Source organism: Oncorhynchus tshawytscha, linkage group LG05, assembly GCF_018296145.1.
Source record: "Oncorhynchus tshawytscha isolate Ot180627B linkage group LG05, Otsh_v2.0, whole genome shotgun sequence".
Lineage (NCBI taxonomy): Eukaryota > Metazoa > Chordata > Actinopteri > Salmoniformes > Salmonidae > Oncorhynchus > Oncorhynchus tshawytscha.
Window position 1 is genome coordinate 30,413,484 of NC_056433.1, and position 134,993 is coordinate 30,548,476.

Genomic DNA, 134,993 nt, shown 5'->3' on the forward strand with positions numbered 1-134,993 from the left:
AAGAATAAAATAAGTCAAAGTACATTATCTAGAGAAATGCTTTCCAAATGATCATCAGTATATGTGAATACCTAAATGCCAAACTAAAATCCAAAAGGCACAAACGAAATTACATCAGGGAATTAGAACATGTGGAATTAGGAACAATGCTAAAATAATTTGATTAAAATGGTCAAAACCACTTGAGCAGAAGAGTGGCTCATATCATATGCTACTGCTTGTCCAAGCGCAGTTCCAGAACTAGAAGCTACTCTGAAATGTTCCAGCATACATTCCTCAACAGAATGACTACTTTAGTCATGAGTTGGGCCATTGTGTCTGAGAATGACTGCACAGGCATACATATATACACACACACACACACACACACACACACAAAAAACCCAAACAGAATCAAAGCTACTATGAAAAAGCTGAAAACATACTTTATTTATTTCAGAGACATTTTTTTGTTGCAATGGGGCACTGTTAAAATAAACTGCAGAGAACACACACCTTGCCACCCAGAAGTTGAAACCTGCTTGAACAGGACTTTTCTAAAATCATCATGATTAAAATGAAAGCACAAGACAGACAGTGCTGTACACAGCAGCCAAGACATGGCCCACAGCACATGGAGCCTAGTCCAACCAACTAAAAGAAAAAAGGAACACTTCGTTATCATCATAAGAGCACAGATTGGTGCGGCTTCTTGATTACTTTTTACCCCCCCCAAAAAAAATATAACACTGCCTGAGCTTTCAGGAATAAATACAAAAATCGACACAAAACAAATGAATCACAAAAATGTTATCTATTTGTACTGTAAAATCGGAAAGGGGATGTGGGGTGTCCATTCTTCCAACAACATTAACTGATGAATCCATCTTCAACAAGCAGTGAACCCGGACAGACCTCACAAACACACAATATTGGGCATGCTGTGGCCAAACTTGACTGACTTCACGATACATTGACACTGACAATGCAAATCCCCAGCTGGCTGCACTGATTAACCACTGAATTAGAAGACCAGATACACAAAACAGGAAAACTGTAAGTGTTTGAAGACATTTGTACAATAATTGTATCTATCCATTCATTGGTTGATTCATTAACCGTCTTTGCACGGGGTCAGTCAATGATAGAATGATTTAGGAGGGCTTGAAAAAGAAGCAGACAGGGGATTCTTTTTATTTGTTTTCATCCCCAATGGCATCCTATTCCCTTTGTAGAGCACTACTTTTGACCAGGGCTCACAAAAGTGAATTCTATAGGGAATAGGAGGTCTCCTGGGATCCCTTCACTCAATTTACATCACTAGGTCGTTACCAACCTTTTGCCTTTAGTGGGGTTGGTCTTCATCATAACAATAAAAATATAAAAAGTTACTAGGATCACAGGAGGGGAGCGCTACACTGCCGAACACACAGTGAGTACTAGTATCAACTGGATACCCAAAAGGAAACTTCTAGTGTGGACCATGAGAACACGTGGCAGGAATATCATATCAGTGACATGGAATGGAGATTTACAACAAGAAGCTAATAATGTCGGCCTTTGCAAACAGCCAATTTAACTCAATACACTGGTGTCAACTTTACTGTGTAGTGCAGGGTCACTTTGAGAAAAAAAACCCTACTAGGATTGACTGACAAGTTCCCTAGCCAATCACTGGGCACAACTGGAATTGACAGATTTCCCTGTCCAATCGCTGGGCATTTTCACTGAACTTTGACCTCGATTCAAACCTATAGGTATAAAGTGTTTAGAGTGGGTCAAGTCGGTGGTTATATCTGGTCCACTACAACTACAAGTGTGTAAGACCGTCAGTTCAAACTGAAGTTGAATTCATTCAAACAAAGAAGCGCAAAGGATCCCTCCTCCTCTGAGGGTTCTACGATGCAGGGACAGTCTTCTCAAGCTTGTTGGGTATTGATACTGAAATACCATTCATTCAGATGCGCATCTCACAGTTTTGGGTGGTGTCATATATTTTCCTTCCCCCACCAACCCACCACAGGTCTTCGGGCTGAAATGTCTCCAGTGATTCCCTGGGTCTTCAGTTATTGAGGTCTCCCTCTTTCTCAAACAGAAAGTTCCAGAGTTCTTTTGTGGTGTTTTGTTGCTTTGCCTACATTCCAAACAGCTGCCTATTCCCCTATGTAGTGCACTCATTTTGACCAGAGGATTATGGGCCCTGGTCAAAAGTAGTGCACTATAAAAATCGGCAATAGGGTGCCATTTTGGATGTACCCTTTTTTGTGGTGCGTTTTACCACTCAGCGTCCCCGATGGCTTTGGAGAAGACGTAGTCTCGGCCATTCAGGTTCATGATCCCATCCTTCAGGTGGAACTTCCATTTGTTCTTACTTCTGTGGATCTGAGGAGAGAAAAGAGTGAAAGTTCGGTAGGAACAGAATGATGCCTCGCTCTTTCGCACAATGCCGTGCGTGTGTGTGTGTGAGTGTGTGTGTGTGTGTATCAGAGGAGAACAGGGAAACCAAATGGACAGTGTCAGTGATGGCGTTAGGAGAGGAGCAGAGGGGGATACCAGTCACATACACAGGAAGTCTGGGGTTTCCTCCCTGTGGATTCTCATATACAGGATACATACATCGTATTGTAGTCATCTGGGGATGACTTACCTTGTCGTACTGGCACACCACCACGTTCTCTGTGTCAAACAGTTCTTGGTCCTCCTCATCACTCACGTCATCTTCACTGTTCAGAGGCTCCTGAAAGGGGGAGGGGGGTTAAGAACCTACATACAGTGGATTCAGAAAGTATTCAGACCCCTTGACTTTTTCCACACTTTGTTACGTTACAGCCATATTATAAAATAGATTTTTCTACACACAATACCCCATAATGACAAAGTGAAAACAGGTTTAGAAAATGTTTGCAAATTGATAAAAACAGACCTTATTTAAATAAGTATTCAGACAGTTTGTTATGAGACTCTAAATTCAGCTCAGGTGCATCCTGATTTCATTGGTCATCCTTCAGATGTTTCTGCAATTTGATTGAAGTCCATCTGTGGTAAATTCAATTGATTGGACATGATTTGGAAAGGCACACACACGCCTATGTAAGGTCCCAACAGTTGACAGTGCATTACAGAGCAAAAACCAAGGCATGAGGTTGAAGGGATTGTCTGTAGAGCTCCAAGACAGGTTTGTGTCGAGGCACAGATCCGGGGAAGGATACCAAACCATTTCTTTAGCATTGAAGGTCCCCAAGAACACAGTGGCCTCAATCATTCTTAAAAAAAGGAAGATTTGGAACCACAAAGACTCTTCCTAGAGCTGGCCGCTCAGACAAACTGAGCAATCGGGGGAGAAGGGCTTTGGTCAGGGAGGTGACTAAGAACCTGATGGTCACTTTGACAGAGCGCCAGAGGCAATGGGAGAACCTTCCAGAAGGACACCCATCTCTGCAGCACTCTACCAAATCAGTGCTTTATGGTAGAGTGGCCAGACAGAAGCCACTCCTCAGTAAAAAGGCACATGACAGCCCACTTAGAGTATGCCAAAAGGCACCTAAAGGCCTCTCAGACCATGAGATCAAGATTCTGGTCTGATGAAACCAAGATTTAACACTTTGGCCTGAATGCCAAGCGTCACATCTGGAGGAAACCTGACACCATCCTACGGTGAATCATGGTGGTGTCACAGCATCATGCTGTGGGGATATTTTCAGCGGCAGGGACTGGGAGACTAGTCAGGAACGAGGAAAAGATTAATGGCGCAAAGTACAGAGATTTTTGATGAAAACCTGCTCCAGAACGCTCAGGACCTCAGTCTGGGGTGAAGGTTCACCTTCCAACAGTACAATGACCCTAAGCACACAGCTTAGACAATGCAGGAGTGGCTTCGGGACAAGTCCCTGAATGTCCTTTAGTGGTCCAGCCAGAGTCCGGACTTGAACCCGATCGAACATCTCAGAAGAGACCTGAAAATAGCTGTGCAGCAACGCTCCCCATCCAACCTGCCAGGGCTTGTGAGGATCTGCAGTAAAGAATGGGAGAAATCCCCAAATACAGGTGTACCAAGCTTGTAGCGTCCCACCAAAGAAGGCAAAGCGGTAATCGCTGCCAGAGGTGCTTCAAAGTAAAGGGTCTGAATACTTATGTAAATGTGTTTATATATTATTTATTTTTTATTAGCAAACATGTCTAAAAACCTGTTTTTGCTTTGTCATTATAGGATATTGTGTGTAGAAGGAATTTTGTTTCTCTCCAATTTTAAAATAAAGCTGTAACAAAACAAAAAAACTTTCCAAAAGGCACTGTATATCCATCCTATCATTCAATATCTACAGTCAAATCTAGAGAGTACAACAGTGTGCTAGTAAAGTGCTTTGGAACTGGTTAGAGATAGTTTTGCTCACCTAGTTAGTGGGTCATACAAACATTCTAAGGGTAAAAGTTTAGAACCATTGTGTGTCTCTCTCTCTCTCGGTCTCATTGAGAGTATTACCCACCTCCTCCACCTGGCCGTCCTCCCCTCCATCTTTATCCTTGTCTTCATCCTCATCCTCATCATACTCCTCCTCCTCCTCGTCCTCATCCTCTGAGGACGTGTCCCCCGCTCCGTCAACCTGCAGCATCATAGGAGGCTGCTGCTTGGCTTGCTGCTGTGGTGGCCCTGGCGCAGCGCCACCCTGGGCCTGTTGGACTTGTTGGACCTGCTGCTGGATCTGCTGCACCTGGCCAGGCTGGCCTGGCATCTGCATTACCTGAAGAGAGAAATGGGTTGAGAAGGATTGGGTGGTGAGAGCTGGTTGAATGTGGGATGGGGTGTTCAGCAGAGGAATCACCATTTGTATAATAGGGTAAATAATTCCCTCTTGCATATCTATAGATTCTCAAAAGCAGAGTGTAAAAATACATTGAATGTAGGTATACCAATGCATATTTTATCAAAACATTTCAGGGGAATACATGTACCATCCTTTTTTAATTCCATAGAGCGCCAGTAGTAACTAGTGAGTGTTTGATATCTGACCTGTGCGTTCTGCTGGACCTTGTTCCCAGTGAGGACGATCTGTTGAGGCTGGATGATGACTCCAGTCTGCTGTGGGTGGCCTCCCTGGAGAGGAGCCAGAACCTGAGGGGCAGCAACATGACATTACACCCCACTGAACCACCAGGAACTAGTAACGGACACTTCACCTTCCAAAACCACTCAGCTTGCAAAACATAGCCATCTTAAGCCACTTCTGTAAATCTGAGGACCTCACAAAAGGCCCATAGGGTAACGGACATTTTATCCTCCACTACTCATGTCATGTCATCGATCATAGCTTTGACATAGGATCAGGTATTCTGGCACTGGTTAGTGAGCAAGTGGCAACAAAATATTATTGACTGAACTGTGGACAATCTGCATGAGGAGGACCACCTCCAATAGAGGTACCACCTCCATTTGTCTATTTCAGCCACACCTGTTGCTGACAGGCGTATAAAACCGAGCACAGCCATGCAACCTCCATAGTCAGGCATTGGCAGTAGAATGGCCATACTGAAGAGCTCGGACTTTCAATGTGAAACAGTCATAGGATGCCACCTTTCAACGTGTCAGTTTGTCAAATGTCTGCCCTGCTAGAGCTGCCCTGGCCAACTGTAAGTGCTGTTATTGTGAAGTGGAACTGTCTAGGAGCAACAACGGCTCAGCCGCGAAGTAGGAGGCCACGCAAGCTCATAGAGCAGGACCGCCGAGTGCTGAAGCACATACAAATCTGTCCTCCGTTGCAACACTCACTACAGTGTTCCAAGAGACCTCTGGAAGCAACGTCAGCACAAAAACTGTTCGTCGGGAGCTTCACGAAATGGGTTTCCATGGCCGAGTAGCCGCACAAGCTTAAGATCACCATGCGCAATGTCAAGTGTCGGCTGAAGTGGTGCAAAGCTCACCGGCATTGGACTCGTGGAGCAGTGGAAACATGCTCACTGGAGTGATGAATCACACTTTACCATCTGGCAGTCTGACGGAAAAATCTGGGTTTGGCGGATGCCAGGAGAACACTACCTGTCCGAATGCTAGCATAGTGGCAACTGTAAAGTTTGGTGTTGGAGCAATAATGGAGTGGGGCTGTTTTTCCATTGTTCAGGCCCCTAAATTCCAGTGAAAGGAAATCTTAATGCCACAACATACTATGACATTAAACAATTCTGTGCTTCCAACTTTGTGGCAAAAGTTTGGGGAAGGCCCTTTCCTGTTTCAGCTTGACAATGCCCCCGTGCACAAAGTGAGGTCCATCCAGAAATGGTTTGAGATCGATGCAGAAGAACTTGACTGGCCTGCACAGAGCCCTGACCTCAAACCCATCGAACACCTTTGGGATGAATTGTAACACCGACTGTGAGCCAGGCCTAATTGCCCAACATCAGTGCCCGACCTCACTAATGCTTGTGGCTGAATGGAAACAAGTCCCCGCAGCAATGTTCCAACATCTAGTGGAAAGCCTTCCCAGAAGAGTGGAGGCTGTTATAGCAGCAATGTTCCAACATCTAGTGGAAAGCCTTCCCAGAAGAGTGGAGGCTGTTATAGCAGCAATGTTCCAACATCTAGTGGAAAGCCTTCCCAGAAGAGTGGAGGCTGTTATAGCAGCAATGTTCCAACATCTAGTGGAAAGCCTTCCCAGAAGAGTGGAGGCTGTTATAGCAGCAATGTTCCAACATCTAGTGGAAAGCCTTCCCAGAAGAGTGGAGGCTGTTATAGTAGCGAAGTGAGGACCAACTCCATATTAATGCCCATGATTTTGGAATGAGATGTTCAACAAGCCATGTAGTGTATATGTTGGAGGGCGGCGAGCAGACCTACCTGTGTAATGGGGCGTACCTGCTGTATTACGGGAGCCTGCACGCCACCCGGCTGCATCTGAGGAAGGACCTGCTGTTGTAGCACCATCTGCTGCTGAGGCTGGATGATGTACTGAGCACCGTTGGCTGCACGCACAAACTGTAGGATCTGACCTGGGGTCAGAGAGGAGGATATTAGACCTATGAGGAGTATGTTCAGGATCTGACTGGAGAACAGAGGAGGGGAACGAGCGATGAAGACCAAAGCCCTCGAGACCCAGACCCAACCTCGTGAGACTCAATCAAAGATCCATATTATCGAAACCATGACCAGACCAAGAACAGTTTGAATGTTGAGAAACAAGTATATTAACAAGTCAGAAAGAAAGGCTTCTTATTCCTAAGTTGTACACACCGTCCGCTGTCTTAATATAACAATTCTGGGACAAATTGCCTGATGTGCGTCACCCGGGAAGGACATAAGAAATCCAGGGCAGAACAAAAAAAAAACAGATTGGTATTTGGTGAGGTAATCTTTCTGCAACAACACAGCTGTGTATATACTTTTAGTTGTCAAATAATCAATGAATCACTATGCACGGTTATAATACATGATTAATACTAGAGGTAGTGTGATGTTAAATGTCCTACCTTGGCTGGTGATAAGCTGATGGTAGGGACTGACACCTGTGGGTAAGGCCAGGGTTGCTGCGGTGGCTGCTGCACTCTACAGGACAAACAGAGAACACACACATTACTAACCAGGCAAGGACAAAGAGCTACTCCTAATCATTCACGGGGAAAATAAATAAATAAGAGGGTGCGCTAGAATATGTGCTTGTTCAAGATAAGACTCTACACAAGATTAACAGATCTTCAAAACGCCTGGAGAAGCATTTAAAATGTAACCTATCAATTTGCTATAATCCCATATGCTGTGCAGACCGGTGAAATCTGTGCATCACACAAAGACTACAACGTCTAAATCTATGACAAGTGAGTTCAGAAGACAAAACCAGTTGATGGGGGAAGGTTAGAGAGGGAAAAACAGGCCAGAAAACCAGGGAGACACTTTTCTATCCAGTCTTTGAAAAACAGAGCTAGAATATCCCAGAGTCTACAACTGATCTAACTTCAGCTCAGAAAATACCCGGGGGGAGGGGGGGAGAACAGACGAGTGTGAGGCTCTTCTCGGTTTATCTGCTCAGTAATCCAGTCTGAAATTCATAGCTCTCACTAAACGATTTCCTGAGTGGCCTCGCTTCTCCTCCCCTCCTCCTCCTCTCCTCCTCCTCCTCCTCCTCATCCCTCTGTTCCATCTGTCCTCCAGCTGGCCTGGTCAGTGTCATGCTCAGAGCCAGCTCTTATGTCACCGGTCCTAAACGTGTAGTCCATCTACAGACAACCACCCTACTCCACTCACCATCCCCGTTGCACTCATGTGCTGCAGAATCTTAGGATCCTGCACAATGACTTGCTGCTGGGGTGCTGTGGAGAGACAGGGGAGATGCATGTGTTCATTAAAGTATCGATTACACACTCAGTAATTACACTTCTAATAAATGTGAAACAACATCTTGCCAATGCCGCTTTGGAACAAACAATGTGTGTGTGTGTGCATGTAAACAATAAATACTGTATTATAATCATCATCAAGGGATTATATTACCGCTTGTGACAGTAGGCCGGGTGGATTGCCAGCTTGTCACTGTGAATGAGAAAGGATTATCTTTTCAATGCATTTGTGGTTTTCATATACTTTGCAGATAGTCATTTCAAGTAGTTCTTTGAAATTGACTTTGAATTGGGCAACTTAGACGAGGACCTGTTGTGTCTGGACTCATAGCAATTTATATCATACACTGAGTGTGAAAAGACCAGACATGGTGGTTAGGGGTGGCAGGCAGGGCTGGTCTGAGGTGGGTGGTTGGCTTTAAAGGGGTGTCAGGGAACCATAGACATGGGTTTTACAAAGCGCTTTTCAATGCCCCAAATATGTTCATACACTGGAGGTGGACCAGGAAGTGAGAAAGACGGTGATTAGAGGTGTTAGAGGCTGAGCATATGGCTGTAAAATGGGGCAATGGTTTATAGGCCAGGTTAATTTCCTGAACACAGATTCAACCTAATCCTGGACTAAAAATCCTAATCAATTGAGAATCTCCATTGAACATGCTTTTTAACTATAGGACGAGGCTTATTCTGTATCTGGGAAACCAGCCCATAACGTACCAAGGACAGCAGAGGTGATATGTCATGGCCGAGGACTCACCTTGCTGCTGCGGGGGCAGGAGGACCTGCTGTGCCTGGGCTTGCTGGGTGGCCTGCTGGGCCTGTTGGGCCTGCTGATGGGCTGCTGCCTGGAGGGCCGCCTGCTCCTCGGTATGGAAGCCCTCCACTGCCTTACTCTGCATCAACTTGTTCTCCCACAGCTAGGAAAGATGAGAGGAAGACAACTTTTTAAAAATGGAGGGGTAGGTAAGAAGTTGACCATCAGCTTATAGACTAATATAATTTAAATCTTTAGACTTGCTCGGATCTTTAGACTTGCTCGTCCTCTGACCACAAACGGAAGGTGGAGTTAGACGGTCCATTCATTTGGGATTGAGGCTTAGAGATCTCATATTGCATAATAAATTGGATCTACTACAGATCTACAAAAGAGGAAGAATATTCTAGAATGGAATGCGTCTAAAAAGGAAGTGATGAGTTCCGTACCGTTTTGAGCTCCATGAGAACCTGCTCGTCCACCCCCTCATCCAGGAAGAGCTCCCGGACTTCGTTGATAACATCTTCAATCACAGACCTGTACAGTTTAGGCTGACAGAACATACACTGTTAGAAGTGCTCTAATATATAGTATAGTTATTCCACATAGTGATAACTGAAATGTACTCAAATGCAGCTTGGTAAAGAATGTCAGCCAACAAATAATACAAAATGTCCTGTTTTGAAAAATGTAATTTTGGGGCATGACTGCCTTTGAACATCAGTGCCAGGCATTCATAAACTGCATACCACAAGAATCTTAAAATTAACAGAATTTAGAAACCACAAAATTGCAATTCTTGCATTCTGACAACGAAACTATGTAAAACAATCAGTTCCAAAATTATGATTTGTAAAAGTGAAAGTGTGCAGACTTTCATTGCATTCCCCAAAATTGTACAAATTCTTGGACAAGTTGGGACAATTCGTCATCAAGTCATTTATACACGATTGAACATAGTTTGGAAACCCTAGACTAGACCACAAATGTGCAGTGCATAAGGGAGCTTTCAAACCGTAACCAAGTTAACGCAGCAATCGTTTCTCAATCAATTGGCCTTTAGGATTTTCTCAAACTGTAAACAAACTAAATAAATCGAGCAGCTGGCGAGAACTCAACTCAATAGGCCATGCACAATATAGCTTAACGTTCAATCGTCGATCATACACCGTAAAAAACGAAAATGGTCGCATGAACACCGACAAAAAAAGGGTCACTTTCCCCGGTGTCACCATCGCTCTCCCCGCCTCTTGGCCTGTCTGCTCACTATTTAAAGCTCGGTCTGGTGTTTATACGTAGAGACGGTGACGTAGGGTTGAGTAGCGCCTTCCCATCCCGGGCAGTCTATATTAGAGAGCCAATATGGCTGTATAAAACCGAGCTGCGGAAAGGAGGAGGGTCACAACCGTCAAGAGAGGAGACGTGGAAGCCATTTTACGGAGCCGGGATCAGGCACACATTGCCTCACGCCCGCAGTCACTAATATTCCATTGTTGGCTGTAAATGGGATTGTTGCTAGAAGATAGTGTGACTTGAGCTGGATCAAATGTGATTTTAGAGACGGACAAATAAATAGTGGAGAATAGAGGACTACGTGTTTTGGGGCGGCTAGCGAGAAGCCTTGTTCGTGTAATGGTGGACAGAGGCACTGTACGACCTTGTTGTTTGAAATGATCAAGCATTAAATAGCACCTGAATCAGTTTTAATTCCGACATTTAGGAATTAAACAAACGCATTGGATGAAGGTGCTTCCAACTGTACATCAAGGCAAACTGCTAGTTTTCATTAGGCTCCAGGAACAATTCCCAAACTCGAAGCTACTGTAGATAGTTACTAGTTAGCTAGCAATAACGTTAGGACTCGTACTAACTACGTGAATTATTTTTTAGCTAGCTCTCCAGTCCACATTGAAAATGCACCAATGTAGTTGATGCATGTTGACTAGCTAACGTTACTGTAGTTAGGTGCAGAATAGCTTGCAAATTAGCCTACAAAGCCAATAAACAAGGCTCAAATCACATTTCTAACTTGATAATTAATCAGCTTAAACTAAGACTTGACTAAAGGTCAAAAACTGCATCTGAGAACATTTGCCCAAGATAAGTTAAAAACGTCATTCCCCAGCTGCATTCTGAAAATTATTTAGCTATGGTTTCGAAGAGGTTAAAATGGCTGTTGTACTTATGGCTATCATTTTTATTCATGAGAAAATATCAATTGTTTGCCAACAATATTCCCTAGGTAACTTATTTTAATGTTTTTGCACTCAATTATTTTTTGGGGCAGTTAATTTGCCGTCGTAACTAGTTCTGTCTCACTAACTACCCTCTGAGAATGATCCTTACCACTGGATTCGAGTTAGCCGAGCTCGCCATTACGCGTAGTGTAAAACCACACGAAAATGAAGCGAGGAATGAGAGCAAAAAAAGGAAAAACGATCTAAAACAACTGGGTACGATACTTAAAATTAGCCGGCATAACTTTTGTAAATAAAACACAGATTTGAACGGTCTTATTTACAAATCCGGTCTGTGCCTTCCCAGCCGTTCTTCTCCCGCCGTTGTCCTCCTTTATATACTGAGCTGGAGCTGCGAGTGCGCGAGACATAAGGCAGGTCAATCCGGTCATTACCGCGAGAGTCCGCGAGAATATCGTACAGAAGAAAAACATATTCAGTTTTGACGGTATTGCGATTTGTATTTTTACATAGTGTATTGGGAATTGAATGAAATAAAACATTCACAAAAGGAAATAGCTTTGCTTATATAATTTCTGTATTTCTAAGTTTTGTTTGGTATATAAACATAAACATCACAATGCATTCATGCAATCTGTTATATTTTTATTTACCAGACCTTGCAAAACAAGGTAAACTGTCTAATGCCATATTTCTCAGGCAGGCACAGGTATTTATGAGCTATGCGAAAATAGGTTTTTAACCATAACCAGTAGTAACCAGTAGTCTGTAATGCAGATTGGATGGTGCCGCCAGTGGAAAGTAACATGTTCATAGATTGGATAATCTTCCTATTTCTAAATATTTTTCGTTGTTTCGCCCAAAAAGCAAGTTTTGAGTGTTTGTATCTAGGTCAATGGGAGTGTCGAATTTGGTCAACAAAAAAATGAATGGATTATTCGCTACGTGATGTTTATTTGATCGATTAGAAGTTTCGTAATGCTTATAAAGTTGTTACGAGTGTCCTGATAAAAATAGGACATGTGACATCCCGGCAACTTTGAGAAAAAGTACTTTATATCGGAGTTGTCTCGAGATGATTGTGCATATTTTTGATTAAAGCTAGTAGCATAGCGTCTCTCTCCATTGAATACAGGCGGTTGACGTCAACAACCCTCATCGAATATTCAAAAAAGGTCGAGGGGAGCTCGACAACCCGCAGTGCAGCTTTGAGGACAACGACTCCCATTGTTAGGGCAAAGAGCACAGGAGGTTGGTGGCATCTTAATTGTGGAGGACGGGCTCATGGTAATGGCTGGAGCAGAATGATTGGAATGGTGTCAACAACATCAAACACATGATTGATGCCTTTCCATTCCACCATTCCAGCCATTATTATGAGCCGTCCTCCACTCAGCAGCCTCCACTGGCAAAGATACATGTATCTTGTCAATATATCCACAATATTTGGTTAAAACAAGGAAGTGAACGTTATTGATAATAAGGATGGAGAAAATCGGACCTCTGAAATAAAATGGGATGGCCCTCTCTTCATCAAAATATATTTTAAAGTGGAGGGCAGAGAACATCCTTACCGTTACCCTCACTTCTTGGACAGACCGGAGCCTTAGATATGATGTTTTAGAAAGTGTTCTTTGTCTTGTAAGCATTATGGCAACGCAAGAATTTTGATCGTGCACAGGGCTGCGTAAAAGCATTGCATGAATCTATCATCGTAATTACAGGTCTGAGAAAAAAAATGCTTTTTATAAACATTTCATGCAATTCTACTTAATTTTACAAAGCCAAATCTTTTTTAATACCACACAAATTACAGGCAGAGATGGACCGAGATAGGCCTGCAGTGCCTAAAGAAAGTATTCACACCCCTTGACTTTCCCCACCTTTTATTGTGTTACAAAGTGGGATTTAATTGTAATTTCTTTGTCAGTGATTTACACAAAATACTCTGTAATGTCAGAGTGGAAGAAAAATTCTAACATTTATAAAAAATAAATGGAAAATAGAAAAACAAATATATTGATTAGATACAGTTGAAGTCAGAAGTTTGCATATACTTAGGTTGGAGTCTTTAAAACTAAATTTTCAACCACTCCACACATTTCTTGTTAGCAAACTATAGTTTTGGCAAGTCAGTTAGAACATCTACTTTCTGCAGTAATTTTTCCAACAATTGTTTACAGACAGATTATTTAATTTATAATTCACGGTATCACAATCCCAGTGGATCAGAAGTTTACATACAATAAATTGACTGTGCCTTTAAACAGCTTGGAAAATTCCATAAAATGATGTCATGGCTTTAGAAGCTTCTGATAGTCTAATTTACATCATTTCAGTCAATTGGAGGTGTACCTGTCAATGTATTTCAAGCTCAGTGCCTCCTTGCTTGACATCATGGGAAAATTAAAAGAAATCAGCCAAGACCCCAGAAAAAAATTGTAGACCTCCACAAGTCTGATTCATCCTTGGGAGCAATTTCCAAACGCCTGAAGGTACCACGTTCATCTGTACAAACAATAGTACGCGAGTATAAACACCATGGGACCACACAGCCATCATACCGCTTAGGAAGGAGACGCGTTCTGTCTCCTAGAGATGAACATACTTTGTTGCGAAAAGTGCAAATCAATCCCAGAACAACAGCAAAGGACCTTGTGAAGATGCTGGAGGAAACGGGTACAAAATTATCTATATCCACAGTAAAACAAGTCCTATATCGACATAAGATGAAAGGTCGCTCAGCAAGGAAGAAGCCACTGCTCCAAAACCGCCATAAAAAAAGCCAGACTACTGTTTGCAACTGCACATGGGGCCAAAGATTGTACTTTTTGGAGAAATGTCCTCTGGTCTGATGAAACAAAAATAGAACTGTTTGGCCATAATGACCATCATTATGTTTGGAGGAAAAAGGGGGAGACTTGCAAGCCAAGGAACACCTTCCCAACCGTGAAGCATGGTGGTGGCAGCATCATGTTGTGGGGGTGCTTTGCTGCAGGAGGGACTGGTGCACTTCACAAAATAAATGGCATCATGAGGGAGGAAAATTGTGGATATTTTGAAGCAACATCTCAGGACATCAGTCAGGAAGTTAAAGCTTGGTCGCAAATGGGTCTTCCAAATGGACAATGACCCCAAGCATACTTCCAAAGTTGTTGCAAAATGGCTTAAGGACAACAAAGTCAAGGTATTGGAGTGGCCATCACAAAGCCCTGACCTCAATCCAATAGAAAATTGTAGGGCAGAACTGAAAAAACGCGATTGAGCAAGGAGGCCTACAAACCTGACTCAGTTACACCAGCTCTGTCAGGAGGAATGGGCCAAAATTCAGACCAACCTATTGTTGGAAGCTTGTGGAAGGGTACCCGAAACATTTGACCCAAGTTAAAAAATGTAAAGGCAATGCTACCAAATACTAATTGAGTGTATGTAAACTTCTGACCCACTGGGAATGTGATGAAAGAAATAAAAGCTGAAAGAAATAATTGTCTCTACTATTATTCTGACATTTCACATTCTGAAAATAAAGTGGTGATCCTAACTGACCTAAGACAGGCAATTTTAACTTTGAATAAATGTCAGGAATTGTGAATAAGTGAGTTTAAATGTATTTGGCTAAGGTGTATGTAAACTTCCGACTTCAGCTACGGTCACAAGACGCAGGCCTCCTAATTGTCCCTAGAATTTCTAAGCAAACAGCTGGAGGCAGGGCTTTCTCCTATAGAGCTCCATTGTTATGGAACGGTCTGCCTACCCATGTCAGAGACGCAAACTCGGTCTCAACCTTTTAAGTCTTTACTGAAGACTCATCTCTTCAGTGGGTCATATGATTGAGTGTAGTCTGGCCCAGGAGTGGGAAGGTGAACGGAAAGGCTCTGGAGCAACGAACCGCACTTGCTGTCTCTGCCTGGCCGGTTCCCCTCTTTCCACTGGGATTCTCTGCCTCTAACCCTATTACAGGCGCTGAGTCACTGGCTTACTGGGGCTCTCTCATGCCGTCCCTGGAAGGGGTGCGTCACCTGAGTGGGTTGATTCACTGATGTGGTCATCCTGTCTGGGTTGGCGCCCCCCCTTGGGTTGTGCCATGGCGGAGATCTTTGTGGGCTATACTCAGCCTTGTCTCAGGATGGTAAATTGGTGGTTGAAGATATCCCTCTAGTGGTGTGGGGGCTGTGCTTTGGCAAAGTGGGTGGGGTTATATCCTTCCTGTTTGGCCCTGTCCGGGGGTGTCCTCGGATGGGGCCACAGTGTCTCCTGACCCCTCCTGTCTCAGCCTCCAGTATTTATGCTGCAGTAGTTTATGTGTCGGGGGGCTAGGGTCAGTTTGTTATATCTGGAGTCCTTCTCCTGTCCTATTCGGTGTCCTGTGTGAATCTAAGTGTGCGTTCTCTAATTCTCTCCTTCTCTCTTTCTTTCTCTCTCTCGGAGGACCTGAGCCCTAGGACCATGCCTCAGGACTACCTGACATGATGACTCCTTGCTGTCCCCAGTCCATCTGACCGTGCTGCTCCTCCAGTTTCAACTGTTCTGCCTTATTATTATACGACCATGCTGGTCATTTATGAACATTTGAACATCTTGGCCATGTTCTGTTATAATCTCCACCCGGCACAGCCAGAAGAGGACTGGCCACCCCACATAGCCTGGTTCCTCTCTAGGTTTCTTCCTAGGTTTTGGCCTTTCTAGGGAGTTTTTCCTAGCCACCGTGCTTCTATACCTGCATTGCTTGCTGTTTGGGGTTTTAGGCTGTGTTTCTGTACAGCACTTTGAGATATCAGCTGATGTACGAAGGGCTATATAAATAAATTTGATTTGATTTGATATACTGTATTCTATCCTATTCTACTGTATCTTAGTTTATGCCGCCCTGACATTGCTCGTCCAAATATTTATATATATTCTTAATTCCTTTACTTTAGATTTGTGTGTATTGTTGTGAAATTGTTAGATATTACTGCACTGTTGGAGCTAGAAACACAAGCATTTCACTACACCCGCAATAACATCGACATAATAAAAAAAATCCCTATCAAAATCTGTCAGTTTAAGCTAGAGATATGTTTTTTTACATGGGCTGCGACTCAACCCACCACAACCGCCTATGTTGCATCTGCCTGCAGTACTGTATCTCATCCGTTGGTCCAAAACACAGATTATCCATTATATTGACCAGATACTCAAATGGCCACTCTAACAATGAAAATACATGTCTTCTAAAATGGAAGGCAGTCGGGAGGAGGCAAGATCAGGTGGGACCATTCTAGCCAATGAGAGGGTAGATGTGCGTGGGAACAACATTCACAACTCCGATATAAAGTATTTTTTCTCCAAGTTTCTCCAAGGATGTCACGTGTCCAACTTATATCAGTACACTTGTAAGAAAAGAAGCATTACGAAACATCTATTCGATCAAATAAACCACACGTAGCAAATAATCCATCATTTTTTGTCTTTGACCTCTATACAAAACTACTTGCTTGGTGAGTAAAAAAACCACCCAAAAACACCACATGATGGAGGAGACAGATTTTGTGCACAGTTATCCCTGTCGCCTCTTCTTTATTTTTCAGAAAAATATATACAGTGCATTCAGGAAAGTATTCAGACCCCTTGACTTTTTCCACATTTTGTTACGTTAAAATTTTATTCTAAAATGGATTAAATAATTTTTTCCTTTTCAATATACACACAGTATCCCATAATGACAAAGAAAAAACATTTACATAAGTATTCAGACCCTTTACTCAGTACTTTTTTGAAGCATCTTTGGCAGCGTTTACAATCTCGAGTCTTCTTGGGTATGACGCTACAAGCTTGGCACACCTGTATTTGGGGAGTTTCTCCCATTATTCTCTGCAGATCCTCTCAAGCTCTGTCAGGATGGATGGAGAGCGTCGCTGCACAGCTGTTTTCAGGTCTCCCCAGAGATGTTCGATCGTGTTTAAGTCCAGGCTCTGGCTGGGCCACTCAAGGACATTCAGAGGACTTGTCCCGAAGCCACTCCTATGTTGTCTTGGCTGTGTGCTTTGGGTCATTGTCCTGTTGGAAGGTGAACCTGCACCCCAGTCTGAGGTCCTGAGCGCTCTGGAGCAGGTTTTCATTAAGGATCTCTCTGTACTTTGCTCTGTTCATCTTTGCCTCGATCCTGACTAGTCTCCTAGTCCCTGCTGCTGAAAAACCACCCCACAGCATGATGTTGCCACTGTAGGGATGGTGCCAGGTTTCTTCCAGACGTGATGCTTGGCATTCAGGCCAAATAGTTCAATCTTTGTTTCATCAGACCAGAACATTTTTTTACTCATGATCTGAGACGACTTTAGGTGCCTTTTGGTAAACTCCAAGCGGGCTGTGCCTTTTACTGAGGAGTGGCTTGCATCTGGCCACGCTGCCATAAAGGCCTGATTGGTGGAGTGCTGCATAAATGGTTGTCCTTCTGGACGGTTCTCCCATCTCCACAGAGGAACTCTGGAGCTCTGTCAGTGTGACCATCAGGTTCTTGGTCACCTCCCTGGTAAGGCCTTTCATCCCCCGATTGTTCAGTTTGGCTGGACGGTCAGCTCTAGGAAGAGTCTTGGTGGTTCCAAACTTCTTCATTTAAGAATGATGGAGGCCACTGTGTTCTTGGAAAACTTTAATGTTGCAGAAATGTTTTGGTACCCTTCCCCAGATCTGTGCCTCGACACAATCCTGTCTCAGAGCTCTACGGACAATTCCTTTGATCTGATGGCTTGGTTTTTGCTCTGTGGTACCTTATATAGACAGGTGTGTGACTTTCCAAATCATGGGAGACCACCGGGCTCCCGAGTGGTGCAGCGGTCTCAGGCACTCCGTCTCAGTGCTAGAGGCGTCACTATGAACACCCTGGTTCGAATCCAGGCTTTATCACAACTGGCCGTGATTGGGAGTCCCATAACGCAGGGGTGGACAACTCCAGTCTTCGAGGGCCTGATTGGTTGTCACACTTTTTCTCCATCCCTAGAACACAGCTGATGAATCAAATGTCATTCTAAACTGAAGATCATGATTAGGTGATTATTGGAGTCAGGTGTGTTAGCTGGGGCTGGGACAAAACTGTGACGTAACACACTGTGGAAAAAGTCAAGGGGTCTGAATACTTTGCGAATGTACTGAATGTGTATATATATATTTTTTTTAATTAGATTTTTTATTAACAAAAATAAATCAATACAAAAGGTACATGAGAACACACATATGTATAAGACAGTTGGGCTAGGGCAGGGCTCCCTACCTGGCGGCTGAATTTGGCCCACGGCTGGTTTTATTTGGCCCCTAAAGTTTTCTGAGCATTTAAAAAAATAAAAATAACCCAAAGCACTTAAGGGATATACACACATTTATTATTCTAACAGCATTTTTGTTAGTAGAGTATTTAATTGTCTTAAAATATTGTTAAATGTCCTTTCCTAAGGTAAGAAAAATGGGTGTTTTGTTTGTAAAATTGCATTTGTGAATATGAAATTTGGCCAGAAGAATAATGAAATTACTGTAAAAACATACAATTGTTTAAAATCATTTCTATTTTAGGAAAATAATCCAAGCACTACATCTTCATAAATATGATCAATTATAAATCTAATGATGTCTTGAAACAGATTATTTACATGAATACAATGCTTAAAAAGATGTAAAACTGTTTGTGGGTGGTCCTTACAAAAGGTACAGTTTGAGTTGATCTTTTTTACACTTCTTCATATTGTGGTTGGCAGGATAATGAATAATGAAAAGATAAAACTTCCTTAATTTAAAAAATAAATAAGTAGGAATGTGTGAGGCAACATCCAAACTTTTTTTCCAATACACAAGGTAAGTCAGGGTCAGGTTTTGCTTGACGCCTCCCTGAATAATAAATCAACACCTGAGGGAATGGTATTAAAAACAATTGCAAAAGCATTATGTGTTACAGGGATCTTGTAACGTGATAAGAATTCCTCCTAATTAAGTTGGATCACCAATAGGATATTATTTTGGAACCAATATTCTAAAAACAAAGGTGTATTTTTATACAATATGTCCCAATTCTAATAATATAATATCTGTGTGGGGAGAAATTATACTTTTAAATTAAGGACAATGACAAGAAAACCTCACTGAAACTTTGTCAATATTATAATTGCAAACCAACATGAAGGCCACCAAAAGTAGACAAGACATGATGAGGAATAAGTTCCACATAGAAGTGGGTCTTCGTAGGTATTGTTTTATCCAATTGATCTTAAAAGTATTATTGAAAATTAATATTTTGTTTTAATTATTATTAAAAAAGTCCTGCAAATTAAGCCCACCATGCTCATTACTACAGTTTTCCTAATGTAATGGGTACGGTTTCTCCACAGAATGTTGAAAAGCATCTGAACCATCTCTTATTTTAAGGTCAAGATTTAAAGACAAAGCAGCATCTGTTAGTCTAGAGATTATTATGACTCTTCTTACAATGTCCCACTGCAGACATTGAATTAGGTTCTTCTGTTTGTTTTCTATAACAGGGTTCAAATTTAGGAAGCCTCTAGACTTCTGATCCTTTGTAATGGTTACGCCTAAATATGTTCTAAAATAACAACAACAAAGTGTATTCTTTCACTGGAATCCCATAGTATGAGCAGTGGCGATCTTAGCATGTAAATCTTAGTGGCAAAAACTACAAGAACATTTTTTAGATGTTTTCCAGAAAATCCACTACACAACACTAATGATTTCGATTAAGACATTAATGAGCGAGCTAGGATGGATGTAGTCAATATAACTATTTGTTCAGCACTTTTGAAATGTACACTGACAAAATTCTGAACATGGGCCGTTCTTACAGTATTCTCCCTGTACACCAAGTCCAAACCGTAGGATAAATAAAGGGGCCATATAAGTAGACAGTGAAATCTCAATATTCGATGACTACATTTCTCTAAAACAGGCTGTAGGCTGCATGTGCACTAAGTTATTAGGGGGAAAGGGACCAAATTATTAGGGTGAGGCACATGGGCTACACAAAAAAACACATAGTATTACTTTTTTAGCAACAGTATACATATCTTCCTGGCATATTACATAATTTATACAGCAGCATACAAGACATTTTTGGACTCACCTTGTTGTGCTTTGCTCACTTGAACAGGAAGGTGGCACAGCGGTCCTTCTTGTGTGTAAATTTTGTCATCAAACTTTGTCATCAAAATCTGGTATTCTCTGGATGTATGGTGCTTTCAAGACAACTGGGAATCATGACGTCATTGATCTTCAGGTTGGAACTCTAGAAAGAGGCCCGATTTTTCGACTTGGAATTCCGAGTTGGATGACCATTCAAAACACATTTTCTTAGTCGGAGCTTGTTTTTCTTCAGAGTTCCCAGTTGTCTTGAACTCAGCAGAAGTCATGCTGGATTGACAGCATGGCCAATGTATTCAACCTTTTCTGGCCCATGGTGTTGAATGTTTATCCTTATAAGCTTGGAAAAAAATACCCTTAAACCCAGACTTGGACCACAAACCCACTCCACTGAATAGCAGGCTAGTGATTATTTTGCAATACTTGCAGTTTGCCACTGATTCCTTCCAAACCACTCATTGTTGAATTTGGGATTTCCAACTTGTGTAATGTTTATGTCCAATGGCCGATGAGCACTGATACGTTTTATATATAATTTATCTTCATATGATAAGGATTAAAAAGTATTTGCCAGTAGATTGATTCATGATGACGACTCCTTGTCTATATACGCTAGCTAAGATTTTGAAAGTATGATATGACAGTCCAATCAAAGCTACAGTAGATATAACGTGATTTTACATAATTTTATCTGTAGCCAAAGATCTTGAGTCTTCTTGGATGGGCACTTCTAATGTAAATCCATAGCAGCACTCAAGCGGCTTGAATTTTCGAGCCCTTCCGTAGATTTTGCAGTGACCACATGAGTGACAGAACACTGAGCCAATCACGACGCAACTAAAGAACATTACCAACCCCTAAACTCTGTATTTTCCGCTGGCTGCCCCACCACCACCACAGAAAGCACTGAGCTAGGCTGAAACACCTGCATTTTGGAGCTGCCTTACTCAAGAAAGAAAAAAGAGACCATGTTTTTTTCCGGCTTTATTAACTCAATTATTATTATTATTTTATTTACATTGTTTGCAAACTGATATGTGACACATATTAATGCCAATTTTTTTTTTGCTAAACGAGCCACACCTGCCCTGAAAGACTGGTCGCCACTGAATATGAGGGTGTCACACAATCTTTGACAGCCATGAGTTGGCATTTATTCATGTTAAGAAACAGATCAGATGCTTTGGAAAATGATTATATCAAATTGATCGATATCGGAATCTGACTACCGTGTAGTATCGTCAGCCAGTTGGCTTTTCGCTTTGCCTCTTCGTCTCTGCCCAAGTGGAGTCGAGTGACAGATTCAGGAGCCACTGGATGTAGTAACCCCATTACACCACTAGAGAGTGATCACACACCACAACAAAAACAGAGGATCAGTTTCCAATCCCTATAATGACCCACATCCCAATCAATTTAAGCAATATGAGAAGATACTTTATCATAAAAGATGTGCATTTTAAGTCAAAATGGCAAATTTATGTCCACTTCAGGAAAGATTTGTCCATTGTTTCGTACAGCCTATAACAGGGGTGGACAAATGTTTTGTGTAAAGGGCCACATCGGGATTTTGAAATTCAATGGAGGGCGGCACAGATTAGATTTAATTTATCAAAATCTATTTGCAGGCCAGATAAAGGGAAGTTAAAATATATAGGTCCTTCATCATTTCTACATCCTTTTTTCTACATACTTTTTATGTAGATGTTCAAGATTGACCTGGAGTGTTTAATTATCCCCAAATAATAATTTCCCCCCAAAAAACTGCCGCAGGCTGGCTCAAACCTCCCACGGGCCAGATTGAAGGGGTTTGCAGGCCGGATCTGGCTTGCGGGGCATAGTTTTCCCACCCCTGGCATATAACAATAACCCCTGCTCTTCTAGGGGGGAAAATTCTCCAAAAGCATAACGCCATGGAATGAATGCAGGCTAACAAAGAGCCTTAACTCTACTTTCTACAGTCTCCATGGAAACCTGTCTCAATTGACATTTAGTAAATCTGGATGATCTGGACCATGAAGAGCAGAACTCTGAACAAAAAAAGAAACGCCAGTAAACGGTGGTAAAAGTGCAGTAAAAGTGCAGTAACTGCAGTCAACGGTGGTATTTTGGACGCAGTGAAAACGATGCGTTGTTCTGGGTGCAGTTTTTGCAGCATAATGCAGTTATATTACTTATACTGCACCCTGACTCCACAGGAGGCTGCTGAGAGAGGACGGGCTCATAATAATGGCTGGAACGGAGCAATTGGAATGCATCATATTTTATACCATTCCACCAATTCTGTTCCAGCCATTACCATGAGCCTGTCCTTCAGAGGGTGGTGCGGACAGCCCAGTAAATCACTTGGGCCGAGCTCCCTGCCACCCAGGACCTCTATACCAGGCGGTGTCAGAAGGCCGGAAAATTGTCAAAGACCTCAGCCACCCAAGCCATAGACTGTTCACTCTGGAAAGGCACGGCAAGCATTACCGGTGCGCCAAGTCTGGGACCAAAAGGCACCTGAACAGCTTCTACCCCCAAACCATAAGACTGCTGAACAGTTGTTCAAAAGGCCACCCGGACTATTAGTGTTAGTATTGATCCTTTGTTGCACTTACTCACTTACACTGCCTCTATGCACACTCATTGGACGATACCCACACACTCACAACTACTTACACTGACACTCCAACACACACACACACACACACACACACATTACATTACATAGGCTCACAAACCACACATGCCTATTGACGCCACAAACACAAACATACACACACTTTCCTTCCCAAGCCATAGACTGTTCTCTCTGCTACCGCACGGCAAGCGGTACCGGAGCACCAAGTCTAGGTCCAAAAGGCTTTTCAACAGCTTCTACCCTCAAGCCATAAGACTCCTGAATAGCTACTATTTGCATTTTTCTTAAAACCGCATTGTTGGTTAAGGGCTTGTAAGTAAGCTTTTCACCGTAAGGTCTACTACACCTGTTGTATTTGGCGCATGTGACAAATACATTTTGATTTGATTTGACTTTCACACATACGCTACTGCTATTATGTTTTATTATCTATCCTGATTGCCTAGTCACTTTTACCCATACCTACATGTAGATACTGTAAATACCTCAACTACCTTGTACACCTGCACATTGACTCGTTACCGGTGCTCCTTTTACATAAGCCTCGTTAATGTTATTTATCGTGTTACTATTTTCTATTTTTTATTTGGACTTACTTTTTAACTCTGCGTTGTTGGGAAAAGGCTCATAAGTCAGCATTTCAATGTAAAGTCTACACCTGTTGTAATCAGCGGATGTGACAATACAGTTTGGTTTGAATTGAACCTTCTGTGTCTGACTCACTCCACCTCCCACTGCACACATATTCTCCTCTCCTACAAGACTGGCCCCCGAATACCATGTATTCATTTAATTCATCCGTTTCGGTGGGTAAAGAGCCCTCACATTTGTGGATATTACTTTTAATATGTACTGCTCATACATGTCACGTTACACAGGCAAAGTCTTGAAGATGAACTGACATTTCAAAAACGGCCCTTGTGAAAGTGGTGACGGACAACTTCCAAAAGAACTGAAACATAGCAGACAGACATAATGGCGTGTTAAGACACTTTTTGTTTTGCCTCAGGCAACTGGGTCAGTGGAAAGATGCCCCTTAAAGATGTACAGAAATATACTTGCACTTTCTTTGCTGCAGTTGCATAGCAACAGAGACTGGCTCCATGCAGTTGTAGCGCATGGTGGAGGGATATGTGGCCGCTGTGCTGTGCTGCGCTGTGCTGCGCGGGGAGGCAGTGGCTGGTGATTAAAGCCTGTAGTCTTTGGCTTTAATTATGAATGGCCTTCCTTCCCTCTGCCACATGGCTCCATCATGGCAACCATCAGATTGACTGAGTGACAAGAAGGAGCTATAGCCCTTAATCAACTGACACTTAATCAAAAGTATTGGACTTTAATGATTACAGGAAGTGAATGAATAGTTAAGTAACAGGTTGAAAAAAGTCTTGCTATGTTCTGAGCCTTGTTAATGTGAACATATGAGGTCAATAACAGGGGCCGGTCTTCAGAGCCAATCACAGGCACTGGTCTCAATAACCTAATGAGCAATTTACTTATGTGAAGGGTTCAACCGAGCTTTGAAGCATTTGCTTGCTTTTCTGACGCACTTCTGTAACAGAGAATATGTTTCGTTTTTAGTTGGTCTGTGTGGGCTGATTTGAGTTGATGTGAATAACATGGATATTACATGCTTATTGCTACTGTTGGTTTGGTTATATTTTTAAGATTAGGGATGAGGTGCAATGGATGGTGGCAGTTTTCTTCACTAATATGAATGTAATGTTGTTGTTTTGTAATCTTTGTCTTGTCTTCTAACCATTAGATGTTTTACTTGTTTTTACTAGCGAGGGCCAAGTGCTTTAATTACTACTTTTTAAGCGCTGTCCTCTGGGAATACAACGTGGTAATGTTTTTTACCCAATTCAATTCAATTGAATGTAATTATGACATGGTCTCTTTCAAGCACAGGAGTTGAGTTCAGGTCAACTTTAATCATTGCAACTGGAAGACAATACACCACATAAACATTATTGAAGGTTTCAGAAAAATTGAAAAGAAAAAAACAACATTTCTACTTTTTTTTTGCCACGGTATTGGACAACGTGATATTTACATGAATGAAATCGCTGAAATCGTTTGAAATCGTTCTTTGGCAATGTGATTGCACAACAAGGAAATAATCAAACATTCATTGGAAAACCAACCAAGCTGGGTGCACTCTGCATTACATCGATTCTTCTCATAGAGCAACATAGTTGTTTGCGTTTGACATCTCTATTCTATGGCTTTCCGACCCTTCTCAAATAGTCATTAACGTGGCAGTATTGTAACGTCTTGTCAGAGTAAACAAACACAACAAAAAAAACGTTAATAGAAAACAAAATGGCGGACTGGCTGGCAGGCTTGCCTTGGGCAACTCCCAAATGGCAGCCTATTCTCTTTGTAATGCACTACCTTTGAAAGAAAAGTGCACTATATAGGGAATGAGTTGCCATTTGGGATGAACACTTTGAGCACGGTTTAGTTTGGCAGGTTTTAGTTCAAATAAAATACACACATTTGTTTCTCATTGGAGGGCTTTTCAGGCAGTGATAGAGTTTCTTATTTTTCTTCCCTTTGCATTAAATGACTCAGTCCTATTTCCCGGGATCGTTCCATTTGTCAAGCAGACCCTTATATGGTCATAACTTCACCTTCCTTCCCTGCATGTCACTGGAAGTGTCCGAAATGGCATCCTATTCCCTATATAGTGCACAACTTTTGAACAGAGCCCTATTAGCTCTGGTCAAAAGTAGTGCCATTTGGGACAGTCACCATGTGAGTCACTGGAGGAGATGGTGGTTACTTAAGCAACACATTCTCCTTGACTTGCCACGGCAGACTCTACTATTAGTCACCAGTTCACTGACTTCCTACTGCAAATAACACAGAGGGCTTGACCTGTAACACAATAACACTTCTCTAGTGTCAAGAGAGGAAGTGGAGATGGCAGTGAGGTATACGGGGAGTGAGTCTATTTCATGTCAACATTGATAGAAGAAACACATTGAATTCAATAGAATAGTCAGTGTTCCGTATCAAAGTTGATAGAATACTATGACAATGGAACTCTGCTGTCATTTGCTTGTCTAACTCCCAGTCTAGCTGTCAGTCACTCTCAGTCTTTCCCATAAACCCGAACCAGAGTCTGGCTCTCTCTGACTCTGCCTCTCCCTACTGTCTGCACACAACCTCTTTCTAACCCCTAATTACCTCTGCTGTTTGTACAGAAACGTGTTCATCATGTACAGTAACTCCACTCTATGTACATACATCCTCAGTCAGTTTATGGTAACTTTCAACAAAAGGTTTGGCTGTGCTAGTTGGAGCCAGTTAAAACGGTGGAACATTCTGACAAATTCTAAATTCCATGTCAAACAGGTCCATAATGCTCCTTCCATTTACAGGGAAGTGTCTGCCAGGGAGGAGAAAACTAGGACCCAATGGTAACACATTTACAGAACAAAATGAGAGAAAACACTTTCAGAAATAAAGAAATATGTGCTGTTCAATATGAAAACATGTCAGCTAAAGACATCGGAATACAATTAAGTCTGGAGGGCAGGCACAATGTTAAAGGGTGTATGGTTGTTGGACACACACACACTCACACACACTATTGATATATTCTGAACAACACTAGAACACTGACACATTTATTGTTTAAGAGGCAGAAGAAGACTGAAGGCCATAGTAGAGGCTTTTCAGTTGATCCATCTAGCCGTAGAGCTAACAGACTGGGTTCAAATACCACTTGAAAGCTTTCAAATCATTTTACAGTTTGCTTTAGCCTGGCTGGGGTGCCAGGTGGGCGGGGTTTGCACTTTTGGGACTTTACTATTGGTTGCATTGCAACAGGCAAGCTCAATTAAGCACATATTCAATTATTTGAAATAATTTCAAATCGTTTTTGAACCCAGGTCTGTTGTACTTAAAGCCCAGAGTAGCCGGGCCTCATAATTGCAGAGTGATTTCCCCATAAAATGTCTCCCTGAAGAAGATATGTCATTAAAAGCCCGCTCATCTGAAGAAATACAATATCAATACATTTTTTTTTTTTAAATCGAAATAAAATTAAATAAAATTGAGTGTATAAGAATTGGTGGCAAAACCTTTGTTTTCTCTTCTAGGATCTAAGTTTATATGAAAATAAGTCATGCTTCATGCTAAATACATTGTTTATCTTACATGATCTTTGAATAAAAAAAGATTTACTTTTGCATCTTATTTACAAGCACCCATGCAATATAACTGAGAAAGTCCTGCAGGTCAAATTGCTTCAATTAAGAAAGGAAAAATAAAATATTTTCTAACCTTTTTACAGAGTTGTCCAGACTGGACAAATTGCTTATACTTTTATGAGGGTAGAGGAAGAAGGGGAAACAATACGAACAGAATTGCAAGAAACAACAACGAATCCACAGTTTATGTATATAGTTTTCTGAGTCTGTAAAAATGATAGGCAGGTGTCGTAGCATGGGTTATATTTAAACCGGTGTTCACGTTTGTCGAAGAGGAATACTGGAAGAGTTTCAGGGACGTCTAGGCTACTGTATGTCTGAGATTGCACCCTATTCCCAATATAGTGCTCTCCTTTTGTCCAGAGCCCATCAACCCATAACACACTACTTTTGGCCAGATCCATGAGGTTCTGGTCAAAAATAGTGCACTAAAAAGGGAATAGGAGGACATTTCAAACGCAGCTGAGAAACAAGAACAAGATAGATGAGATGCAGTATATTGCCTCTGACCCAGCACTAAGTCATCACCATGGCACCAAAAACTGAACAGTAGATTAACAGTATAGTTCTAACTATGCTTAAATACTAAGGAGTGATCTTAAAGGAATCATGCCCATTCTCAATGATGCTTTTACTATTGGTGATAGAAATCACCGTAATGAATAGAAATAAGAGCATGATTCTTTAAGAATGGATTTTACAATTATTGAGACATTTATGGTGTTCTCCTATCTCTTCTCTACAGGTCTTCTGATCTCTGTCTTTTGCTATGCCTTTTATGTTTGTCTTTGTAAGCTGTCAGATTGGCTACATTGAAGCAACCCGGTCGCTCGTCTTTGGCACAGTCTTACATGTTGTGCTCATGGGCGTAGGATGACGTGTGTGAGCAGCAAGTTTGAACAGTTTTCAATCTGTTAGTATCATTGGCTCAACTTCCTGGCTTACATTACTGGAAGATTGCTACAAATTCACAGATACACTTCTGACAAGTTACAGATGACACAAAACGCTCAGCTATTCTCCTCAATGGTTCTATTTTTTTTAGCATGTATTTCCCTAATTAGTGACAAAAAAATGTGTTTTTCTATGGCTTGCATCCCCTTTACACAACATAAAAACATCAACAGAGACACGTGAGAATCAATTACCCATCAGAGTTAGTGTTGAAACATACAGGAAACGTATAGTAAAAACAGATTTTTGATATTGCCATAAATAAGTAGGATTCTCCTAATGCCCCTGGAGGAGAGATAGAGGTTAAAGGTTAAAGAGAGAGAGAGAGATGGAGTAGTGTCTATTGAGACTAATGCTTAATAACGTTATCTCTTGGCCTGTTGGTGGTTGGTTGGTCGGTGTGTAGACCTGGTGTGTAGTCCTACTGTAGGTCTCTCTGCGCTCAGGCCTGGCCATATACCCTTTTCACACTACTGCCAAACCGAGCTGTACTGGGCTGGCCTGGTTACGCATCCACCATAATTGCTGCTGGAACCATGCTGGAAAGCAAAATCTGAAAAGAATATATCCGAGCCAGCACAGTATAGGCTACAGTTAGGGTCGGCCCTATAGTGGGAATCAGGCATTAGAGACAAAATACACCGTGAGAACCAACTGTTAAAAGCAGCGGGTGACCAGCCTATCGCCTCTGACCAGAATATCTGCTGTCGTTTTCTGTTCATTCCCGACAATTCTACATGTTGAATCTCCACCGTTCGTCCACACCCAGCAAGTGTTGGTTAACACACCCTGCAACACTCTGCGGACACCCGCTGCTTTTCAACGTTGGTCTTTGCAGTGTGTTTTAGCTATTAGTTTCTAGGTCTTGGTGGTTGGTGTGTAGACCAGATGTGTAGGCCTTAGTTAGTTCCTTAGGGCCTCTTTCTGCTCTTTCTCCTTCTGAGCAGCCTTGGCGGCGCGGTTAGTGATGTTGTTGAGACACGCCCTGACGCCCGCCAAGTGAAGCAACGACCCCGCCGCCTCCTTCATCTCCTCGTCATCGCTCTCCGACGGTGGCTTCTCCACCGCTGCTGCTGCTGAACGGCGCTTTTTCAGCGGCAGCGTGTCGCCCAGGGCCCGTAGACGGTTTTTCGTCCAGGGCAGGCCCCGTCGCCGGGCATGCTGGGAGAGGAAGGAGACAGAGGCAGAGTCCAGCGGGACTTCTTGAGGTTCCGATTTGACCTCTCGGTGGACGCCGACCTCCACCGCGATGATGTCATCGTCATCGTCTAACGTGGAGGGCCCCTGGGAAGAGCAGGGCATGCTGGGGGATTTGGCGGTGCTGTAGTTGTGGTCCTCCTGGAGGTCGTCGCTGGGAGGGGGGGAGGGAGAGTCACAGGGGTGGCCGATGTTGCCTTGGGTCAGGTAATCCCCCAGAGCTGACCTGGAGAGACACAGAGGAGATCAGAAGGCTACAGTTAGTCTTAATGTGAACAGACTACATTTAGTTCGCGTCCCAAATGGCACCCTGTTCCCTATACAGTGCACTACTTTTGACCAGAGCCCATACAGTTCACAAAAGGGACAGGCTACAGTCACTGTTGACATATATCACACTTGTCTACTGTTTCTACAGACTGTAGTACATGTCTAGCCCTGTGCGCCAGGCTTTTGGCTGCACCATAGTATCATCAGACACGCGGCTACTGCATTTGTAAACTCATACCTTTGATAAGTAGTCACATTTGGGTTGACATTTTTCAAACACATATTTGTATAGTTACTGTGTCGTCACAATAGTACATTTGATATACCATAAAAGCGGATCAGAGCACCACGCCATCCTATAAATCCAAAATAGTCCTGCTGTCCGCCCACGCCACACCCTCCCTTGGATCAAACGTTGTTTTCTTTTAGCAGGACAGTCTGTTGGCATATTACTCTCTCATGGGAAGGACTTTTATATGATCAAATATTCAGTGCATACCTTATGTGAGCTGCTGCCTTGCCTGTGGGGATGTTTAATTCATGACATGGCATGTGTGTGGTGTGTGTGTGTGTGTGTGTGTGTGTGTGTGTGTGTGTGTGTGTGTGTGTGTGTGTGTGTGTGTGTGGTGTGGTGTGTGGTGTGTGTGTGTGTGTGTGTGTGTGTGTGTGTGTGTGTGTGTGTGTGTCCCTTCATACTCCCATGCTACCATGATGGATGAGCAGGTCCAGGCCTGTTCCTAAATCTTCTCTGAATCACAAGGCTCTTCACAGGAATAAACCATTGTGAAGGCTGTATAAACACACCTGATTGGGCCATGACTCCCAAATGGCACCCTTTTCCCTACATAGTGCCCTACTTTTGACCAGGGCCCATAGGGTAGTCGTGCACTATGTAGAGAATAGGGTGCCATTTAGGATGCAAGCCTGCGTCTGAACTCAATAGGAGCATGAGGCACTGTACTACACCTTTGTGTGACGTGTCCAGTTTTGAGTACAATGAACAAATTGACGTACGATTATGTAAATGGTGGAAAAATATAGTTTGGTGTCGAGGTGTGTGTATTATCCAGGTCAAATTCATCGTCATAACCAGCCGAGTGATCATTGACAGTTTCACTGACCTTATCGCAGTGGTCCTGCTTCCCACGGAGCATATGGGTAGGGGTCGGATGACAGGAAACAGACCCTGGCTCCTGATGCGGGCCCCATTTTGGATCACGCCTTGAGGAACTACAGAGAGAGGAACAGACATAAGGACTTACATAGAGATACATACTAACAAATTCACACCACAAAACAGCATAAAACACACACAGAAATGCACACAAATACATATACATATATAGGGTACACATATACACACAGAACACAACATAAAGCAGTCTAATTGTTAAGATCTCAAGGAGACGTCAGGGAAATACAATAATAAATCATGTCTGCATCATAAGGCATTGTAGTGACCTTAAAGGAGACGTTTTCTTTTTTTACAACCAATCACTACTTTTGATGGAAATTGCTCCAGACACCTTTATTGTGATTTCTCTTGTTCTTGAGAACCTTACCCCAAATAGCAAATCCCTTCCTCATCCTCATTGTGTAGTATGGGGGCCCTGCAAAAACATGAGCAAAGGCTCCAAAAACACACAAATATGTCCTTTTGGAAACGGCAAAGCTCCCAGTATAGTGATGCGTGTCTTTTTAAATGTTGTACACGTGAAATTGTGTCATTCGGAACATTATCCGCAATGTTATATACCATTTTGCGCAACTCGAGCCATTTCCCCTACCCAGCTGTTCCGTTATATGTGTAGCCTGCTGCTACAGGTAACTACCAAAACACCAACATAGAGTCTTAATAGGGTGTTGGGCCGCCACGACCCGGAACAGCTTCAATGCACCTCGGCATAGATTCTACAAGTGTCTGGAACTTCCTGTTTGGAAGCAGCCATGCTTTCAATACACTTTGTATCCCTCATTTACTCAAGTGTTTCTTTTGTTATGGCATTTACCTGTAGAATGGACGACGAGGTATCGCTCGAGTCGCATCAAAATGAAATATGAAATTCGGGATGACACAATTCGGGATGACACAATCACTAACAGACCTGCACCACTATACTGAGAGCTGTGTTGTTTCTAAAAGGATGTATTTGGGGGGTTTTTGGAGCCTTTGTTCATGATTTTTCAGGAAGTTTGCCGTTTGGGGTAAGTTTCTCAAAAATGTGAAATCACAAAAAAAAAGGTGTCTACAACATGCCATTTACATCAAAAATAGAGATTTGGTTGTCAAAAAGAAAACGTATTTAATCCAACACCTAGACCTTGTCAAGGGGGTGGGGGATGGGGGATATTGTGTGTGTGTGTTTCTGGGAAGCATGGCTAGTACACTGTGTTCTGTTCTGCCTAACTTACACAGCACTGGCTTTCTTTAGTGAGAGGATCGATGGAGGGAGAGAGGAAGAGATAGAGAGAGCGAAAGGGAGAGAGAGGGGAGTGGGAGAGAGGAAAAGAGAAAGAGAGAGAGAAAACAGAGAGAGAGAGAGAGACAGCGATAGGTGTTTAAATAAAGAGGGGTAGAGAGAAAGACACAGAGGTAACGGTAGAGGGAAAGAGGAAGTGTGTGAGCCAGGGCTCCAGTCATTTGAGGCTGGCTGCTCAGCTCGGCTCACGGACAGACGCCCCAGTTCAGCTCAGTGAAATAGCTGTCATCCACGTCTCTCTCTGGATCTCTGGGGTCAGTGTGCTTTTCAGAAATGATGACCACCATTTGCTTTTGTCTGCGACTTCTTCTTTTTTCTTTCTTTTTAAAGCATGTGAACTCACACATTTGGCCCTATCATCACAGTAGCTGTCGTCTGCCATTTTATGAATAAGTAGGCCTATGTGCAATATACATGCATTATGTACCGTAAAAGAGTGTCTCTGTTGTACTGTACCTATAGGGTTTTGTCTGTTAGCCCCTGACTGTTAGCCCGCATCCATTATCCATGTTAATCCTATTGACTCTGGTTGTGGGGCCGACCCTGATATCTTTAGGGCTGCTCCTGTTATCCTTATAAGTAAGTCCCTGCCTGTCTGCAAACTATCTCCATTGTAATCTTGATCACTCGCTGTGTGTGTGTGTGTGTGTGTGTGTATGTGTGTGTGTGAAAGTGTGCACACGACTATCTTTGTGTGTGTCAATGTGTGTGCTACTGCTTGGTCTTTCTGGGTCAACATCCCCCTCTGCTTTCTCCCTCCCCCTTTTGGGTCTCTCTCTCGCTCCGGCGGCAGGGAGGGCTTTCCGTTGCCGTGGAGACGGCTCCCATTCCACATGCCACAGAGCAGTAGATCATGCTTCAGCGGAGGAGGCAGGAAATACCTCTCTGTGTTCAACAGCCTCAGAGGCAGAGTACACAGCTAAGAGATGACCCTGTTTACCCCATAGACACACTGCACACTCTACCCTGGCCTGGCCCTGCTCTGCCTAATCTAACCCTGGCCTGGCCCTGCTCTGCCTAATTTAACCCTGGCCTGGCCCTGCTATGCCTAATCTAACCCTGGCCTGGCCCTGCTATGCCTAATCTAACCCTGGCCCTAGCTCAGCTCTGCCTAATCTAACCCTGGCCTGGCCCTAGCCCAGCTCTGCCTGATCTAACCCTGGCCTGGCCCTAGCCCAGCTCTGCCTAATCTAACCCTGGCTAGGCCCTAGCCCAGCTCTGCCTAATCTAACCCTGGCCTGGCCCTGGCCCAGCTCTGCCTAATCTAACCCTGGCCCTGCCTGGATACACAGGCAACTCTCTGTTCGATTTGTCCACTGACTCTCTCTCTGTTTCCCTGTCTATCTTTCCTATCCATTTATACAAAATGTTTCCCTCTTTCTGTAGGTCTTTTCATTTGCTTGCTTACTTTCTGTCCCCCTTTTCTCTCTTTCTCTCTCTCTCTCTCTCTCTCTCTCTCTCTCTCTCTCTCTCTCTCTCTCTCTCTCTCTCTCTCTCTCTCTCTCTCTCTCTCTCTCTCTCTCTCTCTCTCTCTCTCTCTCTCTCTCTCTCTCTCTCTCTCTCTCTCTCTCTCTCTCTCTCTCTCTCTCTCTCTCTCCTTCCCCCCCCCGCTTAGTCTCCCATGCAGCCATGCTATGTATAGCGGTGACTCATGTCTTCCAACTTCGGAGGCATGCCGTCTCTGCAGGTATAAAGCCTGAGACATATGCTGCTGAGAAGCTGGGAGAAAACACTGCTCACATTGTCTATACACCCTGGCGGTACAGAGAGAGAGAGAGAATATATACCGTGAGCTCTTAAAGTATCGGGACAGTGACCATTATGTTGTTGTTAAAGTGCAGAATGTCAGCTTTAATTTGAGGGTATCATCCATATTGGGTGAACCGTTTAAATATTGCAGCACTTTTAATACATACTGTAGTCCCCCCATTTTAGGGGACCAAACGTATTGGTACAAATTCACTTAGATGTGTATTAAAGTAGTCAAAAGTTTAGTATTTGGCCACATATTCCTAGCACGCTATGACTACATCAAGCTTGTAACCGGAGGGTTCAGACGCAGTGTCCAGAGCTCAGGGTTAAAGGTCATTCCCAGCAGACCTTGAGAAAGCAACTGTTTCAGGGCTAGCATGGCGAAACCAGGGCTAGCATGGCGAAACCAGGGCTAGCATGGCGAAACCAGGGCTAGCATGGGGTAACCAGGGCTCGCATGGGGAAACCAGCGCTAGCATGGGGTAACCAGGGCTCGCATGGGGAAACCAGGGCTAGCATGGGGAAACCAGGGCTAGCATGGGGAAACCAGGGCTAGCATTGTGGAAACCAGGGCTAGCATCGTGGAAACCAGGGCTAGCATCGTGGAAACCAGGGCTAGCATCGTGGAAACCAGGGCTAGCATCGTGGAAACCAGGGCTAGCATCGTGTAAACCAGGGCTAGCATCGTGGAAACCAGGGCTAGCATCACATGGAAACCAGGGCTAGCATGTGGAAGATACAGTATCAGCATGTAGACAGTTTCCACTGGGTTTCAACTCAGCACAGCTTAGAATAGCCCAAGGCTGTGGGCTGTGGGACTAGGATAGTGAGCTAGTAGAGTAATGTACGTTCCTACACTTTCCATGCCGATAAATCTTCTTGAAATGAATTGAATTAATAGTGGCTATCTGTCCACTCTCTATCCACCTACTGTATACTACCGCTCTCTTTCTTTCTCCACCCCACCTCCCTCTTTCTCCATTCATCTCTCTTTCTCTCCCTCCCTGTTTCTCCATCCCTCTCTCTCATTCCCTTCACTCTCTCCCCCTCTCTCTCCCTCCCTCCCTTCCTCTCTCTCTCCATTCCTATCTCCCTCACTATCTCTCCCCCCTCTTTCCCTCTATTCCTCCCTCCCTCTCCCTCCATTCCTCTCTCCCTCCCACCTCTCACTCATCCCTCCTCCTCCCTCTTTCCCTCCCTCTCCCCATCTCTCCCTCCTTCCCTCCCTCTATCCCTCTCTCTTCCTCTATTCCTCTCTCCTACCTCCCACCTCTCCCCCTCCCTCTTACTCTCTCTGTCCACTATCTACCCACCTATCCCACCTTTTTGACAATGGAGTAATGATCAATGTTCTCCCTCTCCCCTTTTCTCTCCCTCTCCCCTCTCTACCCCTCCCTCTCTCCTTCCCTCCCTCCCACCGGACCCATCAGTCACAGGCAGGTCTGTAGGGAGACTGGGCCCTTCAGATGCTTTCCACGCCGGCTCCTTGACCATTACTCCATTATCAGAGCCAAGGAGTGGCGATGGAGAGGATGGAGGACACGGCCCAGACGCCTAATGTATCCATTTCCCCCATTTAGAGCACCGCTGGCCCACCACACTCCCAGAGTGCACTCTGATTGGGATTGAATGTCCATTTAAACTGCCAGCCAGCCCACCAGGGAGAAAAGAGAGGGGGAGAGGGAGAGCGAGGGAGACAGGGAGGGAGGATGTCAGAGGAGAGAGGGAGAGAAAGTGAGGGGAGAGAGCGAAAGTGATGAGAGAGGAAAAGTGACGAGAGAGAGAGGGAGGGTGGATGAGAGAGGGTTATGGAAAGCTAAAGTGGAGGTGAAAAAAAATCACATGATGCCTTCCCGAGCTTCAGATCAGAGCAGAGTTTTTTTTAAACTTTCAAACACGCCCTGTCAAACAGAAGCATCCTCTGAAATGTTGCCAAGTGTCAGGATGCAGCACTTGGTATTCTCAAGGTGCCTTCTAAAAAATAATTCAGAACTCAGGAGTTGGCATCCGAGCAGAGAGAGAGAGGGAGAAAGAGAGAGAGAGAGAGAGAGAGAGATTAAGACAGACACACAAACAAGACACAGCGATGCAGAAAGGTAGCCTACCTTGTAAGATAACTCCTCCGTTCTTTCTTAAGAAGGGACTCCCTGGCCATAGTGGAGGACTGAAGAGAGAGAGAGGAGAGAGAGGGAGAGGTGGGGAAGGGAGAGAGAGAGAATGACAAAGAACGAGTGAGAGAGATTATAAAATCTATGTACACAAACAACAAGTGTGCAGTTAAAATTGGCAAAAAAACACACATTTCTTTCCACAGGGCCGTGGGGTGAGACAGGGACGCAGCTTAAGCCCCACCCTCTTCAACGTATATATATCTATATATATAAATAAACAAATTGGTGAGGGCACTAGAACAGTCTGCAGCACCCGGCCTCACCAAACTAGAATCTGAAGTCAAATGTCTACTGATGATCTGGTGCTTCTGTCCCCAACCAAGGAGGGCCTACAGCAGCACCTAGATTTTCTGCACAGATTCTGTCAGACCTGGGTCCTGACAGTAAATCTGAGCAAGACAAAAATAATGGTGTTCCAAAATAGGTCCAGGTGCCAGGACCACAAATACAAATTCCATCTAGACACTGGTTCCCCTAGAGCACACAAAAAGCTATACATACCTTGGCCTAAACATCAGCACCACAGATAACTTCAGCAAAGCTGTGAATGAGCTGAGGGACAAGGCAAGAAGGGCCTTCTATACCATCAAAAGGAACATCAAATTCGACATATCAGTTAAAGATACTTGAATCAGTTATAGAGCCCATTGCCCTTTATGGTTGTGAGATCTGGGGTCTGCTCACCAACCAAGAATTCACAAAATGGGACAAACACCAAATTGAGACTCAGCATGCAGAATTCTGCAAAAATATCCTCTGTGTATAATGTAAAACACCAAATAATGCATGCAGAATAGAATTAGACTAATTATCAAAATTCAGAAAAGAGCCGTTAAATTCTACAACCATGCGATTCCCAAAACTTCCATAACAAAGCCATCACCTACAGAGAGATGCCTGGAGAAGAGTCCCCTAAGCAAGCTGGTCCTGGGGCTCATTTCACAAACACAAACAGACCCCACAGAGCCCCAGGACAGAAACACAATTAGACTCAACCTAATCATGAGAAAACAAAAAGATAATTACTTGACATATTGGAAAAAAAAACACAAAAAAACAGAGCAAACTAGAATGCTATTTGGCCCTAAACAGAGAATACACAGTGGCTGAATACCTGACCACTGTGATTGACCCAAACTTAAGGAAAGCTTTGACTATGTACAGACTCAGTGAGCATAGCCTTGCTATTGAGAAAGGCCGCCGTAGGCAGACATGGCTCTCAAGAGAAGACAGGCTATATGCACACTGCCCACAGAATGAGGTGGAAACTGAGCTGCACTTCCTATCCTCCTGCCAAGTGCATGACCATATTAGAGACACATATTTCTCTCAGATTACACAGATACACAAAGAATTCGAAAACATGCCCAATTTTGATAAACACCCATATCGATTGGGTGAAATACCACAATGTCCCATCACAGCAGCAAGATTTGTGACCTGTTGCAACAAGAAAAGGGCAACCTGTGAAGAACAAACACCATTGTAAATACAACCTATATTTATGTTTATTTATTTTCCCTTTTGTACTTTAACTACTTGCACATAATATGACATTTGTCATGTCCTTATTCTTTTGGAACTGTTGTGAGTGTAATGTTGACTGCACATTTGTATTCTTCATTTCACTTTTTTGTTTATTATCTAGTTCACTTGCTTTGGTAATGTCAACATATGTTTCCCATGCCAATAAAGTCATTACATTGAAATGGAATTGAGAGAGAGACAGACAGAAAGAGTGAGTGAGTGAGTGAGTGAGTGAGTCAGACAGACAGACAGACAGAGTGAGAGAGAAAGATGGTCAATCATTTGATCATGTAAGTTTCTGCTCCAGGCCGCGCCAGACTGACAGAAAAGGTGCGTCCCATGTGGCGCCCTATAACCAGGGCCCTGGTCAAAAGTAGTGCCCTAGAGAGGGGATAGGGCTCCATTTTAGACGCAGACAAACTGAAAGGAAAGCAGGAATTTGAGCTCATAAGCCTGTGATCCTGATGACAGTGATTATATCCAAGCATTGCCATTATTCTATCCCCTGTGATTACCACAGAGAATTACTGCTCCACTGATGTGGTCCACAGGGGTGATTCCTCATGACTTCCCCCCCAACACACACACACACACACACACACAAACACAGTCGCACAAAGCACACTCACGACAAACAGCCGCACATAACACTTACAAAGACGCACACAGGCGAGGATACACGCTCGCACACACACACAAGCACACTCTCCTGCCGATCATTACTCTGCTAACGGAGTATTTAGTAGCTAATGGTCATGTTCATCTTCACACACACACACACACACACACACACACACACACACACACACACACACACACACACACACACACACAGAGAAGGTGAGGTAAGTCTCTCAAGTCTGTAGCGGAGCTGTAAGGTTTGCAGACAGTGTTCAGTGGTCTTCGGATCCAGATTAGTGAGCAGGTCCGGTGAGCTCTCACAGACTTGACTTTGTGAATCACGGAAGGTTTCAGCTGGGACTGTCCAAGACTTACTGGTGCTGTGGGCAGCTACTTTACAGGCTTAGTACAGACTGACTGAACAAACCCTTTTAGGACCATTAGGAGACACAGTGAGACTGAACAAACTCCTCCAGGACTACAGAGAGACAAAGTAGATTAGAGACGGAACAAACTCAACTCCTTCAGGAGCAAAGAGACACTATTTTCTATTAGCCCCAGAGAGACACTATACTCCACTTTACTGAGCTGTTCTCATTACACCACTCACTGAGAGAGTAAAGTCACGGTGTAATATTAGCTCTTCTATTGTTCCTGAGCCCATCTGAAAGACAGGAAGAAAGAGCGGATTTGGAGGTCTAGAACCTCTCCTCCTGTTCTCTCTCTCTCTCTCTCTCTTCTCTGATGTTTTAACCAGAGATGGACAAAAGCAGGTAACAAAAACAACACAAACAGAAAAATACAGCCCTGAGCCACCTGCTGTTGCCATGGAGAGTTAAGTGTTGCCACGGCGATAACATATTTTTTTTGCGCTAACTGCCTGTCTCTTTTGTTCTTTCTCCCCAATTCTCTCTCTCTCTCTCTCTGTCTCCCCCTCTATTTCTTCTCTCTCTCTGTCTCCCCCTCTATTTCCTCTTTCTCTCTATCTGTCTCCCCCTCTATTTCCTCTCTCTCTCTCTCTCTCCCTCTATTTCCTCGCTCTCTCTATCTGTGTCCCCCTCTATTTCTTCTCTCTGTCTCCCCATCTATTTCCTCTCTCTGTCTCCCCCTCTATTTCCTCTCTCTCTATCTGTCTCCTCCTCTATTTCCTCTCTCTCTCTGTCTCCCCCTCTATTTCCTCTCTCTCTGTCTCCCCCTCTATTTCCTCTCTCTCTATCTGTCTCCCCCTCTATTTCCTCTCTCTCTATCTGTCTCCTCCTCTATTTCCTCTCTCTCCATCTGTCTCCCCTCTATTTCCCCTCTCTGTCTCCTCCTCTATCTGTCTCCCACTCTATTTCCTCTCTCTATCTGTCTCCTCCTCTATTTCATCTCTCTCTATATGTCTCCCCCTCTATTTCCTCTCTGTCTCCCCCTCTATTTCCCCTCTCTCTATCTGTCTCCTCCTCTATTTCCTCTCTCTCTCTATCTTTCTCCCCCTCTATTTCCACTCTCTCTATATCTGTCTCCCCCTCTATTTCTTCTCTCTCCCCCTCTATTTCCTCTCTCTCTCTATCTGTCTCCCCCTCTATTTCCTCTCTCTCTCTATCTGTCTCCCCCTCTATTTCCTCTCTCTCTATCTGTCTCCCCCTCTATTTCCTCTCTCTCTATCTGTCTCCTCCTCTATTTCCTCTCTCTCCATCTGTCTCCCCTCTATTTCCCCTCTCTGTCTCCTCCTCTATCTGTCTCCCACTCTATTTCCTCTCTCTATCTGTCTCCTCCTCTATTTCATCTCTCTCTATGTCTCCCCCTCTATTTCCTCTCTGTCTCCCCCTCTATTTCCCCTCTCTCTATCTGTCTCCTCCTCTATTTCCTCTCTCTCTCTATCTTTCTCCCCCTCTATTTCCACTCTCTCTATATCTGTCTCCCCCTCTATTTCTTCTCTCTCCCCCTCTATTTCCTCTCTCTCTCTATCTGTCTCCCCCTCTATTTCCTCTCTCTCTATCTGTCTCCCCCTCTATTTCCTCTCTCTCTCTGTCTCCCCCTCTATTTCCTCTCTCTCTATCTGTCTCCCCCTCTATTTCATCTCTCTCTCTGTCTCCCCCTCTATTTCCTCTCTCTCTCTCTCTCTCTCTGTCCCCCTCTATTTTCTTCTGTCTCTCCTCTCCCTCTCTTCTCCACGCTCCCTCTTTCTTCCTCTTCTCCTCTCTCCCTCTTCTCCTCTCTCCCTCTTTCTCCCTCTCTTCTCCTCTCTCCCTCTTTCTCCCTCTCTTCTCCTCTCTCCCTCTTCTCCTCTCTCCCTCTTTCTCCCTCTCTTCTCCTCTATCCCTTTCTCTCTCCCTCTTTCTCCCTCTCTTCTCCTCTCTCCCTCTTTTTCCCTCTCTGCCCCTCTATCCCTTTCTCTCTCCCTCTCTTCTCCTCTATCCCTCTCTCTCCCTCTTTCTCCCTCTCTTCTCCTCTATCCCTCTCTCTTTCTAATTCTTTTCTTCTCCCGCCAGGCAACAAATAGATTTGTGGTGTGGCTGCACCTGTCTCAGCGCATGTGTTGCCATGGAGGCGTTCCCGTCGCCTAGGCAACCATGCATTAATCGTCTCGCGAGGGGCTAACTCGTGGCAGACGGTCGTTCAGCCCTCCTCCCGCTCTCTCCCTCTCTAGTCCCTCGAGACTCCCTCTCCTCCCTGCTCGCTTCCCTCCTCCCCCATCCAGATGCCGATAGGGTGTGAAGGAATGCGCCAGGGAGCTGACCTGATACCCAGCATGCTCTACTCTGTCTCTCTTCCTCCTCCTTCCCATCCTCCCTCTCATGGAACCCCTAAATGTTCTGCATGCCATGCACAATCATTCAGGAGCAGAGTAAGTCATTGGTGGAAGGTGGAACTGAGAAATGTGAGCTCTCTGAGGCACAACAATGGAGGTAGACAAAGAAAACACATGTGAATCTGTCTCCCTCCCCCTCCCTCCCTCCCCCTCCTCCTCCCTCCCTCCCTCCCTCCCTCCCCCTCCCCCCCTCCCCCCTCCCTCCCTCCCTCCCTCCCCTCCCTCCCTCCCTCCCCCCTCCCTCCCTCCCTCCCTCCCTCCCTCCCTCCCTCCCTCCCTCCCTCCCTCCCTCTCACCCCCCTCCCTCTCCTCCCTCCCTCCCCCTCCCTCCCTCCCTCCCTCCCTCCCTCCCTCCCTCCCTCCCTCCCTCCCTCCCTCCCTCCCACCCATTGTATACACCACTGAGATAATCCTGGCCCCACAAAGCCCTCTGCACGCTCTCTGTACCATAATCACTGACCTGACTTTGATACCATCACAATGCCCCTCACTGAAGGACACAGACAAACATGCCTCCTCTCCAATAGCCCTGTCCGTTTCCACACATGGGTTCTTCTGTGTGCATGTGGGCTACTGAGTCAGAGGGCCACTAGGGACCCCGGGCGTGAAGTCTCTGTCAATAGAAAACGTATTCGCCTTATTCCTCTTTCTCATGCCGTATAATGTCATGGAGAAACTGACATCTTTTCCCTTTTCTACCAGCATCTGGAAACTGGCCTCCAATTTGTTCCACCTCCCCATCCCTCATTGTTAAAAATGACACTTTTACGTTTTACACTGAGCCAATTATTCGGTCTTACACAGTCCAGTGGTTCTGCGAGCCAACCTGCCCACTGACTGGCTGACCGATGGAGGGCCGGAGAGAAGAAAGAGAGAAAAAACTGAAAAAGCTTTATAGTGGTTTTCTCTGACATAGCTACCCACTGGGGTGACCAGAGAGGAGAGAAAACGAGAGGAATGAGAGGTGGGAGAATGGAGAGAAGAGAGGAGGAAAGGAAGGTAAGGGAGAGGGACAGAGTTGTAAAAGGGGGGAACAAAGAATTATAGAAGCAGATAAGAAGAGGGGGATGTGAGGAGGTAGGAAGGGAAGGGAAGGAACGGGGGAAACTGGGGGGTGTCAATGACAAATTGGGGTGGCAAGGGGTCAAAAAGAGAGGGAGAGAATAAGGGACACAAGGGAAGTGTGTGTGTGTGTGTGTGTGTGTGTGTGTGTGTGTGTGTGTGTGTGTGTGTGTGTGTGTGTGTGTGTGTGTGTGTGTGATCGAGAGGTGTGTAGCTACCTGTGATATGCCTTAGGGAAAGAGGGAAGAAGTGGGTGAACGATATGAAGAAGGTGTAAAAGACAGAATGAAGAGAGTGTGTGAAGAGAGTGTGAGGGGTATGTAAGCTACCTGTGATATGCCTGAGGAGAGGTGGGGGAGAGGTGGAGGGGGTAACCAGTCCTGGGGAGTAGGGGTGGTACGGGGTCTTCTTCAAGGCCTGGATCAGGTTGTTTCGGTACTCTGGATCTATGGACCACAACGAGCCTTTACCTATACTCTGAGAGAGGGAAGGAGAGAGTGAGGGAGAGAGAGAGAGTGAGGGAGAGAGAGAGAGAGGCAGAGAGAAAAGAGGATGGTTAGTATTACATAACTAACAACATGGAAACAGAAGCATTGACCATTTGAACCATGGCTACATGACAGTTGTTGCTCTCAGTATCCACTGTCCCTGGAAAACCAGCCTACATCATAGACACACCAGACCACAAACAAACACAGAGACACAGAGCAGAACAAACAGGTCCAAAGCACAAGCTCAGTCAACATCCAGCACCACAACCCTCTCCATATGTCCTGTCTTTCTGTTGTTGTCAGCGACTTAATGCCCCTAGTTCTATTCACAAAGTCTCTCTGTCACTCTCTCTCTCTTCTTACTTTCTCCCCCTCTCTCTCTCCACCCCTCCCTCTCTCACTCTCCCTCCCTCCCCCTGATGTTATCTCTCTCTCCCTCTCCCTCCCTCTGCCTCTCTCTCTCTCCCTCTGTCTCTCTCTCCCTCCCTCTGCCTCTCTCCCTCTGCCTCCCTCCCTCTCTCTCTCTCCCTCCCTCTGCCTCTCTCTCTCTCCCTCCCTCTGCCTCTCTCTCCCTCCCTCTGTCTCTCTCTCCCTCCCTCTGCCTCTCTCCCTCCTCTGCCTCCCTCCCTCTCTCTCTCTCCCTCCCTCTGCCTCTCTCTCTCTCTCCCTCTGCCTCTCTCTCTCTCTCCTCTCCTCTCTCCCCTCTCTCTCTCTCTCCCCTGCCTCTCTCTCCCTCCCTCTGCCTCTCTCTCCCTCCCTCTGCCTCTCTCTCTCTCCCCTCCCTCTGCCTCTCTCTCTCTCCCTCTCTCTCTCTCCCTCCCTCTGCCTCTCTCTCGCCCCTCTTCTCCTTCACTTTCTTACAGAGTTGTGCTGCAGACCAGATCCCAACCAGATGAAGCACATTGAAACAGAACATGACTGAATCCATTAGGAAAACTCCGGAAATACAGTACCTCTCAAACATCACCCCGGGACTCATACATATCACACAAATGTACATTCTATCAGAAGATATGTCTTAAAGGCATATTAGTCTTAATATATTCTCTGCAGTGATAGTGTGTGTGTGTGTGTGTGTGTTATTGCAGTGATATTTCCATTTTCCAAACTGAAACATCACCACAGAGCACTTGGTTAAGACAGAAGGAGAGTTTTCCATTCCAGAGGGGTTGTGCTGTTCTATTTTAGAACTTCCCCCGCCCAATGAAGACGTCTACTTCCCATCAGTGCCGTTGGAGAGACATACACACGCGCGCGCACACACACACACACACACAACCGCCATGCACCTTCATACTTCACTACTCCGATCACGCCTGCCAAATAGACAGTAAAAAGACAATGGAGTGACGAGAGTGCGAAGAGTGTGTGTGTGTGTGTGTGTGTTCAAAAGTTCAAAGCGACCTTTTCCATGTGGGTAGTCCTGGGAATTGCCATCCTCTACCAACTGAGCTAATATAATCAATCCCATCACTGTGACTTTTTCTGTGTTTTTACATGATACAGGGACTCACAGGCGGTAGGTACAAAGGCTTTCTTGATACAGGTAAGGTTCGTTTCGGCTGTAGCTACAATTGACACTGCCGCCGTATATTAAAATATGTCATGTAAGAAGGCTGTGTATCTATATCTATTTACATTACAAGTACATTTGTCATTATGTGTTGGCTTGTGTCAGGCCATTGGTTTGTTAAAGGTCAGAGTATATAGACTTTATTACAAGCACTAGGTTGTAATATTTAGGCCTCATATGTTTACAGGCATGTGTGTGTACCCAGTCCAGGCACTTCCCCTGTGGTGTCTGACATTACCCAGCATGCCTAGCTCCCTAGTGTGGGTCTAGTACAGCTAGAGATGCCTTCCCTGGAGAGTATGATAGTACACCCAACCATGCACACACGAATACACACAAACACACGCACACACACGCACACACACACACACCATGGCATCACTCACATCTCACCCCCGCAGAGGTGACCCTGCCGGCCCAAATTTCCCCCTCGCACTCTCCCGCCAGTCCACTGCGTGTGTGTGCATATGTGTGTGTGTTTGTGCATATGTGTGTGTGTGTGCATATGTTTGTGTGCATATGTGTGTGTGTGTGTGTGTTTGTGTGTGAGCACGCCGCTTGGCAGCCTGTTAAATCGATGCTCCCAACAGTAGAGTTGTCTGCTGACCTCACCACCCCCAACCACCAATCAGCAGACAGCTCCACAGCCCCCGGGTCGATGGGCCAATCAGAGCTCCACAGCCCTCGGGTCGATGGGCCAATCAGAGCGCAGAACTCGCCTAGGCAACAGGCAACAGCAGGGGGTGGAGAGGAGGTGCTGAACTATGTCAGTGTTGGCAGATTAGGATTAACGTTACCACTAGACATTTGATCTGGGATCAGTTTCTTGTTTTTAAAAACTCATGGCTATGGTTAGTATTTGGGGAGGGTAAACCGATCCCAAAGCACATCCTGCCATGGGTCCCAGAGTAACGTCTAACCTGAGAGGTGTAGTGGTGGTGGAGTGTTGTTGGCAAAGAAAGTGACCCCAAGTCTTGTTAATGGGAGTTATTATTTTTTGTAAGCTAATGAGGTCCAACCTACAGTATGCAGTAACCCCCCCCACAAAAAAGTGTTTTGCAGCTGCACCCTTGTCTCTCCTCTCCCTCTCCTCCCTTCACCCCCTCCAACTCCTCTCCCAGAACATGCATTGGTTCCAGTCTCTAAACCACACTGGAGGTTTCTTGCACAGCTCCATTAGGTGGAACTGGTTTATCCTCATTCACCCACACAACACCAGAGCAGTGTCTCAAATGGCACTCTATTCCCTATACCCTACATAGTGCACTAGACCTATGGGCCCTGGTGAAAGGTAGTGCACTATATAGGGAATAGGATGCAATTTGGGATGCAACACCAGGCCTGTTTCTACTGCAGGTGTGTGTCAGCCACTGTAGCAGGGAATTAGGCCTTTAGAGCCAGGACAAGTGAGGCTGGAGGGACTGGTTACTGGTGTCAGCTACACTAAGCCAAAAGTATGTGGACACCTCCTCGTCGAACATCTCATTCCAAAAGCATGGGCATTAATATGGAGTTGGTCCTCCCTTTGCAGCTGTAACAGCCTCCACTCTTCTGGGAAGGCTTTCCAATAGATGTTGGAACATTGCTGCGGGGACTTAATTTCATTCAACCACAAGAGCATTAGTGAGGTCAGGCACTGATGTTGGGCGATTAGGCCTGGCTCGCAGTCGGCGTTCCAATTCATCCCAAAGGTGTTCAACGGGGTTGAGGTCAAGGCTCTGTGCAGGCCAGTCAAGTTCTTCCACACCAATCTCAACAAACCATTTCTGTGTGGACCTCACTTTGTGCACGGGGGGATTGTCATGCTGAAACAGGAAAGGGCCTTCCCCAAACTTTTGCCACAAAGTTGGAGGCACAGAATCATCTAGAATGTTATTGTATACTGTAGTGTTAAGATTCCCCTTCACTGGAACTAAGGGGCCTAGGCAGCACCATGAAAAACTGCCCCAGACCATTATTCCTCCTCCACCAAACGTTACAGTAGGGACTATGCATTCAGGCATGTAGTGTTCTCCTGGTATCCATCAAACCCAGATTCGTCCATCAGACTGACAGATGGTGAAGCGTGATTCATCACTTCAGAGAACGTGTTTCCACTGCTCCAGAGTCCAATGGCAGCAAACTTTACACTACTCCAGCCAACGCTTGGGATTTTGCATGGTGATCTTAGGCTTGTGTGCAGCTGCTTGGCCATGGAAACCCATTTGATGAAGCTCCCGATGACCAGTTCTTGAGCAGACGTTGCTTCCAGAGCCAGCTTGGAACTCGGTAGTAAGTGTTGCAACCGAGGACAGGCGATCTGTACGTGCTTCAGCGGTCCCGTTCTGTGAGCTTGTGTGGCCTACCACTTCATGGCTGAGCCATTGTTGCTCTTAAACGTTTCCACTTCACAATAACAGCACAGTGGCCCAGGGAAGCTCTAGCAGGGCATACATTTGACAAACTGACTTGTTGGAAAACTGGCATCCTATGACGGTGCCACATTGAAAGTCACTGAGCTCTTCAGTAAGGCAATTCTACGGCCAATGTTTGTCTATGGAGATTGCATGGCCGTGTGCTCGATTTTATACACCTGTCAGCAATGAAATAACTGGCTGAAATAACCAAATCCCCTAATTTGAAGGGCTGTCCACATCCTTTTGGCCATGTAGTGCATGTTCTTAGCATGGCTACATGTACTTCAGAGGCACTGAGGTATGGAAATAACCCTACCGTTAACAGGGAATGGCTAGAATTTAGGTGACAGATTTATTCAGGATTGGTTCACAGTGGAGAAGATGGCCCTTCGTGCCAGCCCTCGCAATGGGGATGAGTGAGAGATGTATCTGGATATATAGCTGCGTTTACCAGCAGAGACGAGTCCCACTAGCTTACATTGAGTGTTTATCTCTCTCTGACGTCGCTCAACTAAAAACAACAGGTCCTAGGCTATTTCAATTTGGGTTGGCTGGTCACCACTATTTTTTCCCCCCTGTCTTGGTGTCTTGGAAAGAGCCTTGTTCCTAGAAGAACCAGCTGCATGTGTGCTCAGTGTTCTGTGCCGACACTACGACCCAACCCAACCTGGTTCCACGCCACTGCCCATCTGTGTTTATAAAGTGTTCTGGGAAGGCTGCCGAAAACCCAGAAGTCACATGGCTCCAGGAGGTAGAAGTTGACCTTAACAACAGATCTAGGATCAGATAAATAGAAACCCAATGTTAGCTTTGACCCTTAGGGAAAGAAACTAAAAATATCTGAGCTGGTTACACAGACATCACCGATGACTTGACATGGACCAAAACCATCACCACTCTTGTCAAAATGGTGCAACACGGTCTCTACTTCCTAAGGCGGCTTAAGAAACACGGCACGGCACCTCTCCAAGTACTACTTCTGCACCATCGAGAGTATCCTGACTAGTCACATCACGGCCTGATACGGCAATTGCTCCGTCCACAACCACAAGGCCCTCCAGCCGGTGTTGAAGAAGGCTCAGTACATCACTGGGACTGTGCTCCCACCCATCTAGAATATCTACTAGAAACGGTGCCAGAGGAAGGCCCACAGCATCGTCAAGGACCCCACACGCTCCAGCCACGAGCTGCTTACTCACTCACCGTTGGGCAGATGGTATCGGAGCATGACGTCTGATCCCAATAGACTCAGAGACCGTTTCTATCTACAAGCAATCAGACTGCTGAACACTTGAACTGGACTGACCATCTGCACTGACTCTCTGCACACACACGCTACACACACACATCACAACGGCTGCTACCAGAATCGTATTTACTATTGCTAATACTGCTCAATTTAAACACTTGCCTGGAGTGCCTGGATACAGCCCTTAGCCGTGGTATATTGGTAATATACCACAAACCCCCGAAGTGCCTTATTGCTATTATAAACTGGTTACCAATGTAATTAGAGCAGTAACAACAAATGTTTTGTCATACCCATGGTTTACGATCTGATATATCACGGCTGTCAGCCAAATCAGCATTCAGGGCTTAAACCACCCAGTTTAGAACAAAACTTAAACCTTGAAACATATGTCTTAATAGACACTATTAACAGAAAAAGACAAAAATACACTGATTGTAAAGAATACACACAGAGTGGTGTAGGCTAAAGAGCTGCATTCCCGAGGGCATCCCACGGGACCTGTGGCCAGGCTGAGAACATTTTTCATGCTGTGGTCAGGAGCGGGCGGTCAGACAGACAATTTTGGAATGAAAATATTTTTTAGCCCCGCAGATTATTGAGAACGGTCGTCTTTCTGTCTTGTACGTGTTCTCGTGTTAAAGCACCTGTTTGTTAGCAATATTCACAAACTCGAATAGCCTAATTCTTGCTGATTTACGTTCAGTGGCCTACCTTCCCTCTCTTTCTTGAGGCGTGCAAGATCAAATACTCCTATATGTGTGATCTCAAAACGGCTGGGACCTGGGCTGCTACACCTAAAATAACGGGACTGCAGTCGGATTCGGGACCACTTCTTGCGGGAGCGGGTTGGTGTCAGACAAGAAGTCAGCAGGAGGGGGCGCGCGGTACGAAAAGCAGCAGGAGGGGGCGCGGTACGAAAAGCAGCAGGAGCGGGATGAAGAAAATCGGTCCCACAGCAGACCTCTAGTCCAGGCCAACTCAGTCTGTCAACGAGAGAAAGAGACAGAAAGAGAGAGACAGACAGACAGACAGACTGGAAGACAGACTGGAAGACAGAAAGAGAGGAGTTGTATGCTCCTCACATCTGTTTCCTCTGTTACATAAACTGTACTCTGTAGTCTGGGACCCACTAGGAAAAGAAGGCAGAGAGGAGAGAGAGAGGAGGGGGAGGATATTAAATGGTCCTGCTGTTACTGACCCTAATACTGTATACCTCTTCAACCAACCACATACCAGGGATCCGGGTGTTGCCATGGTTCTAAGATACATCATAGTGTAACGGCAGACAAGGTTATATCAGAGAACTCTTTGTTCCAAATACATTGAAGAGTCATTGAAAACATAGGATCTGTTTTTCTTCATCTGCTGTGACCAACCCTACACTCTTAGTAAAGAAGGATGTAGAACCTAAAAGGGTTCTTCAGCTGTCCCCATACACTCTAAAAAGCAAAGGTTCCTGGAGTGTCCTTCAGGGGTTCTTCAAATTGAAACTGTGGGGGAACCCCTATAAGTTCTTTAAAGAACCCCTTTTAATGGATCCTCAAGGAACCTTTTGGGGTTAATTTTGAACTACCTCCCCTCCCCTATTACTATTATTAATATTAATAATAATATGCATAACAATAACACCAATAACACGGTATTTTAGTTCTCAGTGTTTATTATGATTTTAGTGGCAAAGCAGAATAAACAATCTAAATATGAGGTAAACTCCCAGCAGAGCCCCAAGTCCAATGGCGTGTTGATGTTAATGTGTTGATGTTCTCCACATCCATAGCCAGAATGATTTTGCAGAGCATGGTGATAACAGGTTTCCTGTTATATTCATCAGAGGTGTAGGGAGGGTGAAGTCTGTGAATCCCAAAGAATAGTAATTATACAGATGATTAATAAAACATGCACACTACAGTATTCATACCTTGTTTTTTGTGGTAAATGGGAATGAAAAACAATGGTTTTGATAATGGACCATACATACACATACCATGTCCATAATGTAGAGGCCTATGGGATATTCATTGGAGAGGTAAGAGAGGAATATGGTAAATGTGATCTGCATAATAACATACCAACACCTATTGACATACCTGTGTATGTGTAACGGTTTTCTTCATCTGAAGGAGAGGCGGACCAAAATGCAGCGTGGTGGTTATTCATGTTTTTAATAAAGACGACTATACATGAAATATACATGACTATACATGAAATAACTAACAAAACAAGAAATGTGAAAACTCAAAACAGTCCTATCTGGTGCAAACACAGAGACAGGAACAATCACCCACAAACACACAGTGAAACCCAGGCTACCTAAATATGGTTCCCAATCAGAGACAATGACTAACACCTGCCTCTGATTGAGAACCATATCAGGCCAGACATAGAAATAGACAAACAAGACATCCAACATAGAATTCCCACTCAGATCACACCCTGACCAACCAAAACATAGAAACATACAAAGCAAACTATGGTCAGGGTGTGACAGTATGCCTCCTCGTCTTCATACCTGCAGACACAGACACAAAGGTGAGCAGTTTAGTCATCTGCACTCAATACAGCTAGGCTTCAACATATTCTTACCTCTTTATTGATTGATATCCATTGACTTGTGTCCATTTTCTGTTTTGGAAAGATTGGCACAAATATGAAAAGATAGATGGTATCATCATGAAACAAAATAAATGTAGATCATACAAAGGACAAACCTTACCTTAAATTGATGAGATCTTTACGTTTTTCAGTGAAGTGCCTGCACCTATATGTTTCAGTTGGGCAGTTAGGTTCCTGCAAGAACCCCCACCAACTAAGGAGGTTCCTTGATGTACCCCACCTCCTATTGGGTTCTTGGAAGAACCTACTGGGGGCCACGTTCAGTGCCAAGAACTCTAAGGATCTTAGAAGAACCCTTGTTGAACCCCACATTTTTAGAGTGCAGGAGAGCCCTATGAAAAACCCTTTTAGGTTCCAGGTAGAAACCTTTTGAGTTCCGTGTAGACCCTGAAACACCCCTTTTACCAGAGATCTGTTGCTATGGATCTTGAGTTAGCCTGGTTACCAGTCTGTTTCCACTTTAGCCAACAATGAAAACAGAGATTTAGTTCAAAGTTGTTTCATACACTAGAGGCAAGGTTAGGTTAGATAACTGTCTGATCCCAATACCCTGGGAAAGCGTTGAGAGTATTGGATTGACGAAATCGCTCTTTTTGAACTGCTTCTCATACAGAACTGTTTCTTCATAACCCACTTTTCAGCTTTGATTTCATAACCAATATAAAGCCATGTGTGTGTGTGTGTGTTATGAGCACAACACCGTGTCCTGTCATTAAGGCCTCTCCTTCACCAATGGAGGAATCCTGTTTGTAAACAACACCATGGAAACCGTGAGACTTGAGCCCTCTGGCTGTCTCGCACAGACACACGCGCGCGCACACACACACACACACACACACACACACACACACACACACACACACACACACACACACACACACACACACACACACACACACACACACACACACACACACACACACACACACACACACACACACACACACACACACACACACACACACACACAATAAGCTAACCCCAGTCAGTAGTCTTGTCGTCTGCCTGAATATGACCCAGAAACACACTCTCTGGAACAAAGTGTCTTGTCATAATAATCACCACCTCTCTAAATGAATGGAAATATAATTTGGTGCATTTGCAAAAAAAAGGCTTTTTTATTCCAAGCCAAGGCCCAGCAAGGACTTAGCCCGTGGACCCAGCAAGGACTTAGCCCGTGGACCCAGCAAGGACTTAGCCCGACCCAGCAAGGACTTAGCCCGTGGACCCAGCAAGGACTTAGCCCGTGGACCCAGCAAGGACTGTTCACTATACTAAACCCCAATCCAATTGGAAGATTTTCCCTCCCCACTAGCTTGATGTTAATGTGGAATATAATGCAATGTAAAAATGCTTACCCGACCCGTACTGTGCTCAATTCAGAGATAAACAGACAGAGGAAAGCCAGTGACAGAGAAAAGGCATTTAAAAGGGAAAGAAAAACTGGAAAAACAGCTTCTCCTTAGAAAGACAGTAGCTGAATGCAATAGTAACGTTAGTCATTCCTTGAAATTACACACTTGACATCGTTATGATTCCATACAAAGCAGCCTTTTTCTCAGGTAAAATAGCTGTTTTTAAGACGCAGGCACATATTCTTGTGTGTATACTGAGGTATGCGTCTTTATATAACGATGTACTTTCTGTTCCTGTAACAGTTGGTAGTCAGTTTGGGCTGAGCGGTTATTTGACAGAATTGAAGAGTTAACTAATTGGCTGTCTTAAACTGTCTGTGTAAGAGGAAAAAAAATGTCCCTGCCAACTGCACCTTTCTGTCCTTGCCATCACACACCCACACTCACACACACACACACATTCTTGTACATACCCAAGGGCGGGCACACACACTCAAAGTCAGTATAGCCAAATCAGTTTCCCCGTCGCCACAGCAACAGCATACTTTTATGTCAACTGCAACCTAGTTACTATGGAGATATGTATACAAGGAAAACTCTATGCAGTTGTAGTCAAGGGGCCAGATGACAGAGTAACTTAAGGGCAGACACGCACACACACACACACACACACACACACACACACACACACACACACACACACACACGATACAGTTTGTACATTTTGTCCTTCCACATTCACTCACAAGGGAAAGGCTGTGGTTCATGTGCTGGGCAAATGTAGTTTAGAGCTCACAAGTTCATTTCACAAAGAATCTAATGCACAAGCTAAAGCCTGTATAGTGTACATAATATAAGCCTTATGGGTAATTACATGCCAGAGGGAGCGAAAATATATTTTTGACATCTCGGATTGTTCTGGCAATTCTCACATATGAACTTCATTAGAAGACACATGGTGTCTGGCTACAGGGGTGCTCTGCTCTTGTGCTCTGTAATACGAACTTTCAATTCTTTCTTAGACTTCCCAAGATAATAATAGCCACATGGGGCACTTGAGTAAATAGACCACAAATTTTGTTTTACAGGAAATTCTACCCCTGACATACATTTTCTTTCCCGTACGAGGGCGAAGAAAGAAATGCATCACAGTGAACTGTCCCCTGTAGCCAGACACTTTAATGCGGTCAAACGTGATGTGTGCCAACTGAGGTTCCAGGGCTTAGAAGTTGTACAGCCACTTAAATGAGGAAGTGACAGAGAAGAATTTCTATGTCTTACAAACAGAGCCGTAGAGGCTTGAATGAAGAACTTCTGCTAGGTTTCTGCCTTAGAGCAACAGGATCTTTGGTGGAAAACAGTAGGAAATGTATGTAAATAATGTATGTCAATAATGTATGTCAATAATGATTGTGAAAAAAGAAAGCAGCAGTACTCCAACGTGACGTCATCTGTAAATATGGGTGGATGTCTGTTGTTCTCCAAACGCTCGGCTGTCGCCGAAACACGTCCCTTAGTTCTGACCTCTGCCGCAGAACAATTCAACCAGCTCCGGAACAGCCTCACGCCAGAATTGGACGTTCAAGCCATGTTCCTCAAACGCCAGCTTTCAAAGTTGTCCCAAACGTCAGATTTGGAAGCGTTTTCACGTCATTCTCAGACATGGATGGATGTCGAATAATGACTTTTATCACGGGTGACCTGGCTGAAGAAATAAGCCATTAAAACGTAAAGAATAGCTCAGTGAGTGTGGGTTATAACCCTTTCTTCCAGGATTTACTTACATTTTCCCAGATGATATCTGATATCTTTTGACATGAACGTTAATACAACTTTTAGTATTAATTGGTTATGGGAATTATTTTCCTAATAAGCATATAGGGTATATGTAACCCGCTCCTGAAATAGGAGAATGATTAGTGAAATATTTAAGCCTTTAGATGAAACCAGATCAAGATTGAAATCAAAACTGAAAGGCTGTTCCCTCCAGAGAACGCCAAACTTCTGCTTTTTAGTTGGAATTCAGTGAGATGATGAAGTATTGATAAAGCAATTCCTTGTACATGTGTAGACAAAATACTGGATATGTTTGACTCGGAGATTGAAATGGCTGTTCTCCTGATAACTGAATTTGAAATGCGTCCAAGCACCTCAAACAAACAAAGAGAAAGAGAGCGAGAGAAAGAGAGCGAGAGAAAGAGAGCGAGAGAGTGTGGTGCAGCTGTGTGTGTGTGTGTGGTGTGTGGTGTGTGTGTGTGTGTGTGTGTGTGTGTGTGTGTGTGTGTCTTTGCTAGCCTCCTCCTTACCTGGCTCCTGTCCTTGTCCACCTTCTTGAAACACTTATTAAGCGACAGATTGTGGCGTACCGAGTTCTTCCAACCAGTAGGGGCGCTAGCGAAATACGGGAAATGCTCCAGGATCCAACCATAGATATCTTTCACCGGCAGCCTCTTGGATGGTGCGTCCTCTATTGCCATGAAGATCAGACAGCTGAACGAGTACGGAGGCTTCCGATTGGCTCCCGTGGCCAGGTCGTATTGGGAAGAATCACATGGGTCGGGGGAAGGGGAGGAGGAGGAGGGGGAGTGGGGGGGTAGAGGGTGACCGTCGGGGTCCTGCAGGGGGGAGACGGAGCGGAGCCCCGAGTGAGAGAAGCTGTTGAGAAGGTCTGTGCTCTCGTGGAGCCAGGAGAGGCTGGTGAGCTCCTCGTCCTCGGCCTTGGAGAAGGATGCCGACAGAGACAGGGACAGGTCGGCTGCCTCCGCCTCCCTGTAGAGGGGACTCAGACCCCGGGTGGCTCCCAAACCGCTGCTGGGGCTCTGGGCCTTCTTACTGGGCGGCATGGTGGGTCCCATCCAGCCCTGGACTCTCTCCTGGATGGGGGAGGGGAGGAGAGCACAAGACTGGGTTACTATGAATCAAGTCATGTCTGCAACTCTGATGCTTCTACAGTGGGTTTTGAGACAGTTTTGATGGGATCCTCAGAAATGGTTGCTGTAACAATCACACCAACCATTGGAGATAAGATGAGTGTTAGAATGCATTAGTTAACTGCAGGTGAATTGCTAGAACAGTAGCTAAATTGACTGCATAGTAAATGCTTATATCCTGTGTTAGGTAGCGTCTTCTGTTGGTAAGATGATCGCAAGATGGAAATGAAAACACACACACACACACACACTAGGATAAGATTAATCCCAGCAGGAGATATGTAGTAGCCAGCTCACCCTGTGTGATCATGCTATGAGCCAAGGAAATCATCCCCCGATCTGACTCTTCTCTCTGGCTGATTGACGGACAGCTGTCAACATCCATCCCCTTTCCCCCCTAGCTATGACAGCTGTCACGTTGCCATGGCTGCCGGCCCCCTCTGAGCCGCTTTCACCACAGAACAACAGCCCTGCATCTCAAATGGCACCCTATTTCCTATATAGTGCACTACTTTTGACCAGGGCCCTATGGGCCCACTATGAAGGGAATAGGGTGCTATTTGGGAAGCTACTCTTCCTTCCTGCTCTGATAATTCTTCTTCACCGAGTTACAAGGACTGAGTTATATATATATATATATATATATATATATATATATATATATATATATATAATAGAACAATAGAACACATGTATTTACTGTAGGTTGTACGGAAGACAATGTATGATTATGGCCACCAAGCACTAGCCTACGGTTTTGACATCTGTCGATATGTTTTCTCTTGCCCTCATAAAAATACGCATTGGAGTGTAGACTCTATTCTGTAGAGTAGTTTGAAGTATCAAGCTTTATTCGTCGTGTGGGGAAACGGGGAAACGCATGGTATACATCGTCCAACGAAATGCTTTCTTGCAGGTTCCTTCTCGGCAACGCAACATACAATACTAAATAGTAAAAAAAACAAGAATACAAACAAAGTAAATGTCTCAGTAGAATAGATTAGACATTTTAGCATAAGTATAATACAGGAAAGCACGTTTATAGTCCAATATTTCCACATGTATTGGGGGGGTATAAATTGAGCAGGAGAATAGGAGTCTGGTAGTCAGTCCAGTCAGATGGCTTGTAGATAGAAACTGTCTCGGAGCCTGGTAGCCATACATTGTATGTGTGCTGTGCATATGGCCGCCGAACAGCCTAAACCGGCTTTCGATTCCAAGCGGCTTTCAGATAGGCAGATGTATCTGATCGTTGGGTTGCTATTTGGATTCGCTCCTGACATTTCTTCATTTCTTCATTTCTGGATTGTGTGTATTGTTTTTGTACAGCTAGCTGCAGTATTACTGCACAGTTGCAGCTAGAAACACACGCATTTCACTGCACCTGTGATGACATCTGCAGACGTGTTCGCGACCAATAAAGTTTGATTTGATTGGACCTTTTCTTCCTCCATAAATGTCTGTAGGCTGCATGGACCATGGCAGTCATATATGTGCTTATACGACAACCAAACAGTAGCCTAGAGCAGCTTCATCTGTCATCTAGCTTCCAGTCTGTAGATATCTGTTATCTATAGTTCCTCCTTAACTGACGATATCCCCGGGATATCAACAGCAGCTACCTGACGGAGCCATGTTGCACCAGTACTCACGTTGACCGTAACAAATTGAAATCTCCTCCGAAGCTCGACAATAGATATTCCTACACTTGAAAAGCCTCGAAAATAGAAAGGGGATGAACAAAGAAAGGTAAGCGAGGGGTTGAGGTATATGGCGGTGACAGGCTCATCAAGGTGTGGGTGGCAGCGAGGTGATAGGGAAGGTTATTGGTGTGACATGGTTCCCAGTTGGACGTCGTCGAGGCGTCGGTCGTCGAGGAGAAGGGAACAACGGAACACACAGGGAGCGTTTTCTTGTTACGTTGCCATGACGGCAGGCAAGGCACCAGGCGAGGCAGGGCCATGACACATTACGGCTGACAGTAAAGTCATCTAATTTTACTGTTGCTATGACAACAAACTCCTTCCAGTTAGGGCCTGTGTTATGAGTGTGTGTGCGAGCCGTAGCAAGGCGCAGCGCAGAGCCGTGTATTCATACCCTAGAGTTTTCAGAAATCTCTCCTTAACGCACTTTGAGCTCTAAACAAACTTTTATACAACATTTATACAACCCCCTAATGACTGACTGTTAAAGAACAACGAGAGTTCTTGCTCAAGTTCAGACTTGATTGTTGAAGGGAGGGGTACTTCCTACTAGAGGCTTGACAGACTGACAGCGTGTGTGTGTGTGTGTGTTTGCATGCTTGTGTGTGTGTGTGTGTGTGTCTGTACATGTTTAATTAAAATATTGTGTACACAACCCTACGACCTTCGTGACCTTGACACCCACTTTTTTTCCTGAGTCTGATGGAATCCCCCCAGTGAACCACCGGCGCCTCTATTCTCACACACATCAATGTCCAAACCTCTTGACGAGGTCACCGATGTCCATCTTACCGCACAAGATGGCTCCTCTCAAAGCAAGACGAGTGCCAAGTCAACAATACAATCCCAAAGCAGCAAACATTGGTTGGGTGGGAAATTTGCAGACGGTGGAATCATATTTCAAAATCAAATCCAAGTGTGTTGGTCGTATACAGAGTTTAGCAGATGTTATGGCGGGTGCGGCGAAATGCTTGTGTTACTAGATCCTGACAATGCAGTAAAATGGCAAACAAGTACACAAATAATACAACCTCTAAAAAAGTTAGCAAATAAAGAAATCAAGTATCATTGGAACGAATCTAATGAACAACTCCAACAGCACTGTAACGGTAATCCAAATGCAATCTCTATGCATGTACACCGGATGAATTTACACCAGATATGCTAAGAATGATATGTACAGCAGTAGATATACTAAGAATGATATGTACAGCAGTAGATATACTAAGAATGACATGTACAGCAGTAGATATACTAAGAATGATATGAACAGCAGTAGATATACTAAGAATGATATGTACAGCAGTAGATATACTAAGAATGATATGTACAGCAGTAGATATACTAAGAATGATATGTACAGCAGTAGATATACTAAGAATGATATGAACAGCAGTAGATATACTAAGAATGATATGTACAACAGCAGTAGATATACTAAGAATGATATGTACAGCAGTAGATATACTAAGAATGATATGAACAGCAGTAGATATACTAAGAATGATATGTACAGCAGTAGATATTCTAAGAATGATATGAACAGCAGTAGATATACTAAGAATGATATGAACAGCAGTAGATATACTAAGAATGATATGTACAGCAGTAGATATACTAAGAATGATATGTACAGCAGTAGATATACTAAGAATGATATGAACAGCAGTAGATATACTAAGAATGATATGTACAGCAGTAGATATACTAAGAATGATATGTACAGCAGTAGATATACTAAGAATGACATGTACAGCAGTAGATATACTAAGAATGATATGAACAGCAGTAGATATACTAAGAATGATATGTACAGCAGTAGATATACTAAGAATGATATATACAGCAGTAGATATACTAAGAATGATATGAACAGCAGTATATATACTAAGAATGATATGTACAGCAGTAGATATACTAAGAATGATATGTACAGCAGTAGATATACTAAGAATGATATGTACAGCAGTAGATATACTAAGAATGATATGAACAGCAGTAGATATACTAAGAATGATATGAACAGCAGTAGATATACTAAGAATGATATGTACAGCAGTAGATATTCTAAGAATGATATGTACAGCAGTAGATATACTAGAGTGAGCTATGTTAGGAATAGAGTATATAAAGACATATGTGGTGTGTATAAACAGTGTAAACTAAAATCCAATGTACAACAGTAGGAAATGATAGAATGAGCCATGTCAGGGATACAGTCTTTAAATACTGTGTACAAATACAGGTGCCCAGTGGTTTAGTGTCTCTATAACATGGGACAGCAGCGTTGGCTAAGTGTGTCAGTGAGTGTGTTTGTCTATGAGTTTGAACTGTGTGTATTTAACCCTTCGCCTCTCTTACAACCCACACCTCTTCTCTATAATGAGTGGCACGAGGACCAAATGTTTACAGGGGTGAAGAGGTTAATGAAATCCTCAACGAGACAGTCTATTAAGGGGGTGACAAAACTGTGCACAGGTCAGTCAGATTCACATGGTTAATTGTCTCTAATTGAGAATACATTATCAACCAGAGACCTTACAGTCCTTTCAAAGCCTGCGATGAATTGGCCACTGAAGGGAGAAAAGAATGAATACAAAATCTCATAATGTGCATCCCAAATGGCACCCTTTTACTATAGTGCACTACTATTGACCAGAGCCCTATGGGCCCTGTGATAGAGAGAGAGAGGGAGGGTGAGTAAATATTAACCCCCTATATGTGCGCAACATTGGTGTACAAAAGGTTGTGGTTTTCTCTAGCTGCTTGAGTCGATGAAATCAGTTTCAGTTTCCATTCCCTGTGGTCCCTTGACAACAACTAGCAGGGCTCCACAGGGCAAACATGTGAGGCCAGTTAACCAATGGGACAGGATAGTACAGTGTGTGTTGGTGTATGTGTGTGTGTGTGTGTGTGTGTGTGTGTGTGTGTGTGTGTGTGTGTCTCTGTTGCCTCTCGCCCTGCTACAGAGCCTAGGGAGTTTATTAGACAGAGGTCAGGGTTCATTGTGTTATCCTCCTAAGAGCTGCACAGGATTACACACACACACACACACACACACACACACACACACACACACACACACACACACACACACACACACACACACACACACACACACACACACACACACACACACACACACACACACACACACACACACACAGACCATAGAGAGACCTAGTTTTTACAGTATCAAAAGACACACAATCAAACACATGACCAGCACTTGAAAAAACAATATGCTGTTTTATTATCATGCCATACAGAATGTAATTAATTGAAGTGCGAATCAAAAGTAGTCACAGACACATGTATCAAACAAATGATTAGCTGTCAGCAGTAACAGTGGAAATAAATGAGAAGCGTACGACACGCTACTAAGCCTTCTGTCAATCACCATAATATGACACATCACACAGAAAGGCAGCCTTCACTATGATTCTACAGTCATCACTCCCTCTCTCCCTGAACTCACTAGACTTCTACACAAACAACCCTAACTCTTCTGGCTGATCTGAGGTCAGTGTAGTGCAGTGAAGGTGACCGGTGAGTGTGCAGCCTCCAGCCCCCTTAGGGGAGTACACACACAGACAGCAGAGCAGACTGACTATGACTCTAAGTCTAACGTTGAGCGCTGTGCACTCGCCTCAGGTCAGGCTTAACATTTTTTTTTTTTTAAAGCCCAAAGGCCCTTTAACTTCTATATTTCAGACTCTCTATGACGCACCATACAAACACACACACACACACACACACACACACACACACACACACACACACACACACACACACACACACACACACACACACACACACACACACACACATACACACACACATACACACACACACATCTTCCAGACAATTCTTCTGTTTTGACAGTTCCTGCAGCTCCCTCCTGGCACTCTGTGTTCTTTACACAAGTGTGTGTTCAAGTGTCAGTGTATGTTTGATATATGGCCAGCTCAGAAGGTATAGCCTATATGCAAAGGAGCCATTGCACAAATTAAAACAGGAGGCTAGATTGAAGATTAATTGGTTTTACTCTAAAAGAGGTGGGCGCAGACAGACAGAGTGAACTGGATGGGTTTTATGTGTGTTTGAAAGCTTTAAAGTGGGAAAGTTGGCTGGGCCTGCACAGAGTAGTGGTTGCCTGGGCCTGCACAGAGTAGTGGTTGCCTGGGCCTGCACAGAGTAGTGGTTGGCTGGGCCTGCACAGAGTAGTGGTTGCCTGGGCCTGCACAGAGTAGTGGTTGCCTGGGCCTGCACAGAGTAGTGGTTGCCTGGGCCTGCACAGAGTAGTGGTTGGCTGGGCCTGCACAGAGTAGTGGTTGCCTGGGCCTGCACAGAGTAGTAGTTCGCTGGGCCTGCACAGAGTAGTGGTTGGCTGGGCCTGCACAGAGTAGTGGTTGCCTGGGCCTGCACAGAGTAGTGGTTGGCTGGGCCTGCACAGAGTAGTGGTTGCCTGGGCCTGCACAGAGTAGTGGTTGCCTGGGCCTGCACAGAATAGTGGTTGGCTGGGCCTGCACAGAGTAGTGGTTGCCTGGGCCTGCACAGAGTAGTGGTTGCCTGGGCCTGCACAGAGTAGTGGTTGGCTGGGCCTGCACAGAGTAGTGGTTGCCTGGGCCTGCACAGAGTAGTGGTTGCCTGGGCCTGCACAGAGTAGTGGTTGCCTGGGCCTGCACAGAGTAGTGGTTGCCTGGGCCTGCACAGAGTAGTGGTTGCCTGGGCCTGCACAGAGTAGTGGTTGGCTGGGCCTGCACAGAGTAGTGGTTGCCTGGGCCTGCACAGAGTAGTGGTTGCCTGGGCCTGCACAGAGTAGTGGTTGCCTGGGCCTGCACAGAGTAGTGGTTGCCTGGGCCTGCACAGAGTAGTGGTTACCTGGGCCTGCACAGAGTAGTGGTTGGCTGGGCCTGCACAGAGTAGTGTGCTCTGCATTTAATACACAGTATGCTGTAGGCCTCTCCACCTCTCTGTCTCTCGTCTGGCTCCTCCACTTATCTGTAACAAACAACAGCACGGGCCCTCAGCCACTAGCCAACAATTTGTCCACGACACTTAATGCCATGGCAACAACCACTGAAACGGCTGTTACAGAGACCCGCCCACTTTTGGCTTCCTCTGCTCCCCAGCAAGTTTGGTTGAGAAAGTGGATGAGAATCACAACGTGCTTTGCCACGTAAAGAAGGCTAGAAAAAGAGTTTTGCAGTTAACCGACCTTTCTTTCTCGCACTCCTTCTCCTTCACCTCTCTTTTGTGAATATTGTCGGCTCATCTTCTCCTACCCAGGGCCATACTACCGTATCTATGCCCCCTCATGCTATTGTTCACATTTTGCAATGAGGCTGAGAGAAAATGTTGGCGTTTTCAAGCTAATTTCCTGCAATACTACACATTTTACTATCATACAGTACCAGTCAAAAGTCTGGACACATACTCATTCAAGGGTTTTTCTTAGTTTTTACAACGCAGAAAAATAGTGAAGACATCAAACTATGAAAAAAACACATATGGAATGATGTAGTAACCAAAAAAGTGTTAAACAAATCAAAATACATTTTATATTTGTGATTCTTCAAAGTAGCCACCCTTTGCCTTGATGACAGCTTTGCACACTCTTGACATTCTCTCAACCAGCTTCTCCTGGAATGCTTTTCCAACAGTCTTGAAGGAGTTCTCACATATACTGAGCACTTGTTGGCTGCTTTTCCTTCACTCTGTTGTCCAACTCATCCCAAACCATCTCAATTGGGTTGTGGTCAGGTGATTGTGGAGGCCAAGTCATCTGATGCAGCACTCCATCACTCTCCTTCTTGGTTAAATAGCCCTTACACAGCCTGGAGGTGTGTTGGGTCATTGTCCTGTTGATAAACAAACAATAGTCCTTTGAATTCTAAATAAATTATTGACAGTGTCACCAGCAAAGCACCCCCACACCATCACACCTCCTCCTTCATGCTTCACGGTAGGAACCACACATGCGGAGATCATCCGTTCACCTACTCTGCATCTCACAAAGACACGGCGGTTGGAACCAAACATTTCAAATTTGGACTTAACAGGCTAAAGGACAGATTTCCACCGGTCTAATGTCCATCGCTCATGTATCTTGGCCCAATCAAGTCGCTTCTTCTTATTGGTGTCCTTTAGTTTTGGTTTCTTTGCAGCAATTCGACCATGAAGGATTCCTCTGAACAGTTGATGTTGAGATGTGTCTGTTTCTTGAACTCTGTGAAGCATTTATTTAGGCTGCAATTTCTGAGTCGGGCAACTCTAATGAACTTATCCTCTGCAGCAGAGGTAACTCTGGTTCTTCCTTTCCTGTGGCGATCCTCATGAGAGACAGTTTCATCATAGCGCTTGATGGTTTTTGCGACTGCACTCAAAGAAACTTTTAAAGTTCTTGAAAATTTTCACATTGACTGACCTTCATGTCTTAAAGTAATGATGGACTGTCATTTTTCTTTGCTTATTTGAGCTGTTCTTACCATAATATGGACTTGGTCTTTTACCAAATAGGGCTATCTTCTGTATACCAACCCAACCTTGTCACAACACAACTGATTGGCTCAAACGCATTAAGAAGGAAAGAAATTCCACAAATTAACTTTTAAGAAGGCACACCGGTTAATTTAAATGCATTCCAGGTGAATATCTCATGAATCTGGTTGAGAGAATGCCAACAGTGTCATCAAAGCAAAGGGTGGCTACTTTGAAGAATATCAAATATCAAATATATTTTGATTTGTTTAACACTTTTTTGTTACTACATGATTACATATGTTATTTCATAGTTTTGATGTCTTCACTATTATTCTACAATGTAGAAAACAGTAAAAATAAAAACTCTTAAATGAATAGGTGTGTACAAACATTTGACTGGTACTGTATGTAATCTGGGGGGCCCCGACCTCCAGGGGACCCAAAAAATAAAAGAATATAATTTTTTGGGGGGGGCCCCTTGGAGATCGGGGGCCCTGGGGGACGTAGACCTGTGTGCCTGTTCGGTAATTCAGCCTTGCTCCTATCATCTCTCTCTGCCTCTCCCACCCATATCTCTGCCTCCCTCTCTATCTCTCTCTCTAATCACCAAAGAGCGAGGGGGAAATATCCTTGTGTCATTAGCAGCATCTCAAAGTCACAGTGTCCTCTAGCGTATGCTGTTTGACAGGCCCTGCCAAAAGAATTAGAGTGAGAAATGATGGTGCCATGATTAGATGTGGAGCTCAGGGAGAGGGCTTCATCCAGGGGATATGGGGGATGAGAGGACATGAGATGAGAGGAGAAAGGAGAGATGGATGGATGGAGGAGAGGAGAAGGCCTGATCCATGGATACTGCACAGATGACAGGGAATTGAAGAAAGAAAGAAAGAAAGACAGAGAGAGCGAGAGAAAGAGAAAGTAAGAAATAAGGATGAGAGAGGAGAGAGAAGGATGAGAGCAGAGAAGAAGAAGTACTGGGAGCTGACATTTAGAGCACCTGATCCATATTCATCATCAAAGCAGGCCTCAACCCTCTCCTCAGAGTCGTGACCCGAGACACAACCACCAGAGATCTTAGGGGGAAAAACAACAATCTGTTTCCTATCAGTTCTCAGAACCCTAACACACTTCTAGAGTCCCTCTGTTCCGTCTACATTCCTATAAAGTCTCCCTGCATCCAAAATGGCACCCTATTCCCTCCGATCTCTTTATATTGCACTAGGGCCCTGATTAAAGTAGTGCACTAGGGGGGAAAAGGGTGCCATTTGGGACGCAAGTCTGTCTGCTATGCACTGCCGCGGTGTTTCATCTACCACAGTCTCCTCCAAACGCTTGCAGTTCTCTCCGTTTTCCACATTCTCTCCTAAATCTTCCCGGTAAACTCCTGCATACTTGCATTATATTCTCCTGAAGTCCCCCCCATTTTCTTTACAGTGTCTTACAGTACACCAGCAAGATACTGGGAAAGAGGATCCAGTGGCTCAGTTACAAAACTCCTAGTACATACTGTAAACACACACACACGCACGCACACACGTACACGCATACCCTCTCAGAGCGCATCAGAGGCGTGTTGGTGTGTAAGCCGTATATCATACGTTATATTCAGAGCATGAACGCGAGGAGTCAGCAAGTCTGGTAGCAGCTGCTGAATATTCAGCTCTTGCGCTCACACAGACACACTGCTCTCTCTCTCCCTGCTCCACTTTCATTAAGGGCCTCTCCTACAGTGGCCCCTCCAACACTTAATAATAATAATAAGAGGTGTCTTTATAATGGATCACCTGGAGGGAGGCCCCGCCTCTCAGACCATTCGCTATCTGACATCATTTACACCTCCTGCTCTGATTGGCTGCCTGGCAGGGGAGAGGCCCGGCGCCGGGGGTTGACGGACAGCTCAGAGGGAGGATGCAAGTCAGATGGGCCAAGGACATTCCCTCAGAGAAAGAGGGAGGGAGGGAGATATAGAGAGAGGAGAGAGAGACAGGAGAGAGAGAGAGAGAGAGCGTGAGAGAGAGAGAGAGAGAACACTCACATTCTCTTATACAAGAGATGAGCAGAGCAGAATTTGGTTAGAGTCAAATCAGCTGAGAGAGAAAGTGATGAGTAACAGTATTGAATTGAATGTTTATTTTGAATCACTGTATTATTTGTTATGAATGAATCGTCAGGGAAAGTGCTGCTCTGTTGGTCTAAAGATGTTAGGCAAAATTGACTGTGAGATGCTAGGGAGGTTGAGAGTGTACTTGTACTGTAAGTCAGCACGATGTGTTGTGTTGTGTGTCTGTTAATAGATGGTTAGTGAAGGATCTGAGAATGTGTGTGACACAGGAGACACACACACACACTCGTGACCAATGGTTGGAAGGCAGCTGTTCCCTTTTGCTATGGTGCAGCCCAGCCGTTGTCTCAGGTGACACACACACACACACTGCTGGGCCCACTGTGTTTATATCATATGGGAAGGTATTTTTTCCCCTTGTCCTGCCAGGGAACAGGCCCCCGCATGGACAGACACATGCCGAGTAAGAGAGAGAGAGGGGGAGAGAGAGAGAGAGGGAGAGAGAGAGGGGGAGGGAGAGAGAGAGAGAGGGAGAGAGAGAAGGGGGAGAGAGAGAGAGAGAGAGAGAGGGAGAGAGAGAAGGGGGAGAGAGAGAGAGAGAGAGAGGGAGAGAGAGAGAGAGAGAGGGAGAGAGGGGGAGGGGGAGAGGGAGGGAGAGAGAGTGAGAGAGAGAGACGGGGGGAGGGAGAGGGAGAGAGAGAGAGGGGACGGAGAGAGGGAGAGAGAGGGGGGAGAGGGAGAAGGAGAAAGAGACAGAGGGGAGACCAGCAGAGGGAAGACAGGAAAAAGAGGAGGGGTCAGAGGATCAGTTTAGGGATTTTATGTGTGATGATGCTGCTTTGAGTTCTACTGTTTGTGGCCGTGGTTAACATTCCGTGACCAAAACCACGTTTGGAACAAAACAAAGTCCATACCCAATGTCTATTGTGTCAGGGTGTAAGTTTGAGAGTGTGATTATAACTTTGGGATTGAGTGTCTGAATAGTGGTCATTGAGCTAGACCACGGCTGTGTGGTTTGGTTTGTCCCGGAGAGGTTAAGTATGAGTCCCAAATGGCACCCTATTCCCTATATACTGCACAAATTTGTACTCGAGCACTATGGTCCCTAGTTAAAGTAGTGCACTATGTAGGGCATAGGGTTTCATTTGGGACTGAGCCTTAGTCTAGCTGAGTTCTTACAGTAATCAGATAATCGCTGGAAAATCACTGTAATGTATTTGCTTGGCTGTCTACAGCACACAAAGGGTTAAGTCCGTTCTGATTTCCTCAGACTCGGAGAGTCCAGTGTGTGTGTACGTGTGCGCGTAGCCAGTTAAAGAGACTGTAGAACGGGAGTCAGCGATAGATGGGTGTAGCCACAAAGCTTTCAGAATAAAACAGACAGCTACTTTTCTAATCCTAGATACACAGAACTAGATGGCTGCTCTCTTTTTTCCACTTATTTGGGACTTTTTAAAAACAAGACGATTTGGCTAAAATCACAAACGTCACCAAGTTTCTGTCGCAACCTCTTCCTTCTCAGTTGGTTTTCTTCCTCCACTTTTGTCCTCTCTGATTTTTGTTATTTCTCAGTTGAGCATCAACAACAGAGGTCAAACGGTCAGACACCAAAAAACTGCATCTCCGGTTACATAGTTACACACACACACACACACACACACACACAATTACGAGACACAACAGAGGGAGATCCGTTTCAAAGCCAGTCTTAGTCTCAGTGGCCTCGCTACAATGGCACAACGATTACAGGTCTCAGTGGCCTCACAGCTGAAGTCTAATCTCCCTCTTACAACAGAACAGCATAAGACAATAAAACAACCATTAGACAAGCTATTCTCAAGACAAAAACCTATACCACTCCCTTTAGACAAGGTACATTTTGGGATATTTGATGTTAATTCTATTATATATCATTTATATTTGAGATTTTTCAAAGTAGCCACCCTTTGCCTTGATGACAGCTTTGCACACTCTTGGCATTCTCTCAACCAGCTTCATGAGGTAGTCACCTGGAATGAATTTCAATGAACAGGTGTGCCTTCTTGAAAGTTAATTTGTGGAATTTCTTTCCTTCTTAATGCGTTTGTTGTGACAAGGTAGGGTTTGTATACAGACGCCCTATTTGGTAAAATACCAAGTTCATATTATGGCAAGAACAGCTCAGAGAAATGTCAGTCCATCATTACTTTAAGACATGAAGGTCAGTCAATACGGAAAATTTAAAGAACTTTAAATGTTTCTTCAAGTGCAGTCGCAAAAACCATCAAGCGCTATGATGAAACTGGCTCTCATGAGGACCGCCAGTGGAAAGGAAGATCCAGAGTTACCTCTGCTGCAGAGGATAAGTTCATTAGCGTTACCAGACTCAGAAATTGCAGCCCAAATAAATGCTTCACAGAGTTCAAGTAACATCTCAACATCAACTGTTCAGAGGAGACTGCGTGAATCAGGCCTTCATGGTCGAATTGCTGCAAAGAAACCACTACTAAAGGACACCAATAAGAACAAGAGACTTGCTTGGGCCAAGAAACACAAACGCAATGGACATTAGACTTGTGGAAATCTGTCCTTTGGTCTGATGAGTCTAAATTTCAGATTTTTGGTTCCAACCACGTCTTTGTGAGATGTAGAGTAGGTGAATGGATGATCTCCACATGTGTGGTTCCCACCGTGAAGCATGGAGGAGGAGGTGTAATGGTGTGGGTGTGCTTTGCTGGTGACACTGTCAGTGATTTACTTAGAATTCAAGGCACACTTAACCTGCATGGCTACCACAGCATTCTGCATCAATACGCTATTTCATCTGGTTCATGCTTAGTCATTTGTTTTCAGCAGGGCAATGACCCAACACACCTCCAGGATGTGTAAGGCCTATTCTACCAAGCAGGAGAGTGATGGAGTGCGTCATCAGATGACCTGGCCTCTACAATCACCTGACCACAACCCAATTGAGATGGTTTGGGATGAGTTGGACATCAGAGTGAAGGAAAAGCAGCCAACAAGTGCTCAGTATATGTGAGAACTCCTTCAAGACTGTTGGAAAAGCATTCCAGGAGAAGCTGTTTGAGAGAATGCCAAGAGTGTGCAAAGCTGTCATCAAGGCGAAGGGTGGCTACTTTGAAGAATCTCAAATATAACATATATTTTGATTTTTGTAACACTGATTTGGTTACTACATGATTCCATTTGTGTTATTACATAGTTGTGATGTCTTCACTATTATTCTACAATGTAGAAAATAGTCCAAATAAAGACTAACCTTTGAATGAGTAACTTTTGACTGGTACTTATTAGTTTAGTACAACTGTACTACCATTTAATAACAACTACTGTACTACCATATAATAACAACCACTGTATTACCATATAATAACAGCTACTGTACTACCATATAATAACAACTACTGCATTGCCATATAATAACAGCTACTGCATTACCATATAATAACAGCTACTGCATTACCATATAATAACAACTGCTGCATTACCATATAATAACAACTGCTGTATTCCCATATAATAACAACTGCTGTATTCCCATATAATAACAACTGCTGCATTACCATATAATAACAACTACTGTATTACCATATAATAACAACTACTGTATTCCCATACAATAACAACTACTGCATTACCATATAATAACAACTACTGTATTCCCATACAATAACAACTACTGCATTACCATATAATAACAACTACTGTATTCCCATATAATAACAACTGCTGCATTACCATATAATAACAACTGCTGCATTACCATATAATAACAACTACTGTATTCCCATATAATAACTGCTGCATTACCATACAATAACAGCTACTGCATTACCATATAATAACAACTACTGCATTACCATATGATAACAACTGCTGCATTACCATATAATAACAACTGCTGCATTACCATATAATAACAACTGCTGCATTACCATATAATAACAACTACTGTATTCCCATATAATAACAACTGCTGCATTACCATACAATAACAACTACTGCATTACCGTATAATAACAACTACTGTATTCCCATATAATAACAACTGCTGCATTACCATATAATAACAACTACTGTATTACCATATAATAACAACTACTGTATTCCCATACAATAACAACTACTGCATTACCATATAATAACAACTACTGTATTCCCATACAATAACAACTACTGCATTACCATATAATAACAACTACTGTATTCCCATAAATAACAACTGCTGCATTACCATATAATAACAACAACTGCTGCATTACCATATAATAACAACTACTGTATTCCCATATAATAACTGCTGCATTACCATACAATAACAACTACTGCATTACCGTATAATAACAACTACTGTATTCCCATATAATAACAACTGCTGCATTACCATATAATAACAACTACTGCATTACCATATGATAACAACTACTGTATTCCCATATAATAACAACTACTGTATTCCCATATAATAACAGCTGCTGCATTACCATATAATAACAGCTACTGCATTACCATATAATAACAGCTACTGCATTACCATATAATAACAACTGCTGCATTACCATATAATAACAACTGCTGCATTACCATATAATAACAGCTGCTGCATTACCATATAATAACTACTACACTACCATACAATAACTACTGCATTACCATACAATAATAACTACTGCATTGCCATATAATAACTACTACATTACCATACAATAACTACTGCATTACCATATAATAACTACTACATTACCATACAATAACTACTGCATTACCATATAATAACTACTACATTACCATACAATGACAACTACTGCATTACCGTATAATAACAACCACTGTATTACCATATAAAAAAAATCGCCTTTATTTAACCAGGTAGGCCAGTTAAGAACAAGTTCTCATTTACAACTGTGGCCAAGATAAAGCAAAGCAGTGCGACAAAAACAACAACACAGAGTTACACATAAACAAACATACAGTTAATAACACAATAGGAAAATCTATGTACAGTGTGTGCAAATGTAGAAGAGTAGGGAGGTAAGGCAATAAATAGGCCATAGAGGCGAAACAATTACAATTTAGCATTAACACTAGAGTGATAGATGTACAGATGATGATGTGCAAGTAGAGATACTGGGGTGCAAAAGGAGCAAGAGGATAAATAACAATATGGGGATGAGGTAGTTTGGTGTGCTATTTACAAATGGGCTGTGTACAGGTACAGTGATAGGTAAGCTACTCTGACAGCTGATGCTTAAAGTTAGTGAGGGAGATATAAGTCTCCAGCTTCAGTGATTTCTGCCATTCGTTCCAGTCAACGGCAGCAGAGAACTGGAAGGAAAGGCGGCCAAAGGATATAATAACAACCAGATGTATTACTATATAATAACAACCATATAAAGTTGTTTTCCTCCATTGTTAGTAAACAATGTGTTTGTTTACAAACAATGTATAGCTTCAAAATATGATCTCATGGACACTGTCAATCATTGTATCCATAGCGCCATTTACGAATTTGAGTGATATTACATTTCTCCTGCCCCAAACCCTCATCTTTGTATCCAAACCAAGTGGCTGGGCTGTTATATAAATGAAGTGACAAGGCCAAATCCCCGATTGTGTGATAAATGCATTTGATAACAGTGTCTGCCATAGAGGGATGCCGCAAAGGAGGTAAACACATTAGATACATCTGATTGGCCCTGAGGTAGTTTTTAAAAAAACACTCTGGCTCCTCCCCTCTCGCTAGCTACCATGACTTTGTATGGCTGCTTCTAACTATGACATCACTGTAGCTAGCCAGAGAGGAGAGGACCAGAGGGACTGACGTCACCCATCCTTCTCATTCAATGTCAATTACGTAACTATGGTGGGAGCCATGCCGATGGTGCATATGGCAATGGCAACCCTCACGTGTGGGACACAATAAAACAGACATGACATCACTGCAGAGAGAGCGAGGGAGAGAGAAGGACAGAGTGAGAAGCGAGAGAGAGAAGGACAGAGAGAGCAAGAGCGAGAGAGCGCGAGAGAGAGAGAGAGAGAGAGCAAGTCCATGCTATGGGGATAACGTCATGGGGGTTTTGGGGGATGTGCCACAAGGTCCATCTAAAAGAACAGAACAGCCAAATGACGCCAGCCAGGACATTATGCAACCCAAATAACAGTCAACAGACTAGGAGGTTTGGCACGAAAGTAGAAGGGCCAGCCTGTCACATCAAATGATGCCCAATCATTCACCCACTTATAGATGTGTGGGCTATTCCAAATTGGATGCCCCTGGCCTACAGTGGTGTGTGTGTTTGGTCTGTCTGTCCAGACAGCAATATGAGAGACTACTCTTGGGTGTGTGTGTTGCTTGATGAGTGATCGAGGCAAATAACACACGCACACACACACACACACACACACAGAGAAAAACACAACACACACTTCCCCTCGGCACGGCCCTCCCCGCATAAGCAAACTCTCCTGTCGACAGGAAATCCTTCCACCCACGTCCCTGCCTCGCTTAGCAACCAGCGTCACGCTATACCTCCGCCGACACACACACACCACACACAGAACAACACATACACTCACACAGAAACCCACACATGTGCACTCACACGGACAAGTCAGAATTGGAAATGTAACATCTTATCTGACAAAAACACAAGACAGAGCCCTCTCCACACGAGCAGTGGCATTCCTGGTCCGACACACTCCTTAAACTCACTCACTCACACACACCAGAATCATCCTTTCAAATCTGTCGGCAACCTCAGCTAGAAATGAGAACATCTCTCAAAATATAAAACCTTTTTTTTCATCCCCGCTCTATTTTTACCCGAGCTTTATAAGGACGGAGTTAGTTAGCAAGAGGACACACTCACACACACACTGTTCACACACACACACACACACGCTGGGCGCTCTCTTACTGACGTGAGTGGAGCTAATTGAGCCAGGCTCGCTGTGCTGTGGACAATGACTCCATTCGGGCACAGCAGGGTGGCTATTGAAGAGTCAATGACAATTATAACCTGGGGGGGGGGACACAAAGACCATCGTTCTTCTTTCCACTAATATGCTGTGGTTCCACTATACGGCTTTAGACTGCATTAACACAGCACTAAACGCACACGCCGCTTAGCTGAGGAAAGAGAAGTGGGAGGAGGGTATATGTGAATTAGCTCAAAGAGAGAAATTACGGTCTTTATTACTGCTGACCTACGTGTCAAATGAAAGTCGTTATTGACCCATTGGGTTTAGGATGGATGGTATCTATAACATTGACTGGCCTTCACTCTCACATCCAGACTACACAGGACTGGACATGTCTATTTTGACTAGGCCAGACCAATGCTGGGAAACCAATAAAGAGGACCAATAGCTGTAGCCCAGCATTAGTTGTCTATGGTAAGCAATTGATCAAGCACATGTATTATCTGGGATAAATGAAGGCTCATTTCAATTAAATATGACATGGAAATCGGACTTTTGCATCAGGCATTTATTGATGTTGGTGGGGGGTACGGGGAAACGTCAGTTACAGTGTGTTTGGAGTCCAGACACAGTGAGAGCCCCGACATAAGGGGTCTCTTCATTGAGACTATCAGGGCGATATAGGGCTGAGATCCTAAATGAACACAGCCAATGGGGATCATTATCTGAATGAACGATGCCATACGGTGGGGCGGGTGAATTATGAATGAACTTCACTAGATCACGACAGGTTCTCTCGCTCTCTCTCTCTGTTCCCTCCGTCTCTCTCTCTTGCTGTCCTCTCTCTCGCTCTATCCCTTGCACTCGCTCCTGTCCCCCCCCCACTCTCTCTCTCTCTCTCGCTCATCAATATATAAAAACAGCAGAGCCAATCACCCACATAGACCACAGACACGGAGAGACAGAGACAGAGACAGAGATTGACACTCTGTCTAACAAGTGAACATTCCCTGCACTGCCGTGGATACACATTTACACACAGACAGAGATGTAAACACACTCGCACTCGAACAAACACACAGATTAAGGACAGGCGAACAAACCCACGGAAAGTCACACACAGGATTCTACCGCCATACGATAATACAAAACAAATACTGTTGCGCGTGTAAATAAAGAGATGCTGGTGAACAGATGAAACACATGCAATAATGACAGACTTGCTTGTTCACTCTTATCAAACACAGTGGCCCTGATATGCTGGCGAATACACAAACGCCACGGTTAGGGAGTCCATTTATTATAAATATATTCAGAGAGAGAGAGAGGGGGGGGGGAGAGAGAGAGGGAGAGGGAGGGAGGGAGACAGAGAGGGAAAGAGGGAGAGAGAGATGTGGTGCATGTCTGTATGTGTGTGTGTGTGTAACGTGATGTGATAGTGCTCACCCTGTGCCACGCGCTCTTTCCACTGTTGCTGTGCGTCTGATCAGATCTGCCTCTCTCAGCCTATTTGCCGCCTGTCACACTCGCACGTACAGTACCCAGCCCCTTATCCCCATACAAGAGTCCCTTCTTAATCTAAGCTATGACATACAGCTCAATTCATCCCCATGTATTACAAGACTTTACCCAAAGCTGACTAAAACATCACTCTTCTCTCTCTATCCATGGACACAGTGTACAGTATACCAACAACACTAAACCACCGAGCTCAGCTGATTAAAACCTCGCCATCGCTATCTCTCTCTCTCTCTCTCTCTCTCTCAAATTACTCTCTCTTTCTCTCTCTCAATTTTCGATTTACTCTATCTCTCCTTCTAACATGAGTGGATGGGGTCCCCCTGTTCCCTTAAAAGTGTACACTCCTCTGGACCCCTTCCCTCCAGTCGACGACTGTCAACACTCACTTAGACTTTCCCCTTTACTCTCCCTTCAAAACAAACACATAACTATCCCTCGCTCTGTGTCACTGAAAAACACACTGTCTCTCTACTTAGAAGTGCAGAAGCAGCACATGTCAACACTTAACCTCCTTTGGTTGCTAAAGTCTACACACACACACACACACACACACATACATACATACACACACACACACACACACACACACACACACATACATACATACATACATACATACATACATACATACATACACACACACACACACACCCTCCCCCCATCACCACCACCACCACAGACAGCGATTGAAAAGAGCCATAAAGTCACCTTAGAATCCTTCTGTTGTCCAGACGAGCCCCTTCCTTTCCTCCTCTCCGATAGTTCTACCTCTCCTCTCCTAGTCTGCAATGTCAGTTCCCTCCACTGAGCCTGAGCCCCTCCATTTCCGCCCCAGCTCTGCGTTTCTGGCACTGAGCAACACAGGCGACTGACTGCGTTCCTGTAGTCTCCTCTCTCTCTCTCTCTCTCTCTCTCTCTCTGCTTTCAGCTCTCTCTCTCTCATTAGGGTTGTGTGTTCCACAGCTCAGCCAGTCAGCCTGCCTGGCCCACCAACAGGAGTCCCAGTCTTCTCCAGGGTCCTAGTGCTAGTATTGTTCTCTGAAAGAATGCCATTGTCTCTGAACAGAGCTCTTCCTCCCTCAGAGCGTCAGCAGGTTACCAGGGCAACGAGGGCCTGCCTAGAGGGAGCTGATCAGATCATGCTGTTCAGAGGCTCCAGTAGGCTAGACTGACTAGCTGACTGACTGGCTGACTGGCTGACTGACTGACTGGCTGGCTGACCAGCTGACTGAAGGAATTCCTCAACACAGGAAACACTCAACTAAAGAAAGAAGCATTGAGCCTTTGTCATTTATACATTCTTAATTCAAGTTACTATATATATATATATATATATATATATATATATACAGTACCATTCAAAAGTTTGGACACACCTACTCATTCAAGGGTTTTTCTGTATTTCTTCCTATTTTCTACATTGTAGAATAATAGTGAAGACATCAAAACTATGAAATAACATATGTAATCATGTAGTAACCAAAAAAAGTGTTAAACAAATCAAAATATATTTAAATGTAACATTTCTCAAAACCACCCTTTGCCTTAATGACAGCTTTCCACGCTCCTGGCATTCTCTCAACCAGCGTCACGAGGTCGTCAATTGGAATGCAATTCATTTAACAGGTGTGCCTTGTGAAAAGTAAATTTGTGGAAATTCTTTCCTTCTTAATCGGTTTGAGCCAATCACTTGTGTTGTGACAAGGTAGGGTTGGTAAACAGAAGATGCCCGATTTGGTAAAAGACCGAATCCATATTACGGCAAGAACAGTTCAGATAAGCTTAGAGAAACAACATTCCATCATCACTTTAGGACATGAAGGTCAGTCAATCCAGGAAAATGTTTCTTCAACTGCAGTCGCAAAAACCATCAAGCGCTATGATGAAACTGGCTCTCATGAGGACTGCCACAGGAAAGGAAGACCCAGAGTTCATTAGACTTCATTAGACTTACCAGCCTCAGAAATTGCAGCCCAAAGAAATGCATCACAGAGTTCAAGTAACAGACACATCTCAACATCAACTGTTCAGAGGAGACTGTGTGAATCAGGCCTCCATGGTCGAATTGCTGCAAAGAAACCACTACTAAAGGACACCAATAAGAACAAGAGACTTGCTTGGACCAAGAAACTCAAGCAATGGACATTAGACTGGTGGAAATCTGTCCTTTGGCAGACCAAAATGAGTACAAATTTCAGATTTTTGGTTCCAACCGCCGTGTCTTTGTGAGACGCAGAGTAGGGGAACAGATGATCTCCGCATGTTTAGTTCCCACCGTGAAGCATGGAGGAGGAGGTGGGATGGTGTGGGGGTGCTTTGCTGGTGACACTATCAGTGATTTATTTAGAATTCAAGGCACACTTAACCAGCATGGCTACCACAGCATTCTGCAGCGATACGCCATCCCATTTGGTTTGCGCTTAGTGGGACTGTAAATTGTTTTCAACAGGACAATGACCCAACACACCTCCAGGATGTGTAAGGGCTATTTGACCAAGAAGGAGAGTGATGGAGTGCGTCATCAGATGACCAACATCAGAATCAACCGGCCTCAAGCCAATTGAGATTATTATTATATATTTTTTATTTAACCTTTATTTAACTAGGCAAGTCATTTAAGAACAAATTCTTATTTACAATGACGGCCTACACCGGCCAAACCCTAACCCAGACGAAGCTGGGTCAATTGTGCGCCACCCTATGGGACTCCCAATCATGGCCGGTTGTGATACAGCTTGGAATCCAACCAGGATCTGTAGTGACACTGTAGTGACGCCTCTAGCACTGAGATGCAGTGCATTAGACTGCTGTGCCACTCGGGAGATGGTTTAGGATAAGTTGGACAGCAGAATGAAGGAAAAGCAGTCAACAAGACTATTGGAAAAGCAATCCAGGTGAAGCTGGTTGAGAGAATGCCAAGAGTGTGCAAAGCTGTCATCAAGGTAAAGGATGGCTACTTTGAAGAATCTCAAAATATAAAATGTATCTTGACATGTTTCACACTTTTTGGTTACTACATGATTCCATATGTGTTATTTCATGTCTTTATTATTTTTATTATACTATTATTCAACAACGTAGAAAATTATACAAATAAAGAGAAACCCTTGAATGAGTAGGTGTGTCCAAACTTGACTGGTACTATATAATTTAGTTTATGTCTAGTCTAGCATAATAAATTGTTTAACATAAAATAATACATGTATTTATATATATACATATACATTTATTTTCCGGACTCTTTTTTCTTTCTTTTTATTTTTGGGGATTTGCGTGTATTATTTTTGTATTGCTAGGTATTACTGCACTGTTGGAGCAAGGAACATAAGCATGGAAGGCTTATACACGCAAATCCCAAGAAAATAAAAAAAATGATTTACACATATTTTGCGATAACATCTACACGATATGTGTACGCGACCAATAACATTGGATTTGATTTGTATGTGTGAAATGCAACACCATATATTGTCAGCAAACGGTTTAAATACACTCAACGCTATATAGCACATACTTTCTGACATAAACATGAATCACAAGATAGTGACATTGTAATCTAGGCTAGGAATAAGCTCAAATGTATATTGTTGGGTAACCCTTTACATTTAGTCTCCCTTATACCTGTGTAATTACTGTGGTAACAACACTATATTAATAAATGTGGACTTACATTTCAATTCAATTCAAAGGGGCTTTATTGGGAAACATGTTTCATTGCCAAAGCAACAAAAGTGAGAAGAAACAAGAAACAATGTTAAATGTTATATTACCAGCTACAGTGTTTTTAAACAGATAAATATTGGTTGTATTCTCTCTCTCCCTCTCCCACCTCTCTCTCTCTCTCTCTCTGGCCCCCTCTCTCTGGCCCCCTCACTCTCTCAATTGAATTGAAGTGGCTTTATTGGCATGGGAAACATATGTTGACATTGCCAAAGCAAGTGAAATAGATAGTAAACAAACGTGAAATAAACAATAAAAGGTTAACAGTAAACAGTCACAAAAGAATAAAGACATTTCAAATGTCATATTATGTCCATATAGTGTCTTTCTCTGATTAGAAGGCAGCGTGTGTTTGTGCAGACCCAGAGGGCTGTGTTACGTCCTAGTGACAGTCAGGATCTTATGCTGTTTTTTTTTTCTCTCTGGTCTCTCTCTCTCTCTCTCTCTCTCTCTCTCTCTCTCTCTCTCTCTCTCTCTCTCTCTCTCTCTCTCTCTCTCTCTCTCTCTCTCTCTCTCTCTCTCTCTCTCTCTCTCTCTCTCTCTCTCTTCCCCCTGTTCATCAGCAAATGGAGGTGCATGCTGACAGAGCAGAAGAGGGATGGAGGAAGGAGGCTGAGTGTGTGATGTAACTGGTTAGTGGTAGCCATGTCTAACTGGTACAGTTAGTTGCTCAGTAGGTAATATATGGGGAGAAGAGTGCTGGTCCTCACATACACTACTGTACTAGTATACACACACTACAGTACCAGTATACATACATACACTACTGGACCAGTATACACACACTACTGTACAAGTATACATTCACTACTGTACCAGTATACATTCACTACTGTACCAGTATACATACATACACTACTGTACCAGTACACACACTACTGTACCAGTATACACACACTACTGTACCAGTATACATTCACTACTGTATAGTCAGTGGGTTATTCCTTGAAGGAGTCAAGTTGACACACACACACACACACACACACACACACACACACACACACACACACACACACACACACACACACACACAGGTCTGTGAGTTAGCCATCCATGATCCTTAACTCCTTAAATGGAGCTGCCACTCCGTCCAGCCTACCCATGAGCCTCGGCCAGAGGGGGCGGGCGAGCAATCAAATGTTTGACAGGAAACAGACGGCGGGCCAAGCTGTCAATCAAACAACAGACCATTTACTCATTTTCTCAGTGTTTTTTTTTTGTCTTCACTTTTTTTAAACACATACACACACAAGCACACACAGAAGTCTGGACGGCTACTGTTGAACCTGTAGAGGCTTCTTATTACAGCTTGACAGTAGGATGGATGAGTGGTGTTTAAATCATCCTCTACCTCCTAACCTGCAATTGGTGAAACATACATTCCTGGGAAATCGTCTGTTTCTCCCTGACTGGAAGGCTCCCCTTTCTCTCTCTCGCCCCCCCTCCCTCCCCCCCAAATTCAGAGCTGACTTCTGGGTATGGATCGATAGTAATCCCGGGCTGCAGGAGCTGTTTATTTTGGAAAGTGTGTGAGCCTGAGGCCCAGCGGGTGATAGAGTCCACTTCTCACACCCAGACACAGCTATAAACCTGTGGGCGAGCGCGCTGGCCACACACAGACAAGTGTTCGCCAACACACAAACATGCATGCGCATGCACGTATACAGTGCCTTGCGAAAGTATTCGGCCCCCTTGAACTTTGCGACCTTTTGCCACATTTCAGGCTTCAAACATAAAGATATAAAACTGTATTTTTTTGTGAAGAATCAACAACAAGTGGGACACAATCATGAAGTGGAACGACATTTATTGGATATTTCAAACTTTTTTAACAAATCAAAAACTGAAAAATTGGGCGTGCAAAATTATTCAGCCCCTTTACTTTCAGTGCAGCAAACTCTCTCCAGAAGTCCAGTGAGGATCTCTGAATGATCCAATGTTGACCTAAATGACTAATGATGATAAATACAATCTACCTGTGTGTAATCAAGTCTCCGTATAAATGCACCTGCACTGTGATAGTCTCAGAGGTCCGTTAAAAGCGCAGAGAGCATCATGAAGAACAAGGAACACACCAGGCAGGTCCGAGATACTGCTGTGAAGAAGTTTAAAGCCGGATTTGGATACAAAAAGATTTCCCAAGCTTTAAACATCCCAAGGAGCACTGTGCAAGCGATAATATTGAAATGGAAGGAGTATCAGACCACTGCAAATCTACCAAGACCTGGCCGTCCCTCTAAACTTTCAGCTCATACAAGGAGAAGACTGATCAGAGATGCAGCCAAGAGGCCCATGATCACTCTGGATGAACTGCAGAGATCTACAGCTGAGGTGGGAGACTCTGTCCATAGGACAACAATCAGTCGTATATTGCACAAATCTGGCCTTTATGGAAGAGTGGCAAGAAGAAAGCCATTTCTTAAAGATATCCATAAAAAGTGTTGTTTAAAGTTTGCCACAAGCCACCTGGGAGACACACCAAACATGTGGAAGAAGGTGCTCTGGTCAGATGAAACCAAAATTGAACTTTTTGGCAACAATGCAAAACGTTATGTTTGGCGTAAAAGCAACACAGCTCATCACCCTGAACACACCATCCCCACTGTCAAACATGGTGTTGGCAGCATCATGGTTTGGTCCTGCTTTTCTTCAGCAGGGACAGGGAAGATGGTTAACATTGATGGGAAGATGGATGGAGCCAAATACAGGACCATTCTGGAAGAAAACCTGATGGAGTCTGCAAAAGACCTGAGACTGGGAAGGAGATTTGTCTTCCAACAAGACAATGATCCAAAACATAAAGCAAAATCTACAATGGAATGGTTCAAAAATAAACATATCCAGGTGTTAGAATGGCCAAGTCAAAGTCCAGACCTGAATCCAATCGAGAATCCGTGGAAAGAACTGAAAACCGCTGTTCACAAATGCTCTCCATCCAACCTCACTGAGCTCGAGCTGTTTTGCAAGGAGGAATGGGAAAAAATTTCAGTCTCTCGATGTGCAAAACTGATAGAGACATACCCCAAGCAACTTACAGCTGTAATCGCAGCAAAAGGTGGCGCTACAAAGTATTAACTTAAGGGGGCTGAATAATTTTGCACGCCCAATTTTTCAGTTTTTGATTTGTTAAAAAAGTTTGAAATATCCAATAAATGTCGTTCCACTTCATGATTGTGTCCCACTTGTTGTTGATTCTTCACAAAAAAATACAGTTTTATATCTTTATGTTTGAAGCCTGAAATGTGGCAAAAGGTCGCAAAGTTCAAGGGGGCCGAATACTTTCGCAAGGCACTGTACAAACACATGCACACTCAATTCATTTCAATTCAAAGGGCTTTATTGGCATTGGAAACATATCTTTACATTGCCACAGCAAGTGAAATAGATAATGATCAAAAGTGAAATAAACTGCCAAAAATAAACAGTAAACATTACACTTACAAAAGTTCCAAAGGAATAGAGACATTTCTAATGTCATATTATGGCTATATATATATATATATATATATATATATATATATATACACACAGTGTTGTAACCATGTGCAAATAGTTCAAGTACATACTCTCTCTCCAGTCCTTGCCTGTCTGTGTGCCCAGGGCCAGAGAGAGACACACAGCAGGGTCTCTACTCTACTTGACACGACTGTGGGAAGCATTGGAGTCAACATGGTCCAGCATCCCTGTGGAACGCTTTCAACACCTTGTAGAGTCCATGCCCTGACGACTTAAAGCTTTCCTAATGTTTTGTACACTCAGCATTCCACAGGGATGCTGGACCATGTTGACTTCATTGCTTCCCACAGTCGTGTCAAGTTGGCTGGATGTCCTTTGGGTGGTGGACCATTCTTGATAGACACAGGAAACTTGAGTATTAAAAACCCAGCAGCGTTGCAGTTCTTGACACACTCAAACCTGTGTGTCTGGCCCGCTCTACCATGCTCCATTCAAAGGCTCTCTTCTAAATTGTCTCAAAGCTTAAAAATCATTATTTAACCTGTCTCCTTCACTTCATCCACTCTGATTGAAGTGGATTTAACAAGTGACATTAATAAGGGATCATAGCTTTCATCTGGATTCACCTGGTCAGTCTATGTCATGGAAAGAGCAGGTGCTCCTAATGTTTTCTACACTCAGTGTATATATATATATATATACCAGGATGTATAGTGCCCTGCCCTCTCCCAGTGTCGGTGACGTGGTGCTCAGGATAGAGTGTGAAGGGCAGTACACCTCCAGAGGAATAGAGCACAGCCACTACATCTCTTTCTCTCTACTCTTGTCCCTCCCATTCCTCTCTTCCCTCCCTCTGTCCTCAATGACTCATCCAACCCAGTGAGAGAGAAATGGAGAGAGAGAGAGAGAGAGAGAGAGAGATGGGGAGAGAGAGAGAGCAGGAAAGAGAGAGAGCAGGAAAGAGAGAAAGCAAAAAGGAGAGGAAGAGAAACTGAAAAATAATGATGTACTATGGAAAGACAAAGATGAAATCATATTCAATATTTCCTGTTTATTGCCAACCTTAACATTGAGATTCCATTTTCAGAATGTGAAAAAGCGATTCCTCCATTATCCTCTTCTTCTTTCCCTCTCTCTCTCTTGCACAACATTTATTAGAATGACTCAAATGTATGAGATATTTCCACTTGGTTCAAACACACTGAACAAATGTAGGTATTTATCATGATAGACATTATGAGCCATGCATACTCTCCTTTACCTAATGACCTTACCTAATCTCTGATCTGTAATCTCTTTGCCTCAACTCCTGTGTCTCATGGTGGTAGCAGAGCTACCCACAGAGAAGTACATCTCCTTTAGATCTTGGACATTGAACTCCACAGCAGGTAGCAGTGGAGGCTAGTCTAAACCAGGAGGAGAGGCCTTGGTGGGGGTCGGGTATTACAGCATGAGTCCCTGGGTGTGTTCCTCCTGCCTGGAGGTCTTTACAGTATGTAGGTTTGTAAAGCTACCATAAATTTACCAAAGTTATGAGAATCCTTCAGGAATTTTGGTAATTAACAGAAAATCTATGGCAATCTATCGTAACTTCTCTAATTTATATTTGAATATTATATCGGTGTCCATATTATCCATTATCCATTATCCGTGAACTAAGAAAGTTTCAAGCAATATACCCTCCATTTGCAACTTTATCTGTAAGTCCTGCTCAGCGGATTTTATTAACACTTTTTTGGTTACTACATGATTCCATATGTGTTATTTCATAGTTTTGATGTCTTCACTATTATTTTACAATGTAGAAAATAATTTAAAAAATACATTTTAAAAAAACCTTTAATGAGTAGGTGAAAAAGTATGCCGTGAAAAAGTATGCCGTGAAAAAGTATGCCGTGAAAAAGTATGCCGTGAAAAAGTATGCCGTGAAAAAGTATGCCGTGAAAAAGTATGCCGTGAAAAAGTATGCCGTGAAAAAGTATGCCGTGAAAAAGTATGCCGTGAAAAAGTATGCCGTGAAAAAGTATGCCGTGAAAAAGTATTTGCCCACTTTCGGATTTTCTCTATTTGTGCACATTTTTGATACTGAATGTTATCAGATCTTCAACCAAAACTTAATATTAGATAAAGGAAACCTTAGTTTACAAATAACTACACAAATTGATACATATTTTATATATTTAATTAATAAAGTTATGCAACACCCAATTCCCTTGGGTGAAAAAGTAATTTCCCCATAACACTCACTAACTGGTTGTGCCACCTTTAGCTGCAATGACTCCAACCAAACACTTCCTGTAGTTGTCGATCAGTCTCTCACATCAATGTGGAGGAATTTGGGCCCATTCATGCATGTAGAACTGCTTTAACTCAGCAACATTTGTGGGTTTTCAAGCATGAACTGCTCATTTCAAGTCCTGCCACAACATCTCAATTGGGATTAGCTCTGGACTTTGACTAGGCCTGAAATTCTCCTTTTCTGATACAGAGGAGAATTCATGGTTTCTTCTATTAAGGCAAGTCGTCCAAACCATCGCACTACCACCACCATGCTTGACCATTGGTATGAGGTTCTTACTGTGGAATGCAGTGTTTGGTTTTGATGTGAGCCATGACCAGCCCTTTTAAAGCATTTCCTGACTACAGATGTGAGTGCTACAGGGCAATAGTCATTTATACAGGTTACCTTGGCATTCTTGGGCACAGGGACTACGGTGGTCTGCTTGAAACATGTAGGTATTACAGACTGGGTCAGGGAGAGGTTGAAAATGTCAGTGAAGACACTTGCCGGCTGTTCAGTGCATGCTCGGAGTACGTGTCCTGGTAATCCGTCTCGCACTGCGGACTTGTGAATGCTGACACGTTTAAAGGTCTTACCCATATCAGCTAATGGAGAGCATGATCACACAGTCATCCAGAACAGCTGGTGCCTTCATACATGGTTCAGTGTTGCTTGCCTTAAAGAGAGCATAGAAGGCATTTGGCTAGTCTGGTAAATTCACCTCACTGGGCAGGTCGCGGCTGGGCCTCCCTTTGTAATCCGTGATAAACTTGCCACATCCAATGAGAGTCATAGCCGGCGTAGTAGGATTCGATCTTAGTCCTGTATTGATGCTTTGCTTGTTTGATGGCTAGTCGGAGGTCGTAGCAGAATTTCTTATAAGCTTCCAGATCAGTGTATCGCTCCTTGAAAGCTGCAGCTCTAGCCTTTAGCTCAGTGCGGGTGTTACCAATAATTCATGGCTACTGGTTTGGAAAGGTACGTACGGTCACTGTGGGGACGACATCGTTGATTCACTTATTAATGAAGCCGGTAACTGATGTGGTAAACTCCTTAATACCATCGGATGAGAACGGAACATATGCCAGCCTGTGCTAGCATAACAGTCCTGTAGCATGAATCAGGAGGATAGAGTTATAGTCAGATTTATCAAATGGAGGGAGAGGGAAGATTTGTATGTGTTTCTGTGTATGGAGTAAAGGTGATCTGGAGTTTTCTCATCAGGTGACATGCTGGGAGAAATGAGGTAAGACGGATTTCGGCTTCCCTGCATTCAAATCACCGGCCACCAGGAGTGCCACCTCTGGATGAGCATTTCCTTGTTTTCTTATGGCCGTCTACAGTTCCTTGAGTGAGGTCTTAGTGCTAGCATCGATTTGTGGTAGTAAATAGACAGCTACGAAAAACATAGATGAAAACTCTCTAGGCAAATAGTATGGTCTACATCTTATCATGAGGTATTCGAACTCAGGCAAGCAGAACCTCCAGACATCCTTTGTATCAGAGATCATGCAGCAGCTGTTGTTAACAAAGAGACTCAAATCTCCCCCTTGAGTTTACCCTATGCTGCCGCTCTGTCTTGCAGATGCATAGAACAAACAGCTAGATGTATATTATCCATGTTGTTGTTCAGCCACGATCCCGAGAAACGTAAGATATTACAGTTCTTCAGGTCCCGTTGATAGGATAGTCGCAGCTCGTCCAGTTTGTTCTCCAGTGATTGTACGTTCGCCAATAGAACGGAGGGTAGATGAGGTTTATCTACTAGCTCATGTAGTTTCATCAGGGTATGTGGGCCTCTATTGCGTCGGCCTCTGTCTTTCTCTTCCGAGTCTCGGGGGTGTAAGGGCCTGGTCCGGGGTGAGCAGTATGTCCTGCGCCGTCCGACATGTTGAAATAGAAATCTCAATCCAAATCGAGGTTAGCGATAGCTGTTTTGATGTCCAGAAGCACTTTCCTGTTACAGGAAAAGATGGAAGAACCATTATGTTAAAAAAATACACACAAAATAACAGAATTGGCCAGCAGCCGTTAAACGTCAGCTACCCATTCCGGCTTTCCATTCCAGCGCCATCTGTTTGATCGTAAGAGATTCATTATAAACTGTTATATGACATTGGATACACTTAATGCAGACATGCACCATGACCTGCATGGGTGATTGACAGCATAGATCATTTTGTAGATTGTTCATTTATGCAGCTAGCTGGGCATTTCCTGTGACACTCTCTTGCTCTAGGAAACAAAATCAGTCACAACACCAAATGTAACTCTCCAGTTCAGTTCACAAACCATTACTTTGCACTGCTCATTGCTCATTTCAAACCAGTGTGATATAGCACTCACGCACGTCCACGCACACACACACACACACACACACACACACACACACACACACACACACACACACACACACACACACACACACACACACACACACACACACATACTCATAGTCTTTCAAATCGCTGTCTGGACAGACAGACCAGACACACCACGCACTCCACTGTAGGCCAGGGGCATCCAATTTGGAATAGCCCACACATATCCTGGACCTATAAAGTGGGTGAATGATTGGGCATCATTTGATGTGACAGGTCTAGCCACTCTACTTTCGTGCCAAACTTCCTCCCTGGTGCATGGAATGGTGGAGCCGTGGCCTGTCTGATTACACAGTGGTGCAGCTCAGCTCAGCCCCAAAACCACTCATCATTACCTGTCACAGACCCAACCCTCAGTCCCCAACCCCCCTCCTAGACCCAACCCGCAGTTCCCAAATCCCCTCCTAGACCAAACCCTCAGTCCCCAAACCCTCTCCTAGACCCAACCCTCAGTCCCCAAACCCCCTCCTAGACCCAACCCCCAGTCCCCAAACCCTCTCCTAGACCCAACCCCAGTCCCCAAACCCTCTCCTAGACCAAACCCTCAGTCCCCAAACCCTCTCCTAGACCCAACCCTCAGTCCCCAAACCCTCTCCTAGACCCAACCCTCAGTCCCCAAACCCCTCCTAGACCCAACCCCCAGTCCCCAAACCCCCTCCTAGACCAAACCCTCAGTCCCCAAACCCCCTCCTAGACCCAACCCCCAGTCCCCAAACCCCTCCTAGACCAAACCCTCAGTCCCCAAACCCTCTCCTAGACCCAACCCTCAGTACCCAAACACCCTCCTAGACCCAACCTTCAGCCCCCAAACCCCCTCATCACCTATCAATCACATTCCCAGACCCACTCCCAGTCAGGCAAGCACCATAGGCCTATTCCACAACCATCCCTGCCTATTCCATAAATACTCATAAAACATGCAGCCAAAAAACCATGGCGGGTACGATTGCCTTTCGGCGACAGATGCACAAAAGCTCTTTCTCTTTCAAGAGACCGTAGGAAAGCATGACCCACTTACATCGAACAATTTGGAACGCTCCTCTCGTGTGTGTGTGTGTGTAATACGGCCTCCCATCGCCCTGGGACAAACAAACAAAATCAATGAGCTAGAGGAGAACAGACAGACAGACAGACAGACAGACAGACAGACAGACAGACAGACAGACAGACAGACAGACAGACAGACAGACAGACAGACAGACAGACAGACAGACAGACAGACAGACAGACAGACAGACAGCATGATTTGATGGCTGCCTCACTCAGTAGAGTTTTAGATGTGTATATGCTTAAGTATGTGTGTGTGTGTGTGTGTACTTTCTTGTGTGATGATGCAGTTTGCATGTATATCTCCATGTGCTTATAATTATGGTGTGTGTTTTAAGTGTGTGTGCACCTGTGTGCATGAGTGTATATGTGTAAGCTCTGTTTATCTACATCTGTGTGCGTCTATGTGTGTGTATGCTCGTACATGAGTGTGTGTGTGTCTGCCGACCTGCGTGCACACGTGTGTGTGTTTGCCATTCTGCTCGTGCGCAAGTGTGTTATATGTGTTATATGTGTTTACGTGTGTGTTTGTGCCTGTGCCTGTGTGTGTGTGTGTGTGTGTGTGTGTGTGTGTGTGTGTGTGTGTGTGTGTGTGTGTAGCCTGCAGCCAGACAATCTGGGCCCGCCATCTAATTGGCCCAGTAGATGTCATGTCATCAGCTCCGCTGTTTGTTTGTTTATTTGTTTAGTTGTTTACCCTTCATCTCCATCTTTTAGGAAGAACACTCAGCCGTCATTAGTTGCCATGCGTCGTTAGTGTGTGATTAATGATGAACTGACCAGTGAACGAGAAGACATGAGTAACATAAATATAACATGGGATAGCTGTAATAACTGGTTTATATATCCTGACTATTAACGCGTATGTAAACCCAACACAAGCTGATAGTACATACCGGCATGTCGTAGTTCCTGCTGGATGTGATTGCAGTGGTTGAGCCTAATGCAATGTATCACCTAACACCATTTCTCCATAACAGACATAGTTATCATGCCACACACGCAGACATTGGGCCAGACATGCCATTTGAGCAGAGATATCACTGTCCAGCTCGCCATAAAACCCACGGGCGGTGATTGTTTCAAATACTTAAGCTGGGTTGGATTTTGTTTGCCGGGCACAATGGAACCAATTGAATAGTTTACAGGACTTTTACTCATCCACTTCCCCTGATTTCAACTACAGAGCCGTGACGCTAACTATATCGTCAGACTGAAACGCACACAGCACCATGCAATACAGAACCCCATTGAGAGACGCTAAAACAATATCAGCCCGTTGAGAAGACTGGTTTCTCACTAAAAGAATCTTTCAGATGGGCCATGTGAGTTTGTGTGTGCGTGCGCGCTTTGTGTCTATAAGTGAGGCCCATTGAGAGAGGTTGACCTCTGAGGCACAGAGAGGGCTGTAGATCCCTGTAACCTTTGTGGGTCTGGCTGGTTCTATTGTGTCTTCATAACAGGGGCGTGGAACAGTGGAACAGGGGATCAGGAACATGCAAAGGAGGGAGAACAGATAGATGAAAGGAGCGAGACATTGAGATAGAACAGAGAAATGGAGAGAAATGTGTAAAGAGAGAGGGAGAGATGATAAAAGAAGCCCTTGGCTAATGAGTCATGTCCTGTGTGTTTTAATCTGGAATGGTCATCACATCCGGGTACATTAACAATGAGAGAGAGAGAGAGGAGAAGAGGTGGGTTGGGATAAGTAGAGAGGAAGGGTCGAGAGAAGAAATTGAGAGGTCTAGAGAGAGAGTGGTAGAGCGAGAGAGAGAGAGTGGAGTGGTAGGAGGGTAGCTGAGTGGTGGGAGAGAGTGGTGGGAGGGTAGCTGGAGAGGGAGAGAGAGAGTGAGGGGAAGTGAGAGAGAGAAGGAGAGAGAAGGACAGAGAGAGAGAGAGAGAGAGAGAGTGGTAGAGCGAGAGAGAGGTTGAGAGAGAGTGAGCGAGGGGAAGTGAGAGAGATAAGGAGAGAGAAGGACAGAGAGAGAGATAGAGAGAGAGCTCAACGTGATTCCTGATAATTATAGGGGATAGGGTGCCGATAGAGACACGCTCATCAATTCCTGAGCCCAAGGCCATTCTCAGAAAAGCAATATGAAATTCAGCGCTAATCAGTGAAGGTATGGATTGTATGGACTCTACCACTGACTGCTGGGTATTGGGCGATATGCATTTTTGACTCTGTGTGTGTGTGTGTGTGTGTGTGTGTGTGTGTGTGTGTGTGTAACTAGAATAGTACACAAACAAAAATTGGACGAGGTCACGAGGTCAAATGCTATTTCTAGGGGTTTTAGGGTTAAGGTTAGAATTAGTGTTAGGGTTAGAATTACGTTAAGGGTTGGGGTTAGTTTTAGGGTCAGGGTTAGGAACTAGTGTCAAATCAAATCAAATTGTATTAGTCACATACACATGGTTAGCAGATGTTAATTAATGCGAGTGTAGTAAAATGCTTGTGCTTCTAGTTCCGACAGTGCAGTAGTATCTAACAAGTAATCTAACAATTCCCCAACAACTACCTAATACACACAAATCTAAAGGGATGGAATAAGAATATGTGCATATAAATATATGGATGAAAGATGGCCGAGTGGCATAGGCAAGATGCAATAGATGGTATAAGATATATACAGTCGTGGCCAAAAAGTTTTGAGAATGACACAAATATAAATTTTCACAAAGTTTGCTGCTTCAGTGACTTTAGATGTTTTTTTGTCAGATGTTACTATGGAATACTGAAGTATAATTACAAGCATTTCATAAGTGTCAAAGGCTTTTATTGACAATTACATGAAGTTGATGCAAAGAGGCAATTTTTGCCTGCCTCACTAACGACGCCTTTTGCCTATTCCCTGCCTGTACTTTAGCCTATCTGATTTCCTGTTATCAACCTATTGCCTCATCTCCCGGACGACATTACTAGCCTTTTCCCTGCCTGTACTGTTGCCTTGTTGGACCCCCTGTGTATGACCTTCTCCTGTGGTCCTTTACAATAAACACCTGCTGCGCCCTATGCTTGAAACTAGCTCTCTGTCTCCCATAGTGTTCATTACCACATCGGGTGCTGTAGGTGTCCTGGAGGGCAGGTAGTTTGCCCCCGGTGATGCGTTGTGCAGACCGCACCACCCTCTGGAGAGCCTTATGGTTGTGGGCGGTGCAGTTGCCGTACCAGGCAGTGATACATCTCGGCAGGATGCTCTCAATTGTGGATCTGTAAACGTTTGTCAGGGTTTTAGGTGACAAGACAAATCTCTTCAGCCTTCTGAGGTTCACCAACTGTCTGTGTGAGTGGACCATTTCAGTTTAGTTTAGGGTTACGGTTAGGGTTAGGGTTAAGGCTAGGTTAGGGTTAGGGTTAGGGTTAGGGTAAGAGTACAGGATAGAGTTAAGTTTAGAGTTAGGGGTTAGGGAAAATAGGATTTTAAATGGGACTGAATTGTGTGTCCCCACAAGGTTAGCTGTACAAGACTGTGTGTGCGTGTGTGTGCATGCTTGCGGTACTTCCGTGCGATGAGGGATGGACATTGGAAGGGCAGCTAGGTCTGACTGAAAGAGACAGATCAGTCAAAGCGAGCCGAGCGCTGATACATAAGCTGCATCTTCCCCAGAGAGGCCGACAGCCCTTTGATGTTAATGTGAACAAATAAAAGGAACCCACAATGAATGGAGATGATCTGTGGAGGTTCTCCCTGGAATAGTGTCTACAGTTAGGGAGAGAGAAAGAGACAGACAATCCTATTCTATTCAATGCACTGTGAATCTGTCGGTGGTGCACTTCCAAAATCTGTTCTTGTACAACGGCCATACTCTGCAAAGGACATTGGGTATTTATTTGCATTCAATATCATCTCAAAGTTAGACCGAACTAATAACTTTGGCACAGAAGTTCATAGTGTTTGGAGTGGAAACTTTTCCAACAATGCCAAGAATTTGTCAAACATTTGCCAGGCACTTACCAACCATGCAGGGTTCCCAGAAGGTACATTGCCTGTTCAAATTCTCACTAATGGTCGCCCTTCCACATGAGCAAAAAGGTCTAACCAAGCAGACATAGAATAAATTAATTCAATGATCTACATGTAAATGATTCCAATAGAAGGTTTGAATGCTGGCACAGAACAACTGGACTGCGATAACCTTCCTAGCTAGTTCACATCAAGACACAACTGGTACAGGCTTTCCAGGCCGTCAAAACAGCACAGAGTTTCCTAACATGGCTTTGTAGCGAAACTACACAGAGCTATGCTACAAAGATGTTGATGAAGGGAACATTTAAGGGACTCTGAACTTGTTTGTACAAGTTGACACGTTACTCATCCTTTGTACTGGGAAAATCTGGGTCATGCAACAGAAGGCAAGGCTGGATGGTGTTATGGTTGTAATACCTGGCAGAGAGAGAGAGAGAGAGAGAGAGAGAGAGAGAGCTAGACCTTTATGTAATGCTGACTCAATAGAACATTTTTTTATTCTTTCAGTTCAGAAAGCGATGGCATTAAAGTGTGGTCACAAAACATATCATAAGAGGATAAATCCATTTGAATTGAATCCCTTTTTGACAGCACCCCTTTTGATTTGAATAAAACTTTCCAGACATGTTTGCTTATTGAAGAAGTGGTCAGAAAGTTACTTTTAGGACCTGAATGCCAAAACATTCAAGAGATAAAGGTGCACAGAGTTTTGCATACCCCACCATCTCATAAGATCCATGTCCTTCTCAATGAAAAAGATAAATGGTATGGATTGATGTCATTTAAAAGCGTGCAAAAACGTTTTTCAAACTATTTTCTAATAAAAATGTAAAAATACATTCCAATTGTCATTTCTTTTAGCTTTTAACGTCAATTATCTAAAAACACGTACACTTTTTTGTTCTTATTATTTGAATATGTTGTAGCTTAGACCTTATTTTACATCCTCTAAGGTTTTTGTGCTGTGCAGGCCATTGGTTGAGACACAACATGCTCTTGAATAAAGGGTGGGTGTCATGTTTCAGCTAAAAAAATGTATCAAAATGGGAATAAAATGTTCATTTCTACTTTCAAATGGTACTACAAAGATGGTTGGAGGTCCACACATCAGATAATGTTGACTTGAATGGGAATGTATGTTGTTTTAAATGATACTGTCAATCCTCCATAGTAAACCTATTGACATCATAGAACCGTACAGTACCAGTCAAAAGTTTGGACACACCTACTCATTCAAGGGTTTTTCTTTATTTTCACTATTTTCTACATTGTAGAATAATGGTGAAGACATCAAAACTATGAAATAACACATATGGAATCATGTAGTTACCAAAAAAGTGATGAACAAATCAAAATATATTTTATATTTGAGATTCTTCAAAGTATCGAACCTTTTCCTTGATGACATAATTGCACACTCTTGGTATTCTCTCATGCGGTATTCACCTGGAATGCATTTCAATTAACAGGTGTGTCTTGTTAAAAGATCATTTGTGGAATTAATTTTCTTCTTAATGTGTTTGAGCCAATTAGTTGTGTTGTGACAAGGTAGGGTTTGTATACAGACGCCCTCTTTGGTAAAAGACCAAGTCCATATTATGGCAAGAACAGCTCATATAAGCAAAAGGAAACGACAGTCCATCATTACTTTAAGACATGAAGGTCAGTCAATACGGAACATTTGAAGAACTTCGAAACTTAAAGTGCAGTCACAAAAACCATCAAGCGCTATGATGAAACTGTCTCTCATGAGGACCGCCACAGGAAAGGAAGGCCCAGAGTCACCTCTGCTGCAGAGGATAAGATCATTAGAGGTAACTGCCCTTCAGATTGCTGCCCAAAAAAAATGCTTCACAGAGTTCAAGTAACAGACACATCTTGACATTGAATTGCTGCAAAGAAACCACTACTAAAGGACACCAATAAGAACAAGAGACTTGCTTGGGACAAGAAACACGGGCAACGGACATTAGACTGGTGGAAATCTGTCCTTTAGCCTGATGAGTCCAAATTTGAGATTTCTGGTTCCATCTGCCCTGTCTTTGTGAGACGCAGAGTAGGTGAACGGATGATCTCCGCATGTGTGGTTCCCACTGTGAAGCATGGAGGAGGAGCTGTAATGGTGTGGGGGTGCTTTGCTGGTGACACGTTCTTTCAATTTTTTTAATTTATTTATTTATTTTTTTTAACCCTGTTTTCTCCCCAATTTCGTGGTATCCAATTGTTTAGTAGCTACTATCTTGTCTCATCGCTACAACTCCCATACGGGCTCAGGAGAGACAAAGGTTCAAAGTCAGGCTCCGATACACAACCCAACCAAGCTGCACTGCTTCTTAACACAGCGCGCATCCAACCCGGAAGCCAGCCGCACCAATGTGTCGGAGGAAACACCGTGCACCTGGCAACCTTGGTTAGCGAGCACTGCGCCCGGCCCGTCACAGGAGTCGCTGGTGCCCGATGAGACAAGGATTTCCCTACCGGCCAACCCCTCCCTAACCCGGACGACGCTAGGCCAATTGTGCGTCGCCCCACGGACCTCCCGGTCGCGGCCGGTTACGACAGAGCCTGGGCGCGAACCCAGTACAGCGCCCTTAACCACTGCGCCACCCAGGAGGCCCTGCTGGTGACACTTAACCAGCATGGCTACCACAACATTCTGCTGTGGACTATCAATTGTTTTTCAACAGGAAAATGACCCAACACACCTAGAGGCTGTGTAAGGGCTATTTGACCAAGAAGGAGAGGGATGGAGTGTTGCATCAGATGACCTGACCTCCACAGTCACCCGACCTAAACCCAATTGAGATGGTTTTGGGATGAGTTGGACCGCGGAGTGAAGGACTCTTTCAAGACTGTTGGAAAAGCATTTCAGGTGAAGCTGGTTGAGAGAATTCCAAGGGTGTGCATCAAGGCAAAGGGTGGCTACTTTGAAGAATCTAAATGATTAAATAAATCTTGATTTGTTTAACACTTTTTTGGTTACTACATGAATCCAAATGTGTTATTTCATAGTTTTGATGTCTTCACTATTAATATACAATGTAGAAAATAGTCAAATTAAAGAAAAACCCTTGAATAAGTAGGCGTGTGCAAACCTTTGACTCTAGATAATAAACCTGACCATTTAAGTTGACATTCAAATATGGGTGGACCGGTGGCCATCTTTGTGGTAGTAATTAGAAGTTCAAATTTCAGTTAAATTGAAACATCAATGGTGTACCAGGTACATTGCTGTGGTCTGAAGGGATAGGTCCATTCTATGAATTACATTTCTATGATTGAAATTACACTCAGCCTGTATTAAAGAGCATGTTGTATCTCAACCAGTAGAGGGCACAACACAAAACCTAAGCTACAACATATGCAAATATTTGTATTTTTTGAGAACTTCTTAATGGGATCGATATGACAACAGCCAGTGAAAGTGCACGGCACCAAATTCAAAACAACAGAAATCTCAATTAAAATTCCTTAAACATACATGTATTTTATACCGTTTTAAAGGTAATCTTGTTGTTAATCCCACCACAGTGTCTGATTTCAAATAGGCTTTACAGCGAAAGCACCACAAACGATTACGTTAGGTCACCACCAACTCACAGAAAAACACAGCCATTTTTCCAGCCAAAGAGAGGAGTCACAAAAAGCACAAATAGAGATAAAATGAATCACTAACCTTTGATGATCTTCATCAGATGACACTCATAGGACTTCATGTTACACAATACATGTACGTTTTGTTTGATAAAGTTCATATTTATAAAAAAAAATCTCAGTATACATTGGCGTGTTATGTTCAATAGTTCCAAAAACATCCGGTGATATTGCAGAGAGCCACGTCATTTTACAGAAATACTCATTCTAAATGTTGATGAAAATACAATTGTTAGACATGGAAATATAGATATACCTCTCCTTAATGCAACCGCTGTGTCAGATTTCATTTTTTTTAATGGAAAAAGCAAACCATGCAATAATCTGAGATCGGCACTCAGAAAAAAACAAAAAATTATCCGCCATGTTGGAGTCAACAGAAATCAGAAATAACATTATAAATATTCCCTTACCTTTGATGATCTTCATCAAAATGCACTCCCAGGAATCCTAGTTCCACAATAAATTTTTGATTTGGTCGATAATGTCCATTATTTATGTCCAAGTACCTACTTTTGCTAGGGCGTTTAGTACACAAATCCAAATGCTTGTGCAGGTCCATCCGAACATCGGACGAAAACTTCAAAAAGTTATATTACAGGTCGTAGAACATTTCAAACTAAGTATAGAATCAATCTTTAGGATGTTTTGATCATAAATCTTCAATAACGTTCCAACCGGAGAATTCCATTGTCTGTAGAAATGCCATGGAACACAGGTAGCTATCATGTGAAATGCTCGTGACCAGGACCTGGCTCTCTGCCAGACCACTGACTCAAAGAGCTCTCATCCGGCCCCACATCACAGTAGAAGCCTCATTCAAGTTTCTAAAGACGGTTGACATCTAGTGGAAGCCTTAGGAAGTGCAACATAACCAATATTCCACTGTGTATTCAATAGGGGCTGGGTTGAAAATCGACCAACCTCAGATTTCCCATTTCCTGTTTGGATTTCTTCTCAGGTTTTTGCCTGCCATATAAGTTCTGTTATACTCACAGACATCATTCAATCAGTTTTAGAAACTTCAGAGTGTTTTCTATCCAAAACTAATAATAAAATGCATATATTAGAAACTGGGACATAGGAGCAGGCTGTTTACTCTGGGCACCTTTCATCCAAGCTACTCAATACTGCGCCTGCAGCCATAAGAAGTAACATGTTTTTAGATAATTGACGTTAAATTGGAGGGTGAGAGAGAGGTTTAAAAATGACACATTTCTTAAAAAATACATTTTTCAGAAATAATAAAATACCTTGAAAACACTGTTTGTAATCTTTGAAATATAATCAAACTCAACCATTTATATTTTGCAGTGATGAAGACATGGATGTCTCGTGGTATGGTTTATGTCAATAATTGACTATAAAAATAAAACTACTTTCGCTTTCCTCACTCCCTTTAAAATGATACTCTAAAAAGCATCCCTCCTCAACCTACCAGTGTTCTCTGACATAAAATCTCTGGTCCCATTAACTCACAAATAAAGAAAGTGACACATTGTGTCGAGAATGTTTTTTTGCACAAATAGCAGGCTAACTCCATGCTAGCCCTAAGTCTTCATGAGTTTTGATAGGATCCAGGGTGTTAGCATAGCGCAACCTCCCATGGGAGTTGATGAGCCGTTTGTTAGCATAGTGCTAGCTCCCAGACTGGTAATGCGTTTGTAGGAACCATATCTGCTGAGGGGAAGCCATGTTTAATGAACATCCGAGATACTAATGAAGCATAAAATGACACCAGGACATACAACAGGGAGACTGACCACTGTGTGTGCGTGTGTCCCTTCTTTATGTCTGTCTACCTTTGAATCTCTCCCTATCTCTCTCCTTCTCTCTCTCTGCCTCTCTCTCCTTCTATCTCTCTCCCTATCTCTCTCCTTCTCTCTCTCCCTCTCTCTCTCTGCCTCTCTCTCCTTCTATCTCTCTCCTTCTCTCTCTCTCCCTCTCTCTCTCCCTCTCTCTCTCTGCCTCTCTCTCTCTGCCTCTCTCTCCTTCTCTCTCTCCTTCTCTCTCTCTGCCTCTCTCTCTCTCCCTCTCTCTCTCTGCCTCTCTCTCCCCTCTCTCTCTGCCTCTCTCTCTGCCTCTCTCTCTCCCTCTCTCTCTGCCTCTCTCTCTCTGCCTCTCTCTCTGCCTCTCTCTCTGCCTCTCTCTCTGCCTCTCTCTCTGCCTCTCTCTGCCTCTCTCTCTCCCTCTCTCTCTCCCTGCCTCTCTCTCTGCCTCTCTCTCTGCCTCTCTCTCTGCCTCTCTCTCTCTGCCTCTCTCTCTGCCTCTCTCTCTGCCTCTCTCTCTCTGCCTCTCTCTCTGCCTCTCTCTCTGCCTCTCTCTCTCCCTCCCTCCCTCTTTTTCTCTCTCTGCCTCTCTCTCTGCCTCTCTCTCTCCCTCCCTCCCTCTTTTTCTCTCTCTAACTGTAACTGACGTTCCCCTCTATAGCCTGTGTATTCTGGTAGTTTGCTGTAAAACACAGTTCTTGACCGTGGTGTTGCTTTATTCATGAAGTTCAATAAGGAGGCCTTTGAAGTTGATGAATTATTAAACACAACACTTTTAGAATCATCTTTCACTTTGGTAAATACTTCCTGTAGTCAGTCGCCATGGTAATAAACTAAGTAGTTAGTGCCTAATGATGTCTTGAAGGATGGAAGAGTATGAGGGGGATACAGTCGGCCAGGTCCTTCAGTCTCATACTAAATACATTACTATGGGAGAAGACACAGTTGGCTATCAGACCTGGGTTCAAATACTTATAGAAATCTTTCAAATACTTTTAGTGTTTGCTTTGATCTCCCTGGATTGCCATATGGGAGGGGTTTGCCGTTTTTTTGACCCTTCTATTAGTCCATTGCACCAGGCAAGCTCAATCAAGAACAATAGTACTTAAAACCAATGTGTGAACAAATGATAATAGATGACATTACTCATTAGTGATGACCGGCTTTATTCTGCCTAATAGAACATACCCCTGCTGTTCCTATATGATAACTGGCACCAGCATCAATAAGACCTCAGCTTATCTCATCTAGTCCTTCAAATGATCACCAAATGATTCTGCAACGCCCTCTATACATATGGATGTGAAGACTGTAGCATGTGGTGTGTTGGCTCTCTCACACATACATTCATGCATGCCTAGACATGCATCTTACACACGCATTCACATATTACGTTCACACACACACACACACACACTCTCCATTTCACTCTCCCTTCAACTCGGTGTCAAGGTACGTCAGTATATCGTAGTGTGAAGCCACCAGAGCGATAGAGAGAGAGAAACAGAGAGACAGAGACAAGAGAGAGAGTGAGAGACAGAGAGACAGAGAGAGAGAGAGAGACTGGGTGAAATACCACAATGTCCCATCACAGCAGCAAGATTTGTGACCTGTTGCCACAAGAAAAGGTCAACCAGTGAAGAACAAACACCATTGTAAATACAACCCATATTTATGTTTATGTATTTTCCCTTTTGTACTTTAACCATTTGCACATTGTTACAACACTGTATATATACATAATATGACATTTGTAATGTCTTGATTCTTTTGGAATTTCTGTGAGTGTAATGTTTACTGTTCATTTTTATTGTTTATTTCACTTTTGTATATTATCTACTTCACTTGCTTTGGCAATATTGACATATGTTTCCCATGCCAATAAAGCCCCTTGAATTGAATTGAGAAAGAGAGACAGAGCGAGACAGAGAGAGATCAGTGATTGAAACACATATAGAGTGGTATGGTTGGATCCCTGCTCGACCGTCTCTACACTATTTATCCCATGTGGTGGCCCAGTGATATAATTAGAATAGAAATTACAGAAAGTTACAGTGAGCTAAATCCCCTGTGAATCGCTTGGCTAAAAATGTCCCGGCAACGCCAATGGATGTATCACCATAGCAACAGCCACTCTATTTCGGGTGGGAAAACGAGAGAGAGAGAGAGAGAGAGCGAGAGAGAGAGAGGGGGGCGAGAGAGAGAGAACGAGAGAGAGAGCAGGGGGCGAGAGAGAGAGAACGAGAGCGGGGGCGAGAGAGCAGGGGGCGAGAGAGAGAGCAGGGGGCGAGAGAGAGAGAGCGAGAGAGAGAGCGGGGGCGAGAGAGAGAGAGAGAGAGAGTGGGGGGGGGCAAGAGAGAGAGAGAGAGGTGGGGGAGAGAGAGAGAGCGAGAGCGGGGGCGAGAGAGGGAGAGGTGGGTTGGGCAAGAGAGAGAGAGAGAGAGGTGGGGGGGGTGAGAGAGAGACAGAGAGAGAGAGAGAGAGAGGGGGGGAGAGAGAGAGAGACAGAGAGAGGGGGGCAGAGACAGAGAGAGAGGAGGGAGATTGAGAGGGGGGCGAAGGAGAGAGCGAGAGAGAGGGGGGTTAGGCAGAGAGAGAGCCTACAGAAAAAAGCACAAACATTGCTGTTTCTAGGGGAAATGTATGCATTATTCAAGTAGAAGAGACATCTCTTAGAGTGCTGGGCGGTGGGTGGATGTGTTTATGGCTTGACCTTGTTAAGGTTAGCATGGTGGTCATACAAGGACATTGAGGGCTAGAGGGGTTTACTCAGAACTCATCAGCTGAGGTCAATATTTAAATAGCATCAGTCAAAAGCAGACAATTATTATCAATGCACTACTAATTGCCTTTCTGTAATGGACATTGTGGACAATTATGACCAGAGAGAGAATGCTTAGGAGCCCTGAAAAGGAAAATGTCAAATAAAAAAATGACGTCATGCAAATAATGTGAGTGATATCAATTTAAGTGTTCTGCAGTCAAGGGCACACTGTCATTGCTATCATATTGCCATGGTTACATTATTTCCTAGATATCCAGAGTCAAATGGCAGATGAATGTCAAATGTCAATTGATCCACAAACAATCTAAAACCGACACATACTCAAATATGATATCCCCCCTCTCTCACCTCTCTCTCCCTTTCAGCCCCTTTCTCAAACTCTCTCACTTCACCTCTCACATACATTCCCACTATCTCCCTCCCCCCTCTTTCTCCCCCTCTATCCTGCCGCTCTATACAACCTCTCACTATCCCTCCCTCCCTCCCTCCCTCCCTCCCTCCCTCCCTCCCTCCCTCCCTCCCTCCCTCCCTCCCTCCCTCCCTCCCTCCCTCCCTCCCTCCCTCCTCCTCCTCTCTGTTCTCCTTCCCTCCCTGTGGTGTTGTGATTGAGCAGGATTGGAGGGGAGGCATTGTGAATCTTATTGTATTGATCCTCAGCCTGAATCACTTATCCCTTTCCCATTGTCCTCCCTCCGTCTTCACACACTCTCTGTCCCTACATAGCACATACCCAACCTTACACGCTCGTTTTGAACATTATACTTTAGACAGCATGTTGGATCATTTGGCTGCAAAGCTGCCTGCCGTTGTGATGGGTGACAGGGTTTGAGACGTCCGACTTGTTCTTTGATAAATACGTCTGTTCTAAGACAGGAAATAGCTAGACATTCCATGTCAATGCCAAACCGATTCCTCTTTGCTAATGCAGACATACAACTGCAAACTCCCAGGCAGGACGTATTTATGACACTGTGCCTGTCCATGCACGCCGGCCCGGCAAAAACAAGTCTGGACGTGCATCCTGATTGTTTTGTTGTTATTTTTGATCTGTCACTGTCAGCACAACACTAGTCTGACCTCCCTGCCTGCCTGTCACCAGAGTCTGAGGAGTCACTTACAGCCCTCACTGTCCCACTCTCTGCTATCTCATAAAGACACACACAGCATTTGCACGCACGCACACACACACACACACACACACACGCGTCACACTGAAAGAGCGAGAGAGAAACGAGAGGAAGTGGAGGATGGAGTCAGAGAGAGAGAGAGAGAGAGAGAGAGAGAGAAACGAGAGGAAGTGGAGGATGGAGTCAGAGAGAGAGAGAGAGAGAGAGACATGAAAAGACAAAGAAAGACAGACAGTCATGTCAGGAATAGCAAACAGACCCGGCCATCTGACCCACAACACCTCCCCTTGCGTCTCTCTGCCAATCGACACTTGAACAGGTGCATCATGCTATCATGCTATCACGAGGCCGCAGTAGGTGACACCACCATATATCACTGTTAGCAACACAAGGCCTGCGTCCCAAATGGCACCCTTTTCCATATGAAGTGGACCATGTAGGGAACAGGACACCTTTTGGAACACAGACAAATGGCGCCCTATTCCAGGCAGTCATACTAGTGGGAAGTGTAGCACATGACAAACATATCACAAACACATAGGGCCATGTTACTACAGCCTGGGATTTCAACTGTCCCTGAGTTATAGATATGAGTGGAAAAAGCAAGAGGTTTGACATATAATATTACTATAATAGCAGATTAGCAGTAGTGGTACAAGAGCCAGTTTGATATCGAAGGCCAGGCAGGGAGAGTTGCTGAATGTGGAATGAGGGAGAGGCAGATTGCTAGTTGGTTGCTACTTGCTAGACACTCTGGATATAGAAAGATTGGGGGAAAACTCAAACGAAAGGAGCACACACACATAGACAGTCAGATCAACAGACAAACACACACGCATGCATTTTTTAAAACTTAAGTACAACATATTTTAAAGTATTGCTTAAATCGTTTTTGGGGGTATCTGTACTTTACTATTTATACTTTTGATAACTTTTACTTCACTACAGTCCTAAAGGTAATAATGTATTTTTTCTCCATACATTTTCCCTGACACCCAAAAGTACTCATTATACTTTGAATGCTTAGCAGGACAGGAAAATGCTCCAATATATGCATTTATCAAGAGAACATCCCCAGGTCATCCCTACTGTCTCTGATCTGGCGGACTCACTAAACACACATGCTTCATTTGTAAATGATGTCTGAGTGTTGGAGAAAGCCCCCGGCTATCCGTAATGGTTTGCTTAATATAAGGAATTAGAAATTATTTGTACTTTTACTTTTGATACTTAAGTATATTTAAAACCAAATACTTTTTAAAACTTTTACTCAAGTACTATTTCACTGGGTGACTTTCACTTTTACTTGAGTCATTTTCTATTAAGGTATCTTTCCTTTTACTCAAAAAGGACAATACGGTACTTTTTCCACCACTGCGCTCACGCACACACACACACACACACACACACACACACACACACACACACACACACACACACACACACACACACACACACACACACACACACACACACATAGAGACTGACGCACTCAGGATATAGAAATATTGGAACAAGACCAAAGTGGAGGAGTAGACTGACTCCCTATTGAGAGTTGTGTCTACACCGGAATACTATCTAGACCCCCCTTGTGTCTCAAAAAACTAGTATCTTTCAGGCAACAAGGCAACCAGGCTGGTGACTAAATGGCATTGAAACAAAGTGTGGATTCGGGTTAGTCAGTTTTTGTGTCTTTGTTTAGTCTGGAGGTTGACCCCATGGGGGATGGGTTTACAGCCAACCTCAACATATTACCGGACCGGAGTGTGTATGTTCAATAGATGCCAAAACACGTACGCACACACACAAAACCAGCGGCACTGGGTTGATTCTTGAAACACTCCTCATACACACTCCGGTCCGGTAATATGTTGAGGTTGGCTGTAAACTCATCCCCCAGGACTAAACAAAGACACAAAAGCTGACTAACCTGAATCCACACTTGGTTTCAATGCCATTTAGTCACCAGCCTTGTTGCCTACGAGAATAAACAAGCGTATCAGTTGATCGCTCGCTGTTACCGTGTCAACTGATTATGGTACTAGACAGCTGCGTCTATGCTCTCTACTCCCACCCCCAATGTAATATCAACCTATCAGGAGCATCAGAAATCAAGGCTGATTAATAACAAAATACTTATTAGTACAAGGATATAGAAGTGGTAGGCCTACTGTATATTTAATTCAAACATTCACCTTAAATGGCTAAATAATGTGTGCTATTTGAAATAACTTTATTAGACTGCATTTTCATTTGATACAAAATATGGATTATACAGACCTAACACAACACGATTGACTTGATTTAATACACATTTCAACTATGGACAGTCCAGAGATATTTCCCCCGATCTTGATGAGAAATGACCATACTTTTTAAAGACAACTTTTTTTTGAAAGACAAATTGTAATGAACAGTTTTCCATTCATACAAGGTGTTGGGTAATTTGCCACAGTAAACAAAGAAATACTTTATTTCAGTTGTTTAGAATGATTTTCAAATAGATCTATCGCCATTCGTCTCCTAAAAAAGCATGATCAATTTGTTCAAATGATAATACCCACCACAGAGTGAAATATATATATTTTTTAATTGCCAGCATTCAGGACCTAAAGATAACTTCCACGTCCACTTTAAGGATCGGTAAATAGTGGCCACTGGTTGACTCAATGTTGCTTCAATGAAATTATGTTGAACTAACGTGGAATAGACGTTGACTTGAGGTCTGTACCAAGTGGGCATTGATGGTTTCAATTGAGATCAGCTGTGCCGGTGAATTTAACACTGATGGATGGTTTAACAAGAGAATACCTTGTGTTTGTACACTGGCCAATGTTCATTTCAATAGGCCCATAATGTCTACAACAGACTAGGTCCTGTTTACCTAGGCTATGAGATATGCCTGAGATAAGAATTTCATCACCCTCTAATCTGTGTGTGTGTAGGCTCGTGTGAATTAATGCATGTGTCTGTGTGTACAGTATGTGTGCGTGTGTATCATTTTAATTAGAATGGGTTGATTGAGCGGTTCAGCTAACGAGCGTAACAAAATCTCATGTCGACAAAGAGCAAGGCAGAGAGGGAGAGAGAGAGGGATGGAAAGGGGGAGGGAGGGAGGGAGGGAGGGAGGAGAGAGCATGGAAAGGTAGAGTACTGGCTTGAACTCGTCACTCAGTGAGATGGTTTATTGTAATTTTAAGTGTGTTGAGCGATAGTGTTAACCTTTGGCGTGAAAACTACTGTCAGCCTCAATAGTCAATACAGGCCTATTAAAGTTGGAATCCGTAGCGGTGAAACTGCCATGTCCGTTTGCGATATTACAACAACAGATATCTTATTTCAAACAATGAACCCATTGCCCATCATTGCACGTGCAATAGAACAGCAGATGTACTGCATGCAGTACAGTTTGTATTACCTTGATGCCGGAGCTCCTCTCCACCGCTGAATAGACAAAACAAAAACAATAACAAATGTGCCTGGAGTGCCAAGTGGCAGTATTTCTCCTTATTGCGGATCTCAGCTTTAAGGACAGACAGGGCTCAGGGGGCCTTCGTGTGAAATTTAACAAAAGAAATAGGTGCTGATATTTAGGAGAGAGAATTCTTCTTATTTATTTTTTACAAGAGTGAAAACTTAACTAGTTTTGAATCTGAAGAAATTAGACAGTAAGGGAAGGGCAATGAAACGAGATAGAGCTTTGGGTTGTCTTTGCATGCCTGTTAAGAATATTCACACTGACTTGAACGGACAGAAAAAAAATGGTGAGATGGAGTTTTTGGTCCCAAGAATACAGCCCCTATTAGGGTAGTTTAGGGTAGGCATATAGGCCAGACAGAGCTCGCAGGTTACCTTTCCGTGTTTGTAGAAAGAACTCAACATTGAAAAGAACAGACATCAAAACAAATTGTGATATTTACAGTCTGTTGTTTCTAATTAAAGAATAGGCCTTAGGTTTCCCCTCTCCTCCTCTGTTCTCCATCTTCTCACCCAGATGGCCTGTAAAACACACGGCTCTGGCCAGAAGTACTGTACTATATAGGGGATAGGGTTCCATTTGGGGCTTGGCCAAGGAGAACAAAGAGCAGTGAATTTTAACCAGAGAGTTAAATCAGCCCCAGGTAATGATTAAAGCCTGTCGACAACATCAGCTGCAGGTGAACAGCCTCGGGCTACTGTACTCAACACGATTTCATAGTTTCTCTTCGAAATTCAGCATATTATGGATGAACATCTATTTTATTTGTTTGTATTTTTTATTTTTTTTAACCCATTTTCTCCCCAATTTCGTGGTTTCCAAATGGTAGTTAAAGTCTTGTCTCTTCGCTGCAACTCCCGTACGGACTTGGGAAAGGCAAAGGTCGGGAGCCTTGCGTCCTCCGACGCAGGGTCTTAGACTGCTGCGCCACTCGGGAGGCCCACATGAACATGATCTATTTTTGACGCATTCATTCCGTGTGGTTACAGGGTTAAAACAGAAACAACTCAAAAGGTGGTTAAGGTTAAGGCAGTGGTTTGGGGAAGGCTCTGCAAAACGACCGACGTCATACCATCAAGTATTCTCATGGCTGGTGGTCTAAAAAGCGCGCTTCGGCTCCGGGCATCACAGGTTGGTGCCATTTCGTTTTGTGCGAGCGCCGAGGAAGGCGCATATCAACGTTCTCAGGACCTTGTCAAACGTCCAATAGCTAAGTCTATTTCTAGTGACCACGCTGACTGTACCGCAGCACAGATAATGAGAAGACAGGAGCAGAGAGAGAGAGATGGAATCAAAATAAATAGACATACAGAGAGAGACAGAGAGAGAGAGAGGGGGGAGACAGAAAGAAACAGACTACAAGCCAGAGAGAAAGGGAGACAGAAAGAAACAGACTACAAGCCAGAGAGAAAGGGAGACAGAAAGAAACAGACTACAAGCCAGAGAGAAAGGGAGACAGAAAGAAACAGACTACAAGCCAGAGAGAAAGGGAGACAGAAAGAAACAGACTACAAGCCAGAGAGAAAGGGAGACAGAAAGAAACAGACTACAAGCCAGAGAAAGGGAGACAGAAAGAAACAGACTACAAGCCAGAGAGAAAGGGAGACAGAAAGAAACAGACTACAAGCCAGAGAGAAAGGGAGACAGAAAGAAACAGACTACAAGCCAGAGAGAAAGGAGACAGAAAGAAACAGACTACAAGCCAGAGAGAAAGGGAGACAGAAAGAAACAGACTACAAGCCAGAGAGAAAGGGAGACAGAAAGAAACAGACTACAAGCCAGAGAGAAAGGGAGACAGAAAGAAACAGACTACAAGCCAGAGAGAAAGGGAGACAGAAAGAAACAGACTACAAGCCAGAGAGAAAGGGAGACAGAAAGAAACAGACTACAAGCCAGAGAGAAAGGGAGACAGAAAGAAACAGACTACAAGCCAGAGAGAAAGGGAGACAGAAAGAAACGAGACAGAGGAAACAGTGAAAGGAGTGCTGTACTTAAGAGATAGAGTGCAGCTTCTAGTCAGTGTGGGTTAATTGTGTCTTGTCAGAGTGAGAGGGCTTCTCCTCCAGTCTAGCTTATCAATGGTGTCCTCCTTCACTGTGCGACGGTGGCGGTTTGGGAGAGTGTGTGTGCCGAGCTGGGCCAGGAGTGACAGAGAGGCTTGTTACTCTCTGCAGTAATCCTCTCATTATGGCAATTAGGAGAGCAGAGGGAGGCAGGGGGGCAAAGTGATAGTCAGGTCATCAATTCACCATGGCCTCCTCACGCCCTCAGAGCATCAGACACAACCAGCCATCAATTGGCCTGGATTAAAACAGTAATTGGTGAAAATTGGCTATTCAAGTGTGCACTGTTGGGAAAGCAAAACAATGAGCTAACATGAGCTATAGAGGATAAAAATCAAACAGATCATGCAATATGCTTTTGATGGATTGAAAACCGAGGTGGGTTCCATAAATTCCCCTGAACCCCTTTCGTCTCAGAGGTCCACTGGGTCCAAGAATCCTTTGAGACATACAGTACCAGTCAAAAGTTTGGACACACCTTCTCATTTAAGGGTTTTTCTGTATTTTTACTATTTTCTACATTGTAGAATAATATTGAAGACATCAAAACTATGAAATAACACATATGGAATCATGGAGTAACCAAAAAAGTGTGATATATTTTATACTTTGAAATTCTTCAAAGTAGCCACTGTTTGACAGCTTTACACACTCTTGGCATTCTCGCAACCAGCTTCATGAGGTAGTTACCTGGAATGCATTTAAATTAACAGGTATGCCTTATGAAAAGTTAAAATGTGGAATTTCTTTCCTTCTTATTGCGTTGACAAAGTAGGGTTGGTGTACAGAAGATGGCCATTATTTGGTAAAAGACCAAGTCCATAATATGGCAAGAACAGCTCAAATAAGCAAAGAGAAACGACAGTCCATCATTACTTTAAGACATGAATGTACAAGAGCCGTGGGTCCTCTGAAACACAACCCAACTAAGCCGCACTGCTTCTTGACACAATGCCCACGCTTTGTTGTGAGACGCAGAGTAGGTGAACGGATGATCTACACATGTGTGGTTCCCACCGTGATGTATGGAGGAAGAGGAGGAGGTGTGATGGTGTGGGGGTGCTTTGCTAATGACACTGTCTGTGATTTATTTACAATTCAAGGCACATTTAATCAGCATGGCTACCACAGCTTTCTGCAGCGATACTCCATCCCATCTGGTTTGCGCTTAGTGGGACTATCGTTTGTTTTTCAACAGGACAATGACCCAACACACCTCCAGGCTGTGTAAGGGCTATTTGACCAAGAAGGAGAGTGATGGAGTGCTGCATCAGATGACCTGGTCTCCACAATCACCTGACCTCAACCCATTTGAGATGGTTTGGGATGAGTTAGACTGCAGGAAGGAAAAGGAAGGTAAAGCAGCCAACAAGTGCTCAGCATATGTGGCAACTCCTTCAAGACTGTCGGAAAAGAATTCCAGGTGAAGCTGGTTGAGAGAATGCCAAGAGTGTGTCAAGCTGTCATCAAGGCAAAGGGTGTCTACCATGAAGAATCTCAAATATAAAATATGTTTTGATTTGTTTATCACTTTTTTGGTAACTACATGATTCCATATGTGTTATTTCATAGTTTTGATGTCTTCACTATTATTCTACAATGTAGAAAATAGTACAAATAAAGAAAAACCCTTGAATGAGTAGGTGTGTCCAAACTTTTGACTGGTACTGTATATATCCCACCCTCACTCTCCCCCCCATCCTCAAAACTTCCCCCATCCTCAAAACATCCAAGAAAATCTCTCTCAAACACACACGCTGTAGAAAACACCCCACACTGCTTTATCAACGTCAACAAGATGCACTCTAGGTCCCCAGTCTCTCCGCACGCCTCTCTGCCGGTGCAGACAGAGATAAAAGATAGACCAGATCTGGAGGAAGTCAGGACATTGTATTAGTGTTGCAGGATATCCAGCCTCTCTACCTCCACAGCTATCCATAATGTCCTGCAGTTTACGGAGATACCGTATCTGGTAGTGATTCACCGCTATCTGCTAGATAGAGTCACCAGTGTTTTTCTCTCCTGTTTCCCCTTGTGACATCACCCCACCTCTCCTTGAACCCTGAACCCTAGGATGACATTGCAGGTTGATATGACAAGGGATGGAAAGAGGGAGGAAGGATAAAAGGGGAGACTCATAACCAGCTCTCTTTTCCTATTTTCATACTGCTTCTCCTAACAGTATGTATCAGCAGGGGTCCTCACACCTACTGAATGAATCAATCTGCGGACACAGTTTGTGTGTGTGTGTGTGTGTGTGTGTGTGTGTGTGTGTGCGTGCGTGCGTGTTTGACTGAATAGTAGGAGTGTGTGTGTATCGGTGTGTGTGTGTGTGTGTATACACAGTACTTATGCCCTGTACGTCTCCATGTGTATGTCTGCATACGTCTCCATGAGTGATATCTCCCCCTGTGGCTCTGCTTCTATCAAGGGCAAATCAGAGCTGTCAAAAGCGTCACACCGTGCTGCCATGGCAACCGCATTAGCACTTGCGAAGGTCACGAGATGGAGTGTGTTCCCGTCCTGCAGAAGCCTGTCATACATGACACACAGCCAGAGCATAACACACACACACACACACACACACACACACACACACACACACACACACACACACACTGCTGCTGCTGCATCGTCAGAACCCCTCCGGCCACATACATTTTTATACAGTAGAATACAACACAGTACAAAAAAAGGACTCTCCTTAATTCGCTGTTAAAGTGACGGCCACTTCCATTTTACTTCCGTATCGCTGACATTGTGGTTTTTAACAGGATTCACCATTAGATCATCAAATTCATGAAAACGCAGTCATTTATTAAGACATATAGAATTCTATTTGTGTTTGTGGATTAAATGATTCTACTTGATGCTTTTTTATTACATTTTTGCACTTGAAGACCACTGCGTTAAGATTTTGCACATTGAAGGCCATAAAAAAATATATATACAAAAGTTGAAAGACTACAAGGCTGAGGGGGCAGTCACTTCCTGGTTTTCTTCACAGTGTATAAGGGTTTGACTGAATGTTTTTTTTCTCAGTCATACAAGACACACAACCAGATCCACCGTCCCTGTAAAGACGACAACCCTACCACATACTGCATTCACCATACATTACCAGAGATCTCCGAAAAATATGAGCATCTCCCTAATTCAACTTCAGCTAAAGTTGATTTCATTTTATTTTCATATTCATTGGAGACTACTGCTCTACTTTATTGGGTTCTACTAATTTAGTCTGAGCATGGTGTGAAACTCTCACAGGCTTTAACACACAAACACACGCACACAGACACAGAGCCAAAACAGACGCACGCCCAAACGTACGCACACACAGACAGAGACACACAGGCTTCAACAAGCTCTTTGGAGCTCAAGTGAGAACAGTGGAAGTGTGTGATGTCACATCACTTACCACAACAACACTAGAAGAGGAAGAAAGCAATCTGGTGATAAAAAGACCAGTTGAAACGTCTCCTCCCCTGCCAAGTGAATCCCCCCCCCTCCCTCCCTCCCTCCCTACATTTTTCCTAGTGCTGAAAAATGCTGCTTTCTCTGTCTTTCTGTCTCTCTGTGGGTCTCTCTCTCTCACACACACATACAATAGACTCTCTCTTTCTCTCTCTCACTCTCTCTCTCTCTCTCTCTCTCTCTGGAAGTGGAGTGTGTGTGTTCTTCATTCTGTATATGATGATGAATGAGTCCCTGTCTGTGTTTCCTCCACTGCATTAATAGAGTGATACCATGACAATGGTGCCCGGTTCCTCCCTGTGCCGCCCACCACACACACACACACACACACACACACACACACACACACACACACACACACACACACACACACACACATACACAGACAGACACACACACAGACAGACACGCGCACACACACACACACACACGTGCACACACACACACCTCCACCACACACAGGAAGTTTGGCCTCATGACAACCGAGCAAGGTCAGGACAGTGTTGTTTGATTGACTGTTCATTCAAACTCCAGACTGTGTCTCTGTGTGTGCGTGTGCGTGCGTGCGTGTGGATGTCAGTCGTTCAAACCAACAACCATTTTCGCATTACTATAAACACACTCAATGTCACATGGGCAATAAGTCATTCATTTATTGTTGCATTATGGAGTCAGAAATCAAGGTTGAAGATTCCTCACTATTGCAGACATATGTTATACGTTGCAGGTCCAAAACCTTCAAATGTGTCCCAGTTGAATTCTATGGAGAACAAAACCTTTACTCCTGCCTGGCGGGTGTTAGTGACTATCTAATCATAGATCATGTTGTTCTGTTAAATTGTTCTGTTCTTAAGGCGCTCCTGTTAGATACCTGGTCTCTTTGTTCTAACACTGGCACACACACACACTCATACCTGCCCGAGCTGTTTCCTGTGTCACATTGACTTGTTCTGCTTGCTCAAAGCACCTTACCGCCGTCGGGTTGATTCAAGTAGTTGCAATTAACGGAGCCCGCGGTTGTTTCAACACCTCACTTCATCTCTCTCTGATGAGACCAACTGCTTTTTTATCAGCCAGTTAGACCAACACCATCACCATCACACCGCTCACAGGCAGATCACTGCTTTATTTATCTATTCATCCCACTGCAGGAGCCATGCCCTACTCCCCAATGTCACAACATCAAACAGACGGGTTGATGAATGCCCTTGAAAATCAAACATCGTAGGAAAGAGTGTTCTTGGTGTTACTGCTGATCTAGGAAAAGTGGATAAGAACGAAGTCTGATGTGTGTTATGGAATTATCGTTTGAACATCTTGAAGAACGATCTAACCTTAATGGCTATGTGCTCTTATAATCTCCCACGGCACAGCCGGAAGAGGACTGCCCACCCCTCAGAGCCTGGATCGTCTCTAGGTTTCTTCCTAGGTTCGACGTCAACATTGCTTGAGGTTTTACGCTTGGTTTCTGTATAAGCACTTTATGAAATCTGCTGATATCGAAAGGACTTTAGAATGAAATGCGATTGATTGATTGATCAAATGGTTGCATATTACTGATAAGAAAGGATGTGTCACTATGAACAGACCGATCTGTGATCAGAAACAAAGTAGTGTTTGTCATCAGAGTACAGCCAAAAATACTCTTCTGATTGTGTTGTTCCACTGAAGGGTCAAGTACTGACACAATAATCCACTACTAACATGCGAAATCAGCTGAGCTAGAACAAGATCTTCAGGTGTCAGATAAGATATCATCCTGCAAGCATATCTGATGGTAGGTTAAATACCCAGCAATCAAACAGTTGACAAAGTTGAGCGTCGAGGGAGAGAGAGAGGGAGAGAGATTATTCTTTTAATTATGATAATATTGTAAATCTCCAAAGTAAGCTTTGGCAATATGTACACTACTTTTCAAAAGTTTGGAGTCACTTAGAAATGTCCTTGTTTTACATGAAAACATATATGAAATGAGTTGCAAAATGAATAGGAAATATAGTCAAGACGTTGACCAGGTTATAAAGAATGATATTTAATTGAAAAAATTATTGTTCCCTTCAGACTTTGCTTTCGTCAAAGAATCCTCCATTTGCACCAATTACAGCCTTGCAGACCTTTCGTATTATAGTTGTCAATTTGTTGAGGTAATCTGAAGAGATTTCACCCCATGCTTCCTGAAGCACCTCCCACAAGTTGGATTGGCTTGATGGGCAATTCTTACGTACCATACGGTCAAGCTGCTCCCACAACAGCTCAATAGGGTTGAGATCAGGTGACTGCTGGCCCCTCCATTATAGACAGAATACCAGCTGACTGTTTCTTCCCTAAATAGTTCTTGCATAGTTTGGAGCTGTGCTTTGGGCCATTGTCCTGTTGTAGGAGGAAACTGGCTCCAATTAAGTGCCGTCCACAGGGTATGGCATGGCATTGCAAAATGGAGTGATAGCCATCCTTCTTCAAGATCCCTTTTACCCTGTACAAATCTCCTACTTTACCACCACCAAAGCACTCCCAGACCATCACATTGCATCCACAATGCTTGACAGATGGCGTCACTCCTCCAGCAACTTTTCATTGTTTCTGCGTCTCACGAATGTTCTTCTTTGTGATCTGAACACCTCAAACTTAAATAAGTCTGTCCATAACACTTTTTTCCAATCTTCCTCTGTCCAGTGTCTGTGTTTTGCCCATCTTAATCTTTTATTTTTATTGGCCAGTCTGAGATATGGCTTTTACTTTGTAACTCTGCCTAGAATGCCATCATCCCAGAGTCGCCTCTTCAGTGTTGACGTTGAGACTGGTGTGTTGCGGGTACTAAGCTGCCAGTTGAGGACTTGTGAGGCGTCTGTTTCTCAAACTAGACAGTCTAATGTACTTGTTATCTTGCTCTGTTTTGCAACAGGGCCTCCCACTCCTCTTTCTATTCTGGTTAGAGCCCGTTTGCGCTGTTCTGAGAATGGAGTAGTACACAGCGTTGTACGAGATCTTCAATTTCTTGGCAATTTCTCACATGGAATAGCCTTCATTTCTCAGTAAAGACAAAGACTGACGAGTTTCAGAAGGAAGGTCTTTGTTTCTGGCCATTTTGAGACAGAATGTTGATGCTCCGGACACTCAACTAGTCCAAAGTTAAGCCCGTTTTATTGCTTCTTTAATCAGGACAACAGTGTTCAGCTGTGCTAACATAATTGCAAAAAGGGTTTTCTAACGATCAATTAACCTTTTAAAATGTTAAAACTTGGATTAGCTAACACAATGTGCCATTGGAATACAGGAGTGATGGTTGCTGATAATAGGCCTCCCTACGCCTATGTAGATATTCCTTTAAAAATCTGCCGTTTCCACCTACAATAGTCATTTACAACATTAACAATGTCTACACTGTATTTCTGATCAATTTGACGTTATTTTAATGGACAAAAAAAATGGCATTTCTAAATGACCCCAAACTTTTGAACGGTAGTGTACGTTGTTACGTCATGCCAATTAAGCAAATTGAAATTGAAAATTGAGAGAGGGAGAGATACTGTAATTATATTAGGGAGAATACAGCCGGTCATCACTAATGAGTAATGCATCTATTATCATTTGTTCACACACTGGTTTTATGTAGTATTGTTCTTGATTGAATAGAAGAGTCAAAAAACGGCAAACCCCTCCCATATGGCAATCCAGGGAGATCAAAGCAAACACTAAAAGTATTTGAAAGATTTCTATAAGTATTTGAACCCAGGTCTGATAGCCAACTGTGTCTTCTCCCATAGTAATGTATTTAGTATGAGACTGAAGGACCTGGCCGACTGTATCCCCCTCATACTCTTCCATCCTTCAAGACATCATTAGGCACTAACTACTTAGTTTATTACCATGGCGACTGACTACAGGAAGTATTTACCAAAGTGAAAGATGATTCAAAAAGTGTTGTGTTTAATAATTCATCAACTTCAAAGGCCTCCTTATTGAACTTCATGAATAAAGCAACACCACGGTCAAGAACTGTGTTTTACAGCAAACTACCAGAATACACAGGCTATAGAGGGGAACGTCAGTTACAGTTAGAGAGAGAAAAAGAGGGAGGGAGGGAGAGAGAGAGGCAGAGAGAGAGGCAGAGAGAGAGAGGCAGAGAGAGAGGCAAAGAGAGAAAAAGAGGGAGGGAGGAAGGTATGGAGAGAGAGAGTCCTCAACCAAGAATTCACAAAATTGGACAAACACCAAATTGAGACTGCATGCAGAATTCTGCAAAAATATCCTCTGTGTACAACGTAAAACACCAAATAATGCATGCAGAGCAGAATTAGGCCGATACCTGCTAATTATCAAAATCCAGAAAAGAGCCGTTAAATTCTACAACCACCTAAAAGAAAGTGATTCCCAAACCTTCCCTAAGAAAGCCATCACCAACAGAGAGATTAACTTGGAGAAGAGTCCCCTAAGCAAGCTGGTCCTGGGGCTCTGTTCACAAACACAAACAGACCCCACAGAGCCTCAGGACAACAACATAATTAGACTCAACCAAATCATGAGAAAACAAAAAGATAATTACTTGACACATTGGAAAGAATTAACAAACAAACGGAGCAAACTAGAACACTATTTGGCCCTAAACAGAGAATACACAGTGGCTGAATACCTGACCACTGTGACTGACCCAAACTTTAAAAAAGCTTTAACTATATACAGACTCAGTGAGCATAGCCTTGCTATTGAGAAAGGCCGCCGTAGGCAGACCTGGCTCTCAAGAGAAGACAGGCTATGTGCAGTCTGCCCACAAAACTAGGTGGAAACTGAGCTGCACTTCCTATCCTCCTGCCAAGTGCATGACCATATTCGAGACACATATTTCCCTCAGATTACACAGATACACAAAGAATTCGAAAACAAACCCAGTTTTGATAAACTCCCATATATTTTGGGTGAAATACAAGAAAGTCAAAAGATAAAGGCATCCAGTGAAGAACAAACACCCATATTTATGTTGATTTATTTTACAATTTTGCACATAACATGACATTTGAAATGTCTTTATTCTTTTGGAATGTTTACTGTTCATTTTTGTATTGTTTATTTCACTTTTGTTTATTATCTATTTCACTTTCTTTGGCAATGTAAACATACAGTGGCAAGAACAAATATGTGAACCCTTTGGAATTACACTGCCTTGCAAAAGTATTCATCCTCCTTGGCGTTTTTCCCTATTTTGTTTACATACACCTTAGCCAAATACATTTAAACTCAGTTTTTCACAATTCCTGACATTTAATCCTAGTTCAAATTCCCTGTTTTAGGTCAGTTAGGATCACCACTTTATTTTAAGAATGTGAAATGTCAAAATAATAGTAGAGGATGATTTATTTCAGATTTAATTTCTTTCATCACATTCCCAGTGGGTCAGAAGTTTACATACACTCAATTAGCATTTTGTAGCATTGCCTTTAAAATGTTTAAAACCTCTTAAGGATTAGCCCCCTTTTTTTTCAATTTTCGCCTAAAATGTCATACCCAAATCTAACTGCCTGTAGCTCAGGCCCTGAAGCAAGGATATGCATATTCTTGGTACCATTTGAAAGGAGACACTTTGAAATGTATGGAAATGTGAAAGGAATGTAGTAGAATATAAGACAATAGATCTGGTAAAAGATAATACAAAAAACAACAATGTTGTTTTGTATTTTTTTGTACCACAATATTTGAAATGCAAGAGAAAGGACAAAATGTATTATTCCAGCCCCAGTGCAATTCAGATTTTGGCCACTAGATGGCATCAGTGTATGTGCAAAGTGTGAGACTGATCCAATGAACCACTGCATTTCGGTTCAAAATGTTATATCAAGACTGCCCAATTGTGCCAAATTTGTTAATTAATAACTTTTCATGTTCAAAATTGTGCACTCTCCTCAAACAATAGCATGGTATTATTTCACTGTAACAGCTACTGTAAATTAGACAATGCTGTTAGATTAACAAGAATTTAAGCTTTCTGCCAATATCAGATATGTCTATGTCCTGTGAAATGTTCTTATTACTTACAAACTCATGCTAATCGCATTAGCCTACATTAGCTCAACCATCCTGTGGTTGAGCTAACTTCCCACAATAAGTAGGGTGAATTTTTTGCCCACAGATATTCTATAGCAGAGGTCAGGACTTTGTGATGGCCACTCCAATACCTTGACTTTGTTGTCCTTAAGCCATGTTGCCACAACTTTGGAAGTGTGCTTGGGGTCATTGTCCATTTGGAAGACCTATTTTCGACCAAGCTTTAACTCCCTGACTGATGTCTTGAGATGTTGCTTCAATATATCCACATAATTTCCCATCCTAGTGATGTCATCTATTTTGTAAAGTGTACCAGTCCCTCCTGCAGCAAAGCACCCCCACAACATGATGCTGCCAGCCCTGTGCTTCACAGTTGGGAGGTGTTCTTTGGCTTGCAAGCCTCCCCCTTTTTCTTCCAAACATAATGATGGTAATTCTGGCCAAACAGTTCTATTTTTGTTTTATCAGACCAGAGGACATTTCTCCAAAAAGTATGATCTTTGTCCCCATGTGTAGTTTCACACCGTAGTCTGGCTTTTTTACAGTGGTTTTGGAGCAGTGGCTTCTTCCTTGCTGAGCGGCCTTTCATGAAATATCAATATAGGACTTGTTTTACTGTGGATATAGATACTTTTGTACCTGTTTCCTCCAGCATCTTCACAAGGTCCTTTGCTGTTGTTCTGGGGTTGATTTGCACTTTTCACACCAAAGTACGTTCATCTCTAGGAGACAGAACGCGTCTCCTTCCTGAGCGGTATGACGGCTGCATGGTCCCATGGTGTATATACTTGCGTACTGTTGTTTGTACAGATGAACATGGTACCTTCAGGCGTTTGGAAATTGCTCCCAAGGATGAACCAGACTTGTGGAGGTCTACAATTTGTTTCTGAGGTCTTGGCTGATGTCTTTTGATTTTCCCATGATGTCAAGCAGAGGCACTGAGTTTGAAGGTAGGCCTTGAAATACATCCACATGTACACCTCCAATTGACTCAAATGATGTCAATTAGCCTAATACAGTGAATTATAAGTGAAATAATCTGTCTGTAAACAATTGTTGGAAAAATTACTTGTGTCATGCACAAAGTAGATGTCCTAACCGACTTGCCAAAACTATAGTTTGTTTACAAGAAATTTGTGGAGTGGTTGAAAACGGGTTTTAATGACTCCAACCTAAGTGTATGTAAACTTCTGACCTCAACTGTATATACAACTGTTCTGAAAGGCCCCAGAGTCTGCAACATCACTAAGCAAGGGGCACCACCAAGCAAGCGGCACCATGAAGACCAATGAGCTCTCCAAACAGGTCACGGATAAAGTTGTGGAGAAGTACAGATCAGGTTTGGGTTATAAAAAAGTATCAGAAACTTTGAACATCCCACGGCGCACCATTAAGTCCATTTTTTTAAAAAGAATATTGCACAACAACAAACCTGCAAAGAGAAGGCAGCCCACCAAAACTCACGATCCAGGCAAGGAGAGCATTAATCAGAGAGGTAACAAAGAGACCAAGATAACCCTGAAGGAGCTGCAAAGCTCCACAGAGGAGATTGGAGTATCTGTCCATGGGACCACTTTAAGCCATACAAGCCAAACAAGGCAGTTAACACACTGTTCCTAGGCCGTCATTGAAAATAAGAATTTGTTCTTAACTGACTTGCCTAGTTAAATAAAGGTAAAATAAAAATAAAAAATAAAAAATACACTCCACAGAGCTGTGCTTTATGGAACAGTGGCCAGAAAAAAAGCCATTGCTTCAAGAAGAAAATAAGCTAACAGTATGGGTGTTCGTCAAAAGGCATGTGGGAGACTCCCCAGACATATGGAAGTAGGTACTCTAGTCAGATGAGATAAAAATGTTGCTTTTTGACCATCAACGGAAACGCACTGTCTGGCGCAAACCCAACACCTCTCATCACCCTTAGAAGACCATCCCCACAGTGAAGCATGGTGTGGGGATGTTTTTCATTTACAGGGACTGGGAAACTGGTCAGAATTGAAGGAATGGATGGAGCTAAATACAGGGAAATTCTTAAGGGAAACCTGTTTCAGTCTTCCAGAGATTTGAGACTGGGACGGAGGTTCACCTTCCAGCAGGACAATGACCCTAAGTATACTGCTAAAGCAACACTTGAGTGGTTTTAGGAGAAACATGTAAATGTTTTGGAATGGCCTAGTCAAAGCCCATACCTCAATCCAATTGAAGATCTGTTGTAGGACTTAAAATTGCTGTACACCAGCGGAACCCATCCAACTTCAAGGAGCTGGAGCAGTTTTGCCTTGAAGAATGGGAAAGAATCCCAGTGGCTAGATGTGCCAAGCTTATAGAGACATACAAGAGACTTGCAGCTGTAATTTCTGCAAAAGGTGGCTCTACAAAGTATTGACTTTGGGGGGGTGAACAGTTATGCACAGTCAAGTTCAGTCTTATTTCTTGTTTGTTTCACAATAAAAAAAATATTTTGCATCTTAAAATTGGTAGGCATGTTGTGTAAATAAAATGATACAACCCCCCCCAAAAAATCTATATTAATTCCAGGTTGTAAGGCAACAAAATAGGAAAAATGTCAAGGGGGGTGATTGCTTTCGCAAGCCAATGTACCTGGATTTCTGCTTAAATTGGTCATAAAATTCTGATTTTCATCTAAGTCACAACAATAGACAAACAGTCTGCTTAAACTAAAAACACAAACAATTATACGTTTTTATGTCTTCATTGAACACACGGTGTACTTTTTCCACAGTGTAGGGTGGTTAAAGTATGTGAACCCTTGGATTTAATAACTTGTTGACCCTCCTTTGGCAGCAATAAACTCAACCAAACGTTTTCTGTAGTTGGGGATCAGACCTGCACAACGGTCAGGAGGAATATTGGACCATTCATCTTTACAAAACTGTTTCAGTTCAGCAATATTATATTCTTAGGATGTCTGGTGTCAACCGTTCTCGATGTCATGCCACAGCATTTTAAATCGGGTTGAGGTCAGGTCTCTGACTGGGCCACTCCAGAAGGCGTATTTTCTCTGTTGAAGCCATTCTGTTGTTGATTTAATTCTGTGTTTTGGGTTGTTGTCCTGTTGCATCACTCAATTTCTGTTGAGCTTCAATTGGCGGACATATAGCCTTAAATTCTCCTGCAAAATGTCTTGATAAACTTGGGAATTCATTTTTCCATTGATTATAGCAAGCTGTCCAGGCCCTGAGGCAGCAAAGCAGCTACAAACCATGATGCTCCCTCCCCCATACTTTACAGTTGGGATGAGGTTTTTATGTTGGTGTGCTGTTCCATTTTTTTATTGTGTTACTTCCAAACAATTCAACTTTAGTTTAACCTCTACAGGATCCGTGTCCCCCCACGGGACGGTTGAGTTAATGTAGGCTAATGTGATTAGCATGAGGTTGTAAGTAACAAAAAAATATCCCAGGACATAGACATATCTGATATGGGCAGAAAACTTAAATTCTTGTTAATCTAACTGCACTGTCCAATTTACAGTAGCTATTACAGTTAAATAATATCATGCTGTTGTTTGACGAGAGTGCACAATTATGAACTTGAAATGTATTAATAAACCTATTAGGCACATTTGGGCAGTCTTGATACAACATTTCGAACAGATATGCAATGGTTCATTGGCTCAGTTTAAGACTTGGCACATACACTGAAATTGGCACACAAAATCGAAATTGCGCCTGGGCTGGAATAATACATTATGGCCTTTCTCTTGCATTTCAAAGATGATGGTACAAAAACAGACAAACAAAAAAAGCATGTGTTTTCTTTGTATTATGTTTTACCAGATCTAATGTGATATATTTTCTTACATTAATTTCACAATTCCACAAACTTCAATGTTTTTTCATTCAAATGGTATCAAGAATATGCATATCCTTGCTTCAGGTCCTGAGCTACATGCAGTTAGATTTGGTATTGTCATTTTAAGCGAAAATGTTTAAAAAAAGGGTTGGATCCTTAATTAATCTGTCCACAGAATATTTTACCAGATGCACTGTGAAACATCCAGGTGGTCCTTTGCGAACTTCAGACATGCAGCAATATTTCTTGGCTTCTTCTGTGGTGTCCTCCCATGAACACCATTCTTGTTTAGTGTTTTACATCTCATAGACTCATCAACAGAGATGTTAGCATGTTCCAGAGATTTCTGTAACTCTTTAGCCTACATTCTAGGATTCTTCTTAACCTAATTGAGCATTCTGCACTGTGCTCTTGCACTCCTAGGGAGAGTAGCAACAGTGCTGAACTTACTCCATTTATAGACAATTTGTCTTACCGTGGACTGATGAACATCAAGGCTTTTAGAGATATTTTGTAACCCATTCCAGCGTATTGCAAGTCAACAATTCTTAATCTTAGGTCTTCTGAGATCTCTTTTGTTCAAGGCATGGTTCACATCAGGCAATGCTTCTTGTGAATAGCAAACTCAAATTTTGTGAGTGTTTTTTATAGGGCAGGGCAGCTCTAACCATCATCACTAATCTCATCTCATTGATTGTACTCCAGGTTAGCTGACTCCTGATTCCAATTAGCTTTTGGAAAGTCATTAGCCTAGGGGTTCACATACTTTTCCAACCTACACTGTGAATGCTTAAATGATGTATTCAATATAGACAAGAAAAATACAATAATTTGTGTGTTATTAGTTTAAGCACACTGTGTTTGTCTATTGTCGTGACTAAGATGAAGATCAGATCAAATTGTATGACTAATTTATGCAGAAATCCAGTGTAATTCCAAAGGGTTCACATATTTTTTCTTGACACTGTATGTTTCCCATGCCAAAAAAGCCCTTAGATAGAGAGACAGAGAGAGACAGACAGACAGACAGACAGACAGGCAGGCAGGCAGGCAGACAGAGACCAGGGACAGTCGTGATAAATAGAACAAATACAGGTTAGCTAGTTTGTTCAGAAGCCAATCCAGGACCTACTGTATATAAACCTTCTGTGGGCTCTTCTTCTTTGGTGTAAAGGGAGCGATTCAGAGGGAGCATGCTTCTTTGGTGTACAGAGACAGTCAGAAGAGGGAGAGGGAGAGTGACCAGGGACCACCTCATTAAGGTGGTAATTGGTTGAACTACTTCCGCTGTCCCAAAAAAACATTTTGTTGACGTTGTTGTTCTGATCTTGTACTTCCGGCGCCGACAGAGATGGCCGCCTCGCTTCGCGTTCCTAGGAAACTATGCAGTTTTTTGTTTTTTTACGTGTTATTTCTTACACTAGTACCCCAGGTCATCTTAGGTTTCTTTACATACAGCCGAGAAGAACTACTGAATATAAGATCAGCGTCAACTCACCATCAGTACGACCAAGAATATGTTTTTCGCGATGCGGATCCTGTGTTCTGCCTTACAACCAGTGTAACCGAGTGGATCACATGCAGCGACCCAAAAAAAAAAAAAAACGACTCAGAAAAGAGGGAAACGAAGCGGTCTTCTGGTCAGACTCCGGAGACGGGCACATCGTGCACCACTCCCTAGCATTCTTCTTGCCAATGTCCAGTCTCTTGACAACAAGGTTGATGAAATCCGAGCAAGGGTAGCATTCCAGAGGGACATCAGAGACTGTAACGTTCTTTGCTTCACGGAAACATGGCTAACTGGAGAGACGCAATCCGAAGCGGTGCAGCCAGCGGGTTTCTCCACGCATCGCGCCAACAGAAACAAACATCTTTCTGGTAAGAAGACGGGCGGGGGCGTATGTCTTATGGCCAACGTGACATGGTGTGATGAAAGAAACATACAGGAACTCAAATCCTTCTGTTCACCTGATTTAGAATTCCTCACAATCAAATGTAGACCGCATTATCTACCAAGAGAATTCTCTTCGATTATAATCACAGCCGTATATATCCCCCAAGCAGACACATCGATGGCTCTGAACGAACTTTATTTAACTCTCTGCAAACTGGAAACGATTTATCCGGAGGCTGCATTCATTGTAGCTGGGGATTTTAACAAGGCTAATCTGAAAACAAGACTCCCTAAATTTTATCAGCATATCGATTGCGCAACCAGGGGTGGAAAGACCCTGGATCATTGTTACTCTAACTTCCGCGACGCATATAAGGCCCTGCCCCGCCCCCTTTCGGAAAAGCTGACCACGACTCCATTTTGTTGATCCCTGCCTACAGACAGAAACTAAAACAAGAAGCTCCCACGCTGAGGTCTGTCCAACGCTGGTCCGACCAAGCTGACTCCACACTCCAAGACTGCTTCCATCACGTGGACTGGGAGATGTTTCGTATTGCGTCAGACAACAACATTGACGAATACGCTGATACGGTGTGCGAGTTCATTAGAACGTGCGTTGAAGATGTCGTTCCCATAGCAACGATTAAAACATTCCCTAACCAGAAACCGTGGATTGATGGCAGCATTCGTGTGAAACTGAAGGCACGAACCACTGCTTTTAATCAGGGCAAGGTGTCTGGTAACATGACTGAATACAAACAGTGCAGCTATTCCCTCCGCAAGGCTATCAAACAAGCTAAGCGCCAGTACAGAGACAAAGTAGAATCTCAATTCAACGGCTCAGACACAAGAGGTATGTGGCAGGGTCTACAGTCAATCACGGACTACAGGAAGAAACCCAGCCCAGTCACGGACCAGGATGTCTTGCTCCCAGGCAGACTAAATAACTTTTTTGCCCGCTTTGAGGACAATACAGTGCCACTGACACGGCCTGCAACGGAAACATGCGGTCTCTCCTTCACTGCAGCCGAAGTGAGTAAGACATTTAAACGTGTTAACCCTCGCAAGGCTGCAGGCCCAGACGGCATCCCCAGCCACGCCCTCAGAGCATGCGCAGACCAGCTGGCCGGTGTGTTTACGGACATATTCAATCAATCCCTATACCAGTCTGCTGTTCCCACATGCTTCAAGAGGGCCACCATTGTTCCTGTTCCCAAGAAAGCTAAGGTAACTGAGCTAAACGACTACCGCCCGTAGCACTCACATCCGTCATCATGAAGTGCTTTGAGAGACTAGTCAAGGACCATATCACCTCCACCCTACCTGACACCCTTGACCCACTCCAATTTGTTTACCGCCCAAATAGGTCCACAGACGATGCAATCTCAACCACACTGCACACTGCCCTAACCCATCTGGACAAGAGGAATACCTATGTGAGAATGCTGTTCATCGACTACAGCTCGGCATTCAACACCATAGTACCCTCCAAGCTCGTCATCAAGCTCGAGACCCTGGGTCTCGACCCCGCCCTGTGCAACTGGGTACTGGACTTCCTGACGGGCCGCCCCCAGGTGGTGAGGGTAGGCAACAACATCTCCTCCCCGCTGATCCTCAACACTGGGGCCCCACAAGGGTGCGTTCTGAGCCCTCTCCTGTACTCCCTGTTCACCCACGACTGCGTGGCCATGCACGCCTCCAACTCAATCATCAAGTTTGCGGACGACACAACAGTGGTAGGCTTGATTACCAACAACGACGAGACGGCCTACAGGGAGGAGGTGAGGGCCCTCGGAGTGTGGTGTCAGGAAAATAACCTCACACTCAACGTCAACAAAACTAAGGAGATGATTGTGGACTTCAGGAAACAGCAGAGGGAACACCCCCATCCACATCGATGGAACAGTAGTGGAGAGGGTAGCAAGTTTTAAGTTCCTCGGCATACACATCACAGACAAACTGAATTGGTCCACTCACACAGACAGCATCGTGAGGAAGGCGCAGCAGCGCCTCTTCAACCTCAGGAGGCTGAAGAAATTCGGCTTGTCACCAAAAGCACTCACAAACTTCTACAGATGCACAATCGAGAGCATCCTGGCGGGCTGTATCACCGCCTGGTATGGCAACTGCACCGCCCTCAACCGTAAGGCTCTCCAGAGGGTAGTGAGGTCTGCACAACGCATCACCGGGGGCAAACTACCTGCCCTCCAGGACACCTACACCACCCGATGCTACAGGAAGGCCATAAAGATCATCAAGGACATCAACCACCCGAGCCACTGCCTGTTCACCCCGCTGCCATCCAGAAGGCGAGGTCAGTACAGGTGCATCAAAGCTGGGACCGAGAGACTGAAAAACAGCTTCTATCTCAAGGCCATCAGACTGTTAAACAGCCACCACTAACATTGAGTGGCTACTGCCAACACACTGTCAATGACACTGACTCTACTCCAGGCACTTTAATCATGGGAATTGATGGGAAATGATGTAAATATATCACTAGCCACTTTAAACAATGCTACCTTATATAATGTTACTTACCCTACATTGTTCATCTCATATGCATACGTTGATACTGTACTCTATATCATCGACTGCATCCTTATGTAATACATGTATCACTAGCCACTTTAACTATGCCACTTGGTTTACATACTTATCTCATATGTATATACTGTACTCGATATCATCTACTGTATCTTGCCTATGCTGCTCTGTACCATCACTCATTCATATATCCTTATGTACATATTCTTTATCCCCTTACACTGTGTATGACAGTAGTTTTTTTTGGAATTGTTAGTTAGATTACTTGCTCGTTATTACTGCATTGTCGGAACTAGAAGCACAAGCATTTCGCTACACTCGCATTAACATCTGCTAACCATGTGTATGTGACAAATAAAATTTGATTTGATTTGATTTGATTTGATTTGATCCCACTCCCCGGAGGTCGTCGTTAAATTCTATACTTCAAAAACAAAAAGTTGCGTGTCTTGATTGTTCACCAATGACCGGTCATTAGCGCTGGCGTGTAAAGGCGGGCACACATCTCCAGATTAGTGAACTACGTTTACCATCCATAGAAAATATTGTTTAGCAATCTACTACTGACTCATCTTTGCCAGAGTAATAGACTACCTGGCGATTTAATTGATCATTTTCATATTTCAGATAGGCCTAGTTTGGGTGGCTACTGGCTAACGATAAGTGGCTGTAACATTGCACTGCCTTCAATATTATGGGATGAATATGTAACATATAATCAATTCTACCACACCTTGGTTTCATCATAAAACCAGAGAGCAACCTCTGCCTGGTGAAGTCCACAAACCATATTGCATGTAAGTGAAAGTTAAATGAACTACAGCATGGTCAAGCAAGTTAATGTCGGACCTCTAAACTACTATTGATTACAGTTTTTTCCAACTGCTTACACAAGTTTTCAAAACTGTCTCCTTTTTTTTCAAAACTCTACACACAATTCCCAAAACTGCACACACAAAATGCAAAATGCCTTCAAAATGTAACACTGCATTCAAAATGCCATAAACACATGTCAGAATGAAGCATTTGCATCAAATGGCAAACACTGCTTTCATAATAGTACATTTTTGGATATACCATGTAAACACTGTTGTTCTAAATCTAAAGCTCATTGGTCTTTCATAGGCTTATATCTACATTTCAATACAATGTTCTACAGTGAAAGTAATCTGCTGAGAGGGGTAACAAGTACACTGTAAACACCAATGCAATGTAGAAACAGAACATATTTATTAGGCCAAACATTACTGTTGTATACAGTAGCATACAACAAAACCATAAACATATGTAAACCAAAAGTATATTCTTTAGAATACAGTAAAGAACACAATTGTGTGTGTGGCGTCCCAAGGGGGCAGTACAGGAATTGGTAGGGGGGCAGTCACCAGTGCTAAGCTACGCTTCATCTCTTCTCCAGCCTGAGTCTGGCCACGATACTTCGTCCACATCACAAGATAGGTTTTCTCTTGCCAAACATCGAGGGAAGAATCTCCTAGCATGGCGTATCCAACCTTGGACAGAGGCAACCTCTATGTCCCCACATAGACTATATTTATAATTGCAGTCTCTTGTACATCTGTAAACAAGTGTCCTCGTCCTCCATGATGTCTTTGCCTTTCCACTCTGTACAGAATTCAACCACAATATGTGTTCAGCATAGGAACTGTAAAAAAAGTACAACAAAATGTAGTACAGCATGATAACCAACCTCATTCATTCAATGCAGTGCAGTAAATGGATGGCTTAGAGTTACAAATGTTTATGCAATACTATGCAGTCATACATATTTTACAGTACATTACTGTAATGCTAAAATAGTCATTAGCTAGTTGCATACCTGTTCTCATTTCTGAAGGTTCGAATTATGGACGCCACTTTAAATCAACTAAAATTGGGCTGGACTCTCAGTCCAGCAAATTTAGCCCTAATCTCATTAGAGATGCCTCTCCTTCCTTCTCTTCTTTGCCCTCGTCCTCTTCCTCTCCCTCCTACTCCTCTTGCTCTCTGTCCATTGTTGGCATCCATTGTTCAAAACAGGTAATCTGACCTTTGACCTATTTATAGGCCTATACTACAGTAAAGCAGTGATTGGTTAGTGATCAGTTAAGTTATTAGTGTTTGCACATGTGAGGAGTGTGTGTGTGTGACCTGGTGAATAAGTGTAGCATTTTGATTGGTTGTGTTTGGGAAAGGAATGCAAGTCACTTCCTGTTAGATTTTTGTGTTTTAGGTTGAGACTTGTGTGTAGTATTTTGAAAAAAAGTGTTTTATGCAATTGACAACTGAGTCAAAGGCTGAGAAATAGCTTTTGTGTGTAAGCAGTTGGAAAAAACTGTAAGAACCACAGAGAGTTACCGCAAGTCACAAAGAAAACAGGAGCTGCCTCCACTATTCCAGCACCATTCCAACTTCAACATTTCAACATCATCAGATCAGCTATGCCTAGTCTAATACAGTGACAATTAAAATATACCATAAACAATTTAGCCCAATCAACGTAAGCTAAATATGATTTGGCTGTCCATGGTTGTGATTTGTGTGTGTGTGTGTGTGTGTGTGTGTGTGTGTGTGCATTCATTCAAGCAGAAAAGACATGTTGACTTACCCTACTTGTAGAGAAATGCCAATGCCATCCTCCTCTCTTTCATGTCAACGAAACAGTCTATGACTCCGTCTATAACAGCACGCGTTTAGTTTTTGTTGTCATATGCTACCGGGCTAAAATGCTTGCTCGCTAGCCTAACTTCCTTTCATGGGCAACGATTAGCCAGCCAGTTGACATTAGCCTACTACATCTAGGCTACATGTTGAACGTCCATCCTCTCAGGCCAGGGACACAACAACGTATGAATTAATGGTTGGATCACAATTGTCGTTATAATCATTAGCCAGTGCAGAGAATTAAGTAAAACCACAAGTCTAAATTCCTATCTCCATCCATGGCTAATTTAGGAAAGGGCCAATTTTAACTAGCTAGCTAGACAACGGAGGACAACAATAAGATGCAGCAATTCAAGTTTTCTTACATTTTGCTCTCAATGTGATATGATTGGTGTGAAGCCAAATCCAAACTGGCTTTCCTTGACATGTTTGTTTGTTCCGCCAGGACCATTCACATTTGAGCTCACTCAGTTTAGCTCAATGCTGATTGGCTATTATTTGATTGTCTTTTTTTATCAAGGGAGGCAAAACGCTTGTTGGCTTCACTTGCATTCAATGCTACACGCGGCAACAATGTCCTACTCTTTTTGACCAGACAGTATGGGCTACACAGGCAGAGACACTGAGGCGCTGCTCGCTCTGATGCTTCCTCCAGTGAGATACATTCAGCCTCTTGCGAATTGAACGAAATTATGATATACATAGAGACGAAAGACAAATCATTTGATATGTCATTTTAAAAAAAATATTGGTGCATTTTTGGTAAAGCCTGGCTTCCCTTGGCATCCATCAATACATACCACTGTCTGCAGACAGGCTGCAAGTGATAGCTGGTGCAGACGGAACATCCATCCAATCCAGCAGCGTCTGCTGAAAGTAGGCCATGTGATTTAGCTTGCTCTGGACTCCAGAGAAGAGACATGATATATGCCTAGTTGATATTGGCTGGACTTTCAGCTCCAAATGCAGGTGTAACACGCAGTTTATTTCTGAAAATGCATCACCTGTTCATGGCTGTAACGACAGGCTACATTTGCGTAGCGATCGTGCGTGCGTGTGCGTGTGTCGGGGTCACCACATTTTGTACCACTCCTTTTTGGAGGTCACAGGTCAAAAAGTTTGAAACCACTGGGATACAGGATAGTGGCAACAAAGGGAGTTTGGATGGATATAGTAATGGTAGGCTACAGTATTTCGGACAAAGCTGTGTTGGTCAATGTTAGTAAGTACAGCCTTTCCTCATCAGATTGTGCTGCTTGCCACTCTTGTAATAATTGCTCAACGAGTCTGTGACCGCGGTTGCAGATTTATTTTTTTCCGGGGGTGCCCTTTGTTCTGTTTGAAAACATGCCCGCTAAATGGTCTGTGCACGGCCGTGACCGCAGGCATGAAGAGAGTTGGAAGGAGGGATGGGAAGGAGGACTGGAGAGCGAGATTCAAGTGTGGGACTGGATCTGTGGATCTGCTCCGAGAGCACCGGTGGAATCAAAAACAGATTGGGGTCATTTGATGCGACGTGATTTGATTTGTGATTGGTACAAGGTCTCCCGGAAATTGGTGTGCGTGGGCTGTCTCCGAGACACCCCCTGTCACCCCGGCGGTGAGATATGGCGAGGGCCATGCAATGTGTCACATCATCAATGACCTTTTTGGAATTAATGTTTGTAGTGTTGGTCCTGAGGAGCATTATTCAAAACAGTGACAAGCAGGCTAGTGCACAGCAAGAGACGAACAACACAGCGTTATATGCACAAGTAATGAATTGTCACCATTTGTCACCAAGGTGTTATTCAAAACAGTGACACGCAGGCTAGTGCACAGCAAGAGATGAAAAACACAGCATTAAATGCACAAGTAATGAATTGCACCATTTGTCACCAAGGTGTTATTCAAAACAGTGACACGCAGGCTAGTTTACAGCAAGGGACAGACAGTAGGGTTAGAGACGCACATTTTTGTTGCCATTCGTCACCAAGGCACGGTGAGTGTTCATTATTAACCTGTCTTTTTATTTTATTTTAAGGGGTTAACCTCTGTCTTAGTTTACTCTCCAGATGCACACAGAGTACATTAACTAGGCCTTAAAGTGTCCATCGTGACGTTCTGTAAGGCTGTGATCAATGACAATCCTAATAGCAGACCTGGGTTCAAATATACAGTATGTGTATACTCAAAAAATTAGGGGTTCAACAAGGGTTCTTCTAAGATCCTCAAAGCTCTTTGAAGAACCTTAGAGTTCTTGGCACTGAACGTGGCCCCCAAAAGGTTCTTCCAAGAACCCAATAGGAGGTGGGGTTCATCAAGAAACCTCCTTAGTTAGTGGGGGTTCTTGCAGGAACCTAACTGCCCAACTGAAACATATAGGTGCAGGCACTTCACTGAAAAACGTAAAGATCTCATCAATTTAAGGTAAGGTTTGTCCTTTGTATGATCTACATTTATTTTGTTTAATGATGATACCATCTATCTTTTCATATTTGTGCCAATCTTTCCAAAACAGAAAATGGACACAAGTCAATGGATATCAATCAACAAAGAGGTAAGAATATTTTGAAGCCTAGCTGTATTGAGTGCAGATGACTAAACTGCTCACCTTTGTGTCTGTGTCTGCAGGTATGAAGACGAGGAGGCATACAAAGGTATGTCAATAGGTGTTGGTATGTTATTATGCAGATCACATTTACCATATTCCTCTCTTACCTCTCCAATGAATACCCCATAGGCCTCTACATTATGGACATGGTATGTGTATGAAAACCATTATCAAAACCGTTGTTTTTCATTCCCATTTACCACAAAAAACAAGGTATGAATACTGTAGTGTGGATGTTATTCTTTGGGATTCACAGACTTCACCCTCCCTACACCTCTGATGAATATAACAGGAAACCTGTTATCACCATGCTCTGCAAAATCATTCTGGCTATGGATGTGGAGAACATCAACACATTAACATCAACACGCCATTGGACTTGGGGCTCTGCTGGGAGTTTACCTCATATTTAGATTGTTTATTCTGCTTTGCCACTAAAATCATAATAAACACTGAGAACTAAAATACCGTGTTATTGGTGTTATTGTTATGCATATTATTATTAATATTAATAATAGTAATAGGGGAGGAAGGGTAGTTCAAAATGAACCCCAAAAGGTTCCTTGAGGATCCATTAAAAAAGGGGTTCTTTAAAGAACCCCTTAGGAACCTTTGCTTTTAGGGTATGGGGACAGCTGAAGAACCCCTGAAGGACACTTCCCCACAGTTTCAGAGTGTTGAAGAACCCCTGAAGGACACTCCAGGAACCTTTGCTTTTTAGAGTGTATGGGGACAGCTGAAGAACCCCTGAAGGACACTCCAGGAACCTTTGCTTTTTAGAGTGTATTGGAGTAATTGTTATTTAATTCTATTAAGCTATTTATTTTTGTATTTTCAAATAATGTGGCCCAAATCAACTACAATTTTCAAATAATTTCCTATAAATTGAGTACTATTTCAAAGTATTTTAAAATACTTTTTTCAAATACTATTTTCAAATACCTGGGTTAAATGCATGGGATTGTAGTTGAGTATTTTCAAAGACTTTTCAAGTGTATTTCTAAATACATTCCAAAAAAAATCGATATACTTACCTACAAATGTCTTTGAAAGTAATTGAAATACCCTAAATAGTATTTGAACCCAGGTCTGCCTAATAGCCTCAAAAAAGAAGTCCCCTTCAACATGCTATCATGCCCAGTCTCCATCTCTGTCTCCATTACCATAGTACCATGCTGGGTTCCTGAGCCCTGGTAGTACCTCCTCCCCCTTCACACATGCATACTATAGTCCTGCTATCGCCGTAGCCTACTAGTGTATTCCTGAGCCCCAGATAGCTAGCCAACGCTAGGCCATTGATTTCTCCAGGACCAATTAGCCTAGCGTCAAAGATCTCACTCAGAAGGTTCAGGACAGTGGGGGATTCACTCTCTTTAATCACACATCAATGCTAGCCCCGGAGCGACACACACACGTTCACACACACACGAACACACACACAGGCACACACACGCACAAACATCAATGCTATCCCCGGAGCAATCCTCGATCTCTCTCTTCTGTTTATCCTCGGCAACCCGAAGCCAAGTCGCTATCGATTGGGCAGCGCTAGCAGGGATAGTACTATCACTTGCCACTGCTCCTCGCGGCTGTGTGTGTGTGTGTGTTTATGTGTGTGCGTCTGTGGCTTAGAGACAGTTGGACAGAAACCCTGAGTGATGATTTCCTCATAAACTGTCATTGATTTTATGACAGTGTGATCATGGCCACGGTGGTGACGGTAATGCCATCTCTCTAGATCTCTGTCCCAGTGGCACCGTATTCATGCACTATGCACTGGTTAAAGGCAGTGCACTAGGTAGGCGAATAGGGTGCCATTCGGGACGCAGCATAGATCTCCTTCCCTGTTAGAGAAGACTGGAGGAATTATCCTCTCACCCGTTACCACTGACCTCTCTGAAGGCCTGTGGTGTGTGTGTGATCGGATTATAACGCAATACCTCCAAGCAGATCTCCAGTTGCTAGCCATTAACTCATGCAGGTTAGTGAAATGGTTTGCGTGTTTTCACATTGATTTAGTATTTTAGGAATCATTAAATGGTTGATGGCTTACATCAGTGGGTGACCAATGACTACATTTGAGCCTGTGGTCTTGCTGTGGTCTGGCCGTTCATAACCACAGTTTCAAAGGCGCTTCTATTTTACCTCTTTTATCTCTACCAATCATATCGCTTTCGCCCCTCTCCCCATCACTCTCTCCTCATTGTAAAATGTTCTGACATGTTAGTGAGCCGTTTTAGAGTGTGTCGGATGGCAGTCTTTGAGCAGTATTACTTGACAAGAGAGCAAAACAGGTTTTTATACTGTAATTCTCTTCTAGCCTTTGATTACCTCTGATTGGCACTATCCCACACCGTAAAGCAAGAGAAATGAGGAATAGGTTGACTGCAGTGTTTTAATCCCATAATCCATTGGAGAGGAGCTCAGGGATGACTACTGTTTTATTACCTCATCACTAGGCCTAGTCCAGAGGGTCTGGCCGCTCAGATCAGAGAGATAGAGTTTCTCTGTAGGTTCTGCAGGGCATTCAGACCCCTCAACTTTTTACACATTTTGTTAGGTTACAGCCTTCTTCAAAAATAGTTGTTTTTATTCCCATCATCAATCTACACACAATACCACATAATAACAAAACAAAAACATTTTTTTCTTTTGTTGTTGCTAATTTAGAAAAAAAAAGGGAAATATCACAATTACATAAGTATTCAGACTCTGTACTCAGTACTTTGTCGAAGCACCTTTGACAGCAATTACAGCCTCGAGTCTTCTTGGTTATGACGCTACAAGCTTGGCACACCTGTATTTGGGAAGTTTATTATTATTCCAATTATTCTCTGTAGATTCTCTCAAGCTCTGTCAGGTTGAATGGGGAGTGTCACTGCACAGCTATTTTCAGGTCTCTCCAGAGATGTTAGATCGGGTTCAAGTCCGGGCTCTGTCTGGGCCACTCAAGGACATTCAGAGACTTGTCACGAAGCCACTTCTGCATTGTCTTGGCTGTGTGCTTAGGGTTGTTGTCCTGTGGAAGGTGAACCTTCTCCCCAGTCTGAGGTCCTGAGATCAGGTTTTCTTCAAGGATCTCTCTGTACTTTGCTCCGTTCATCTTTCCCTCGATCCTGACTAGTCTCCCAATCCCTGCCACTGAAAAACATCCCCACAGCATAATGTTGCCACCACCATGCTTCACCGTAGGGATGGTAGCAGTTTTCCTCCAGACATGACGATTGGCATTCAGGCCAAAGAGTTCAATCTTGGTTTCATCAGACCAGAGAATCTTGTTTCTCATGGTCTGAGAGTCTTTAGGTGCCTTTTTGGCAAACTCCAAGCAGGCTGCATGTGCCTTTCACTGAGGAGTGGCTTCCCCCTGGCCACTCTACTAAAAAGGCTTGATTGGTGGAGTGCTGCAGAGATGTTTGTCCTTCTGGAAGGTTCTCCCTTCTCCACAGAGAAACTCTAGAACTCTATCAGAGTGACCATCGGGTTCTTGGGGACCTTCAATGCTGCAGAAATGGTTTGGTACCCTTACCCAGATCTGTGCCTCGACACAATCCTGTCTCGGAGCTCTACAGACAATTCCTTCGACCTCATGACTTGGTTTTTGCTCTGACGTATACTGTCAATCTTGGGACCTTATATAGACAGGAGGTTTGTGCCTTTCCAAATCATGTCCAATGAATTGAATTGACCACAGATAGACTCCAATCAAGTTGTAGAAACATCTCAAGGATGATCAATGGAAACAGGATGCACCCGAGCTCAATTTCGAGTCTCATAGCAAAGGGTCTGAATATTTCTGTAAATATTTTTTTTTAAATACATTTGCAAACATTTCTATAAACTTGTTTTCTATTTGTCATTATGGGGTATTGTGTGTAGATTGATGAAGAAATACCTTAATTTAATAAATTTTAGAATAAGGCTGTAATGTAACAAAATGTGGAAAAAGTGAAGGGGTCTGAATACTTTCTGAACACACTGTTTGTGTGCCTGCATGTGTGTCTGAAAAGTAAAGCAAGGCGATGGAAAGGGAAAGGGGATATCTAGTAAGTTGCACAACTGAATGCAAAATGTGTCTTCCGCATTTAACCCAACCCCTCTGAATCAGAAAGGTGCGGGGGGCTGCCATAATCAACGTCCATGTCATCGGCGCCCGTGGAGCAGTTGTTGGTGGTTAACTGCCTTTCTCAAGGGCTGAACAGCAGATTTTACCACTTTTCTCGGCTCGTAGATTCGAAGCAGTGGACTTTCGGATACTGGCCCAATGCTCTTAACCAAAAGGCGACCTGCCGCCCCGTGGGTGTGTGTCTGTGTGTGTCAGAGTAGCCCGTCCTCAGTCGAGGCAGTGTGTGTGTTATTTTAGGAGGCTGGGTTGCAGCAGGTGTCTCTGTAACTTGGCTGAGCCACCATGGATCTGGCAGGGTCGGAGTGGGCCGGAACGTGTGTGAGTGTGTTCTCTGGCAGGGTATGTGTGGTTCTGAGGTTGGCCGAGGCGGAACGTGGGAAGGAAGCGGGACAAAGAGGGCCAGAAAGCCAAGAGAGAGGGGGCAGAGAGAGAGAGGGGAGAGGGTGAAGAGAGAGAGAGGGGAGAGGGTGAAGAGAGAGAGAGGGGGAGAGGGGAAGAGAGAGAGAGGGGGAGAGGGGGAAGAGAGAGAGCGATAGCGTGAGAGAGAGAGCTATAGAGGGAGAGAGAGAGAGAGAGCGATAGAGGGAGAGAGAGAGCGATAGAGGGAGAGAGAGAGAGCGATAGAGGGAGGGAGAGAGAGAGAGAGAGCGATATAGGGAGGGAGAGAGAGAGAGCGATAGAGGGAGGGAGAGAGAGAGAGCGATAGAGGGAGAGAAAGCCTAGGAGACACAGATGGTCCCGTGAAGGGCTAGGACTTCCTGAGGTCGCGAGCTGCCTCTCAACTTCCTGGGGGCGTCATCTCTGCCAAGCCAATAAGAACCTTCCTCTCACCTTCTGACACCTTGTCGTTCTGGAAACACAGCTCATTCATCACCTAGTGTCACTGCATCCTGGTCATGACAAAAAACAACTTTGTTGCATAATAACAACCTTGTCAGAATAGTAAGGACGACACAATTCACAAGTTTCCAAACAAAACTCTTTCCCTAACACTTTCTCAGTCTTGATCCTTCTCTCTGTTTCTCTCTCTCAATCTTGATGTCTCTCTATCTAATGCTCCTTTACTACTGGCGTATTTGGAAGGGTGTTCTGGTAGAAATCCCCTAGAGATAAGACAAGAGATATACATTAAAGCTAACCCCATCCTTCTGTAACATAGACCTGAAGATTATTTCTGGTGCAGTCTTACATAAGACTCGATGCCAAGCAGGCACCTGATTCTGAGACATAAATTGCAAACATACAGCTAACCCTGCCTTCGAAACTTTACATAACCCAGTCCTGAATAGAGACTGTGCTACATAAGACACTATGCCAAGCAGGCACCTGTGGACCTGTGAAATCATTGAGTGATTATTATTACATCATCTCCCCTGCATGATCTATGATCCTCTCCTTAATCCCCTCCCCTGTGTGTGTGTGTGTGTGTGTGTGTGTGTGTGTGTGTGTGTGTGTGTGTGTGTGTGTGTGTGTGTGTGTGTGTGTGTGTGTGTGTGTGTGTGTGTGTGTGTGTGTGTGTGTGTGTAAAACCATAATCTCCTACAACAGATGGCTCTTTCCCCTCCGTGCCAGCCCTGCACAATCTGGTGGGCACTGGTGGGCACACATAAAATGCCCCCATACGTAACAGAGCCAGGGACGGAGGCCAATTCCCATTCCCATGCCCTGTGCCACTCTGTGCTGACCGGATTTTCCCAGAAAATCCAGAGGCAAAAACACACACACACACATACACCCCTAGTAGAGATGGATGACGCATGGTTGTCATGATTGTGTGGTGCGGTGGAAAGGCATGGCTCGGAAGCATGCATCTTTAGCTCCGCTGATTGCTTTTGTCCCCACGGGTTTGGCCAATTAGCACACATGCCCCAAATCGTACTTCCCTGATTCCTCTACAGACACGAAGAGAACGAAAGATTTAAAAAAAAAAAACATTGCTGCCTAAAAATGTGCAAGAATGTTCTTCAAAAGAAATAATAGCCTTGATGTACGCTAAACAAACAGAAACTTATAAATCATTCTAGGAGAGTGGTGTTTACATTCTGCCTATGTCAGACAATGAAATGGAGGCATTTGATTGGTTTATTGGGACTCGTATTATTCTTGCATGTTTACTCATGGGGAATAACACTTGATGTCTTTTTCATTGGGAGTAGCTGCTGTTCCCCTGTGTTGAAAAGCCATTTGTTGTGTTGTATTGACACTACGCAGATTGTGTTGGTTCCCTGCGCCTCCTTGGGCCTAGCAGCTCAACGTGTCCACAGCTATGAGTTACAGATTAATCACACTGCTTTAACGTCTCACTATTCCCTGCTGAGACGGCACTAAAGTTACACAGAGAGAGAGGGGAGAAAGAGAGAGACAGCAGGGGGAAGAGGGAGGTAGGAAGCAAGAGAGAGGGGGGTAGAGAGAGAGAGAGAGGGGGGGGAGAGAGAGAGAGAGAGAGAGGGGAGAGAGAGAGAGACAGCAGGGGGAAGAGGGAGGTAGGGAGCAAGAGAGAGAGGGGGGGGGTAGAGAGAGAGAGAGAGAGAGGGGGGGAAGAGAGAGAGAGAGGATTGTAGAGAAAGGGCTGGTGCTGTGTTAAGCATCTTTCCACGCTCCTCAGCTATAGCGCCATGAGGGGGCCTGGCACACTTCTGGTACCCACCTACAACTAGCTACCGTACTAACCTAGCAGTTCTTCTTCCTCACCACGTCCTCCTCTTTCTCCTCTTCCCTCTTATCTTCTTCTTCTGTTCCCCCCTTCTCCTCCACCCCCTCCTCTTCCATCTCTCAAGCTCAT

The 134,993-nt window shown here is 43.7% G+C and overlaps 2 protein-coding genes across 6 annotated transcripts; both read right to left on the reverse strand.

The window, feature by feature from the left end:
- Positions 1–400: 400 nt before the first annotated feature.
- Positions 401–11,637, reverse strand: gtf2a1 (general transcription factor IIA, 1). Of its 5 annotated transcripts, none has more exons than XM_024420637.2 (12): positions 11,399–11,637; positions 9,502–9,603; positions 9,056–9,215; positions 8,453–8,491; positions 8,207–8,271; positions 7,435–7,510; positions 7,199–7,237; positions 6,824–6,957; positions 4,988–5,089; positions 4,464–4,718; positions 2,627–2,716; positions 401–2,361 (listed from the first exon to the last, which is right to left on the reverse strand). In XM_024420637.2, the coding sequence occupies exons 1-12, from the start codon at positions 11,426–11,428 to the stop codon at positions 2,254–2,256; spliced, it is 1,200 nt and encodes a 399-aa protein (XP_024276405.1). In that variant the 5' UTR covers positions 11,429–11,637; the 3' UTR covers positions 401–2,253. The 5 variants fall into 5 exon arrangements, with proteins under 5 accessions (XP_024276405.1, XP_024276404.1, XP_024276408.1 ...); XM_024420636.2 differs by having other exon boundaries at positions 6,806–6,957; positions 11,399–11,636; XM_024420640.2 differs by lacking the exon at positions 11,399–11,637 and adding an exon at positions 10,172–10,310 and having other exon boundaries at positions 6,806–6,957.
- Positions 11,638–24,901: 13,264 nt separating this feature from the next.
- LOC112250463 (forkhead box protein N3) lies at positions 24,902–74,274 on the reverse strand. The gene is given in 7 exon segments (XM_042321796.1): positions 24,902–29,587; positions 30,753–30,861; positions 35,969–36,027; positions 42,368–42,386; positions 42,389–42,515; positions 54,025–54,591; positions 74,050–74,274. Coding segments are annotated over 6 exon segments (1,383 nt in total). The 5' UTR covers positions 54,574–54,591; positions 74,050–74,274; the 3' UTR covers positions 24,902–29,067.
- Positions 74,275–134,993: the final 60,719 nt, after the last annotated feature.

What these genes read in the sequence shown, in the direction of transcription:
- gtf2a1 (XM_024420636.2), bottom strand. Translation starts at nt 11,428, where the DNA reads ATGGCGAGCTCGGCTAACTCGAATCCAGTG. An exon ending in ACATGAGTGCAACGGGGATG is followed by an intron (nt 7,511 to 8,206) that starts GTGAGTGGAGTA and finishes TTTGTCCTGTAG; the next exon opens with AGTGCAGCAGCCACCGCAGC. An exon ending in TCAGCTTATCACCAGCCAAG is followed by an intron (nt 7,238 to 7,434) that starts GTAGGACATTTA and finishes GACGCACATCAG; the next exon opens with GCAATTTGTCCCAGAATTGT.